The following is a 143604-nucleotide window of genomic DNA, read 5'->3' as shown; positions in this document are numbered from 1 at the left end:
TTCGTTTGGGAGGGCACGGTGTTCGAGTTTTGGGCCCTCCCATTCGGCCTGTCCTTGGCCCCTCTGATTTTCAACGGGGACAACAACACCACATGCTTAGCTTACCTTCGCCACCAGGGGGGCACCAATTCTCGGTCCCTCTCCCTGTTGGCGGAGGAGATTCTGCTCTGGTGCCAGACCAATCAGGTCCGGATGTCAGTCCAGTTCGTTCCGGGGAAACTGAACGCCCTGGCCGACATTCTCAGTCGGGGCGATCAGGTTCTCTCCACAGAATGGACCATCGCTCACAACGTTCTACAGCGTCTGTGGGCAAGGTGGGACCGTCCTCTGATCGATCTGTTCGTAACTCGATTCAGCGCTCGGCTTCCCAGGTACGTCAGCCCCTTTCGAGACATGAATGCGTTCCACTTGGACGCATTCACTCTCTTGTGGAGGCTCCTCGATGCTTACGCCTATCCCCCGACATCTCTGATTCCGAGGGTGCTGGCAAAATATCTGCAGGAACGACCAAGACTGATTTTGGTCGCGCCTTACTGGCCAACAGCTCCGTGGTTTCCAGATCTTCGCGGTCTCACCCACGTAGACCCTCTACCTCTGGATCTGGACGGGGGAGGTCTGCTCCAGCCTCGATCATGCCTCCCTCATCCACGTCCAGAGAGTCTGTGCTTGACCGCATGGCTCTTGTGCGCTCCAAACTGCTTGCACTAGGATTGCACAAGAGTTCAGTAGAGTTTTCCTTGAACGCTAAGAGGCGATCAACTAATCAGCTCTACGACTTACGCTGGAGAGCTTGGGCCACCTTCGCCTTGTCCAAGGGGATAAAGCCGCTTTATCCCTCAACACAGGACTTGGCCAACTTCCTGGTGGAAGTGTATCAAAAGAAGAGTCTTTCTTCTAAGACTCTTCTTGGATACAGATCTGCCATCGCTTCCACGATTGCGGCCGCTACTGGTCGCAGAACTGAACACTTGATCAGGTCCTCCCTCATCGCTAATGTCCTTTCGGGTATTAGCAATGCAGCGGTGTCTAAACCTCGGGTTTCATTTCCCAAGGGGGATGTCTTTCTGGTCCTCAAACTCCTGCGTAGCAATGAGTTTGAACCCCTGGCAGGCATCAGTATCAAGTTGCTGATTTTTAAGACTAATTGTTCCTCATCGCTTTAGCCACTTGCCGTAGACTCAGTGGTAGTCAAGCTTTGAGTGGCCTGGACTTTGACATTGAGTTCACCACACAGCAGTGGTTGCTAGCATGGTCACGTCAGTCTAAGGTATGTTTCTTGGGTATATTTTCTTTTACGGTAGTACTGTTCGAAAATTGCCTGGGTATCTTAATCCTTGGATTTAAGTGATTTTGATTAAGGAGTTTAATACTCTACATATCACCCTCACACCACTCTGGTATTCTGTGCAAGAATAGTACTGTCGAGGTAAGTGTTATATTGACTGTAAGGCTTCTTTTTAAGCCTACTGTCTATATGATACTTACCGAGACAGTACTATTAGAGTTTCCCTCCCGCCTCCCCTCTTGATATGTTATGGGCTTTTTGAGGTTCTGCAGCTCATAAAGAAAGAGGACGCGCCACCTACATCCTGTAAGGGGGAAGCACTCGGACAGTGCTTGGGATCCACGGTGGCGCATGGTTATGGGAGATAATTGTACCCACTCAGCGTTTTGTCCAATTTTTTCGGCCTATAATAGATAATGTGCAAGAATAGTACTGTCTCGGTAAGTATCATATAGACAGTAGGCTTAAAAAGAAGCCTTACAGTTTCATTCATCATGCTTGTTTTTTCAAGTGATATTTTTCAATCTGTTATTTATTTATTTATTTTTCTTCTGTTAAAGCCATGCCGCCTGTGGACTGGAAAACAGATTTTCAGTTTGATCCTGCGCCCAAACAAAGACTATCCGGTGAAAATCAACCTTCGCTGCAAGGGCAAAAGCTTCAGCAAGAAACCCAACACTGAGGATTTGTGCCCCAATGACGGGTGTAAGTATCTCATCCCATTACCCGAATGCCCTCTGTTCCTTCATTACCCCTCAATCCTTTGAACCTCCTTCAATGAACATTGAACAGCATTTTGAAGTAATGTTCATGAATTTAGAGAGTAATGGCAGTAAAGTGATGTGGTGATTGCATATTATAAGCATTTAACAAGCGTTTATTTTCAAAGTATTGTATTTTGAATTTGAAAATATAATTTTGATTTTGTTGTTGTTGTGTAAAAAGCATGGGGTTAAAGATCAGTTTCGATAATGGCATACTATTTGATTTTAAGAGGAATATTCTGAGGAGGATATTTAAGAGATTGTGCCATCTTAAAGAAGAAAAACTTTCAGCATAGCATATATAACCACAGGGAAAAAACTGACATTGTGTGTGTCTGTGTTTTTGTGCAGATGTGGTGGTACACAACAGTGAAGTGATGTGTGGTGCCATGGACAAAGCCACTCTTGGCTCTGGGTCCAAGAACAACATCTTTTACATCATACTGCGCTCCTTCGGCCAACTGCAGGCTGCCGATGCTCTCGCCCGCTTGGCCAAGCTCTGCCCTGCCTACCTCTGTAAGATCCGGGATTCTTTTGGGTTTTTTCTATTTGTAGTGTTTGAACTACAGTGGAACCCCCCCTTTAAAGACCTCAAAACATCAGACAAAATCAGGTCTTAAGAAGGGGGTAATCTTGAAATAGGGGTAAATTTACAGAGGTTATGAACAAAAAATGCCTTTAAAGACCTCAAAACATCAGACAAAATCAGGTCTTAAGAAGGGGGTAATCTTGAAATAGGGGTAAATTTACAGAGGTTATGAACAAAAAATGCCTTTAAAGACCTCAAAACATCAGACAAAATCAGGTCTTAAGAAGGGGGTAATCTTGAAATAGGGGTAAATTTACAGAGGTTATGAACAAAAAATGCCTTTAAAGACCTCAAAACATCAGACAAAATCAGGTCTTAAGAAGGGGGTAATCTTGAAATAGGGGTAAATTTACAGAGGTTATGAACAAAAAATGCCTTTAAAGACCTCAAAACATCAGACAAAATCAGGTCTTAAGAAGGGGGTAATCTTGAAATAGGGGTAAATTTACAGAGGTTATGAACAAAAAATGCCTTTAAAGACCTCAAAACATCAGACAAAATCAGGTCTTAAGAAGGGGGTAATCTTGAAATAGGGGTAAATTTACAGAGGTTATGAACAAAAAATGCCTTTAAAGACCTCAAAACATCAGACAAAATCAGGTCTTAAGAAGGGGGTAATCTTGAAATAGGGGTAAATTTACAGAGGTTATGAACAAAAAATGCCTTTAAAGACCTCAAAACATCAGACAAAATCAGGTCTTAAGAAGGAGGTAATCTTGAAATAGGGGTAAATTTACAGAGGTTATGAACAAAAAATGCCTTTAAAGACCTCAAAACATCAGACAAAATCAGGTCTTAAGAAGGGGGTAATCTTGAAATAGGGGTAAATTTACAGAGGTTAGAGGTTATGAACAAAAAATGCCTTTAAAGACCTCAAAACATCAGACAAAATCATGTCTTAAGAAGGGGGTAATCTTGAAATAGGGGTAAATTTACAGAGGTTATGAACAAAAAATGTGGAGAAAAAACATGGTCTTAAAATCAGGGGTGTTAAAAGGTGGGTTCCTCGTACTGTATAACTTATAGGGGAAATGTGATCATTGGTAGAATTGATTTTTGGTTTGAATTTTGTATTTGCTTTGATTTACCCTTGAAAGAATGGTATGCATTTTTGGAAACCATGAGGATTTATCCTTTTTTTGTTTGGTTCTGTTTTTGCATCAAATCTTTGTTCATGCAGTTGCAAAGATAATTTTGTTGTTGAAAGAGACTTTAGCAAATTCATTTTAGCCAAATTTGAGGCAGGTTTTCCGTGTCATAGAAATCACTGTTTAGTGTAATGAAAGTAAAATAATTATGGTGCTGTAATTTTCTAAGCAGAAAATACTGAACTTGTTCTTTTTGTATGACCACACGTGCCAGCCTTTCTCATTCTAACCTGCGCTTTCCCTCCCTCCTTGTCAGATCCCACTAACAGCTCATTTGAGACGTGGATGTCTGTAAAAATTATGAGTCTGTGTTATGAATGTGTTGTTGTGATTGTAGAACCAATTGCTTTATGTGCAGCAAATAGAGGATTTTCCATTGGTCTTGGAGACGTCACTCCAGGTGCGGGCCTAATCAAGGCCAAAAATGAACTGCTGGAAAAGGGGTAAGGCTTTCTTTACAGTCTGTCTGTCTGTCTGTCTGTCTGTCTGTCTGTCTCTGTCCCTCTCTCTCTCTCTCCATCCATCCATCGCCCCCCTCCCCCCCCCCCCCCCCCCCCAAACACTTCATATAATCTCAGCGCTCAACTGTGTGTGTCACAGCTACCGGCAGTGTGACCAGTACATCCAGGATTGCGAAGAACACAGGCTGCAGACCCAACCTGGCTGCAATGAGGCGGAAACACTGGAGGTACTTACTGTCAAGTATTTCATGACTCAAGCAATATCACATCAGCGATATTCATTTACTTTGCATGTCAATGACTCAAGCAATATCACATCAGAGATATTCATTTACTTTGCATGTCAGTGACTCAAACAATATCACATCAGAGATATTCATTTACTTTGCATGTCAGTGACTCAAGCAATATCACATCAAAGATATTCATTTACTTTGCATGTCAGTGACTCAAGCATAATCACATCAGAGATATTCATTTACTTTGGAAGATTTATTTTTACTGAGGCTGATCTACTTTGGTAATCATGTCCCGCCATGAAACGATAGGTTAAATTATGTGAGGGCTTATTTTTCGTTCTAAACTTGTGCTACTGTGTAAGCATGTTGTTCTATTGTCATATGTGTGTATATGAATAACATTTTGTTTGAGCCATCTGTATTGGAGGCATATCTGAACATGTACAAAACAGTTGAACCTTTATACCACCACCAGTCCTCTGGAAAATAAACACTTTACACGATCTGAAACTTGTTCTTTTTTTTATATTATTCACTTTTGCATAGCAACCACCTGTCTATGACAACTTTTGGTCAGTCCCTTGGGTTTTCATTGTAGACAGATTTGACTATTCAATACTCTAATACCTGCTTGATTTTATAACCATTTGTTTATCCTTGTGGGTTTTGGGAGAAAAGTCCTCAGCCCTAGATACGCAATCTGAAAATAATTAGAAAAGTGTCTCTTTTTTTTTCATGTTTGTTTTAAATTTATAAAGATGACTTTGCATAAAAGTTGATGACTCTTTCTCCCAGGCTGTGATCCTGAGAGAGCTGTCGGTCATCCGAGAGCATGCAGGTCAGGCTTGTCTGCAGGAACTCCACAAGACCAACAGTCCCCTCATCATGGCTATCTGTGGATCCAAAGGTGAGGTTTTCATCACAAGGGCTTAAAGACATACAGTATTGATTACACAAAAATCAAGACATCTCTTTCGAAGTGAAATCTCTGACGTCAAAAGCCAAACAAAGTTCAAAAAGGCATCTTAATGTGAATGATGGCGTCACAAAAAAATTCTGTCACTTCTTCTGCATGTCTCCCGAGGAAGTGACAAAGAGTTTTGAGAACAAAGTTTGTCTTGGTGACTTCAACATATCAGCAGTAGAAAATCCACTGTATAGGAACAGATTTGCACTGGTGGAGGGCGACTTTAGGGGAACGATTAGTGTAAGTCATTGTTGCATTACTGTTTTTGATCAGCTGAGTATTGGATGTGATATTGGTTCTCTGTGTGCAGGTTCCTACATCAACATCTCCCAGATGATTGCGTGTGTGGGCCAGCAGGCCATCAGCGGGAAGAGAGTGCCCAACGGCTTTGAGGACCGCGCCTTGCCGCACTTTGAGAGAAAAGGTAAGGACATGTCACTTTGGCAGTATTTTCAGAGTTCTCCAATCCTATGGGTAGTTTTGATTCAATACTTATGTACCCATAGTGCTTCTACAGTGGAACCCCTGTTTAAGACCTCAACAAATCTGAGAAAATCAGGTCTTAAAAAGGAGGGAGTCTAGAAATGGGAGTAATTTTACAGAGGTTATGAACAGAAAATGTGAAAAATCAAGGTCTAAAATAGGAGGAAGACTTAAAAGGGAGGTTTTACTGTACCACCACTGCCTTCTTTTAAAACGATAACCTACGTTCACTTGCTGCTAATTGTTTGTGACAGATGGATTTTTGCATTAGATGTTGGCTAGTCGTCTTTACTATAAAGGGAAACAGTGTCACCCCACCAAGTATTCTGCCACAGACTTAACGCTTTCTGTTCATGCATTTCAGCTGTGGACCCAGAGGCCCGTGGGTTTGTGGAGAACAGTTTCTACACAGGGCTGACAGCAACAGAATTTTTCTTCCACACCATGGCCGGACGTGAGGGCTTGGTGGACACAGCGGTCAAGACAGCAGACACTGGTTACATGCAGCGTCGACTGGTCAAGGTTGGTAGTAGTCACCAGGGTGTGTGTGCATGGTTGCCACTCTTCCGGCAAGGTGCCGGAATTCCGGTTTTTGAAAATGTCCACAGCCGGAAATTCCGGGTTTTCAATTTTGTTGCTAAAAAAAAAATTCAGAGAAAAAAAATCGCAGTTTGTTTCGCTCGGTTGAATTTTGACTAGAGATTCCGATCCGAGTTTTGAAGCTCTCTTGGCGGGAGGAGAGAATCCGGGCATTGCTAAAGCCGCCATTATTCTCGGTGGATGCGATTTGTCGATGCTAGGAAGTTTGTTGTGAAAACCGTTGCAAATTTCGCTTCAACATGCCGTACATCAGTGAGGATGACGATCCATCTAAGCTTGAGAAACTGGAGGCGGGTATAAAAAACAAGTGGAAGTGGGAATGGCTAGCAGAGAAGAATGACACAAACACAGAGCATCGAACTTCGCTGAAGAAGATAAATTTTTTTATACATTTTTCCTGGACTTCTGAAACTGTATTGTTCAAGATCTACACTTTTTCTGTCAGTGTCATGTTGGAGGACTATCACCAACTACATATGGCTTAGTTTTAGGACTTCAACCACTGAAACATTTAGCTAAATTTGTTCTGTTTACCAACTTCATAACTGTGTTACAGTTTATTATTCTTGGAATTAACATGTCATGGTGTGTTAAGTTAGGTAGTTGAAGGTTGTAGTTAACAAGGTTAGGTAGTTGAAGTTCACATTGGATTCATGCAACAAGTTTTTGTTTCTCGAGCTGAGAGTGAGGTAGACCCAACATCCCAGAACTGAAAACTTTTTGATTGGAAACACAATTTCCCTGGACTTCAGGTAGGACTTTTTGTTTAGTGTAAACTGAACTGTTCATGAGTTTTTGTCTGTTGATTAATTAAGTCTTTGTTGTGCTGTTATCAATTTTTTTAAAGGAGGATATTATTTTTGCTGTTTTGTGTAAATAGTTTGCAGGAGAGGCCAAATAATCGCTTTCAGATTTTCAAAATTTTCAACATACGGGGGGCGCTGCCCCTGCACCCCACATACTTTCAGGTTTTTCTTTTTTTGGGAGTGGCAACCATGTGTGTGTTTGTTTGTTTAACACAAGTGAAAAAGTCAGTTTGGTGTATGTGTATGTGTGTGTGTGTGTGTGTGGGCATGTGTCTCCATTTTCCCTGTACTTGTCGTTCCTGATCTACACAGAAGACAAGTACTGTGTTGTCAGTTAATAAGAAGCTGTTCAGAAGGCCAGTGTTTCTTTAAGATCTTGATTCTTGAAACTATTATCACTGAAGGTAGAGTATTGCTGGCTCTCTGAATGGCGGGCAGTAAATGATCATATTTGTAATAGTCTGATCTTAAAAAAATTGGAGTGTGTAAGAAATGTTAGTGCATAATCCAGAAGACAAAGAACTTAGCCTCAAATGGCTGGTGATCGTGACAATTATTACAGCCCTTCCTTTGTGTACTTTGGGAAATTGTGAAAAACTCAGTACCTTACATATTTCAGAACCTGGAGGACCTGTGCGTTCAGTACGATACCACAGTGCGCACGTCAACAGGGGAAGTGGTCCAGTTTGTGTACGGGGGTGACAGCCTCGACCCAACCATCATGGAGGGCGACAACAAACCTATCAACTTTCAACGTCTCTGGGACCATGTCAGGGTAAGAACACTGGTTATAGTTGTTTTGTTTTGTTTTTGCTTTGTGTTTTTGTTTGAAGTTTATGGCAATACTCCGATTTAGCCCCATGTGAGGTTAACAATCTCAAACTGTCACTCTTCTTTCAATATGTGATGTCACTTCCATAAGGATGATTTGGGACAGCTTCACAACAGAACAGTGCACTAATCCGCCTGCTTCAGTCTTTGATCAAAATGTCCTCTGTCGCAGGCCATGACCATAACTGAGTTCCGCGGAGAGGAGTCTCTGTCAGGTCCTGACATGATCCAACTTGCCACCGAGGTGCTGCAGGAAGACAAGTGGAAAGTCACCCAGCCAGGCTTTGACGACTTCATGAAGGATGTCATGTGAGGCTTTTTTTCTCTGTGTGTGTGTGTGTGTGTGTGTGTGTGTGTGTGTGTGTGTGTGTGTGTGTGTGTGTGTATGTGTGTGTGAGTGCGTGTGTGTGAGAGAGGACTTCATGAAGGATGTCATATGAGGTTTTTTTTCTGTGTGAGTGTGTGTGCGTGAGTGCGTGTGTGCGTGTGTGTTATTCACATTTTTCTCATTTTTGTGCAGGGAACACATCCAAACAACAGGGGAAATGACAGAATCTGCAAGGAACATGTTTGTGACACCAGGGAAAAAAATCCCGGCAGGTAGTTCTTTTCTGATTTGGCCAAAGGTGTGTGTGTGTCTGTCTGTATGTGTGTCTGACTGTCTGTGTAGTAAAATGTGCATGCTCATTTGACCTCACATGTGTGTCACAAGGTGCATCTGTTATTTTGTAGAATACTTATGTAACTACCACCTAGAATACCCAAGCAGCTACCTTACATTTGCACTGTTATGTTGCAGCTGTGTTTGAGTTAAAACGCATGACCCGGTCTCAGGTGCAGCGATTTTTGGACATCTGTCTTCACAAGTACCACAGGGCAGTCATTGAACCAGGTAACTGTGATTTGCTGCTTTTTGTTTTGTTGGCATGAATCTATGATTTCTGACATCTTTCTTTGCCCTCAAATCCCTCCTCCTCTCCCACCTTTGATTTATTTGCTATATCTTTTTTTGTTTCTTTCTCTCTATCCCTCATCATTGTCCTTTCCCCCCTTCTCTCCCCCTTGCTTGCTCCCTAAATTCATCAGTCTTGATCTTAGTGTCTGTCACTTGGATCCCAGTGATGTTACCCTTGCATTTCTGTCTTCTATTTGAGTTGAAGCCACATTTTTTTTTAGTTACTTTCTCACTCTTTGCCTGAAAGGGAGGGTGAGATTATACTTTCCTACAAAAATGCACAGAAGTTTCAATCACACCTGCTTGAGTCTCTCTCTCTCTCTCTCTCTCTCTCTCTCTCTCTCTCTCTCTCTCTCTCTCTCTGTCTGTCTCTCTGTCTCTTTCTCTCTCTCTTTCTCTTTCTCTCTCTCTCTCTCTCTCTCTCTCTCTCTCTCTCTCTCTCTCTCTCTCTCTCTCTCTCTCTCTCTCTCTCTCTCTCTCTCTCTCTCTCTCTCTCTCTCTCTCTCTCTCTCTCTCCGTCTCTCTCTTTCTCTCTCTCTCTCTCTCTCTCTCTCTCTCTCTCTCTCTCTCTCTCTCTCTCTCTCTCTCTCTCTGAACGGGGGATGGAGTAATCTTTTCTTTGAAAACCGACAAAAAACAGAAACATTAAAGACTTTTTTGTATGCTTTTCAGGAGAGGCAGTAGGTGCCATCACTGCACAGTCTGTGGGAGAGCCAGGCACACAGATGACACTGAAGACTTTCCACTTTGCTGGCGTGGCCTCCATGAGTATCCTTTTCTTGGCTGGAATATGCTTATGCTCATGAATTTGTTGGCCTCCAGAAAGGAGATTAACTTTCTTAAACACTCAATCATTCACTGAACACACTAAGATGTTTTTTCTTTTTTGATTATTGACTGCATTTAGGTAATGTGCATGTGACCTTTGCACCCACTGAATTGCAGCTAAGACACTTGACTCCATTGCCATTTCACTTGAATGCCTCAAAGAATACCACAATTGTTGTTCAGGATCATCAAAGTTAGTGTTACAGCTCCAATTCAATCACATAAATGAAAATGAACCCTGCAGATTGGCTCAACTTAATTAAGAATCAGGAATTATTATTGCTTTGCAGTGAATTTATTTGCCCCAAAAAATATTCAGCAGGAAATAAAGGGATGAAAAAACATCAAGGGTTATTCCCTTGATAAAAAAAATCCTGCTGGTTCATCAAACTATAGTCTCCCCGAAAGCGGCATATGGCTGCCTAAATGGCGGTTTAAAAACGGTCATACATATAAAAACCCACTCGTGCAAAAACATGAATGAATGTGGGAGTTTTAGCCCATGAACGAACAAAAAAGGAAGAGGAAGATCAAACGATAGTGATACTGAAAGTTTGATGCACACTATCAATCAATATCAATCAATATGAGGCTTATATCGCGCGTATTCCGTGGGTACAGTTCAAGGCGCAGGGATTTATTTATGCCGTGTGAGATGGAATTTTTTTTGCACAATACATCATGCATTCACATCGGCCAGCAGATCGCAGCCATTTCGGCGCATATCCTACTTTTCACGGCCTATTATTCCAAGTCACACGGGTATTTTGGTGGACATTTTTATCTATGCTTATACAATTTTGCCAGGAAAGACTCTTTTGTCACTCGTGGGATCTTTAACGTGCACACCCCAATGTAGTGTACACGAAGGGACTTCGGTTTTTCGTCTCATCCGAAAGACTAGCACTTGAACCCACCACCTAGGTTAGGAAAGGGGGGAGAAAATTGCTAACGCCCTGACCCAGGGTCGAACTCGCAACCTCTCGCTTCCGAGCGCAAGTGTGTTACCACTCGGCCACCTTATAGTTCCTTGACAGTTTCAAGATATCACTCTGGGTGTGCCTCGAATCAAGGAGATCATCAACGCATCTAAGTCGATCAAGACGCCAATCATCAGCGCTACCCTGGATGTGGAGGATGACCTTGACTCGGCGCAGGTCGTCAAGGGCAGGATTGACAAAACCACGCTGGGTCAGGTAGGAACACCAGTGGTCTCTTAATTTCACACACACCCAGTGCATGCATCTGTGTATCCATGCACAAACCCATCCACACATTCACACTTGCACTTCCATATATGCACGTGAAGACTTATAGTATAGCGTCAGGCATGCACAAGTGTGCACACATACACTCAAGAATTTGAATCATGCTTCCCAGACTTCAGTAGAATATCTAGTGGGAAATGTTTAATAACTGTTGCATGATGTCATAGGTTTTTGACTCACATGCGAAGCAAAAGTGAGTCTATGTACTCACCCGAGTCGTCCGTCCGGACATCCGGACGTCCGGACGTCCGGAAAACTTTAACGTTGGATATTTCTTGGACACTATTCAGTCTATCAGTACCAAATTTGGCAAGATGGTGTATGAAGACAAGGCCCCAAAAAACATACATAGCATCTTGACCTTGCTTCAAGGTCAAGGTCGCAGGGGCCATAAATGTTGCCTAAAAAACAGCTATTTTTCACATTTTTTCCATTTTCTCTGAAGTTTTTGAGATTGAATACCTCACCTACATATGATATATAGGGCAAAGTAAGCCCCATCTTTTGATACCAGTTTGGTTTACCTTGCTTCAAGGTCAAGGTCACAGGAGCTCTTCAAAGTTGGATTGTATACATATTTTGAAGTGACCTTGACCCTGAACTATGGAAGATAACTGTTTCAAACTTAAAAATTATGTGGGGCACATGTTATGCTTTCATCATGAGACACATTTGGTCACATATGATCAAGGTCAAGGTCACTTTGACCCTTATGAAATGTGACCAAAATAAGGTAGTGAACCACTAAAAGTGACCATATCTCATGGTAGAAAGAGCCAATAAGCACCATTGTACTTCCTATGTCTTGAATTAACAGCTTTGTGTTGCATGACCTTGGATGACCTTGACCTTGGGTCAAGGTCACATGTATTTTGGTAGGAAAAATGTGTAAAGCAGTTCTTAGTGTATGATGTCATTGCTAGGTTTAGTTACCCTAAAGGTCGAGGTCAAGCATGTGAGTCGTATGGGCTTTGCCCTTCTTGTTCTTGTGTGATCTTGAGTTTAGAGAAAGCTCTCCAAGACATGCTTGTTGATCAGAATTGAGGCCAATGTTACAGCAGATGGAGAATATAATCTGCGTGACTCCGATATTCAGCTCTTTACACAAAATGATTTCATTAGTTGATAGTATCCCAGAGGTTGATAAATTGCATATCTCAGACCTTCAAGACAGCTGAGGTCATGGTTTGCCTGGAGATTGTCAGATATTTTTATGTGGAACTAATTTACTTGTTTTGAATGGTGCTTTTGGTGTTTGTGAGCTTGGCCTTTTCATGTATTGGTGTTGGTGACAATGATTATTTTGTTCTTTTTCTTGATTTAATGTTCAGGTGACAGAGTACCTTGAGGAAGTGTATCTTCCAGACGACTGCTTCATCATGATAAAGCTTGACATGGAGAGGATTCGCCTGCTGAAGGTAATTCAGGGTTCAGCCTGGGAGAAAAAGACAATGGTACGTGTCCCCCATCAACCGAATTCTGATGGGAAATAGTCAAAGTCAAGAAGCGCCAGTGCTGTACTCCGATGTAAAGTGTGCATAGGATGACGCAGTGGTACGGAATGTCGGTGCACCCTTTGATGCACTGAAGGGAATTCTTATGGGACATTTTCAGATTTAATGCGCCAATGGAGCAGGGTGCACTAATAAACCGAACCCTGTTATTGTAGTTTCTCAAGTGTACCTCTCATGTTTGCGTGGCTGGGGCATTAGTTGGTGAAAAATTCTTTAGTGTGTACCTATCATTCATGATTATCATTCATGATTATCATTCATGATTATCATTCATGATTATCATTCATGATTATCATTCATGATTATCATTCATGATTATCATTCATTTGCTGGGGATTTTGTTGCATGGAACAAAGTATCATTGTTAAGATCTTGATGCAGTATATCTGTGTAAGCACTAATGTGCCGTGCAGAATGTAGAACATTCTTCTTGGTTTTACTGTTGATTATGCTCTTTGGTTTTACAGCAGTCCCTCTCATGAACGGACACCCTTGGGCCATAGCAAAACTGTCCGTACATTGCAGGTGTCCGGTCACGGGAGGGGTGACCACACCACCCCCTCCCCTATACACTCACACAGAGACACACAAACAACAGGATTGAGTCTATGCTAATCACTTCTTGTGGCTACTAAACAATAACAATAAACTCCTAATACTTCTTTAAACGTTCTGTAAAAAGGATTTGTATGAAAAGTGTTGAAAAGAAGAGATAAAATAAATCCTCAAGGCAGTGAACACACTCACCATGGACTGACATACGAAAGCAGCCACACAAACACAGCACAGAGGAGCGTGTGCAGATGCTTTGCAAGAATAAGCTTGAAAACCAGTTTGAATATATAGCAGCAGATAGAGCTGCATGTCATAATCAAGTAATTTATTTGTTTCTTGTCTGGCTTTATTGACTGCATGCCGATCATGTGGCATGGCAGTGACTTTTCACTCTTCAGTCGGAAATACACTGTACATAACACAGCTCCCACTCTCCCTCACTAATGCCTACCCCAAGCCGTGACAACTGATGCTTGGAAATTGTGTGGAAGAGTACACCTCTCTATTTCTCTCCAATGCTCTTCCTGCTGACATGCGGTGACACCGGACACCCCACAGAGTTTAGCCAGCTAACCCTCCACCCCCCCCCCCCCTTTTCTCTCTCTCACTCCCTCCAGCCATGTACTGTTGGGGGCTGTGGCCAGAGAGGCCAGCTGCACTGTTCACTCAGAGCAAAACCAGTTGACTGTGTCGTAACTTTTGACAAAGCAAGACAACTGAAGGGTTCATAGATTAGGCAACCGACTCACTGGTCAAGGCTGAGGGGAAACAAGAGTATCTTGTCAATGAAAGAGGTTACACACAGACACACGATGGGTACACGTGCACTCAAGTTATCAGTGACTGTCATCACACCATTGCGGCTGTGATCTTTGTACCAAGAGCCGGACTGCTCTGTTATCGATTTTGTTGTGGTGAAAATTTGACGATGGTCTGTCCGTACATTGGAGGTATGACCTGCTGTTGGGACCGAAAATGAGTGTCCGCGTCCACGTTTTGCAGGTGTCCGTTTAAGGGGGGGCAAATATAGAAGGAAAACACTCCGTGCCGAGCAAATGTGTCCGTACATGCCAGGTGTCCGCTCACGCCGGGGGCCGTACATTGCAGGGACTGCTGTACTGTTGATTATGCTGTTTGGTTTTACTGTTGATTATGCTGTTTGGTTTTACTGTTGATTATGCTGTTTGGTTTTACTGTTGATTATGCTGTTTGGTTTTACTGTTGATTATGCTGTTTGGTTTTACTGTTAATTATGCTGTTTGGTTTTACTGTTGATCATGCTGTTTGGTTTTACTGTTAATTATGCTGTTTGGTTTTACTGTTGATTATGCTGTTTGGTTTTACTGTTGATTATGCTCTTTAGTTCGAACGTTGATTGTTGCATTCACTGATCTCATTTGTCGCATGCAGGTATTAGGCCAGATAAATATGAGCTCTTTGAACTCAATCAATCAATCAATATGAGGCTTATATCGCGCGTATTCCGTGGGTACAGTTCTAAGCGCAGGGATTTTTTTTTTTAAAATTTTTTTTTAATGCAATTTATATCGCGTACATATTCAAGGCGCAGGGATCTATTTATGCCGTGTGAGATGGAATTTTTTTACACAATACATCACGCATTCACATTGGCCAGCAGATCGCAGCCATTTCGGCGCATATCCTACTTTTCACGGCCTATTATTCCAAGTCACACGGCTATTTTGGTGGACATTTTTATCTATGCCTATACAATTTTGCCAGGAAAGACCCTTTTGTCAATCGTGGGATCTTTAACGTGCACACCCCAATGTGAAGTGACATGATTTGCATTTTAGATGTTTGGGTTTTTTTTATGTGGAAGGAGTGTGTGATACATGAAGAACATTTAAAATTTCAGCTGGAAGTGAGCCTTGAAAGCATCACAGATTCCATTGTCGCTGCCAAGATGACCATTGGCTACAATGTAAGTTGTCATTCTGTCTCTCTAAAACTGATATGAGTAAATCATTTCTACTTTTTCTTCATATTATGCAGCAATTTTGCATCAAAAAGAGAAGAGAGAAAAAGATTCAGAAATGAATGAGAAAAAAAGATGGGGAAAAATGTACTTATCTCATGATTATATAAGGATATTTCTGTATTTGACCTTATCATCTGTCCTTAGTTTTGCTTGCATACAGGAAAACGCATTACCCGGAAATGATGGCAGCATACTTATGACTGTTGCCTGGTCTTCTGCGAGTAGATCTAAGCTGAACATAAGCTATAATGTTGTTGAGCATACCTGTGCCTAATACTGGCAGGGCCCCATGGTACAGAGAAGTTGGCTCTGTCATCCAAATTGGAAGATTATGTGTACGACTGTTTTCGATCACTGTCATGTACAATGGAACCCCCTTTTTAAGAACCCCCCCCTCCCCCCCATAGTTTAAGACTCCCCCTTTTAAGATTTAAAGACCTTGCTTTTTTTAGATTCCCTGTTCACAAACTCTGTAAATTTACCTCCATTTTAAGACTCCCTCCTTTTTAAAACCCGATCTTCTCATACTTTTTGAGGTTATACAAAGACAGGTTCCACTGTATGATCACAACCTTTTTATTGTTGTTGCTTGTTTCCAGGATATTCGCACTGCTGGCTCTGATGTCTTGACTGTGAGTGCTGCAGAGACCAAGAAGAGCAGCATGTACTACAGAATGCAGTTCCTCAAGAAGCACCTGGAGAACGTTGTCATCAAAGTATGTGGACAAATGTTGCTGTTTTCCTTTGGTTAAACACTGCTGTGTGTTTTGAGTTTTTGTGTGTAATTATGCTTTTTGTAAGATAGAGGGTCATATTCTGCCATGAACTACAGAATGCAGTTCCTCAAGAAGCACCTGGAGAATGTTGTCTGTTAGGAAACGCTACCGTTGCTGAGCTTTGGTTCAGTTTTGTGTGTTGCATGTAGTTGACTTATTTGTACTTTGTGGGAAAGTACCGATATTATATTTTGTAAACACGATATTTATGCTTGGACGAGAATGCAGGTGAACTTTCTAGTCCTGTCAAAACAAGTTGTTTATCATGCTGTTTTAGTCGTGAGTTCGTGGCGTTCGTTCGGATTAAGTGTGTCGGCGCTTTTGATGTACGTCAGAGAGAATGTCGCTAGTTTAGTCCATGCACGGCTCGTATAATGTAGTTGTATCGTGTTCGGTCTGGAATATTCTCGAGATTGAGTATTTACTATATATGCCAGCGCGATTTGAATGTTAAAAAAGCTTCTATTTGAGTTCTGCTACGTTGTGCAGTTGTATGTATTGAATGCTGAATAAATCCTTGAACTCAATTTGACGAGTTGTTTTCTGCTGCTGCGAAGACGGGCGACGTAGAATAAAAGAACACAACTATACGACATTTGAGAACTTGTGGCAATCTCAAGTGTCGTGTAACAATTGGGGGCCAAGCCAAGGATCTACGTTTAACGCCAAGGGTTTTCCAGCAACAAGGACTAGTGTCAAGACAGTCACAGGAGGTAGCCATCAATCGGGTGTATCCTGAGGGATCAGTATTGAGACTACGGAACCGTGGATTCGGTGTGACTGGTGAAGAGTTTGGTAATCGCCGCAGCTCGGTACGGTGAGCGACGCCGGAGTGTATCGGGATTACAGAGGTTAGCTGCCGTTTGGACGAGACGGACTTCGTCGCGGGGCTAGTGCATTAATACTACGAAATACGACTGGGGTACGTCGTGTACGTATCGTGAGCAGAGTGCGCCGTCACGTTAGACGAGGAGGGTGGCAGCCTGCGTCTACGAAGGTGAACAGCGACGAGAGAAGCATCGGAGGTGCAGTAGAGACTGTGTTCTTTTAGAAGACTACATTCGTCTACGTTCGGGGCTGTGAAAGAATACAGACGAACGCACCGGAAAAGACCAGAATGGCTGAGTTCTGGGGAAAAGGAATTGAACTGGGACTAAAAGGCAAGCAGTTGACGGAGTTCGTCGAGTCCCAGACACGACTGCTGGCGCAGCGTGAAGAAAGACAAGCGCAGCGTGAGCGAGAAGAAAAAGAAAGACAAGCGCAGCGTGAGCGTGAAGAAAGACAAGCGCAGCGTGAAGATAAAGAAAGACAAGCGCAGCGTGAGCGTGAAGAAAGAGAAGCACAGCGTGAAGAAAGACAAGTGCAGCGTGAAGAAAGGCAAATAGAGCTGAAACGCTTAGAGCTCCAAATAAAAATGGAGATGAAGCGCTTAGAGCTTCAGACAGAAATGGTGCGTGTTCAAAATGAGCACGAGGCACCACGCCAAAGAGATAACCAGCAGCAAATGCTACACAGGGCACCGAAACTTCCAGCATTCGCTGACGGGAAGGACCAGATCGACTGCTACCTTGCAAGATTCGAGAGGTTTGCTGAGAGTGCTAGATGGCAGCGCGACGACTGGGCGATTCAACTCAGCGCACATTTGACTGGGGCAGCACTTGAGGTCTACACTAGACTCTCAAATGATGACGCCAGAGACTATGATGTACTGAAGGAAGCTCTGTTGCGTTGCTACAACTTCACTGAAAGGGGCTACCGTCAACGCTTCCGCGAATGCCAGCCATTGTCTGGAGAGACACCGAGCCAGTTTGTGGAGCGCCTGTCGTCATACCTGCAGAAGTGGGTGGAGTTATCAGGTGAAGAGCAGTCATACGAGAGTCTGCGGGACTTGATCGTGAAGGAGCAGTTCCTTAATGCCTGCCCGAAGGACCTGGCGACCCGCTTGGAAGAGCAAAAACTGCGGGGTTTGAAGGACATTACTGATGCTGCTGAGCGTTATCTCATTGCTCATGGAAGGACCCTGGGGACGTCAAAGTCATCGAAACCTTTCCAGAAGAGCGGGAACCAGGGAAACCAACCTGCCAAGGGACAAACTGAGTCCGCACCATCATCCAATGAAGGGCAGAACATAACGTGTTTCCATTGCAATGCCAAGGGCCACCGAGTCGCCAACTGTCCCCAAAAGAAAAATAACGGACATGTCAATGACAAAGCGCAAGAACATCGACGGAGATATTACGACAACAAGAGGCAAACGAGTGGCTCGAACCAACAAGTATGTGCGAGCAGCGTCATACTTCCAAGGGCTGCCGAGCAAGTGGCTACACCATCGGACGTGGAAGAATGTATTTCTGATGGCCAGCTTCTACTCGCCAATGGCAAGTCAATCTCTGTCGTCGCCAGCGCAGCTGTGTCAGTGTCGAACATGCCCGTGTCGAAGGGATTTGTTGAGAAGCAGGAAGTGACTGTTCTCAGAGATTCGGGCTGCAATGGAGTCATTGTCAAAGAGGATCTGGTGCCAACAGAGAAGTTCACTGGTGACTTCAAGTGGACGATCATGGCTGACAGCAAATGCGTGAGGGCACCAGTGGCAAAGATCCAGATAGATACTCCATACTTCACCGGAGAAGTTGAGGCCGTCTGCCTGAAGAAGCCCTTGTACGATCTATTAATTGGGAACATTGGGGGTGCGAGACGTCCTGATGACCCTGATGTCGAATGGAGAATGGGCGCAGCTCAGCCTGCTGTTGAGGAGGAAGACCCACTGCCATTCGCGAATGAAGATATCAGCGAACTGTTACGAGATGACAGAGCAACTGTGCATCGCCGCGACCAGCCGCAGGTTGTAAGCGCTGTGACGACCAGAGCCCAGGCGAAGAAGGACAAAACAACTACGCCACTCAGGGTCACCAACAGTTCTGCAACTGCTGTCGTGGACAGGAATCGGCTGATTCAGCTACAGGAAGCTGATTCGACTTTAACAAAGTACAGGAGTCGTCCTGTCAAGGAGATGACTAAGGGCGAAGGCACTGTGCACTTTGAAGTAAAGGCCAAGATCCTGTACAGAGTGTTCCAGCACCCGAGAGTCAACGGTGGGAAGCCATTACGTCAAGTTCTGGTGCCTCAACCACTTAGGCGCCAGGTGATGGAGGTGGCCCACGACTCTATTATGGGAGGTCACCTGGGTGTCAAGAAGACATCGGACAGAATCCAGGCTGCGTTTTACTGGCCAGGACTGCATGCAGATGTGACTCGATTCTGCCGATCGTGCGATATTTGCCAGAAAACCATACCTCGAGGAAGGGTCCCGAAAGTGCCGTTGCAGAAGATGCCTTTGATCGACCGACCTTTCAAGAGGGTGGCCATTGACCTCATCGGCGAGATCAAACCGCCAAGTGAAGCGGGTCATCGTTGGGTACTGACCCTGGTAGACTATGCAACCAGGTACCCAGAAGCCGTGCCTCTGAAGAAAATTGACACCGAGACTGTTGCCGAGGCACTTGTGGACATTTTCAGCAGAATTGGGGTTCCTGAAGAGATCCTCACAGACCTGGGGACACAGTTTGTCTCTGAATGCATGGAAGAGGTCAACAGGCTGCTGAGCATTCGTCACTTGACTACGACACCCTATCACCCGATGTGCAATGGGCTGGTAGAAAAATTCAATGCGACGCTGAAGTCCACGCTGAAGAAACTATGCAGTGAGCAGCCAAGGCAGTGGCATCGCTACATCAATGCCTTGCTATTTGCATACAGGGAGGTGCCACAAGAGTCCACTGGATTCTCCCCGTTCGAGCTGATGTACGGGCGGACCGTGAGAGGCCCGATGCAGATACTAAAGGAATTGTGGACGAAAGATGTGGACACACCTGAAGTGAAGAACAGCTACCAGTACGTGTTTGAGTTGCGAGAGAAACTGGAGGAGACTCTCGAGATTGCGAGAGAAAACTTGAGAAAGTCTCAGGATAGCGGAAAGCACTACTACGACCGCAAAGCCGTAAACAGGAAGTTTACACCAGGTAACAAAGTGCTGATACTGCTTCCCACTGATCACAACAAACTACTGATGCAGTGGAAAGGCCCATACGAGGTTGAGGCCGTGGTAGGGATCAACGACTACAAGGTGAATGTCGGCAAGAAGTCCAAGATCTACCACGCTAACCTCCTGAAACTGTATGTGGAGAGACCTCTGGAAGCAGTACAGGTCGCAGCAAGTGTGGAAGAACCAGCCGAACTAGACGAGTTCGACGGAGAGGAACTACTGGAGTTGGGAGACCTCCACAAGAAAGAGGGAGTGGATGACGTCAAGTTAGGACCTGACCTGACGGAAGACCAGCAGAAGGAGCTGCATGATTTTATGGGCGACTTCACCCATAGGTTCTCTGATGTTCCAGGCTCTACGTCCTTGGTCGAACATGAAGTCCACCTCACATCTGACGTTCCTGTTCGCTCAAAACCATACCCTATCCCGTTTCAGGCTCGGGAATCCTTGAAGAAGGACATCGACAACATGTTGAAGATGGGGGTCATCCGTGAGTCATCATCCCCTTACTCATCTCCCGTTGTTGTGGTCAAGAAGAAAGACGGCACAAACAGGGTATGCATTGACTTCAGGAAAGTCAATAAGATCACCGTGTTTGACCCTGAACCAATGCCGACGGCAACTGATCTATTCCGACAGTTAACCGGCAGTAAGATCTTCTCAAAGATCGATCTCAGCAAGGGATATTGGCAGATTCCTGTGCGCGAAGAGGACATACCAAAGACCGCCTTTGCAACTCCAGATGGAACGTATGAGTGCCTGCGGATGCCTTTTGGCATGGTGAACAGTGGTGCTACCCTGAAGAGGGGAATGCGAAAAATGCTCAAAGGAATGAAGAATGTTGTGTACTACTGGGATGATCTGCTAGTCCACACGGAGACCTTTGCGGAGCATCTGGAGACTTTGAGGGAACTGTTTTCCCGCCTGACAAAAGCCAACCTGACCGTGAGACCCAGCAAGTGCATTTTGGGGACCGACAACGTTGACTTCATAGGTCATTCACTGAAGGAAGGTCAAAAGGGGCTTTTGTTGGAAAACGTCACCAAGATCCTCAATGCGCCACGTCCTGAAACCAAGAAGCAGGTGCGATCCTTCCTTGGATTGGCTGGGTACTACAGAGAGTTCATTCCAAACTTCGCCGCCATAACGGCGCCTTTGTCGGACATGACCCGAAAAGGATGCCCCAACCGAATACTCTGGGGACCAGCTCAGGAGAAGGCATATCAGACCGTGCGCGACCTGATGTCACGAGACCCGGTGCTACGCCTTCCTGATACTGCCAAAGAGTTCATCTTGCGTACAGACGCATCGGACGAAGGGATCGGCGCCATGCTGATGCAAGAGCATGGAGGTAAACCGTTTCCGGTCAGCTATGCCAGCAAGAAGCTGTCAGGAGCCGAGAAGAACTACTCGACCATGGAGAAAGAGTGTTTAGCCATCGTGTGGGGAATCAAGAAATTTGAACTCTACCTCCAAGGGGTGAAATTCGTGCTTCAGACTGATCACAAACCCCTCACCTACCTGAACTCTGCGAAGTTTGTGAATAATCGTATCATGAGGTGGGTGATGTACTTGCAGAACTTTGATATGCGAGTGGAATCGACAATGTTGGAGCAGATTTTCTCAGCCGAGTATGTGAGTAAAACTGTGTTCATTCTCCAACAGACTAATGTACATACCTGGATTTCAATCTGTTATGTATACATAATATGTGTCCAGGTAGCGTTTCAATGATTGAAAGAAATTAGGTAAATTTCTTCTTGTGTTGGGGGTAATGTTAGGAAACGCTACCGTTGCTGAGCTTTGGTTCAGTTTTGTGTGTTGCATGTAGTTGACTTATTTGTACTTTGTGGGAAAGTACCGATATTATATTTTGTAAACACGATATTTATGCTTGGACGAGAATGCAGGTGAACTTTCTAGTCCTGTCAAAACAAGTTGTTTATCATGCTGTTTTAGTCGTGAGTTCGTGGCGTTCGTTCGGATTAAGTGTGTCGGCGCTTTTGATGTACGTCAGAGAGAATGTCGCTAGTTTAGTCCATGCACGGCTCGTATAATGTAGTTGTATCGTGTTCGGTCTGGAATATTCTCGAGATTGAGTATTTACTATATATGCCAGCGCGATTTGAATGTTAAAAAAGCTTCTATTTGAGTTCTGCTACGTTGTGCAGTTGAATGCTGAATAAATCCTTGAACTCAATTTGACGAGTTGTTTTCTGCTGCTGCGAAGACGGGCGACGTAGAATAAAAGAACACAACTATACGACATTTGAGAACTTGTGGCAATCTCAAGTGTCGTGTAACATTGTCATCAAAGTATGTGGAGAAATGTTGCTGTTTTCCTTTGGTTAAACACTGCTGCGTGTTTGAGTTTTCTAGTGTTATTCTGAGAGATGTGTAGATGTCAGATAGACTGCAGTTGTTGATGGAATAATGGTTTAACAAACGAGGGCACTGGGATGCGTGAAATAGTCTGAAAGGGACTGATACAAATACAAACAGCATCAAAATTCTGGGTCTGAATCTGAAAACATGCTCTAAAATGTTCACAAAAAAGTCTAATTTCAGCCAAAAGTCTAAAGATTTTCAAGTGTGAATAAAGTGAAAAGAACATTGAATTTATTGCTTGTGCTGTGTCCACCAAACAGGGCATTCCAAATGTGACCCATGCAGTGATCTGCCACGATGAAAGCGCTGCCTCGGGCACCTCAACCAAGCTGAAGTTGCTGGTGGAGGGCGATAACCTGAGGGGTGTCATGGGAACACGAGGTTTGCTCATTTTCCTGTTACTCTCTCCTTATTTCTATCATAGTGATATCCTTTCAGTTGTCAGCTGATGGTCTTGATTGTGTCATTACTTTTCAGTATGAAACAAATCTGTAAATATCTTTTGTCAGGTAAGAAAAAACCAATGTAAAAGTTTATTGTAGAATGATGTATAGACAAGTGCAAACTGGATATCCTGAAAAGCAGTTAAATGTAGAGGCACTCTGGAATTGAAACCAGAAGACACATCACACCGACATGAGAGAAAGTTTGTGTTTCTGACTCAAGCTTCTACATACTGTTTTATGTTTTTAATTTTGTTTTTATTATGATGGTGATGATGATGATTAATTACCTCTGGTCATGAGTTCCAACATAATTATGGCTGCCTCGTTTTCTAGGAGTTACAGGTGGAAAAACTTCATCCAACAACATCATCGAGGTGTTCCACACGCTGGGCATCGAGGCTGCACGCAAAACCATCATGAACGAGATCAACTACACCATGGAGAGTCACGGCATGAGCATTGACATTCGCCACACCATGATGCTGGCTGACCTCATGACCTTCAAGGTCAGAACCGGGCAGGCCCTCGTTGTACTGTTGTGCATTATTCGTTCAGCTTGCCTGAAAAGAAGAAAATTAAAGTCTATGTTTGTACTTGGTTGTGTTCTTGCATGCTGTGTTTCTACTTAATTGGCTATTTTTTATTTTGCATCCCAAATCAGGGGATAGACAATGTTTCTACTTGCAGGGCCGTTCGGCGTACTTTACGCCGAAATAACATCTCCAGTACGCGGAATTCGATTTGGTGTACGCCGAAATGCAAAAACCTGTTATTCCCAAACGGTAAACCCAAACAGTCCCAGCTTTCGTTTTGTGCGCCGTTCGGTTCAATTCTCAATCGGTTTGACAGTTTGCTTGAGCACGCACTTCCTCTGGCATCGCGCGAGCATGCTTTGTGCCGGTGTTTTGTGGCTCTAGACTTGAAATAATGTCTCGAAGCGACATTGTTGAACGTGGTCAGCCATTCAGTGAGAAAGAATCCAGGTATTCCTGGAAGTGGGAATGGCTGGATTTCGTTCCGAAGGCGGAAGGCAAGTCAGAAGAAGTAATGTGCCGATATGGACGATACGGACTATGGCTCCGAAAGGTTGCTATTTCTGTGAAGGCATAATTTAGTTGCTCAATCTTCTTTGGGGGGGGGGGGGGGGGGGGGGAGGTCATTTTAGGCAAAAAATCTCTAAAAAATCTTCAAATTCGGGGGGCTTTGCCCCTGGACCCCACTGGGGGCCTCCTGCGGCCCCCAGACCCCCGCCTTTGTAAGCTGAACTCACTTTTTCCAATGCTAGGCCCTGTACTTGGCATGATTCGTTTTGTGAAGAATAAGAATTGAAGACTGTTTTTGACCTTTCAGGGTGAAGTGCTTGGAATCACAAGGTTTGGACTTGCCAAAATGAAAGAGAGCGTGCTGATGCTGGCTTCAGTAAGTGACCACAGTGTTCTGTATGTTTGAAGTGCTTTGAAGTGTACATGTATCTTGAATAATTTTAAAACTATACCCTCGTACCAGCTCTTGCATCCACCTCTTGAAATCCACCGCCCACCTACAACAACCATTTCGAAGGATCCAAGATGAGTGTTCTTCTATAATTTACCTTTCCATAGCGACCAAGTGTCTGCACTGACCACTTTCGGTCTGTCCCTTGAGTGGTTGTTATAGACAGGTTCAACTGTACAGTCAAAATTACCTGGTCACACATACAGACTACAGATGCTTGAGCTACAAAATATTTCCAAGTAAACAAATAAAACAAAAAATGCTGACATGGATTTTTCAGATCTGTATCAAAAGCCATTGACTTTCGATTAGAGGGAAAAGTTTCTGACAAAGAAAACAATATGATTTGAACAACTCCAATCATGCCTTTGTTGTCTTGATTTGAACTGTGCCAAGCTTTATTTATTCAAATGATCGATGAATCTATAATGCACTTTATTTGTTTCAGTTTGAAAAGACAGCAGATCATCTTTTTGAAGCTGCATACTACGGACAGAAGGACACTATTAATGGTTTGTATCTTTTTTTTAATGAACAAAAATCTTCTCTCTTAATACCTCCAATACCTCTGGACACATTTTGTAGCTAGAGTGTTCTGTTGATAGTTTGGTAAGTTTATGTTATGTTTTGATATTATCCCAGAGCTATGTCTGTTCTGCATGTGATTTGCACTGCACTTTGGTGTGGGCTGGTAAAGATTAGAGGATTTGTGCTCAAGTTTGTAGTTGACTGCTTGGTCAGATCAGAACATTATGGTTAGAAAATACCCCCCGAGTTGTGTAGGTTTTGCTTGGTGTTTACAGTATGCTTTGGTTGGAATACGTTGGAATAGCATTGTCTCGAAACTAACACGATAGTCGGACAGAGTTGCGCCCCTGGAATGGCAGGTAGTTCCGTTTTGTGTTTGCAAAATGGAACCGCATGACAATCCGCACTTCAACTGCTTTACCCGCGTAGTTTGAACAGCAGACACAGTAACGTTTCCCTCCACCACTAATCTTCTTCTCTCGTTCAGCCAATTTGGACGTAAACAAAACAACCGGAACTACCCGCCGACAGCGCCGCGGGCTATGTCAGGGACGGACAACACTTATCATTTTCGTTTTGAGACAATGCTATAGCCGTATAGACATGTGTGTTGTAATGTGAGGAAGGGTATTCTGTGATCTTGAATGCATGCATGATGTCTGGTTTCTTTGTGCTTGGTATCTCTTTTTGCGTGTGTCAAGTTCAACGAGAGAGTCATCACAGTATCAATATTAAAGTTTTGGGTTGTATTAGAAGGTGAGAAGGGGTATGCATGCTTGATATCCTTTTCTTGGTACATTGTATTCGATATATCTTTTTGTGTTTGTCAGGTGTCAGTGAGTGCATCATCATGGGCATTCCAATGAACCTGGGCACAGGCATCTTCAAGCTGCTCCACAAGGCTGACAAGCCGCCGAGAAGGATTGAACGACCTCTACTCTTTGAATCTCCCAAGTTCCACCTTCCAGAGTTCAGAGCAGCTGTCTGATCCTGTGTGATATCATTGGTGCTTTAGCTTTCTAATGCAGGCGCAGGGAAAAGATGGTTTGGACACTTTCATACCTGCCCTCTGAATGCAGCTTTTTGGAGATGTCGGTGCGCATGCCCAGCTGGTTCACAATTTTGCCGCTGGGGGTGCTGCGTATTTGTGTATTTGGTACAAAAACTGTTCCTGTATGCACCGCGTGAGTTCTTGAGCGTGGCAAGGCTTGGCTTTGTCTGAGTCTCGGAAAGGGTGTATTCATGACTGGTCAAAGTGCCCCATAATGAGTTACTGTACTCACATACTGTCAGCCTTTGCCTGAGCAGATTACAGGATCAACTTTTGTAGTGCTGTGTTCATCATGACTTGTGTGGGGGAAAAGTTTTGATGAAGTGTTTGTAATTTGTTTGATATTTATGCAGGGTGGGGTTTTTTCACATGAAAATTCATATGTAAGGCATGTACCTGTTTGCAAAATGTTGTCAGTGAATAGACGGACATTGTACTGTAATAGGCAAACAAAATATTGTCCATTGACGGTCTGGTGGAGAGTTGTTCCATGTTTGGTAAGTTTTTATTGAATTAACAATGGTGTTTCAATTTAATGGAAACTGGTAATTAAGGAGATGCTAGCATTATAATGTTTCCCACAAGTTTTTGTTACACGGTGAAGTCTTTCTCAGGATATGTTCATGGACTGAAAATTCAAGCTTTTGTTCCATGAAATCAATATTCATGTATTGGAAAGAACCAGCATGAGCTTGGAATACAATGAGTTATGTTAGAAGTTGCCAGTGTTTCAGCTACTTTACAAAAGATTTGATGAGCAATATCCTTGTCGAGTAATATTGCACTATTAACAGGTGTGGCACATGTAGTACATGTAGTTTTTGAATTGGAAGGATGATCCTCATAGCACCTCATTGTAAAATCAGGGGTGGATCTATGATGGTTAATTTAGGAAGGGTTAGACAGATAAGAAGTTTTTTTCTGAATCAGTGATATTGTTATAATTGCTTGTCCATGTGAAACAAATTGAAACGTCCTGTACATGGGCTAATATGAATGACGTGTGTGTGTGTGTGTGTGTGTGTGTGTGTGTGTGTGTGTGTGTGTGTGTGTGTGTGTGTGTGTGTGTGTGTGTGTGTGTGTGTGTGTCCGAGAGAGATCAGCTGACATAGTCCATTGTGAAAATATATGGCAGAACATTGTACATAGTAACTGTGGATGACTTCTTGAGAGGATGTCGTATGGAAAAAATGTAGTAAAATCAAACGTGTTGTTGTTGGTATGCATGTGTGTGACAACAGAAAAAAGCTGTGTGCATAATAAAAAATATATATCAAAATGGTATCAAACAATAATAGCACTGAAAAGAATAACCAGCTTTAAACCACAGAGATACAGTCAGTGACTCAAACAATGTATTAAGATAGATTATTAATTTACTTTTTTTATTTTTGAGTCACTTGAGAAAAAGTGACTCTATGTAATCGGTCAGTGTTAGTCTGTCCGGCCGGCCGTCCGTAGACACCACCTTAACGTTGGACTTTTCTCGGAAACTATCAAAGCGATCGGGCTCATATTTTGTTTAGTCGTGACCTCCAATGACCTCTACACTTTAACGATGGTTTCGTTGACCTTTGACCTTTTTCAAGGTCACAGGTCAGCGTCAAAGGAAAAATTAGACATTTTATATCTTTGACAAAGTTCATCGGATGTGATTGAAACTTTGTAGGATTATTCTTTACATCAAAGTATTTACATCTGTAGCCTTTTACGAACGTTATCAGAAAAACAAGGGAGATAACTAGCCTTTTTTGTTCGGCAACACACAACTTAACGTTGGGCTTTTCTCGGAAACTATAAAAGTGACCGGGCTCAAATTTTATGTGAACGTGACTCATTGTGTTGTGAATATAATAATAATAATAATAATAACGGGCATTTATAAAGCGCCTTATCAAAAGTTCAAAGCGCGGGACAACAATACATGTATACAAAAATCATACAATCACTGTCAGATTCAAACAACACATCATGCACATCTCACATCCCCAGACTCTATACTAAGGAACTATCCGTAGTGTTGTTGGAACAAGTGAGTTTTCAAATTGGACTTAAAAGATGAAATGGATGGAGAGTGACGTAATTGAAAGGGGAGTGAATTCCATAACTGAGGTCCATAATACGAAAACGTGCGGAAGCCATGAGCCTTGCGTTTAAAGCGACCTTGACAGAGAAGTCGAGCATCATCAGAAGAACGAAGGGTGCGAGAGGGAGTGTAGAGAGAGACCAGTTCAGAAAGATAGGCAGGTGAATAGCAATTTCTTCCTGTCCATCTGATGCCTCATATAATATTCAGAACTGCGAAAGTGACTCGATCGAGCGTTTGCTCTTCTTGTTTGATCCAGTGATACTTTTTTGCTGATACTAAACTATAATAGCTTTTTTTTTTTAAAGTGCAATGGGTCACATCGATATAATATTACTGATTTCAACAGATGGAAAGACCGGCACGGTTGGCCTAGTGGTAAGGCGTCCGCCCCGTGATCGGGAGGTCGTGGGTTCGAACCCCGGCCGGGTCATACCTAAGACTTTAAAATTGGCAATCTAGTGGCTGCTCCGCCTGGCGTCTGGCATTATGGGGTTAGTGCTAGGACTGGTTGGTCCGGTGTCAGAATAATGTGACTGGGTGAGACATGAAGCCTGTGCTGCGACTTCTGTCTTGTGTGTGGCGCACGTTATATGTCAAAGCAGCACCGCCCTGATATGGCCCTTCGTGGTCGGCTGGGCGTTAAGCAAACAAACAAACAAACAAACAGATGGAAACATTTTGTTTGAAAGAAATCTTAATGTAATTGGACATGTGTGTGCAAATCAACAATACTCCAACCAGGGCACACACACACACACACACACACACACACACACACACAATATGCCACAGGCAAACATGCGTTTCTCTTGCTTAAACAATAGCTTCTTTATACTCGTATCTGACTCATCGTGTAGGTTTTATAAAATGCTGGAATAAAAGATCTCAAACCTGACTTGCGAGAACAGTGGAACCCCCTGTTCATAACCTATGTAAATGTAAATTCTAAGACCCCCCTCTTTTAGGCCTGATTTTCTCTGATATGTTTAGATCATAAAAAGGGAGTTTCACTGTACTGAACAGAGGAGGCTTTGCATGCACACCCTCTGATGTTTATATCCTTCTACGGTTGTTAGCTTGATATTCATTCAGCTCTGAAAGCCCCCCATTCATCTATTTCATCAGAAAGTGTATATAGCTGAAACATCAAACAGCAACACATAAACTAAGGGGGGGGGGAGGGGGGTATTCTTCTCTTTTTTTCTCCTTCTGTATATTCTTTTTTCTCCTTCTGTATATTGTTTTGTGAGAAAACAATCTCCAGGAGAAAAAGACATGATTATGCACTTTTTGCACTCGGAATTTCACATCATAAAATATGGATAAGCGTAGAATGTAGACCCATTAAAAATGCTTAGCATAAGAATGAAAAATACTGAGCCTATCTGATTTCTGATACAGTAGAAACTACATTTTGAGACCCCCCATTTTACATACCCCTCTCTTTTGAAACCCTGTTTTCTCAGACTTTCTGCTGATAAACTATGTACATTCACCGCAATTTCTAGTCTCCCTTATTTATAAAACCTGATTTTCTCAGATTTGTTGAGGTTCCACTGTATACTGTGACTGTTCAAGGGAGAGAAACAATTATTGTAGTGGCTAGGGAAGGGAGCATTACCTCCCTTGTCTTTTTCCGGTTCACATGGCTGTTTGTTGTGGCTTGCCAGATGTTATCAAGTTACTTATTTTGCTCAACGACCCTCTTCTCTTCGTAAGACAATAGTTGAACAACTACAGATATTCAAAACCTGAAAGCAGCTTGTATCTTACTTTTGAACTTTTTGAGTAATCAACCAACAAGAAGTATGAGTAAACCACAAGGATTTGAGTTCTGGAGAACAAAACTGCGGTCTGCCAAGTTTGTGGTCGCCCCGATGGTGGATCAGAGTGAACTTGCCTGGCGAATACTGAGTCGGCGTTATGGTGCAGAGCTGTGCTACACGCCCATGCTGCACGCATCGGTGTTTATACGAGATGCAAACTATCGTAAGGAGTCCCTTCAAACTTGCGAGGAAGACCGTCCAATGATTGTACAGGTGTGTTCATACTAATCATAGGATTGTTCACTGATGGGAAATTGTACAATCTGGTTATTGTCATGCTACGGATGATGTTGATGACTGGAAGTGGAAGGTGTAGGTCCACACTTTCAGCTGCACCATGAAGGGTCAAATAGATTATCTGAAGAGGTTCATTCACTCCATGAGCAAAGAACATGTACTACTACACAGGTGTATTATCTTCAAGTTCCTATCCCCCTTTATTGGCTCTGTCGACGCCCGTTTTTAACCGCTTGGTTCCCTTTATTTAATAAACTGACCATAGATTGTCATCGTACTGAACTAATTCTTCAGAATCACCAAAGCCATTTGGAATTCTGGGTAGGGAAATCCTTCCATGCAATGACATCAGTGCCATGTGGCGATTGGTCAATGCATTTCGGAGAAGGACTACAAGTACAACATAATGTTGGCTACACTTGAAATTAACGCTACTTGAGATTGCTTTCCAAACTTAAATATGAAGTGAACAGGAGCATACGGTCATGCAGTTATTAACTTAACTTACCTCGAACAGTGACATCGACAGAATGTACAGTACACAAATTAAAACAGAAAAACTCGGAAACCAACGAGTCGACATATGCTCGAGAACTCACGTGTAATGTTCGAAGTTCAACTTTCCATTTTCACCTAGAAGAACTGTGTGCCGGGTTGGCCTATTGGTAGAGCGTTCACCCACTGACCTGGCTGTCAGAGGTTCGAATCACTGGCAAGAACATATATATATTTAACTTTTTTCTTTCTTTTTTTTCAACTTTTTGGGGGATTTTCTGCACTCTTAATTCTTGTATTTTATTCATGTTAATTCATTCCAAAAGTTTTGAGTGGTGTATTGAAAATCGAATTTAGAATGTAACTGCCTTTGAACAACTGCCCCACAATCTCGTATTCTATTTTTAGTCCAGGATACCCCCGTCTATTTGCTGGAGGAAAAATGTAGTTTTCTTGTCAATTTCATACTATTTCTTGATGGATTAGAAGCAGCTGTGTATAAATAAAACCATCTTCTTTCAAACTTGTGCATCTGTACATGTATGCATGTTCTTTTATCTTTCAGTTTTGTGCAAATGACCCAGACACTTTTCTTAAAGCTGCAAAGTTGGCAGAAGACCATTGTGATGCTGTGGATTTGAACATTGGCTGCCCACAGAGCATTGCCAGACGCGGTCACTATGGAGCATTTCTTCAAGATGAATGGGAAGTTCTAGAAAAGATGGGTAAGACCAGAAGCAAATTACTATTTTCATGAGTGCACACATGTACGACCACCTGCCCATTACGACCACCCCAAAGAAACCCTGACGAGGTTCTTTCCAATATATAACCACCTTTGCATAACGATTACATATATATATCTCTATAAGGACCACTTTGGGTTGGTCCATTTGGTGGCCGTTCTAGACACGTTTGGCTGTGCTTCTGTTTATACATCAACATGAGACCAAAAATTAGCTTACTAAGGCCTAAAAAAAAATAGGTGTGGTTACGGTAACCCGACCTACCCTATTTTTAGGGGCCGACCCTATAACTTTTTATTACATTTGTCAAAAAAAAAACCAAAAAAAAACCCGAGTGCAGAAAACGCAATGAAAGCGAAATCGCCAGAGTCGCACACTAATTTCCCTGTCAAGTAGGTTTAATGTGTACACAGTCATTAGGAAAAAAAGTAAAAAAAAAAAAAAAGTGATTGCCTACCTTCCTACCCTATTTTTTTTGGCTATGTTACCGTAACCACACTTTTTTTTTTTTTTGTGCCTAATAATAACTCTCTTGGAGAGTGATTCCAATTCACTAGTCCAACTATAAACTAAAAGGGACAAACAAATATGTGTATACTTTTGTGGTCTTTAATCCCTGCGCTATCAAACTCAAAGCAGTGTAAAGTACTAATAGTAAAACTGTGAAGAAAATACTGGAATCAAGCATAAGCTTATGTGTTAGGAAACGCTACCGTTGCTGAGCTTTGGTTCAGTTTTGTGTGTTGCATGTGGTTGACTTATTTGTACTTTGTGGGAAAGTACCGATATCATATTTTGTAAACACAATATTTATGCTTGGACGAGAATGCAGGTGAACTTTCTAGTCCTGTCAAAACAAGTTGTTTACCATGCTGTTTTAGTGTGAGTTCGTGGCGTTCGATCGGATTAAGGGCGTCGGCACCTTTTGATGTACGTCACCATTCTAGTCCATGGGCGGTTCGCATATAATGTAGTTGTATCATGTTCGGTCTGGAATATTCTCGAGATTGAGTATTTACTATATATGCCAGCGCGATTTGAATGTTAAAAAGCTTCTATTTGAGTTCTGCTACGTTGTGCAGTTGTATGTATTGAATGCTGAATAAATCCTCGAACTCAATTTGACGAGTTGTTTTCTGTTGCTGCGAAGACGGGCGACGTAGAATAAAAGAACACAACTATACGACGTTTGAGAACTTGTGGCAATCTCAAGTGCCGTGTAACAATTGGGGGCCAAGCCGAGGATCTACGTTTAACGCCAAGGGTTTTCCAGCAACAAGGACAGTCATGACAGTCACAGGAGGTAGCCATCAATCGGGTGTATCCTGAGGGATCAGTATTGAGACTACGGAACCGTGGATTCGGTGTGACTGGTGAAGAGTTTGGTAATCGCCGCAGCTCGGTACGGTGAGCGACGCCGGAGTGTATCGGGATTACAGAGGTTAGCTGCCGTTTGGACGAGACGGACTTCGTCGCGGAGCTAGTGCATTAATACTACGAAATACGACTGGGGTACGTCGTGTACGTATCGTGAGCAGAGTGCGCCGTCACGTTAGACGAGGAGGGTGGCAGCCTGCGTCTACGAAGGTGAACAGCGACGAGAGAAGCATCGGAGGTGCAGTAGAGACTGTGTTCTTTTAGAAGACTACATTCGTCTACGTTCGTGGCTGTGAAAGAATACAGACGAACGCACCGGAAAAGACCAGAATGGCTGAATTCTGGGCAAAAGGAGTTGAACTGGGACTGAAAGGCAAGCAGTTGACGGAGTTCGTCGAGTCCCAGACACGACTGCTGGCGCAGCGTGAAGAAAGACAAGCGCAGCGTGAAGAAAGACAAGCGCAGCGTGAAGATAAAGAAAGACAAGCGGAGCGTGAGCGTGAACGTGAAGAAAGAGAAGCACAGCGTGAAGAAAAGCAAATGGAGCTGAAACGCTTAGAGCTCCAGATAGAAATGGAGACCAAGCGCTTAGAGCTTCAGACAGAAATGGTGCGTGTTCAAAATGAGCACGAGGCACCACGCCAAAGAGATAACCAGCAGCAAATGTTACACAGGGCACCGAAACTTCCAGCATTCGCTGACGGGAAGGACCAGATCGACTGCTACCTTGCAAGATTCGAGAGGTTCGCTGAGAGTGCTAGATGGCAGCGCGACGACTGGGCGATTCAACTCAGCGCACATTTGACTGGGGCAGCACTTGAGGTCTACACTAGACTCTCAAACGATGACGCCAGAGACTATGATGTACTGAAGGAAGCTCTGTTGCGTTGCTACAACTTCACTGAAAGGGGCTACCGTCAACGCTTCCGCGAATGCCAGCCATTGTCTGGAGAGACACCGAGCCAGTTTGTGGAGCGCCTGTCGTCATACCTGCAGAAGTGGGTGGAGTTATCAGGTGAAGAGCAGTCATACGAGAGTCTGCGGGACTTGATCGTGAAGGAGCAATTCCTTAATGCCTGCCCGAAGGACCTGGCGACCCGCTTGGAAGAGCAAAAACTGCGGGGTTTGAAGGACATTACTGATGCTGCTGAGCGTTATCTCATTGCTCATGGAAGGACCCTGGGGACGTCAAAGTCATCGAAACCTTTCCAGAAGAGCGGGAACCAGGGAAACCAACCTGCCAAGGGACAAACTGAGTCCGCACCATCATCCAATGAAGGGCAGAACATAACGTGTTTCCATTGCAATGCCAAGGGCCACCGAGTTGCCAACTGTCCCCAAAAGAAAAATAACGGACATGTCAATGACAAAGCGCAAGAACATCGACGGAGATATTACGACAACAAGAGGCAAACGAGTGGCTCGAACCAACAAGTATGTGCGAGCAGCGTCATACTTCCAAGGGCTGCCGAGCAAGTGGCTACACCATCGGACGTTGAAGAATGTATATCTGATGGCCAGCTTCTACTCGCCAATGGCAGGTCAATCTCTGTCGTTGCCAGCGCAGCTGTGTCAGTGTCGAACATGCCCGTGTCGAAGGGATTTGTTGAGAAGCGGGAAGTGACTGTTCTCAGAGATTCGGGCTGCAATGGAATCATTGTCAAAGAAGATCTGGTGCCGACAGAGAAGTTCACTGGTGACTTCAAGTGGACGCTCATGGCTGACAGCAAATGCGTGAAGGCACCAGTGGTAAAAATCCAGATCGATACTCCATACTTCACCGGAGAAGTTGAGGCCGTCTGCCTGAAGAAGCCCTTGTACGATCTACTAATTGGGAACATTGGGGGTGCGAGACGTCCTGATGACCCTGATGTCGAATGGAGAATGGGCGCAGCTCAGCCTGCTGTTGAGGAGGAAGACCCACTGCCATTCGCGAATGAAGATATCAGCGAACTGTTACGAGATGACAGAGCAACTGTGCATCGCCGCGACCAGCCGCAGGTTGTAAGCGCTGTGACGACCAGAGCCCAGGCGAAGAAGGACAAAACAACTACGCCACTCAGGGTCACCAACAGTTCTGCAACTGCTGTCGTGGACAGGGATCGGCTGATTCAGCTACAGGAAGCTGATTTGACCTTGACAAAGTACAGGAGTCGTCCTGTCAAGGTGATGACTAAGGGCGAAGGCACTGTGCACTTTGAAGTAAAGGCCAAGATCCTGTACAGAGTGTTCCAGCACCCGAGAGTCAACGGTGGGAAGCCATTACGTCAAGTTCTGGTGCCTCAACCACTTAGGCGCCAGGTGATGGAGGTGGCCCACGACTCTATTATGGGAGGTCACCTGGGGGTCAAGAAGACATCGGACAGAATCCAGGCTGCGTTTTACTGGCCAGGACTGCATGCAGATGTGACTCGATTCTGCCGATCGTGCGATATTTGCCAGAAAACCATACCTCGAGGAAGGGTCCCGAAAGTGCCGTTGCAGAAGATGCCTTTGATCGACCGACCTTTCAAGAGGGTGGCCATTGACCTCATCGGCGAGATCAAACCGCCAAGTGAAGAGGGTCATCGTTGGGTACTGACCCTGGTAGACTATGCAACCAGGTACCCAGAAGCCGTGCCTCTGAAGAAAATTGACACCGAGACTGTTGCCGAGGCACTTGTGGACATTTTCAGCAGAATTGGGGTTCCTGAAGAGATCCTCACAGACCTGGGGACACAGTTTGTCTCTGAATGCATGGAAGAGGTCAACAGGCTGCTGAGCATTCGTCACTTGACTACGACACCCTATCACCCGATGTGCAATGGGCTGGTCGAAAAATTCAATGCGACGCTGAAGTCCACGCTGAAGAAACTATGCAGTGAGCAGCCAAGGCAGTGGCATTGCTACATCAATGCCTTGCTGTTTGCATACAGGGAGGTGCCACAAGAGTCCACTGGATTCTCCCCGTTCGAGCTGATGTACGGGCGGACCGTGAGAGGCCCGATGCAGATACTAAAGGAATTGTGGACGAAAGATGTGGACACACCTGAAGTGAAGAACAGTTACCAGTACGTGTTTGAGTTGCGAGAGAAACTGGAGGAGACTCTCGAGATTGCGAGAGAAAACTTGAGAAAGTCTCAGGATAGTGGAAAGCACTACTACGACCGCAAAGCCGTAAACAGGAAGTTTACACCAGGTAACAAAGTGCTGATACTGCTTCCCACTGATCACAACAAACTACTGATGCAGTGGAAAGGCCCATACGAGGTTGAGGCCGTGGTAGGGATCAACGACTACAAGGTGAATGTCGGCAAGAAGTCCAAGATCTACCACGCTAACCTCCTGAAACTGTATGTGGAGAGACCTCCGGAAGCAGTACAGGTCGCAGCAAGTGTGGAAGAACCAGCCGAACTAGACGAGTTCGATGGTGAGGAACTACTGGAGTTGGGAGACCTCCACAAGAAAGAGGGAGTGGATGACGTCAAGTTAGGACCTGACCTGACAGAAGACCAGCAGAAGGAGCTGCATGATTTTATGGGCGACTTCACCCATAGGTTCTCTGATGTTCCAGGCTCTACGTCCTTGGTCGAACATGAAGTCCACCTCACATCTGACGTTCCTGTTCGCTCAAAACCATACCCTATCCCGTTTCAGGCTCGGGAATCCTTGAAGAAGGACATCGACAACATGTTGAAGATGGGGGTCATCCGTGAGTCATCATCCCCTTACTCATCTCCCGTTGTTGTTGTCAAGAAGAAAGACGGCACAAACAGGGTATGCATTGACTTTAGGAAAGTCAATAAGATCACCGTGTTTGACCCTGAACCAATGCCGACGGCAACTGATCTATTCCGACAGTTAACCGGCAGTAAGATCTTCTCAAAAATCGATCTCAGCAAGGGATATTGGCAGATTCCTGTGCGCGAAAAGGACATACCAAAGACTGCCTTTGCAACTCCAGACGGAACGTATGAGTGCCTGCGGATGCCTTTTGGCATGGTGAACAGTGGTGCTACCCTGAAGAGGGGAATGCGAAAAATGCTCAAAGGAATGAAGAATGTTGTGTACTACTGGGATGATCTGCTAGTCCACACGGAGACCTTTGCGGAGCATCTGGAGACTTTGAGGGAATTGTTTTCCCGCCTGACAAAAGCTAATCTGACCGTGAGACCCAGCAAGTGCATTTTGGGGACCGACAACGTTGACTTCATAGGTCATTCACTGAAGGAAGGTCAAAAGGGGCTTTTGTTGGAAAACGTCACCAAGATCCTCAATGCGCCACGTCCTGAAACCAAGAAGCAGGTGCGATCCTTCCTTGGATTGGCTGGGTACTACAGAGAGTTTATTCCAAACTTCGCCGCCATAACGGCGCCTTTGTCGGACATGACCCGAAAAGGATGCCCCAACCGAATACTTTGGGGACCAGCTCAGGAGAAGGCATACCAGACCGTGCGCGACCTGATGTCACGAGACCCGGTGCTACGCCTTCCTGATACTGCCAAAGAGTTCATCTTGCGTACAGACGCATCGGACGAAGGGATCGGCGCCATGCTGATGCAAGAGCATGGAGGTAAACCGTTTCCGGTCAGCTATGCCAGCAAGAAGCTGTCAGGAGCCGAGAAGAACTACTCGACCATGGAGAAAGAGTGTTTAGCCATCGAGTGGGGAATCAAGAAATTTGAACTCTACCTCCAAGGGGTAAAATTCGTGCTTCAGACTGATCACAAACCCCTCACCTACCTGAACTCTGCGAAGTTTGTGAATAATCGTATCATGAGGTGGGTGATGTACTTGCAGAACTTTGATATGCGAGTGGAATCGATCAAAGGTTCAGACAATGTTGGAGCAGATTTTCTCAGCCGAGTATGTGAGTAAAACTGTGTTCATTCTCCAACAGACTAATGTACATACCTGGATTTCAATCTGTTATGTATACATAATATGTGTACAGGTAACGTTTCAATGATTGAAAGAAATTAGGTAAATTTCTTCTGGTGTTGGGGGTAATGTTAGGAAACGCTACCGTTGCTGAGCTTTGGTTCAGTTTTGTGTGTTGCATGTGGTTGACTTATTTGTACTTTGTGGGAAAGTACCGATATCATATTTTGTAAACACAATATTTATGCTTGGACGAGAATGCAGGTGAACTTTCTAGTCCTGTCAAAACAAGTTGTTTACCATGCTGTTTTAGTGTGAGTTCGTGGCGTTCGATCGGATTAAGGGCGTCGGCACCTTTTGATGTACGTCACCATTCTAGTCCATGGGCGGTTCGCATATAATGTAGTTGTATCATGTTCGGTCTGGAATATTCTCGAGATTGAGTATTTACTATATATGCCAGCGCGATTTGAATGTTAAAAAGCTTCTATTTGAGTTCTGCTACGTTGTGCAGTTGTATGTATTGAATGCTGAATAAATCCTCGAACTCAATTTGACGAGTTGTTTTCTGTTGCTGCGAAGACGGGCGACGTAGAATAAAAGAACACAACTATACGACGTTTGAGAACTTGTGGCAATCTCAAGTGCCGTGTAACATTATGCAAGCCACCTCTTGTTTAAAATTCTAATGATAGCATTTTGTTTGTGAACTCATAGAGAGAGAGAGAGAGAGAGAGAGAGATTTGTTTCGATATTGTCGTCCTAATCTTGACTATTATGAGTGGACTATTTGCGCCTCAATATTTTATGTATGTTCTCACATTTTATGTTGTTTATTGTAATGCTACATATACACCACACCTGAGTTTCTCCTCGTTGAGATAATAAAGTGGTCTATGTCTATATTTGTTTGTGTGTTCATGGTTTTTTTTGGTTTTTTTAGTGAAAACCTGTCATGAAAACCTGAAAGTCCCAATTACCTGCAAGATACGAGTGTTTCCTTCTGTGGAAAAGACAGTGAAATACGCAAAGATGCTGGAAGCAGCTGGATGTCAGGTAATTTTGCTGAATGCTTTTGCTTTAGTTCAGATGCACTTACCTTTTGGTAGCCTTTTTGAGTCACTTGAGAAAAAGTGACTCTATGTAATCGGTCAGTGTTAGTCTGTCCGGCCAGCCGGCCGGCCGGCCGTCCGTAGACACCACCTTAACGTTGGACTTTTCTCGGAAACTATCAAAGTGATCGGCTCATATTTTGTTTAGTCGTGACCTCCAATGACCTCTACACTTTAACGATGGTTTCGTTGACCTTTGACCTTTTTCAAGGTCACAGGTCAGCGTCAAAGGAAAAATTAGACATTTTATATCTTTGACAAAGTTCATCGGATGTGATTGAAACTTTGTAGGATTATTCTTTACATCAAAGTATTTACATCTGTAGCCTTTTACGAACGTTATCAGAAAAACAAGGGAGATAACTAGCCTTTTCTGTTCGGCAACACACAACTTAACGTTGGGCTTTTCTCGGAAACTATAAAAGTGACCGGGCTCAAATTTTATGTGAACGTGACTCATTGTGTTGTGAATAGCAATTTCTTCCTGTCCATCTGATGCCTCATATAATATTCAGAACTGCGAAAGTGACTCGATCGAGCGTTTGCTCTTCTTGTTTCCCAATCATCTTAAAGGCACAGTAAGCCTCCCGTAAACCATCACAGATACGATCAGACAGTACAAACACCCTTTCATTTAAACACTCACCGCTTGAGAACATCCTAGGTGCCCTCCGTAAAGAGCGAACAATTTTCAAAGAATTTATTTTTGCGTGGTTTATTTTGCCCCTGAGCCATCGTGAACCCGTGTGATCCAGTTTTTCTTTTCCACAATGTAGATAGTCGTCAGTTAGTAATTTGAATGCGACTCGATGTGAGCTTATCTGCAATAGCACGTTATTATGCACGAAACAAACGGCTGTGGTTCACAAGAACTCTTGCGATGGCTTTTGACTGTTGAGAGGAACTGGCAATATGCATAAACCGTCGTCTGCTACGACCCTTGCGTTACCCTCTTCTGGGCTTTTCTTTTTTAAAACTTTCAAAACTTCGAATTGTACTGATCTTGTCTTGATGAAAAAAGAATTCTTTTATGATTAAAGAATGTTTGTGTAACAAAGCTGTCAATTTATTATTTAGATTTTAAAAGTTAAGTGTATCGCAAAAACACACTACGGTCCAAAAACATTCTGATAATCATCGGTCCACGGCTATCGCCAGTTTAGAATGAGATCCGAAGGGAAGAAACTCATTTTTGACATGAGTTCAGGATGGGTCCAAAAAGTGTCCAAGACAATCTGCAAAATTAATTCTTTAAAAATTGCTCGCTCTTTACGTAGGGCACCTAGGATGTTCCCGTTTGGTGAGCGTTCAAATGGAAGGGTGGTTTGTACTGTGTCTAAAAGCCTGACAGTATCTGTGATGGTTTATGGGAGGCTTACTCAGTTACTGTGCCTTTAACTTGCTTTGCAATTTAACTATTTTTATTTTGTATTGATTTGACATGCTAAAAAGATGTGCATATCAAGCATGTAATGTAATTATTGCTATTGGACAGAAAGTGAGAAAGGATGCAAGATATTCTTCTTTTTTTTATAATATAAATGCTGGTTAGTTTGCATAGATATATATATATATATACGACTAGTGTCTGTCTGTCTGTCTGTGTGTGTGTGTGTGTGCGCGATGCACGGCCAAAGTTCTCGATGGATCTGCTTCAAATTTGGTGGGCATATTCAGGTACACCCGGGACAGAACACAACCTGGTCGATATTTCAACACGTGCTCTCAGCGCGCAGCGCTGAACCGATTTTGGTTCCACCTCAGCTACCCGGGCCCCCATACCGACACACCAAAGCCAAAGTTCTCGGTGGATCTTTTTCAAATTTGGACACCGTATTCAGCTACACCCCGGACACAATATCATCGATTAGATATTTCAACACGTGCTTTCAGCGCGCAGCGCTGAACCGATTTTGGTTTTTCTGTTCATTTCACCATTCCCAGTAACTCTTCCTTAACTTCTCCAGTGTTTTGCGTTTATCTCCCTTCCTTCGTGTGGCTTCAATCCATATTCCCGTTTCTACGTTACTATTTTTAGAATGTCACTGCGCTGTCCAGAACGCTTCCCTTGCACCCGTAAGTTGTTCTTACTGTCAAAGTGAAAAGGTCGAATCAATTTATAGCCACGCGAAAAATACACTGTCACCTATCTCTATATATTTATAGATATACATATATATATATACGGCTTCTCTGTGTGTGTGTGTGTGTTTGTGTGTGTGTGTGAGCAACACCTGTGGATTTTAGAGTTCTGTTTGTGATGGGGTCTAGCGGCTTTTGTCTGTCTGTATGTTCTGGCATTTGAGAAGCCACAACAGATAATATAGGGCTAAGAAATAAGCTTTAAAATTCTCAATCACGTTTGACAGGACTTCGCCTTCAAAGGTGATTGTGGTGAACCGCCACGCTGTCTGTCTCTGTCTCACGATTCACCCCGGCAAAGCCGGGTATTCCTCTAGTGTATATATATATATATATATAAATGTAAGCATATTGTTTTGTTTTGCAGTTGCTTACTGTCCATGGGCGGACCATTGACCAGAAGGGGGTTCAAACTGGACTAGCATGCTGGAAGATTATCAAAGCAGTAAGGTCAGTATGTTCATCATACACACACCAAGCAGCCTTCTCAAACTTAGCAAATATTTTGGTTCCAATTTGAAGTCTTTGAAATGAATGCTTACTGTGGGGTTTTCATTATTTTATGCCAATAGAAGGAGAGGTGTGTTCAGGCCATACAGAATTGGTGCTTGCATGTGTGTGCATGACTGTATGCTTAAATGCTTTGTGTGCATACATGTTTTCTTGTGCACAAGTGTGTATGTGTTAGTATAAAAAAAAAAATGATGATGATTTCAAGCATAAGCGAGAGATCTCTGTCATATTCAATTATTGCAATTTTCCATGTAGTCATGAGTTTTATAAGCTGAATTCTGTTTGTGCAGGGAAGCAGTAAACATCCCTGTGTTTGCCAACGGAAACATTCAGTATCTGGAAGATGTTCATCAGTGCTTAAAAGAAACTGGTGTTCAAGGTGTCATGACAGCAGGTACTTAATTTATGTTTCATAATGTATGATGTATTTGCACATTGTTCTGTAACACACAAAGCAAAGAAGTGGCTGGCTAACGCCTTCTTGTGAAGCTAACATCAGTCATGTCAACCCATATTTTGTATTACATAGTTAAGTACTTATCCCCAAAGGGTGTTGTTTTTTCTCACTGGAATGCCAGTTGATTAAGATGGTTGTGTTACTTTTTAACTAAGAATTATCAATACAAAACATGTGCTATTTTTATTTTTATTATTACGACAGGGTGACGCTATATTAGTATATAGTCCCCCTTTTACAGTAGGTGCTCTGCATTGACAGAGTTGTCTCCCAGCCTTGAGCTTGAGCGATTTTTAGTAGCTCTCCGTTTCTCATGCGTCAGTGAGATAGTTCACACCTGTCAGATGTAGAAAGCTGTTTTTGATAGGGTCAGGCAGCTGTTGCATACTCTTGCGAACCTTTGCGTTCACATAACAGTTTTTATACAGCTATTTGTTTTGCCCAAACTCACTCCTGTTTGACTGGCTTTGCCTCCAACTGTAATTTGAGCGTTGTGTGCACTTGGTTACATTATGTTCCTTTGTTTTGTTGCTAGAGGGTAACCTACACAATCCTGCCCTGTTCCATGGCCTGTCACCACCAATATGGCAAATGGCAGAGGAGTATCTGGCTCTTGCTGAGAAATATCCTTGTCCGACATCACATGTACGTGGTCATCTCTTCAAGATCTTCCATCATGCGTGAGTTTCCTAATGTTCTGTATTCTGTGCAGTAGCTAATGTGAAGAGTTTCTTGTAACTTTTTCAGTGTTGGTGTTCAGGTTTATAGAATCTGATTCCCGTACAGTGCTTGTTTGCATTCTGGTTTTTCAAAAAAAACTGATTCAGAGAATCATACCAAGTCACATTTTCTGTTTGTACATGTACGATTTTTTCATCTTCGTACACACAGAAACCTTTGAGAATTAGGGAATTATGTTGTAAAAAACACAGATTTTAAAACTGTTATAGTACATGTGTCATTTAACTTACATATGTAGTTTCTTTGAAATTTGTCATTTTTGGTTGTTATTTGTTTGTTTATTGAATGTGATTTTTTATACAGTATACATGTACTTACTTTCTAGAATGATGGCAAGTGATGTTATTTGTTGTTGTTTATGTTTCAGTCTTCATATACATAGAGACATTCGGGAATTAGTGGCTTCTGTTCGGACAATCGCCGAGTTCAAAGATGTCACTGCCAGGCTGAAGGAGAGGTGCCAGGTATGTTTAGTCAAATATGAAGTCAATACTTTGTTAATTAGAAGGAAGGGTTTACATATATAAAACTTTGATATATTTTCTAAAAATACACGCAGCTTATGGAGTAATTATTCAGTGTTGTTCCCAGCATCAAAAGACAAAAGGTCAGTTAGACCTGGATTGAAAGTATGTAGTATTCGTGGCTTTGTCCATTTGGTAGGAACATTGATGGTCACAGGTCCTATTGCATGTCAAAACGATCGGACGGGCCATCGGCCAGGAATCGGGCCGATGCGTCAGATCAAAAAAGTATGCATCAATGACCAGGCCTCACTGATTATTGTATCTTAATGTTTGTGGATCTTCTTCTTCTTCTCTTCTTGGCGTTCGCAGAGGTTACACAATCAGTCCAGCACTGGTGATAAATGTTGTCGTTTTCTCCAACTCCTGTCGACTGCCGTATAGTTTGGTCTGCAAGGGAGTTGGTGACGGCCACACTTCTTTTCGTTCCTCATCTAGTAAGGGACATCGCTGTAAGATGTGTTCCGCTGTTTGGTCCTCTTGACCGCAGGCACAGGTTGGTGATGGCGCCAGCTTGAACTTTCGGTTCATGTGAGCATTGAGCCTGTTGTGGCCAGTACGCAGCCTGATGAGGTTGACTTGCTGCTCTCTGGACATTGTGTGGTAGTCATCTCTGTTTGTCCTTGGCCTCATCAATGCCTTGATGATTGTCTTCTGCTCACTAAAGCTGACACTGTTTTCAGGTTGGTCTTCCACGGCTCCTTCTTTTGCCAGCTCATCTGCCCTTTCATTTCCTGGTATCCCACAGTGTGCTGGTATCCACTGGAGGACAACTCTTCTGGTTTGTCTGACCATCTGTAAAGCTTTGGCCAGCTGTGGGAGTTTGTCGTTCTCTAGGGCCTGAAGGACTGAAAGGGCGTCCGAGAGGAAGACAACTTGGTAGCAAGGGTCTGCGGAGTCCTGAACCAAGGAGGCGGCCTGCATGAGAGCTTCTGTTTCTGCTTTATAGTTTGTGCAGTGTTTGCCAGTGGCAACGCTGGATGTAGCTGTATGTCCCCCAGGGAACTGGATGAGAATGCCTGCACCTCCATTGAGCACGGCGTTAGTTGCTGATCCATCGGTGTATACATGGATCCACGCCTCTTTTGGGTACTGTTCGTCGATCAGGGCTAAGGTGAGTGCCTGTCGAGCTGTGTCATTCTGATCTTCTCCTGAGGTAACATGTGGAACACTGGTGCAGATCTGGATGCCTGGTTTCTCTGTTGCCTTGGGGGTTTCCTCTTCTTCTTGAGTCAGAGGTAGAGTGTTCTGTGGAAGGACTTCCCTGTACTGTCGAGAAAGTCTCTTGCTCTCGTGTACAAAACTGCTCCGTTTAAGCCGGTTCTTGGTGAGGTTGCTCAGTCTGTGCTTCATGGGGTGGTCGGGTAGGCACTTGAGCTTCTCGGCCTGTACCATAGTCTTGGCTTCTCTTCTCTGAGAGAGGGGTTGGATGGTGGTAAGCTTCTCCATTTCCTTGATGGGCGTGGATTTCATTGCACCGGTGATGAGTCGGAGGGCCTGGTTTTGCACACGGTCAAGGGTCTGCAGGTTTGTCTTGGCTGAGGTTAACCACGCTGTGGAGCCGTACTCGAGGTGGGGTCTGATTGTTCCCTGGTATACTGTCTTCAGTATCTTCTCGTTCGCTCCCCAGGTGGTACCTGCCAGCTTCCTGAGTATGGCTAGCTTGCGCCGGGCCTTCGTTTCTGCCTGTGCAATGTGTGGTTTCCAGGTCTGCCGTCTATCAAAGGTGACACCAAGGTACGTTGCTTCTTCATCCTCTCTCAGAAGAGTTCCACCAAGCCTAATGGTTCCGGCTTTCTGCTTTGGCGACAGTGTGAATAGGGTGGTGGAGGATTTCTCCTTGTTGATGGAGACGCACCAATCTTCTGCCCATGCGTTCAGCCTATCTGCCGCTTGCTGCATTCTGTAGGTGGCAGTACTTGCGTGCTCCTCCTTGCACCAGATCACAAGATCGTCTGCGTAGAGAGCAGCTTTGATCCCCTTGGGCATCTCAGACACCAGATCGTCGATGAAGAGAAGGAAGAGTGTGGGGGAGAGGACTCCGCCCTGAGGGACGCCATGACGAAGGAGGAACTTCTTGCTTTTGGTCTGGTCGACGTTAACTCTTGCCCTGCGGTTATAGAGGTAAGAGCGAATCCACTGGTACATGTTGCTGGACACGCCTTTCCTCAGCAGTTTTACAAGGAGTCCATCTTTCCAGACCTTGTCAAAGGCCTTCTGAAGATCTATCCAGGTGACGAAGACCAGCTTCTGTTCCTGAAAGGCATCTTCAACTTCTTGCGCCAGGTAAGTGACCTGATCTTCAGTGCTGCGGAACTGTCGGAATCCAGCTTGTTCAGGGGCGAGGAGGTTCCTGGATTCCAGGTACCACCTGAGGCGCTCGTTCACAATTCTCTCCAGGGTCTTCACAACACAGCTGGTGAGGCTGATTGGGCGATAGCTGGTAGCCTTCTTTGGATCCTTCCCTTTTTTTAAGATGGGGATCATGATCGCTTCTCGCCAGAGTTGTGGTAGCGATCCTTCTTGCCAGCTGCTGTTGAAGACCTCGAGTAGCTTGTTCTCTGCTGCACTACCAAGGTGGGTTAGCATCTCGTTGGTGATGCCGTCTGGGCCAGGGGACTTCTTCGCCTTTGACTTTTTCAGAGCTGAGTGCAGCTCGTGGAGTGTGAGTGGTTGACTCATGGCGTCCACTGTCGACTGTCTGGCAGGTCTCTCTCTTTTCTCTCTTCTTGCTTCTCTCTGTTTCTCGGGGCTAACATGGAGGTTGCTCTCAGCTGCATAGCTTTCAGCAAATTGGTTGGCAGCATGCTTTCCAGTTAGCACCTTCCCGTTCTCTTCTAATGTGATCTTTCCTCTGCTGGTGTTCTCATCATTCAACTGCTTGGTGAGCCTCCAGAGCTTTCTGCCATCCTTCTCAAGGTTCAGAGAGCTTGTTTTCTCTTGCCAGCTTCTCCGTCTTGCCTGTAGCTTCTTTTTGAGAAATTTGGCTTTGGCTTCCTGGAGGCGGATGTTGTTGTTTTGTGACGGGTTGACTTCTGCTTCCCTTCTGGCGTCTGCCAGATCATCATCCAGTTCCTGCAATTCATTGCTCCAGTAGGGCTTATAGTCTCTCCTGGCACCCCTGGGAATGGACTCACGCGCTGCTCTGAGGATGCTCATATTGAAGTCCTTCGCCACCATATTGATGTCTCGACCCTCGACTCTGATGTCTTTGGTGAGTTCGCTGGTGCGGTGTCTAAAGAGGAACCAGTTCGCTCTTTTGTAGTTCCACCGTGGGAAGGAAGCTTCAGTGCAGGACTCCATGCCCAGGGTCAAAAAGACTGGCCGATGGTCACTTCCACCTAGCTGTTCTCCGACCTCTCTGCTGGTTAGCTGGTGCATGTCTTCCGTGCAGAAGGCTAGGTCAGGAGTTGATGTAGTGTGCCATCTTCTGGAGTAGAATGTAGGGCAGTCAAAGGGACTGTTCAAAAGGATGAGACCTTTGTCGTCCTGCCAGTTCTCCACCTCTTCTCCTCTCCGATCCAGGTGGTCATATCCCCAACTCTGTGAATGACTGTTGAAGTCACCCACCACAATGAAGTTGGAGGCCTTTGCGGGGATCGTGTCAAGGGCGAGGTGTCTATCATTGGGGCAGTAGAAGTTGACAAGATGGAATTCTGATGTCTTCGTCTGGATTCGAATCACCTGATATTCGGAGTCCTCCATGTGCGTTTCTATCAAACAGGCATTGATGTTGTTCCTGATGAGGGTCAGGATTCCTCCTTTGCTTCGGTCTGTTCTGTCGGACCTAAGGCATTGGTAGCCTCTCACTTTGAAGGACTTTTGGGGTGTCAGGTGCGTCTCCTGAATACAGCAGATGTTGATGTTCTTCTCATGCAGGATATGCTCCAACTCTGTCTTCTTGTTCAGGATACTTTCTGCGTTCCAGTGCATGACCTGAAAAGGTCGCTGCTGACTGGGTTTCTTCCTGGTTGTGGTGGTGCCAGTCACTTTCCTCCCGCGTCCCCTGGCGTGACAAGACGGACGGGAGGGACCTCCAGTAGTTGGGGCTGGGTCCCTTTGAGGCATGGGACCCGACGCTGCTCCACCCTGGGGGGTCCTCAATGGGCGAGCGCCATTTCCATCTGTGCTGGTTGATTGTGTCATCATTTGCGTAAGTGCGTGTACCCGTGGTTTGTTAGAATGCGCCGTGCGGCCCGGGTCCTCCGTCTTCAGCATTCGGGGTTTTCTGTCGGGGTTACCTCACCCTTAGCTCATGGCCCGTACGTCCTACCCTGAGAGCACAGGGGGGAGGATTTTCCGGGATCCCACCCGGAGCCAGTTTGGTCCGCGGCCGCAAGCAGCTGATCTCCATATCTGAAGACCGTTCCCCTATCCGCCACCCGGGGACGCGCTGGGTTGGGGGTGGTCGCCCCACTGAAAATCCCACACTGGGTTAAGAAAGATCAGCCTGTCCCAGATGTTTGTGGATGTACATGTATGTATGGTAATAGAGTCAGCTAGCTCATGCGACTTAATTTTTGAGTCACTTGAGAAAAAGTGACTCTATGTAATCGGTCAGTGTTAGTCTGTCCGGCCGGCCGTCCGTAGACACCACCTTAACGTTGGACTTTTCTCGGAAACTATCAAAGCGATCGGGCTCATATTTTGTTTAGTCGTGACCTCCAATGACCTCTACACTTTAACGATGGTTTCGTTGACCTTTGACCTTTTTCAAGGTCACAGGTCAGCGTCAAAGGAAAAATTAGACATTTTATATCTTTGACAAAGTATCTCGGAAACTATCAAAGCGATCGGGCTCATATTTTGTTTAGTCGTGACCTCCAATGACCTCTACACTTTAACGATGGTTTCGTTGACCTTTGACCTTTTTCAAGGTCACAGGTCAGCGTTAAAGGAAAAATTAGACATTTTATATCTTTGACAAAGTTCATCGGATGTGATTGAAACTTTGTAGGATTATTCTTTACATCAAAGTATTTACATCTGTAGCCTTTTACGAACGTTATCAGAAAAACAAGGGAGATAACTAGCCTTTTCTGTTCGGCAACACACAACTTAACGTTGGGCTTTTCTCGGAAACTATAAAAGTGACCGGGCTCAAATTTTATGTGAACGTGACTCATTGTGTTGTGAATAGCAATTTCTTCCTGTCCATCTGATGCCTCATATAATATTCAGAACTGCGAAAGTGACTCGATCGAGCGTTTGCTCTTCTTGTTAATATTTTTATTCCAGGCCGATGTTGAAGAATATGAACAAAATCCTGAGGAAGCAAAGTCTCACTTCAAGCTACCTCACCCCTACTGGATCTGCCAACCCTATGTAAGGCCTGGGTATGTCAAATTTTGATTCGGTCTTCATGTGTGAGCTTTAGAGCAGTATTTGGTGTGCTTGCATGTTCATATTTTTACGACATAAAACAAACAACCAAGTGTAGTCTTTAGTGGAGTTTGTTTGACAGAAAAAGTCAGGAACTCGTATTTTTGTTTCTGTTTGTAATTGTTTCTTTCTTGGTTTTTTTTTTTTAATTTCTTTTTTCTTTCTTTGTGTGGATGTTTGTATGTCCCGAATAAAATTCCTGTCTTCATTATACAGTTTAAAGTGGTGTTGCAATGAACTGTGGATATTAACATAACTGAACTATAAAAAAAAGTGTCTTGCAGACCAGACGCCAATTCTGACCCAGAGAAACGAGAAGTGCGAGATGAACTGAATCAGAAGAAGGAGGAACTCTTGGACAGCATCAGGGAATATGGCCTTTCAAAGAAACAGCTCAAGAAAAGGTTGAAACATCCGTCAAAAAACTTTGATCCCAACAAAAAGTTACGTTTTGACACCTGCTTAACTTGTCCCAACCCTAAGGTAAGTGAAGTTTTTGTTATACCATGCTATGAAAAAGGTCCCTAAGTTGCATATTTGGCCATCTCAAATCAGTAAATAAGCAAATTTAATTTATGTATGCATGAAACGTGGAAAAGATCCCTAGTTCAGCTTAACTGCGAAGAAGTCAATCACTGCAGTTGCGGGTAAATTTACACTTATGCTACTAGGCCGATTGCATATTTCTTAGACTTGTGTACTTTGTGTGCTTTCAGCTGAAGGCAAAGTTTGCTGATGTACTTAAAAGATTTCTCCAAAAGAGGTATGTGCAACAGAAGGTTCAGCTATGTTAAACACAAGCCTTTTCTTTTGTTTGGTTGTTGCAGGGATCAAGGTGCGAATTTTCTTTGTGCAAAGGCTGCTGTCGTCAACAGGCATCAAAGGAAATTCTGGACTGTGAAGGCAAGCATTTAAAATCCTCTTTCAATCTGGAGTGTTTTTAAAGCGTATATACCCACAGAGTTATTTTGTTGTTAATTCCCATCAAAGGAAGATAGGGACTTTGAAACTAGGTTCACAATCTTCTGTTTTAAACAACTGTTTTCGTTGCATAAAAGCAGCTGTATGTTTTTAAACGCTTTCTGTTCATCTATAGTTGAATTGGTTATGGATTAATTGTTGTTTGTGTTGCCCATTTTTTAACAGGTAAATGTACATTATTCCTTTGCAGCTCATGGAATGCAGTACAAAACCAAGGCTGCTAAACTGGAAACCTCGGCACATTCACAACTACAAAATGATAGTAAAATACGTGTTCCTTCGTCTGATAATGAGGAACATCTACTCACATCAGAACCTCACAACAGGAAGCTGAACAGATCAGTTTCTCCAATGTCAGAGAGTAGAAATCTGAGTGAGAATGTTGAGAAATCTACCTCTCCACAGGAAGCAGATGTGGCCAGCATTGATTTATGATGAAGGAGAAAACTTACGACAATGTGAGAGAGAGAGAGAGAGAGAGAGTGTGTGTGTGTGTGTGTGTGTGTGTAAATGTTCAGCCATGAGTTTGCACTCACATCTCAGGTTATAGTGTATTTGAGAGAGAGAGAGGGAGATTAGGCATGTGCATTTGTGTATAAGTGTTCAAATGTAGCAGAACTGTATGCCAAATGTGTAGTAACCTTAGGTTTGACAAGCTGTTGTTTTTTTTCTTTCTTTTTTTTCTTCTTGGTACATGCACTTACAATTAAATTATGATGGTTTTTTTACAGAAGTTATACACTTAAAATGAATTATGACTGTTTATAAAACCACTAGAAATGTTTAGACAAGTTTTCACACACAAGCTTGTGTGCACATACACACACACAGGCACACTGTTTCCGTAAGTACTCTTCCCCCAAAATAACCAGAAGAATAATTTTAATTATAACGTGAAAAAGAAAAGAAAATCCTTTCTACAAGCACCTTTAAATAAGAGTTAAAATAAAAAGACATTTGTACATCAGTAAGCAGGATAAGAGAACAGCATAATTGAAAACAAAAATGCAGACAGATGACAAATGTGAATACAGAATATTCCTTTTTGATTTAAATAATTATTATAAGAATATATTACTTTTTGTCATATGTTGCAGCTTTTTATGAGAAACCTGTTTCAACATCATTATGGACATTCTTCTTTGTATGCTATAGCTACAATAAAAATGACCCATGAAAAATACATAAGTTCTGTGCTCATTAAAACTTGAATACAATGCACACAATACCGGTACTATCTGCGACATGGTTGCTCATTTAAATTAATTATATATATAAAATAAAAAATGTTGATTCAGATTGCACAGCTGTTAGTTAAAAATCTGCCTTCTGTTGTGACAGAACTTGTAAAACTGGTCCTTGTAGTTGTAGTCTTGCACTGACTGACACGAAACACTTCGACCATTTTGCAATGCCATTGTGCCTTGTGTCTGTAACAATCCAATAAAGACATTACTTGATTTTTGGTTGTTGGAACACATTAAGTATGAACGCAAGCTCCAGTGAACATGGAATAGTTCTCTACAGAGAAATTGCTTTTAAAAAACCCAGGGATTTTTGTAGTCTGGGTACATACATGTATATGATATGAATTGTCATCAAAATAGTTTTGTTCATAGCATCTGCTGTATCTATTCTCTTCGAAAATGAATATGTATGCACCACCAGCACAAAAAGGTTGTCATTCCCCGTTTCTGTTTCATCACAGTTCTGTGAATTTCAACAGATTTGAACATCCTTCTTACACTACATATCTGGAAAAAAATCCTTTTACACGTTACAAACTTGAAATTTGTTTCTCACCTTGAGTGAATGCTAACAGTGTGTTTGCTAGTTTTTAGAAATTAAACATCCTGTTGCTGAACCTAACATACTTTTCAGGTAAATGTTTATTAAATTTCATATTCTTACCCCAATTCTCATAAATGCATTGACTTCAATCTCACATGCTAGATGTAAAAAAACTACTCAAATTACCTGCCCTTGCTAGGGTGGTAACCAAGCTAAAAACAGACGCCATAGCCGTTGCTATGCCCTGTCCCACCTGGTTACCCATAACCCACCGCACACCACGTGAGCGCCGGCATCCGGAATAATCATTCTCGACTTTCGACGACACATTTCAGACGTGCGGAATTCGTCTGCTCACTTGGCTTTCCCTAGCCCTTGTCTTTGTGATGTTATGGGCTTGGGGGGGGGGGGGGGGGGGGGGGGGGGGGGTCTTTAACCTGTTCGCCTTTCTTTTGGTAAGACCTGCCTTTTTTATTGAATTGAATTGTTGTTTGTTAGCTGCTTGTTTACAGCCGCTTCAGAAATTTACTTTTCTGGTGGACTACGATTTCGGCCATTTACAAGATGGCCGATGGCAAGCAGTAACTTAGGGCTAGGCAGGAAGTGAATAAGGCTGTTAGCCCTTTTTAGAAACCTGTGCGGGTCGTTGACCCTTCGAGTAGTACTGCTTTTGTAGTAGCTGTTCGTGCGGATAAGGTTTCGTTTTTTCTTCCCAGCCCTCCTCTCCTCTTAAGGAGAACCAGTCAGTGTCTTCCACTTTCGGGGGACTTAACGATGAAATATGTGTTTATTGCTCAGCAGTTTCAGGCACGATCGGCCCGCCCACTGTGGCGGCGTACTCCTTGGCAGCTTCGCATCGTGGTCTGGTGCAAATGGCCAGTTCGGTTCAGCCCTTTTTTGCCTCTGGTGGCTCTGGGTTGTTCGCGAGCACCCTCTCCTTGCGGGAGGGGGGGGCCTGCTCCCTACCTGCCTCTGACCACTCTGATTACCTCCGGTATTTCTCAGTGTGTTGGGGGATGAGGGGGGGTGTTCCTGCTTCGCACCGTGGTCTTGTGCAAATGGCTAGTTCGGTTCAGCCCTTTCTGCCTCTGGTAGTACTGGATTGTTCACGAGCACTCTCTCCGTTGGGAGAGGGGGCCTGTTCCCCGCCTGTCTCTGCCCGCTCTCCTTGCTTTTAGCACAGCTGAGTCGGGCATGCAGCCCCCTTACCGTTTGAAAGGGGGAGTGGGGGGGCACGGTAAGTCACAGCCTGGCCTGGTTCCCACTCTGCCTCAATAGGGGCAGGGGGCTGTGTCAGTGGCCCACCCTTTCCCGCCCTCAGGGCAGGATCGGGTGGGGGCTGTGACGGCGGCCCACCCTTTCCCGCCCTCTGGGCGGGATCGGGTGGGCGCTGTTGGACTGTCTCTCAGTCTATACCTCCATTGACCTTGCCCGGCAACCGCCCCCCTCGGGGTGGGGGGGCGGGAGGGGGGCGGTGGGGCTACTGGACGTCAGCAGGTGGACGGGTGGGGGTCGGCCGTTTACGGTTGCGTCTCTCACCTCGTCTCTCCCCCCTCCAGGGGTTTACTGCTGTGACGAGCCACCCCCCTCCCCATCTGGGGCGCGGCGTGGCTCAAGCCAGTCAGCACAGCGGGGGTGCCACGTACAGCCTTTCCAGGCTACGTTACATACTCCTCCTCTGCCCCATTTGGGACAGGGGGCTGTGTTAGCTGCCCGCACTCGTCGCGGGTTGGTTGACACTGGTCAGACCGGTTTTGGCGGCTGGGGCCAGTCTCCCGCACAGCGGTCGGGGAACAATGCGCTTGGCTCTCCTTTGTTCTCGGCAGGGTGCTGTGCCGGCTGCCTACTCCTCTACCCCCTTGGGGTAGGTGAGTGGTGGCGGTGGCAGGCGGAGACAGAACATGCTCTTAACTCTCCAGTCGCCCATTCTTTGTGTTCTGACACAATGGATGGTGGGGACTCGGACTACAGTATCGCCTTTCCCGCTGCTTCATGCGCATGGTCCTGCTCCTCCTTCTGCTAGCCAGTGGCTGGCTTCTGGGTTTCAGGCTGCTTCGTTCTCACTTTTAGTGCGGAAGAAGATAGGTTGGAATGTCAAGTCTCAGGATCTGATCCAGACATTTTCGTTGCCAAGGGCTAGTTTTTCTGCTCCGCCGGAACTAGTCTCTTGGCTTCACAAATAGACCACTGGGAACGTGGGGTTTCGTGATGTTACTCTTCTCTGGTGGGATGGGACGGCATGGTCGAGACGGTTATCTGCTTTTGCTGAGACTCTCCTCTGTGCTCTCCTACGAGCCATCTTTTCCTTCCTGGACTCGTTTTGGTTTAGGGAGGATGCCCCGGATAGGGCCATAGACATGCTGCTGGCAGCTCTGGCTAGGGTCATCACCGAGCAGATGAGTTCGTTCAGTGATGTTCTATGCCCACACTGTCTTCACCAGGTGTGATCTCCTTCTTTTACAAGGTTTGATTTCACACCGGTTACAGGAAGCAAGGGACCGTCTTTTTTTTGTTGTTGTTGATAAAACCGACTCAGAAGCCTCAGTCTTGCCCTTCCTTCATAAACAAGTGTTGCTTAAGTACTTGGATAAAGTTCAATAAAGTTCAATAAAGTTCCTGGAAACATACTCCTTCGTCCTATAGCCCAGTGGCAAGATCCGAAGGTATGTGTTACTTGTATTCATGTCTGTTTACTCTTTCTTGTTGTACCCTTTCTTGTTGTAACTTTTGTTCCGTTTTTGCTTGTTCTCTCTGTTGTTTGGTATTCGTGTCATTCGTGCCGTGTTGTTGGCCCCCCCTTCGTGCCCCTGTTAGTGTGTTGAGCTGGTGGTCGCGATTTTATGCTGTGTCTATTACCATCACTATGCTGGATGTATGGTTCTATATTTCTCATGCCTGTGTCGATTATGGGTAATGGTTCTGTTTGCTCGGTGATGTATTGTCCAGAGTTTGGTTGTATCACTACTGCTTTTGTGTACTGTCTCCCAATGTTTGCAATTTTATTTAAAAAACTCTTGGTCCTAGTGTTATCGCTTTTACTGCCTCGACCTGTTGCTGTGCTCTTCTGCTCGATTTGTGAGAAATGGCTGCTTATACATGCATATATATTTGTGTATTTGTGTTGAATGTGGTCAGGGCTGCCTACATGCATATATATATATATATTTGTGTATTTGTATTGAATGTGGTCAGGGCTTCCTTTTGTACAATGCAAGCTTACAGGAGCTACACTGTGACAGTGACACTCAGGTTGATGCCTTTGCCATGTCTCCTCCCTGTTTGCATACGTGAGACCCTGTTTTTGCTGTACCACATGCCCCCTTCTCTCAAAAGGATGGCCTACAATACACTTTTTGCGCTTGATCAATATAGTTATTTGGATCAAAAAGTATAATGGTTTTTGTGTTTGATCACAATGGTAGTCCATGAAGAGTTAAAAATTTGTTCCTTTAATGTAAATGGACTTGGAGACTTCAAGAAAAAGAAAGATGTGTTCGACTTTTTAAGACAGCAGAATGGAAATGTTTTCTTGCTACAAGAAACGCACTGGAAAAGTCACCAAGAAAATTGGATTAGGTCACAGTGGGGCTATGAATGCATTGTTGCTGGTAATGATTCTGCAAGTAGAGGTGTTGCTGTATTGTTCAAAAATAATTTTGATTATAAGATTCATAATATTGTCAAAGATGATGATGGAAGGTATATTTTGATTGATATTGAGATTTTGAAAAAACGTCTGACCCTTGCAAATGTTTATGGCCCAAGTAATGCTGATTGTCCTGCTTTTTTTGATAAACTGTTTGAGAGAATTGTGCAGATGGATAATGAGTTAATTATTATCGGAGGTGATTGGAATGTTGTTATAAACCCCAATGTTGATACAAACTACCCGGCCAAATCTTATAAAGTCAATAGTAGGAGAAAAGTTGTTGATTTTATGGAGCAGTATGATCTCATTGACATATATAGAGCCTTACATGCTAATGTGAGACAGTATACATGGAGGCGGTTTCATAGTTCACAGCGAAGCAGACTTGATTACTTCCTTGTGTCAGAGCAGTTAGGTTTTGAGATTGTGAAAGCGGATATTACACCAGGTTACTATTCTGATCACTCAATTGTTGGTGTAAGTTTTAGAACTGATGTTGTTAAACGTGATAGACCCTTTTGGAAGTTTAATAATTCACTGTTGACAGACATGGAATTTGTAAATATAGTGAAGAAGGTTATTGTTGATGTAAAGATACAATATGCTTTACCTGTTTATAATGTGGACAATATTGACTTGATTGACGATGATGATTTACAGCTATTGATTGATGATCAGTTGTTTTTTGAGATGTTATTGATGGAAATAAGAGGTAGATGCATTTCATATTCCTCATATAAAAAAAAGGAAAGTAACAGAAAAGAAAAAGATCTTCTTTCTCAGATATACACTTTGGAAAGTAACTTGACAGAGTATAATATTCAACTTTTAGAGCAAACACGACAGGAGTTAAGTCAAATAAGGCAGAAAAAAGTGGATGGTATGATAATTAGATCCCGTGCGAAGTGGATTGGAGAAGGGGAAAAAAATACAAAATATTTTTGTAATTTGGAGAAAAGACAGTTTGTCCAGAAGTCCATGTGTTTTTTGCAGAAAGATGATGGTGAAGTTATTCATGATAATGCTTTAATTGTTAAGGAAGCACAGACTTTTTATGAGGAGTTATATACTTCAAGAGAAGCCGAACTGGTAAATGAAGAGATTGATGAAAACCTGGCTCATCCTGTATTAACAGATGCTGAGAGTAAACAATTGGAAGGTAGACTTACTCAATGTGAGCTACTCAAAGCTGTGAAAAAACTAAACAACGACAAAAGCCCAGGATCAGATGGGTACACTGCGGAATTCTTTAAGTTTTTCTATTCTGACTTAGGAAAGTTTATGTTACGGTCTATAAATTGTGGATTTGAGAAAGGAGAAATGTCAGTGACTCAGAGACAGGGCGTTATAGTATGTATTCCAAAGGAAGGAAAAAATAAAACACTTTTGAAAAATTGGAGACCAATTACTCTGTTAAATACGGTCTATAAGATTGCATCAACGTGCATTGCAGAACGGTTTAAACGTGTTTTGCCAAACTTGATTCATGATGATCAAAAAGGCTTCTTGAAAGGAAGATATATTGGTGAAAACGTCAGATTAATATATGATACCCTGTTCTACTCAAATAAACATAATATACCTGGCCTACTTTTGATGGTCGACTTTGAAAAGGCTTTCGACAGTGTTGCCTGGTCATTTATTGAAAAATCTTTGAGCAAATTTAACTTTGGAAATGACATGAAACGATGGATTTTTACTTTTTATTGCAACATTAAGTCCTGTGTTTCAGTCAATGGTCGGTATTCAGCATGGTTTAATGTAGGTCGAGGCACCCGGCAAGGGGATCCGCTGTCACCTTATTTATTTTTGATTTGTGCTGAAATATTGTCTCTTATGGTACGCCAGAACAAAAAGATTGGTGGTATGAATATTCTTGGCGAAAATATTTTATTGTCACAATTCGCCGATGATACCAGTCTGTTTCTTGATGGTACAGAGCAATCTTTTTGCGAAAGTATAAAAGTGTTACAACATTTTGCATCACTGTCAGGTCTGAGAATGAACTATGATAAAACAATTGTAGTTTGGTTAGGACCTCTAAAGTTTTGCAAAAGAAGATTTTTGCCTGATATGAATTTTACCTGGAACCCGGATAATTTTAGAGCACTTGGCGTTATTTTTTCGGTGAATGTATCCGAGGTTGTTTTTCTTAACTATAGAAATAAGTTAAAGGAAATTCAAAAACTTCTGAATTCATGGACCAGAAGGAACCTGACACCCTTTGGTAAAATAACAGTCCTAAAAACCTTGGCTATTTCCAAATTGACACATTTGTTTACTAATTTACCTGATCCAGACGAACAGTTTATGATGGAGTTAAATAATATTTTTTTCAAATTTCTTTGGGATGGAAAAAGAGATAAAATTAAAAGAACTACGGTTACCCAACCCTATGAAGATGGAGGATTAAAGATGATTGACGTGAAAAGTTTTCTGTCATCTCTAAAAATTGTTTGGTTAAAAAGAGTTGATGGTCTTACTGGATTAATATCAAGACTATTGTTTAAAGCATGTCCATCTGTTACAACAATTAATATGAGAGGAGAGGAATTTGCAAATGTTTTGATGCAGAGAATGGAAAACCCATTTTGGACCAATGTTTTTAAACATTATAAGAAACTACATGGAAAATGTGACCCTATAACCTTTAACGATTTTGTATCAGAATGTTTACATTATAATGTTAATATTCGGAGAGATAAAAAGACAGTGTACATTCAAAATTGGATCGACAATGGAATAGCTCAGATTGGTCATATTTTGGGACAAAATGGATACTTATCCTATAATGCGTTTAAAATCAAATATCCAAATGTGCGAGGCGATTTTGTATTGTATCAAGGTGTAATCCAGGCTGTTAAGAAATATCAGAGAAAAATCGGCTTAGAATTTGATAAACATTTTATTATGACAGAGCCCATTGTGTGGAAATGTATTTGTAAAGGTAAGACACAACTTATTTACAAAAAACTGATTGAACATACTACGGTCCCAAAATGTATCGAAAAATGGTCTGAATCTTTAGACTGTTTGTTAGATAAGAAGGCTATTTTTCAACATGTTTTTAAAACAACAAATGACACTTGTCTGAGATGGTTCCAGTACCGATTATTGTACAGAATTTTGCCCACAGAAAGGTTTCTATTTTTGCGAAAAATTGTGGATACGTCATTGTGTACATTTTGTGGTAGAAATGAAGAAACCCTTTTACATATGTTTTGGGAGTGTGATAAAGTGCAGACTTTTTGGATAGAATTTGTAAATTGGCTAAAGGCGAACTGCACCCATTGCGACAATTTAAAACTGTCTAAAGAACTGGTTCTTCTTGGAGTGGCGAACAATGTAGTCACCGATAAAGCTTTTGATGTGTTATTAATCTGTGCCAAACACCATGTATATATTTCCAAAATGAACAAAAAGACCCCTCATTTTCAGACATTTAGTAGAAACTTTAAGCAAAGATTTATTTGTGAAAAGTATAACGCAGTTGTGAATAATACAGTAGATAAATTCTACAAGGATTGGCGCCTGTATATGCACGTTTTGATGTAACCCTTAGGTTGTTTCGTTCTTAAAACCTTTTGATAATGCGACCACCAAACCACTGAACATCCCCCCCTCCCCATTCCATCTTCCCACCCCATGTATGTTGTAATTGTCCAAGTGTGCTTTTCTGTTATATGATTCTGTCCTTTCGGTTAGGTGATGTCCTGTAATGTACAGCATATTCATGTAAAAAAAAAACTGTACAAAAAGAGAATAAAAAAACAAAAAAAACAAAACAAAAAAAAACAAGTGTTGCTACTTTCTTGAACACAGGGGGGGGTTTCAGTCCTCCCTCTGTTCCTTTACAGGTGTTCAGGAGTCCAGAGCCTGGGGTTCTTCTCTCGCTGGTGGTGTTCTTTTCGCCTATGCGAAGTTTTGCCAACAGCTCTTTGGAGGTCCGATGACATGTTCATTGATTTTTTACCACCTGGACATCCCCTGCTCTTAACTTGATAGGCCATTTCCTTGCCCTTGTTAGTTTCTGCAGGACAGGTTCTCTCAGGTACATAAGTAAGTTCCCTCTGCCTTTAGGAGCAATCTGCATTTATGAGAATTGGGGTAAGAATATGCAATTTAATGAAAAATTTCAATAGTAAATTTTCATTTGATTAATATACTTACCCAATTCTCATAGTTAATACCCTCCCATCCATCCCCGCTACTTAATTTCCTACGGGTTTTTGAGAAGTCTCGAATGATTATTCCGAATGCCGGCGGTCACGTGGTGCGCGGTGGGTTATGGGTAACCAGGTGGGACAGGGCATAGCAACGGCTATGGCGTCTGTTTTTAGCTTGGTTACCACCCTTGCAAGGGCAGGTAATTTGAGTAGTTTTTCGACATATAGCATGTGAGATTGAAGTCAATGCGTTTATGAGAATTGGGTAAGTATATTAATCAAATGAAAATTTACTATTGAAATTTTCCATTTAATTAATAAGAAGCAAGACATAAAGTGAAAGTTTTCATTCAGAAGAGATGTAATTCTTTGGATAACGAAAGAGGATGTACTCTCTAAACAAACGAATGTGAAAATACACTGATGACTTTTCTTGTGGAAAGACTGACTTGCTTAAATATTCAAAGTCAATCGGTCATCCTAGTCATGTTTTCTTGACCAGCACTCCCAGCCAGAGTGAATGGTTATTTCATAACACCAGCAGCCTAGGTATTGAATTAATCATGAGTTTTATAATGCAATGCAGTCTTCAGATTTCTGCAAACAGGAAATGACGTTTCAGCGGGGAAAAAAAATTGTCCGCGGCAATCCATCATTTGCTTACACAAGAACTATCAAAATATTGGTCTAAAATGCTAAAATTCGTTTTACTTCCGGGGGGCAATACCCCCCTGTACCCCGCCGGGGCCTAGGCGGCCCCTGGATCTTGGCCTATTTTCAGAGTTTTTTCCATTTTGGAATTCCCATGCCTGAGTCTTTCACTTAACCCAGTCAGCTGTATCATATTTGGGACTGCACAGTCCAGATAATGTGTGGGTGGTGACTGCTACCCGTACTTCTTGAAGAGGTATATATACATGTACAACATAAATGTAGCAAACGGAAGAAATGCTTATGAGGTTTTATTGCACCTGGAGGATTTTGTGTTGTGCATCATCCACAACATTTGAACTGTGACAAGCTCTGTGCAGCTCCATCACAAATTTCATACGGGTCATGCATGCACACCAAGTATACCGTGTAATCCACATTATATCAACGTTAAAAACTATTTTCTTCATTTACCAATACAGATGAAATGCAGTCAGCAGTAAGCACTCGGTGTCCACCTCTTGAAGTGACAGAAAAATGCTCAAAATATTTCCAGAGACAATTTCACTGACCTATGCATGGGTGTTACTACAGTTAAAACATAATCAACTTTACATAGTGTGATCCCTGAACACTGCTACCTTCAAGCACCTTTCAATGCAACATTATATAAAAACAAAAGGTGAATGAACGCAAAGAACACATTAAATGGAAGTCAAGTACGTAAATCACAAATCCAATACACTTAAAAAAATGCCAACTCAAAAACAGAATATTTTTGATATTATGGCAAACACACACTGACACACATGAGCACAGCCACACATTCCTGTATGCACACACAAGTAGACTGGCATATATGAGGGGTTTTCAATTTTGGGGCAAAAATGAAAAAAAAAATCGGGGGGGAATAATCTTCACCAAAGGAATCAGCAATAATTTTATGTTGAACTATACACATTGCGTATTCCATAGGTCGCTTCTTGCCACTTTTACAAAACTATGTGAAGAAATATAAAAATGTGAAAAAATGTACACATGTGAAAATGTCCGTCGTGTCACGGACAAGTTTTATTATTTTTTTTATGATAAATTTAATCACTCAGTCCATTTCTTTTCAGTTACACAACACACAGATCAGCCTTCAATGGAATAAATCAAAATATGTGGGTTTTGTTTTAAAGAAAGTGCATTGATTACAGAAAATGATAGAGTAGAAAGAAAAAGTAATAAATCACAGCACACGTCAACACACATAAAACTGAAACAAATGCACACATTTATGTGAAACCTTTTTTTACTAGTAACTCTAAACGATGGCAACAAGCACCCAAAACCCTTGATTGTGAAACAACATCTTTGGTTTGCAAATTAAGCCTTAGTGTGCAGTGTGACACGATGGACACGCTCGTGACACGATGGACACGCTCGTGACACGATAGACAATTGCACATATTACATTTTTTTTAAATTTGGTATTAAACTAAGCAAACAAAAAGCAGAATTGGAATGCCTTTCCACATGGCATTTTTATAAAACTGAACGAGTCAAGAGGAACGACTGAAAAAGTGTAAAGGTAACCGTCTTTGAACTTAATGTCTGTTATGATAGCGAGCTCTAGGTTGAGTGAACACATCATACTGCAACGGGGTGTGTCTCCGGAAAAGCTTCTCTTGCACATGATTCCATACAAATAGATCTACAGTGTAATGATCAGAGAAGCCATCTTTTTTAACTGGCTCAGAGATGACAGCCAGAATATCTTCATGGGGGTACCATAGTGTGTCCTTCATTCTTGGTGAAAAGAAACAAGTGTCCTTTCCAAGTTGGTGCAAGCAGTCCACCAGGTATTCTCTATTGTCAACGTCTACCACTAGACCGGGATATGCCATCTTGTCGTAAGCGACAAACACCCAACGCCCAAGATAATCTTCCGGTCGAATTCCTTCTACACTCTTCAAAAAAAGTTAAGGATAACTTTTTTTACAAGCACGCCACACATAACAGACAAGACCGAATTCTTTCTTTTTTTTTTAAATTATATAATTGAACAACCAAGGCGTAATGACAAACAAAGCAAAGATCGAACGCGGCAGCGACAATTTAGCTAGAGTGTGTCAAACGTGACAACCCTCGAAAAGGGAATTCACAACAATGTGAATCAGTGTCAATAACGCGTGTGCCCTCCGTTGTGTGCCAGGCATTCAACACATCGTTGGCGCATGGAGTGGATCAGGCTGCATATGTATGCTCTGGGAACTCCATTCCACTCCTGCTGGAGCCATTGCAGCAGTTGACCCAGATTGGCAGGAGGAGGGTGATGTTGCTGTACCCGACAACAAAGCTCGTCCCACATGTGCTCTATGGGGTTCAGGTCCGAGCTGTTGGCTGGCCACATCATCCTGTTGACCCTGGCCTGCTGGATGAAGGTGTTTACAGCTGCAGAGCGATGGGGAGGTGCGTTGTCATCCTGAAGAATCGCACGAGGGCCGATCGCTTGGAGGGCTGGAATGACCAGGGGTTGCAGGATCTCATTCTGGTAGCGGACAACGGTCAAGTTGCCCACTACATGGTACAGAGGTGTCCTTTGACGTGTGCTGATCCCTCCCCAGACCATCACAGAGCCTCCGCCAAAACGCTGTCGTTCCAGAACAGCGCCTTCTGCGAAGCGCTCTCCGCGACGCCTTCACACTCGGATGCCACCATCAGCAGGTTCCAAGCAAAAGCGGGACTCATCTGTAAACAACACCTGAGCCCACTGCTGACGTTGCCACCTCACATGTTGAGTGCACCAGGCTCGGCGAGCTGCTCGGTGATTTGCAGTCAGGGTTGTTCCTCGGACTGGACGCCTTGCACGCAAGCCAAAGTTGTGTAAGCGGTTTCGGATCGTCTGACCACTAACAACAGTGTTGCCGTGGTAGCTTGTAGGCGTTGCCTAATGTTGTTTGCCGTAGCCATTCTTTGTTGCATGGCCTGCCTCTGAATGAAGCGATCCTCTCTTTGTGTGGTGACTCTGGGCCGACGAGAACGTTGTCGCTCCTGCACTCTTCCAGCTGCGTGGAATCTCTGTTTTAGTCTAATGATGACAAAGGGAGCCACTGCAAGCCTTGGGGCCACTTGCCTGGCAGCAACACTGTCTTGTAGCCATCCTATTGCCCTTGCTCTATCCAAATTGCTCAGTTTTCTTCGTGGGGGCATGTTGCTACTGTGCATAATTGTGTCAGCGTGTCAACCTTTAAATACAAGGTGGTGAGCGGTGTTAATAGCCAGGACCCTGTTGTAGCACGTGCATCACAACCTTTTGCCCTGGCATGCGTTCCGCAAACTTCATGGGGCTATAAAAAAACCACCCTTTTTCTACCAAAATGCAGAAACTTTTGAGAAGTTACACAAAGGGAAATAACTCTGCCTGCCAAACAAAATTCTAGGTCAAGACTCATTGTTCATTTGTTAATTCAAACACATTAATCTTTTGATTATTATGTCGATGTTTAATTTGTTGGCAATTTTTTATAATTAGATCCGTTTTTTCAACCGATCCTTAACTTTTTTTGAAGAGTGTATGTATCACTAGATCTACATGCTTACATTGTCAGGTGTATAGCTAGCCCATTTCATCGCCTATACATAAATAACTGAATTACATCGAACAAGACACACGAATATGTCCGTTGTGTCACAATTGTGTCCATCGTGTCACGACTGAGATCGTGACACGATGGACCGTGACACGATGGACAAATTTCAACAAAAAAAATTATGAATGCTCCCTGTTCCAAATTTGATTGCAATTTCAAATCTAGATAGTTAAGTGTCCCAAAGTCCCATGTATTGAATGTGATTTGAGCACATTTCAAGTTTTAATCACTATCACACACCCCGTGACACGATGGACATAAAATATTTTTAATACTCACTTTGACAACTTCAGGACACCAATAAAATAAGACGTAAAGGCCACGCGGCGATAGGTTTTTCCTGAAAGGAGGCGACAAAAGGGACGCGATCTTGGTTACATTTAAAATTACGAAAAAAGGGACCCGTCATTGTTTTTCAGTCGCGTTCAGTAAACGTGACACGACGGACATAAAAAGTGAAGACAGCATTTTTTGCTCTTTTATTTTCGTTTCATAAATAAAGTATAAAAGGACATTAAAAAAGCTGCTCACAGATCGGTTAGTGTTCTAAAAAACAATTTTTTGAACATTTTTTCATTCATGTACGATTTTTTTCTGACGATCTACAGACATTTGAAATTTTGCCTTCTAACCAAAAGACACCCATTTTTTGACACCCTCGCTTACTATTTGACCTTAAAAGGTATAAGGTAAACACACAAATAACGCAAAACTCTTGACCAGTTTGCGAAGGACATTTTGAAGAAGACATTAACCCGAATTTCAGTACAATCGGAGCACTGTGTGAAGCTCTGAATTTTTTTGAAGTTGAAAGACACGTTTTTGCCTCAAAATTGAAAAACCGTCATATATGTAAAATATGCAAATACACAAATGTATAGTGAGTATGTGACAATGCCAAGACACTTTTCTAACCTTCACCGTGCTTCCTTGGTTGTGGATAACCCAGAGCCTCATAAAAGTGTATGTATCTCTGAAACTATTGGGAGTTTTTGGAGCGAGACTTAATGTAATCCTCAAGTGGTCTGGGTGGCCGAGTGGTAACGCACTTGCGCTCGGAAGCGAGACTGGTTGCGAGTTCGACCCTGGGTCAGGGCGTTAGCAATTTTCTCCCCCCTTTCCTAACCTAGGTGGTGGGTTCAAGTGCTAGTCTTTCAAATGAGACGATAAACCGAGGTCCCTTCGTGTACACTACATTGGGGTATGCACGTTAAAGATCCCACGATTGACAAAAGGGTCTTTCCTGGTAAAATTGTATAGGCGTAGATAAAAATGTCCACCAAAATACCCGTGTGACCTGGAATAATAGGCCGTGAAAGGTGAATGCAGCGCCTATAGGCAGTCAATCTACTGGCCGATGTGAATGCGTGTATAAAATATTGTGTATAAAAAAAATCCATCTCAAACGGCATTAATAGGTAACATGCGCCTTGAGTCGCCTTGTGTGGTGAGATACGTGCGCGATGTAAATCCTCGTAAATAAATAAATAAAATAAAATAAATGCCATATAATTATATTGGACCTTCCCATCAACCACTTTTCAAAAGATTATTTTTCAAAAGAGACGATGGCGTAGTTTGAACTACACAGTCCGGATGATGTGGGTCATGAATGACCCATATGTCATTTTAAGAAGGAATTTGATGCTATTCATCCCTATTTGGACGGCGTGGATCATGTACGACCCATACTGTTCAAAGAGGCGGTATTAAATTAATACTTATTTGGACGGAGTGGGTCATGCACAACCCATACTTTTTACGTTGAATCATTCTTTACAAAGTATGAGTCGTACACAACCCACATCATCCAGACTGTGTAGTCCGAAGCTTTATCCGGTGAAGGTTAAAAGGGCATGGTATCTCTTGCAAATGAGTGCTTTTCAGCAGGCATTTGATCAGCCTCAAACAGTACAAGTGCTAGCAAAACTGTAACAACACACACACACACGTACACAGAGTTGCCTTTCAAAGCTGTTCTTGGCTAGACACTTCTAATTATTATGCTTGTAAAAAGCATTTTAAAAATATGAAAATTTCAGAGAAAACCGGCCCTTGAACGATTAACACTCTACATAGGTACCCAGCTCTGTCAGTTAAACACACATAAACGCAGCTATTTTACAGAAATTGCATTCACTATTTTTTAATGTGTACAATGGAACCCTAGTTTATCAGATTTTCTGTTCATAACGTCCATAAGTTTTTCAGATTTTCTGTTCATACCTCCATTGTAAGCCTCACTCGGATTATTTTAGGGCTTAAATTGGTGGAAGGGAGGGGGGGGGGGGTGGTGGTGGTTGTGGTCCACTGTAATGTATTCAGGAACAGGGGCAGCTGAAGCTATCCTTTTAAGTGTCTGTTAATCTCTTCTTTGCGATACTTCGTGAATTTCTGTGAATCAGACTCTCCAGCTTCCATCATGCGCTGAACTGCTCTTGCACTGTCCACTCCTGACCAATATAAGGCTGTCCAGTCTATCGACGGCCAACTGAAATGCAAACAGCATATCATGATTAATAACAAGATCTAACTGCAGTCAAACAAGGGCTGCACGTTAAAAGATAGTGTCTGTCTGCAAAGGTAAGCATTTTTTTTCAGCCAAGTCATTAGTAAATCATTGTGAAATAGGTCAAATGATCACTCTTTAATGTTGGAAGTCTGTACCAGACAGGTCTTAAATTTGAACTACTTCTGCTAGTTTAAAAAACATGTATATTTCCTGAAGCACATTTTCTACCTGAAAGTGCACTCTAAGCGTTACCCCAAACCATGTGGCTTCTTTTTCTTCTTCTTCTTCATTCATGGGCTGCAACTCCTACGTTCACTTAATATTTTTGCACGAGTGTGTTTTTACGCATATGGCCGTTCTTACCCCGCTATTCAGGCAGCCATACGCCGCTTTCGGGGGAAGCATGCTGGTATGTATTTTCGTGTTTCCATAACCCACCAAACTGATATGGATTACAGGATCTTTTCTGTGCGCACTTCAAGTCTTGTGCTTGCGTGTACACACGAAGGGGGATAAGGCACTACATGTAGCAGGTCTGCACATAAGTTGACCGAGGAGGTCGGAAAAATGTCCACCCTTAATAACCCACCAGGCGGCAGCAGCCAGGATTTGAACTCACGACCTTCCGATTAGGAGGCCGATGTCTTGTCCACTAAGCCATTGCGCCCGTCGATGTGGCTTCTTAAAACAGGTGTGTGAGTGTGTGTGTTTCGATGATTTAAGTATGTGCAATTTTCACTCACGTTTTACTTATACCAGAACCAATGTCCATGCGCTCAGGTACAGGGCATCCTAGATGGGAGTTGTTCGCCATTTGCGGAGGTAACAGTGGTAACGATGGATCTTGTTCATGAGCTTTTTCTGCCTCGACTCGATCATTAAGCTGCTTACACAGATAACACTCAAATCCACGGAAGTAGTCTTTTGTGCCTTCTGACCACTCACGGTTATGCAAATGATCAAACAGAAATTTATTTTCTATGCCTTTTTTCTTGAACTCAAGAAATGTTTCATACTCTGTATCATTTTCATCCAGATATTTAATGTAATCTGCAAGTTCTTTGGGTGAACCAAAGTTATCCACAAGAATGACACTGTGGTTGTTTGGCATCCAGTCTTGCACAACAGGTGAACCTTTGTAGACAGGAACCACACCAACGTGCAGAGGCCGCATGATTTTTTCAGTCATGTAGTCATTACAGTAGGCATTTTCGAAAGCTAAATTAAACTTGTAATTAGACAGAATCTCTAAAAAGTCTTCATGGAGAAAATTTTCAGCTGGTTCGTGCAAATGTTCTGGCAAGTCTTTGTTGTGAAGACACGTGCCAAAGGAATCAATGTCGATGTACTTCATCAGTTCTTCCACATACGTGTCTCTGTCAGAAGGCACGTCACAGTGTGACTGCACATACACAACAGATGCCAGACCTCCCGATTTTCTGGCTTCGTTTTTTTTTGCAATACTAACTGGTTGGCGTCTTATGAGGTAATCCTCCTCTTCGATAGCCTGAGTTGACAAAGGGTAGTGAGATTCTCGCCTGAAGGTTGATGTGTGATTAAACAACCGCATCACGGCATCATGAGCCAAAACATAATTGTTTAGAGGAGACTCTTCGTGGATAAGAGCCCACTCATGATGTTTCAGTCTTGGTAAAGGTAAATCAAGGGGGTCGAGGTCGGTGCCATAAAACAGAATTCCACGAGTGCGCTCATCGTTCATGATGCGTGGGCTCATGTCAACTGTGGAGTAGCATGACGCCTTGTTGGGACAGGTGAGATGTGCATAGGACGGGCCACTATCGGAGAGATAATGTGGGTTGAGGTTGCCTCCATCAGTCCACCATACAATAATGGGCACGTTAGCGGTTGGTGAGTCTTCATGATTTACCTCATACCCAGGCCATGAATCCAAATAATTTGAAGAGTGAGCATAGAATTCTTCGCCTGTGTCAGTTGAAGTGTATGCCTCTTGACAATTAAATTGTGAAAAACACGTAATAACTGTCACGACGGAAACAGACACCAACATATCAAAGCCGTGCATTTCAGCACATCACCACTTCAACTGCACTTGACTTGCCAATGTTTCGAAAGTAGGACTGGGATTTGATTTACACCACTATCCAGGAAGAATATAAAAGCCCGTGTGTAAATAGCTATTGTGCAACTCTGTCTCGACAACTGAGAAGGGTAATGGAAGTTAATTTTCACAGACAGGGAACGAAAAAATGACACATTTGATTCGTTTTCCCAACATCGATACATGTAGCTGGGGCGGAGATGCTCGTCGGTAATCGGTTACCTCCCTTGCTGTTGCTTCCTGCAGTGGTTTCCTGTCAACGTGGCACGAAGTACGCATGCACGGAAGTTGTAGCTAGTTCCGTACGTGGCATCAGAGTCGTGTAAAACAGTGAAGCATTAAATGTCAAGTTGTCGTCTACACACTCGTCACAAGTTAAAGTGTGGTATAAAATATTCTAGATTTGAGTATACGTCCTATCTCCAGAACACAGACATCGGCAGCGGATCGTTTTGTGGCTGATTTCCACCGTCGTTCATAAGCGGCTTTCACGTCTAACAGGTGATAAACAGTCTGAACCAAGTTTGTTGATCAAGTTGACTGTGTTGTTGTCCGTATTGCACTATTGATATGAATTACGATTGCACGATTTTAGATAACGCGTATCGTTGTTGTTGTGTTTTGCATAAATTGTGGTTGACTTTTCATTTAGGCCAATCTAACTACCAGTTACTAGTCTTTAGCTACAACAAGCTCTTTATTATCACTTCTGTGTAGACTTAGGTATGCCACATATGACATAATGTTTCTTCTTCTGTGATAAACCAGGCCTGTGCCTCTGATTTTCTTTATTCTGACTTTAATGTGAGCCCATGACACTACCAGGTTGTTCCTAATAGTTATAACATCAATACTACATGGCTTGCTGTGTCGTACCAGATTTACACGAGTTGTTTTTTTAAATATTGAACTGCGAGCGAAAGCGAGCGGTTCACTATTTGAAAAAGCTACGAGTGTAAATTTGGTACGAAACAGCAAGCCATGTAGTATTCAATTTATCCTACATTCTGTACTTACGTGCATTTTACTGAAAATGTCCTGCAGTCGAGGCAGCTAAATTGAAGACGCTTGTTTTGGAACCTCGATCTCTTCTAAAGCCTCGTGCAATCTATTACGTGAAAGTAAAAAAACGTCACTCTGAAAGTGTGGCGTGACGTGTTAGTCTAAAAATTCATCGAGGTTAATTAACGAGCGCAATTTTTTTTCTGGTCTACAATGACGTTTGTCTCGGTGACTTTGGCATCATAGATTCATAAGCAGTGGAAAAACAGGTCCCTGCCAGACTTGCTTGACATGACCTCATTTACATGACATACACACGTGTGATTTGAACGATTATTATCTCACGAGTGTCTCTCTCACGTATGTAGAATAAACCTTGGTTTATATATATATATTATAACACTAACAGAGTTGTAAAAGGACAAGACTAACAGTAACACCAGTTTGATCTAGTATTTAAGTAACGCATAAAGGAATACTAATAGAAATGTGTGGATTGTTTCAGATGATTGATTCATTGTGTTAAGACTACGGTGTCTTGATGAGTGGACAATATCCCGGGAACTTTGGACCAGGGCAGGGGGGGCCAGGTTATGGAGCACCCCCAGGTCCACCCATGCCTGGCGGCCAGCCTCCCAACATGTACAACAACGGGCCAGCAGGTAGGTGTCATTACGAACAATTTTGGAAAAGCAAAAACATTGATAAGTTACAAGTCAATGTTAAAACTGAAAGTGAAAGTGAAAAAGAAACCGTATAGCGTATTTCAAATTTTTGTTGTTGCCGTAGAACACTAAAACAAATCTGTCATATGACTCATAATTTAAAAAGGAAAACAAAAACCTGACACAATTATGAATTGAACAATCATCAGCTCTCTTGCTTTTTTTCCAAGGGCCTGGTCAATATGGAGCTCCTCCACAGCCTGGAAAGCCAGGGATGGGACCCCCACCACCTAACTTTGGTGGTGCCCCTCCCATGTCCAACCAGGTACAGAATGGTTTTCAGGGACAAGGAGACATGATGAGGTTAGTACAGAATGGTCTCTGAATTAGTGAGTTTGTCAGCACAGTACTGAAAGCAGCTGCTTGAAAGTACCTATATTCCTATAGGATTTATCAATAGTGAGAGTAGTATGTGTGTCTTCACCTCTGTGTGCATCTCAAAGTGTGCACATGGACTTAAGTTACACTTGCAGGTTGTAGGATGTACATATGTATTTATTTATACATTAGGATAATATATATACATCTCTTTGTTCACCTGTGTGTGTATAATTTACTGGGTTTGAACAAATACAAGTGTGTGTGTGTGTGTGTATGTCCTAATGTAGCGACACCTAAGGAGGTGTTGATCAATAACATTTGGGGGTGGGGGGGGGGGGGGGGTGATGTTGTAACTAGCCGGCTATATAGTAGGGGCAAAAATGATTTTATGTTTAGAATGACAACATTGGTCTACACGCACAGTGTATTTCATTTTCAGACATGCTGGCCCTCCGAGACCTACAGGTCCAATGGGGGCATCTCGGCCGCCGGGCCCACCTGGTCCCCCTGGCCCACCTGGTCCCCCTGGCCCTGGTATGATGGGCAATCCTGGTATGCAACAGCCTCCTGGACCTCCTACCTCACAGGTAAAAAAAACACCAGCTCGACAAAGACATTACACTGTGTGTATGACAAACCAAAATTGTCAACTGAACAGACTTATTCTTTTGGGAGCACAAAAGCAGAAAAGAAAGTGCATTTTATTTTGCTTCCTTGGTCAGACATTTTCCCTTATCTGGCACACACACACACGCACACACACACACACACACACACATCACAGGTTTTTGCTCCTTGTTTTTTCTTCCATTAAATCTGGTTGTAAAGTGTAGGAAGAATTGTAAGTATTTGAGTCCTACATTTTTGTTGACATTCTATGATTCAGTGGATTTAAATTAAAAAATAAGGTCACACATTTCAGAGTTTGCATTCTTGCTTCATGCACCTTAAGGAGTGAGAGTTTTTCTTTATTCTTTTGCAGTTCCAGAAAATGTCAATGTCTGGTCAGCCTGGATCACAACCAATGGTGTGTATAAATACATTGTTTAAAGGTGGAGTAGGCATTTACGTACAGGATAAAAGTTAAAAAGCTATAGCCATCATATCATATTCTCCATGTCATTATGCTAACCAACTTAAAGCTGAGTGTCTAAAATTGTAGGGGAAAAAATCACGAAAAACTTAATGAGCTATACTCAGTTTTTAATTTGAGTTTGATTGCATACTTGTTATTGCTTACTCTTTAAAGGTTATCATCATGGCTTATATTTGTACCCATACTTATTGTTTTCTTTTGTTAAAAGGTGCTTTGCTTTCAGGATTTTAGGCCTTGTAAAAGTGTGTGAGTGAGTATGAATGTAAGTTTAATGTGTGTGAAGTGTGTTCTGTTTGTTTGTTTGAGTTAGCTATTTATAAATCTGAAATTCTGTCTTTGTAGCTCCTCTCATTGTTGTAATGATGTGTTTCAGGGCCCTGGCCCAGGAAACTTCCCTGGGTCGCAGCCAGGCCAGATGCCCCCGTCAAGCAACGCTGGCTGGCAGCCCCACTCTGCAGGCTTGGGCCCCCCACCCACCAGCATGGCACACAGACCCCCAGGACCCCCCACCCCCGGCATGATGCAGCCCCCACACAGCGCCACACCTCCGCAAGGAGCGGGGGGACATCCCCCAGGGCCCCCCATGGGCGGAATGGGACATCCTCCTAGCAGCATGGGTGCACCGCCTAGAATGGGAGGCCCCCCTCAAGGTGGAATGGCTCCGCCCCACTCCAGTACAGGCATGCCCATGATGGGAGGCGCTGGTGCACCACCCCCAATGCCTGGTGGCCAGCCCCCCACCAGTATGGGTGGTGGTTATGGACAGAACTTTAATAATGCCCCTCCTCAGCCAGGGTTCCCGCCTAGTAACATGGGACAACCTAGTAACATGGGTTCCGTGCCTGGCGTACAGACCTTTCAACCAGGAATGGGAGGTCCGCCATCCGGCCCTGGCCCCATGCCACAGGGACAATCCAGTCAGTATGGGGGATTCCCCCCACCGTCCGGCCCAGGCATGATGCAGCCGCCAGCACCAGGGGGTCAGTACCCTGTGAACCAGCCGGGTGGCTTTGGCAGTCAGCCAGGGTTCAACATGCAGCCGCAGCAGCCCCGAGCCCCTGGTCCCGCGTCCCAGCCACAGCAGCCGCGACGCCTGGACCCTGAACAGATGCCCAGTCCTGTGAGTGTACCGTATTTGACGGACTACAAGCCGCGACTTTTTTTTTTTAAATCGCATTGCGGCTTATAAAAAGATGCGGCTAAAACGTTACCTAAACTTGAATAGCATTCACCTAATGGAAGTCGCCGCGGATTTTCATTTCGCTCGATTAGCGATGACCGGTACTTTATTAGCTCTCTACTCAAGACTCGGCGCTTTTCTCTTTCTTTCGCGAATCTTCGTTTGTCAACAAGTCGTCGTGACAAGATAGCGTACAGAGAAACACCGGAAGTATCAGGATCTCGCGCGCGCGAGATTTCGTTTTTTGTGTCTCGCGATAGTTGGGGGAGCGAGAGCCGCCATGTTGTGTTTTCGTCTGCTCGAAATGTGCGCAAAAGTCGTAAATCATCCAAAAAAAGCTTAATCCGGGCGGGACTACATGTGTGTGTTGGTTACAAATTGTGTGTGTGATATTTTTCTTCAAACTTTTTCACTTTTCTTCTTTGTTTCACTTGTTTATTCTCGGAGCCGATTTCGCCAAATACCGTACTTTCGTTTGCCTGATTGATTGACACGATCTGATTATATTTTTTTCAACGGCGGCTAATATAGTGACGCGGCCTATACGTGGCTCGTCCCAATTTTTTTGTTAAAAGTCGGGGTTGCGGCTTATAAAACGGTGCGTCTTGTAATCCGTCAAATACGGTAGTCATTTGTCTTTTCACTCCTCCCCCAAACCCCCACCCCCCTCACAAACCATCAATTACTTATAAGTTGCTGGAGATTGTAGGCTATTACTATTAGGTCTTTTGTTTGAATAGGTATATATAGCTTATGTGTGCAATGCAGTAAATGTGCTATTTGCTTGCCCCGAAATTAAACTTTACAGTAAGGTTCCAAGAGGACAAACCTTTTAAACTTTGATTGTCAAAGACTATGTTGAAAATGTTTTCATTTGGCTAAGACAATTACAGAGACATGTCTAATTTCAGTTTGCCATTGTCGGCTTTTGATTTGGTACCTGTATTTTTTTTTACCCTTCTGGAAGCTTTGGTCACTGTTAGTTTTGTTATAATCAATCAATCACTTTTTTTCAACAGATCCAGGTGATTGAGGATGATCGGCGGAACAGAAGTGGTCCCTTCCAGACAAACCAGAGAGGGATCCTGCCTCCCTTAGTTACTACACAGTTCACAACACAAGACCAGGGTAGGTAGCTTTGTAAAACATACAGGTCTACACATTCTTTGACTTGCACATGATGGATTGTTTGGATGAAGCAGTGATGTACATTTTTCTAGCAGCCTTTAGGACAATTGTCCTGTAGACTGAAAATCAATAGGACACAGTGTCCTGAGATTGCAATTTCAATAGGACAAAAACACGACTCGTAAAACCGCATTTAAAAAGATTTTTCAGTTTAAATTCTTCCACCTTCCGCGACTGTCATGACTAGATACTCAAAGGATTGAATCACATTTCAAAGTTGCACTTTCACCATCACTCTCCACTTCGACGAGTTCGTTCTTGGTTGACGTTGTTGTTGGTTCAGCTGAAGCCACAGTGGCTGGCGAACGCAGCATGGACATCAATGTCTGCTGATTTTTATCTGCTTTGAGCTTTTTTTTCGGACCCATGTCGTTTCTCTTTCGTTTTATTTTCGTTCGAACGCACAACGGTTTTTCCGGATATTATGACGAAAAGTAATGCCTTGCGCATGTGCGAACATGCACGGGTGGTTCCCATTGGTTTAAACGATTTATTGCTGAGCCAATGAATGCACTCGAGGCACCATATGGGTTCGGTTTTCTTTTTTTCTTCTTGATCCAACTTGAGGATAAATTAATTCAAAGAATCAGATCCCATATGGTGCCTCGTTCACTCAACAAACTGGTCACACGCAGTGCATACTTTCGCTTGGCAAAACCGAAACCAGCTTTCCTCACGCAGTGTTTACTTTCGCTTGGCAAAACCGAAACAAGCTTTCCTCTTGAAAATTGAACAGTCCGCATGTCCGCTTCATTGTTAAAAACGATCGGACCCTTGACCACTTCTTCTGTAGGTTAATCGGACCTGTGTCCTGCTGGGGTTAAAGCTATAGGTCCTGGGGAAATTGGATCGGTCAGAGACCGGAGACCGACTAAAATGTACATCACTGATGAAGTAAAAATAGAAATGGAGATACGGCTCTGCTTTGTGTGAGAATATGTATATGTCATGTGTACGTAAGTGGATACGCGCGGGTGTGTGTGTTTTCTTCTTCTTTGAAGCAAGGACTTTATTGCATATGAGCAGATCATTTAGCTGGGACAATAACTTCTGCAATATTGAACTTGCCTACAAGTAATATGGTGTTTTTTTGCATTTGCAGGTTATGCAAACCCCAGGTTCCTGCGGTCGACTATGTACAATGTGCCATGTACCAGTGATATGTTGAAAGCAAGCCACATACCCTTTGCTTTGTCCATGACACCATTCGCTCGCCTTGGACCACAAGAGGTAAATATTACGTGCCACAAACTGTGGGTGTGGATGAATGCGTGTTTGTTTAGTTAGATATTTGTTTACAAAAGATGGGCATTGATGAAAAATTAATTTAGACCCTTACAACCTTACCTCATCCTCCCAGACTATAGATAATAGGTTACGTGTGTGTGTGTGTGTGTGTGTGTGTGCAAGAATAAGTCGGTCTGATGTGGCAGGATGTATTTTGTGTTTGTTGTAAACAAACAATCTGCTTTGTTGCACAGGCAGGTTTTATTAGATGTTGTTTGTTTCTTATTTTGTCTTTGGTTGGGTTTTCTGAGAAGTTTACCGATAACAATATCATTGTTCTTTCTCTTAATCTTATTGTTACCAAATGTGGTTTCACTTTCAGCCACCACCTCCGATTGTAGATCTGGGTGAACTGGGCCCTGTGCGGTGTAAACGCTGCAAAGCATACATGAATCCCTACATGCAGTTCATCGATGGTGGCCGTCGGTTCCAGTGTGTCTTCTGCAGTGCTAGCACTGATGGTCAGTTTATATTTTCTTTTTTTATTCTTGATGTTCATAACTTATTCATGGTTGTTGAAAGCAACAATCACTAATGGATAGACTGCTAATGTCTTAAAAACAAGACTGGAACACAAGAAAGATTTGTGTGTGGAATGTTAAGTAAAATACAGAACATTCACAAGATTGTTCAGTATAAAGACCCATAGGTGGACAATCCTCTTTTATATTGTCAGGAGAAAAAAATAAGGTCGGTCAGGGAATCAGAAACATTGAATTTTGTGTGTGCTTGAGCTCATTGTGTGTTTGTGTTTTTCAAGTACCAAATGAGTACTTTGCTCACCTGGACCACACAGGCAGGAGAACAGACCTTTACCAAAGAGCTGAGCTCTGCTTGGGCACATATGAGTTTGTTGCTACACAAGATTACTGCAAGGTAAATACACAGCGAGTAAGATTACTGCTCTTTAAACATACAGCTAGAGGGAATACTGCAAGGTAGATACAAATTTTGGGGGGCAGACTATTTTGGTCATGGAGATAGAATTTGCTTTCTGCATTGAATGCTTGTGAATTTTTTTCACTGATGCGTTTTGAGTTTCTGCACTGCTGTGTTGTACACTGATTCCTTTTTTTGTGCTTGTACATTAATGTTTGTGGGAAAGTTGCGGGAATGGATGGGGGGAACTTGTGTTCATTAAATGGGAGTCCAGTATGGTTAGAATCTTTTGTTTTAAACATAAGTTTATTTTATCAAAGGTTACAATCATGACATGTATACAAAGTTCACAGAAACAACAAGCTAGAAGCTTGTAGTGGTGTTCCTGCATGACAGTACAACATAAGGCGGTAACGGCTGAACAATTTGTCTCGATAAGCCAAATCTATTAATAACGTAATAAACGTTGCATAATGATTATAAAGAAAGACAGAAAAAGGAAGGAAGGAGGGAAAGAAGATGAATAAAAGAAGAGGGATGGGTAGGAGATGTGCAGAAGTTAAAGTTGTTGTCCGGCTTGTAGAGCATTTATTCTGGTTTGCCCAAAGCGGCCTGAACGTTCAATGAACGAGTGTACGGTGGAAAAAATGTTCCTGTTCAAATCTAAAGAATACTGTTTGTCTCCGTTTAAAAGATGGGGGAGGTGAATTATGTGATTAGGGAGGGTATGTATAGTTTCTTGACGTGCTTCGCGATAATTTGGACAATCGAATATGAAGTGTTTTACGGATTCGGACGGGAATCCGCAGTCACAAGATGCATCTGTAGCAACGTGACGTCTCACTAGATCGTTATTAAGATCACTTATATATAACTTGAGCTTACAGTGAATTATTTGTGACATGCGATCTCCAGAATAAAAATAACACGGCTGACTTAAATCGTTTTTTGACAAAAAGTGCTTAAATTCACTTAGGGAGTCACTAAGTTTTATATAGTCTGGTAAAGAATTCCAGAGTTGTGTAGTAGATGGGAGAAATGAGTTTCTGTATAATTCAGTTTTAAACGATAGAACTTTCCTGTCTAGAGGTCTGCGCCGGTGATATGGATTATTAGTTGATAGTTGGTGGCAATATCTTTTCACAGAGAACAATAATTATGTATTACTTACTAATAGTGCTTGTTATTTACAAACAGTTTGTACTGTCAAGTTTCACTTGTACTACAAGTGCAGGTTTGAGACAAAAAGAATAGCTTCTGGTCAGAGACTGTTTGATGTATGAGTTTAAGCTAGCAACCAAGAGAGTATTCTATTTGTTTCAGAACAATGTACTACCAAAGGAGCCTGCATTCATCTTCATGATTGATGTGTCTTACAACAGTATAAAAAGTGGGCTGGTCAACCTCATCTGTGAACGATTAAAAGATGACATTCTTGTCAATCTGCCAAAGTAAGTTGAACAGCAGATTTATCATGGTCATCTAGGAATGGCTAAGAGAGAGACGGGTGAAGTGGCGCAGTGGTAAGACGTCGGCCTCCTAATCGGGAGGTCGTGAGTTCGAATCCCGGTCGCTGCCGCCTGGTGGGTTAAGATTTTTCCGATCTCCCAGGTCAACTTATGTGCAGACCTGCTAGTGACTTAACCCCCTTCGTGTGTACACGCAAGCACAAAACCAAGTACGCACGGAAAAGATCCTGTAATCCATGTCGGAGTTCGCTGAAACACGAAAATACCCAGCATGCCTACCGAACGAAAGTGGAGTGAAGCTGACAATGCTCTCAGAGTATAGTGTGGGGAACCCAAATGGGCAAACGAGTTCACACATCACCAGAATTTCTGGAACGCTGAAGAAGAAGAAGAAGCTAAGAGAGAATGTGTGAGAAATCCAGATTGGCTTTCTCCTCTCTCATATTTAAGTGGACATTTAAATGTTGATGTGGTTACTTTCATGGATGGCCCTTTTAGACACTAGGCATTCTTATGTGAACGGCTCTTGAGTATTGAATCCCATCAGCAGAGTTACTGTGATAACTGTTTATGTTATTCATCAAACGAACCATAAATCGTGCAGTTGATTAACGAAAGTGTGATTGCAAACTAAACGAGTTGAAGCAAGGTCATGTTCATTTTCTTAACGTAGCTTTCATAATAGAGTGGAACCCCCCTTTTCAGATGCTCAAAATTCTGAGAAAATAAGGTCTTATAATGGGGGTTAATTTACAGAGGTTATGAACAGAAAATCTGGGCGGGGATGTAGCTCGGTCGGTAGCGCGCTGGATTTGTATCCAGTTGGCCGCTGTCAGCGTGAGTTCCTCCCCACGTTCGGCGAGAGATTTATTTCTCAGAGTCAACTTTGTGTGCAGACTCTCCTCGGTGTCCGAACACCCCCGTGTGTACACGCAAGCACAAGACCAAGTGCGCACGAAAAAGATCCTGTAATCCATGTCAGAGTTCGGTGGGTTATAGAAACACGAAAATACCCAGCACGCTTCCTCCGAAAACGGCGTATGGCTGCCTAAATGGCGGGGTAAAAAAACCGGTCATACACGTAAAATTCCACTCGTGCAAAAAACACGAGTGTGCGTGGGAGTTTCAGCCCACGAACGCAGAAGAAACAGAAAATCTGAGAAAACATTGTCTTGAAAGGGAGAGGGTCTTAAAATGGAGGGTTCCACTGCATTTAGCACATTTACAGCTTGCAAGTATTGGGGAAGAATGTAAAGATGTTAATTTATAACTTTGCAGGGAGTCTGGCGTGGATGAGTCTGAAATCAGGGTGGGCTTTGTGACTTACCACAAGGAGCTGCATTTCTACAATGTCAAGGTAAGCAGTAACAGAATTCTTCAGGGAATTTCCTGGCAGAAACCCCTCGTTGGGTGCCTTATGATTAGAATGAACACAGTTGAAACTTTGATCAGAATGACTGGGTTTGAAACTTTAGGTGCTGACGCAGGTAATCATTTATTCTTCCTTTTTAGATGTGTTGTATCTTGAAATCAGTCTTTACATATTTTCATGTATTACAAATTAAAAGCTGTTGTCTTTTTGTGGCAAACATTTCAGCATAGTACGAATCTAGCCTCATTACTGTTTAAAAATAATTCCAAGATTCATGAAATGCTAGTAAGCAGTTTGTGATCTTTTAATAGACTGAAATACTGAAAAATAGTCTAAGGACAACAGAGCTGTTTTAAATTTGCAGAAAAATGATAACGGGGAATGTAAAAGACAATATCCAATTAACAAAGGGAAGTAAGTACTCTAATTGCCTATGACATTTGCAACAAGCCAAAGTGAGTTGTGCAGAACCAGTACCTTATTGTAAAAGCAAATAGTTTTGTTTTGCACAGACAGAAAAATTGTCAAAAAGAATGTGAACGACAGCAGTTTTTGCATAAAAATGGTCCAAATGAAAGTGAAATGTAACAGTTTTGTTTGACACTTGCAGAGCACCCTAGCCCAGCCCCAGATGATGGTGGTGTCTGATGTGGAGGACATGTTCGTGCCTTTGGTGGATGGCTTCCTCGTTACGCTGGCAGAATCCGAAGCTGTCATTGATAGGTGAGCATCATTTCTGCATTTGTCCACAAATTAGGTGTAGTTCTACACTGGGAGGGAAAAATAAGTCAGCATGTTTCACTGGATTTGAGCATTCATGAAGAACTCATAAAGAAACCTTGCAGAGGCTTTGAGGCAGTTATGAACAGAAGTCAGATGTAGGCCTCACAAACAAAGCTGTTTCCTCGCATATCAAGATGAATGGTTGTAAATAGACATAAGTTGGGAATTGTCCTAGCTATGGATTTTCGTTTTTGAAATTTTTAATTTATTCAGTAAATCTTTTAGCCCAAGGGTACTTTGACATAAGACATTCATGTGTTGGTTAGATTGCTTAAATGACAAGCATGTTAGAGACACAAAAATGCTGAGGTTGCTCATGCAAGCATTTATGTGTGTTGTGTAGCCTGATGGTCCAGATTCCTCAGCTGTTTGCGGGCTGCAAGAAGACGACTCAGTGATGGGCACTGGCAGTTTGTGTTACACAAGAACAAGCAAATTACCTGAAATTTCCATGAACATTGGCAAAAGTTGGGTAAACATTGATGTAGGATGTGCAGCCTGATGGGCCAGGTTCCTCAGCTATTTGCAGACTGCAAGGAGACTGTGCTGGGCACTGGTATTTTTATCCTTTATCATGAACATTGGCTAAAGTTGGTTAAACATTGATGTATGTTGTGCAGCCTGATGGGCCAGATTCCTCAGCTGTTTGCGGACTGCAAGGAGACAGAGACGGTGCTGGGCCCGGTGATACAGGCAGGCCTGGACGCTCTCAAGTCATCGGAGCGTTGTGGCCGACTCTACGTCTTCCACACCTCGCTCCCCACTGCCGAGGCGCCGGGAAAACTCAAGAACAGGGACGACCGCAAGCTCTTGGGAACTGAAAAAGAGAAGGTAAGGAGATTGAGGATGGTTTGTGGCGTTGAATGTTTTGGTTTTGATATTGTTTGCTGGCTTTGAACAGAAGAAACAAGATTCCCACAGGCAGCTAGTATCTCATAAGCAGATCAGAGAAAAATCAGACATACGTTAAATAGAGTTCAAGTTATTGCACATTTTATAACATCATAAATGTAAGGTGTGTCTTTGATTAAATGAGCGATAGATTCGCCTATCGATTGACTGGTTGGTTGATTCAGCTTTAAAACCTGTACAGATTTTAAGTACCTTCATAACATCATAAAGGTAATTGGTGGCCCTGATTTGATTGGTGAGTTGATTGAGTACTAGATCAAGTTAGAGATTGAGTACTGTTGGAACTTTTAAAGAATCATCATATTCATGCGATAATTTTAAACAAACGAGGCAGAGCGCTATTTTGATATCATAACTCTCACTCACTCTTGTTTCACACGTCGTATGCATTTGGAGCGCTTATGTCCCTTTGTTTCCCATATTGATGCACTGTTTTTTTGGTCTTTCTCTCAGAGCATCTTGATGCCTCAGACACCATTTTACGAGAAGCTTGGCCAGGATTGTGTGGCGGCAGGCTGCAGTGTGGATCTTTTCCTCTTCCCCAACTCCTACTGTGACGTAGCCTCCATGGCCGACGTGGTCAGGCTCACCAGTGGAAACCTCTACAAGTACAGCTACTTTCAGGTAGGCCAACCTCAGTGCTTGTTTGCCCACTTGTGGGCACAGTGGTACCTCCCTGTCGGAACACCAGGATGTTTTACCATCTAACAGTACATTTAACTATTAGCTTCCAGAGTTTGGCAAAGAGATGAGGATGGGGAGTTGGCTGGAATGACTTGCTGTACTTCCTTTCTTTGTCGCTTCATTTGTTTCACAATAAACTTTTTCTCAGTCCTTTTTCAAAGCATTTAGCTTCGACTAATGTTTAGATACTGATCCTTGTCTGTACTGTAGCTGTATACTAACTCGTACTTAACATTTTCAACGTACTATAATTGTCTTTGTTTGCACTTTAAGGCTGACTTGGATGGGGAACGGTTCATTGAGGATCTGCGGAGAAACGTTGAGAGACCTGTTGCCTTTGACGCCATTCTGCGTGTCAGAACCAGCACAGGTGTGTAATAACAAACCCTATTTTAATTTGTGTGTTTTTAAAATATGAGTTGTGAGGGGATGGGAGGGGAGGCTGCACTGTACGTTGATTTTAAAGTGTGCTCTTTATGTGCGACATGTTTTGACCAATCTTTGTGCTTGTTTGCTGCTGCAGGTATCCGTCCAGTGGACTTCTATGGCAACTTCTACATGTCCAACACCACAGATGTGGAACTGGCTGCCATGGACTCCGAACAGTCCATCGCAGTGGAGGTCAAACACGACGACAAGCTGTCTGAATCTGAAGGGGCCTATGTCCAGGTAATATCACTGATAAGATCCGTTTGTGTGTGTGTTGCGTATATGTAGGTGTGTGTGAATGTTCGTTGATGCAGGGATGTAGCTGTTGCTGTGTCTGTACCAATATATTTATATTCTTGTGTGTTTGTGTGCGTAAGTGCATGCAGTGGAATCGGGCTGTGCCTGTTTACTCCCCTGGAAATTAATAGCAGATCTACATCAGTGTAGGTTTGATTCAACATCAACTGCATGAACTGCGCTATTGTCATCACAAACAAACTTTCTGTTTTTAGATATTATTGACAACTGCAAGTATTTGAGAATTCTGATTTATGTTTGAAACAGCATAAGTCCCCTCTTCCTGTACTGATCTTCAGATGCAAAGAGGTCTCGCAGATTGGAACATGCATGAAGCAATCAATAAGTAGAAACCTTGCTGCTAAAACGATGCTGTGTTACTTCATCCTTGGGGTTTCATGCTGCCTGGCTTTCTCTATATATTTGCATGTGATCACCCCCCAAAATAGAGAATGTCTGCCTAAATGACAGCGTGAAATATGTGATCTGATAGGCATGAAAATCCAAACAAATGACAATGACAGCGTGAAATATGTGATCTGATAGGCATGAAAATCCAAACAAATGACAATGACAGCGTGAAATATGTGATCTGATAGGCATGAAAATCCAAACAAATGACAATGACAGCGTGAAATATGTGATCTGATAGGCACGAAAATCCAAACAAATGACAATGACAGCGTGAAATATGTGATCTGATAGGCATGAAAATCCAAACAAATGACAATGACAGCGTGAAATATGTGATCTGATAGGCATGAAAATCCAAACAAATGACAATGACAGCGTGAAATATGTGATCTGATAGGCATGAAAATCCAAACAAATGACAATGACAGCGTGAAATATGTGATCTGATAGGCATGAAAATCCAAACAAATGACAATGCATGAGGTCTGTGAATGCAGAAGTACGTGTTGACACAGTTTGACTGATTGCCACTGTCATGTTTGTCTGCACAGATTGCTGTGCTGTACACCAGCTGCAGCGGCCAGCGTCGCCTGAGGGTGATCAACCAGGGCTTTAACTGCTGCACGCAGATGGCGGATCTCTTCCGCTCCTGTGAGCTGGACACGCTCGTCAACTTCTTTGCCAAACAAGGTACGCCAGGCTCACAAGCTGGACTGCACGAGGAGGGGGTGACACGTGACGACTTAACTCCACAAGATTGAGCAATCTTGGGATCACACGCAAACATACAATTCACTCACTAACGCACACCCAAGAAAGTTTACAAGTGGAGACAGACATCACTATGTATAAAAAGACTAAAGGAACCACATGTAACTTATAAGTTTTATATAATAAACACAAATTTATGCACGAAACATCCACACATTTAACGTGTACACTCTACAAATACTACGAAAATTGACAACACATGAATTCACATGAAATTATCCTGGAACTCCAGTCCTAAGCACCCCCCCCTATGGTTAAATAGCCTGTTAGTATACGGCGCTCAATAAGGTCGCATCACCAAATTACACGAACACAGACACATGCTTTAACCACGACAGAGTACTTAGCTTTTTCGGGATACACAACGCCCACCAAGGCCTCACATGTCCTTCCCTCCTCAGAAGGCCGCAGCTTCCTGATTCTGACCCCCTAGAAAGGTCCCCGACTGCCTAAGCACGTCGAACCCAGCTCCAGTCCTTCGGAGCTGTTCCCCAGATTCCTAGGCATGTAGAGTTGACCAGACTCCTTCCTCATGCTGTCTTCTGGTGGTCCTGCGTACACTCTGGGTGGAATCTACTGGTCGGAGTAACCCACGCCGCTCTTCTTGCGTTGCTGTGAGCCGTAGTCGCCTCCTGACAGCGTCCCATCTGTCCAGATCTCAACGCCTTCACGTAAACATACGTCCCTCCTCCGTTCTCTCTCCGGCCAACTGCATGTAAATAAAACAGCAACTTAATACTGAACAATAACATCCCTAGCTACCTGGCGTGTATCGATGGTTGTGTTAGTGTTCATCGGTGATGCAAACCTTTAGCGCATCATACCGATGGACATCAAGATCGAAACTTTACACCAAGTAACCATGTATGGAAAAGGATAATTATTTAATACATTGGCTATACAACGGGGCTTTACAATATAGATTATAGTTTGCTTAAACCTACAAACTTATTGTATTTATCATGACCATATACGCCATGTGATATGTTACAAATAACTGGACAAACGTTCACTAAATGTTAGATTGTGGTATCCAACTTTAACATTACATTACGCAACCACAATTGCATGACACAACACCCATATCCCCACATGTATGATAACTCCCCGCGTAATATTACACACTATAATATGAAGGTATAAAACAACATGCTCAATAACATAAGGATACAAAAGTTGTCGGAAAGTAGACCGCCATCTTGTATAAAATGTGATATTCCGTGTAAACGAATATTTAACAGTTATGTGCAAATAATTACACACATATAATTCCACTGTATGTTCACTGCATATCACTTCCAAACATGCATTAATATACATGTAAATCCCGAGGCTCCCTATACGAATAGGTAGTAATGGGCCGGTCGATGTAATTCTCATATTTCCCGTGCACATTCCCACGGACATAAACACGCTTCAAAATCACCGTGTCCCACAATATTACAACACTACTGAACCGTAAACACAAACAAAACAAACATTAGACAACGACATCTACTCAGCCACAGCAATTCGAAACAATGGTCCACCCGCCAAGTCAATGACAACGCTCACCGTAAAAAACCGCCGGGTGATGGAGTACTCGCGCCCGCCAGTACGTCTGCAACCGTACCGTTGACTCTCTCGGGTAGCACTGAACCAAAACCGTGCTAGTTCGCTGACGGGGTGCCAAAGTGTATTCGTACACCGCTGACCCGGACTATGTTAATTCTTCTCTCACTAAATAGCCTATAGATACGCTATAATATAATTTATGCATTACACTATATTATCTTACCAGGTGAAATGAACATTATTTAATTTGCACTACTGTGCCCAACAAATATTTACAAACTTTCGTTTTCTGCAGCTTGACCTGGTTTGTTCACCACGCGTTACCGGGTGACTATAGCCCGTTCCACGATTCGGACACAAACTTGCAAATACGCGAAGTTACGGGCGTAAAGCATCTCACATCCCACACGCATACATTCTACAATAGTGTTTGGACTCCAATGCTTATGTTGTAAATAACACAATTATTATATACACTCAAACATATAACAATTACATCATCTCGTGTATTTACAAAAGCCTGTTTAAGCTTCTTCTGCAATCTCTAAAACCTCGGGTTGTGACACACCTCCATCACCAGCTCGAACTAACGGTAACCACCAACAGTGAGCACACTATATATCAAAAGCAACCCGACTCATGAAGTCAGCGTCCACGTTGTTCACTCCTTTGATGGTCTGCACTCGGAAGGAATAAGCTTGCAACTGCAGAGCCCATCTCGTCAACCTCCCGTTGTGTGGTCTTACCTGCTGCAGGTACTGCAATGGTTGGTGATCTGTCATCAAAGTGAAATGTTGCCCAAAAAGGTAGGGCTCGAATTTCCTTATCCCCCACACCATTGCAAGGCATTCTTTCTCGATTGTGGAGTAGTTGATTTCCGCAGGAATCAGTTTTTTGCTGGCATAGCTCACTGGTTGCAGGTCACCCTTTTCATCTGCTTGCAACAGCACCGCGCCTAGTCCCACATCTGACGCATCAGTCCGTAGCACAAATGCTTTCTCGGGGTCAGGCAATCGTACCACAGGTTGGCTGACCAGAGTTTCCTTCAAGCGCTCGAATGCTTCCTGACAAGCCGGTGTCCACTCGATTGCCTCGAACTTCTTTCCCTTGGTCAAGTTCGTCAGTGGTAGGGCAATTTCCGAGAAATGTGGCACGTACCTTCTATAGAAACCGAGCATTCCCAAAAACCTGCGTACTTCCTTCTTTGTTTTGGGTTCCCCCAGTGCTTTGAACTTCTCGATCTTCACCTCCTCTGGCATCATGCATCCCTGTCCCACTTTGTGTCCCAGGTAGACTACTTGTTGGTATCCCAGGAAACACTTCTTCGGTCTGGCTGCCAGATCCGCTGCCGCCATCCGTGTGAGTACAGCCCGCAGAGCCCTCAGGTGTTCGTCCCAGTCCTCGTTGGAGATCAACAAGTCGTCCACAAAGTTATCCACGTCCGTTCTTCCTAGTGGCTCGAGGAGTTTCCTCATCATCCTGGAGAAAATGGCACCTGCTGTTCTCAACCCAAACGGCATCCGAGTCCATCTAAACTGGCCTTGGGGGGTCGTGAATGCTGTCTTGTCTCGATCTGATTCTTTCACCGGAATTTGCCAATACCCTTTGGTCAAATCCAGTTTGGACAAGTACTTAGCCCGATGTAACTTGGCGAACAGATATTCGACGTCTGGCAGAGGTTCACCATCAAACCGCACAATCTGGTTCAATTTCCTGAAATCCTGGCAGGTTCTCATTTTTCCATCGGGCTTCTTGATCAAGACCAATGGAGCACTATAGGGCGACGCACAAGGCTCTATAACGCCTAGCTTCAACATGTCTTGCACTTCCTTCCTTATGCAATCCATGGCCACGTGAGGCAATGGGTACTGCCTCACTCGCACTGGTGTATCTTCGAGGACGGTGATTTCACATTCCTCAAGATTTGTAGTACGAGGAAGATCGGTGAATTGGTTCTCAAACTCAATCGTCAAATCCCTCAGCTCTTGTTGTTTTTGGGCGGGTAACACGTCAGTCAATATAACACTTACCTCGACAGTACTATTCTTGCACATTATCTATTATAGGCCGAAAAAATTGGACAAAACGCTGCGTGGGTACAATTATCTCCCATAACCATGCGCCACCGTGGATCCCAAGCACTGTCTGAGTGCTTCCCCCTTACAGGATGTAGGTGGCGCGTCCTCTTTCTTTTTTCGCGCGTGACAGTAGGCTGTGTTTCTGCTGCGCTCCCGGATTATTTTGGATTCTAGAGTCTTCTTTTCTGTGTGGATTACCACCTGTTGGATTTTTGTGTGTTATTCCACTTCTGGCTTGAGGCTACGTTGTTTTTCTTCCAACTTGTGCCTCCGTTGTTGTGTGGCGGACTCGGCGTGCCTACCGTCCTACTTCGTGGTGACCGGTCGTCTGCTTCTCGTTTCGCCTCATTCACTTGAGTATTGACCTAATTTTCTTTGAATTTTGTTAATTCTCGATTTTTTAAGGGTACGTACAGGGCGAGGTAGGATGTCTCGTCTTGTTTTGGGCTCTGGTTCTACGGAACCAGAGTCTGCCGGGGGCAACCCTTCTCCGGGCGCACAGCGTCATGTTTTGCGCATGGACAGGGGGACCTTTCGGCGCTCCGACTCTCCCTCCCCAAACGCTTTGCGTTTGCGGCGAGGGAGGGCGGAGAAAGCCTGTTTGAGCAAGCTCAATGCGAGCTTGCTCAAACAGGCTGGGCTTGAACCTGGGACTTCGGGCGGGGCTGCGCCGTCGAAGGTTCGGGGAAGGTCGAGGAGAAAGAAAAAGCGTCTTTCTCCTTCTCCTTCCGTGGAACACGCTTCCCCCCCTTCGACGCCGTTGTCCGGCCCTCAGTCTCAGGCTTCAGCTCCTCCCGGTTTCAAGCCTGGGGGGAAGGTTTCCTTCTCCTCCCTGGCTCGAATCCGGGGGCGGGTCGATTCCCAACCCTCTTTGGGGGTTGGTGAATCTGATCTAGGGGCTACGGGAGAGACTCAGGTTTCGACTTCTTTCTTTTCCGGTGCCTCTCCTGTGCCCTCCTCGGTTTCCACCGCTGTGGAAACCAGGAGGGACACGGGTCCTCCTCTGAACTCCCTCGCTGGGTCGTCTACTGCTGTTTCGACAGTAGTCTCGGACTCATGGGGGGGGAGATCGGAGGAGATGACGGGGTCTATGAATTCCCTCCCCGCTGGGGTTGGGATGCGAATTGACCCCGTTCAGGGCGGTCCTGTGGGGGCAGGGGTTTCAGGCTTCGTGCCTACGACCACTGCTACTACGGTTCCCTCTGACGTCCGTGTGACTGGTGGCTGTCCCTATATGAAACGCTCCGGCCGACTAGTTACTGGACGTGGAGGTGTTCGACAGAACGTGGTACTTCTGTCGAATGGTCAGGGCGACGGGAACATTGTTTCTGTTGCTCAGACCGACACCTCCGACCGGACCGTCTTGACCCCACGCCATTCCTTAGCGTCTGGTGTTCGGGTGACGGATGGTCCGGACCAAGGGTCCGGAACGGTCCAGGCTTACGGGTCGGGATCGAACCGGACCCACGGGTCCCGACTGGACTTGACCTCCGGGTTTGGTCCGGACGGGACCCATGGTACGGGACCGTACCGGACCTTAGGGTCCGGTGCGGGACAGTACCTCTGGCCCTTCCCGGACCTACGGGTCCGGATGGTACGGTACGGGACCAGTGGTCCGGTCGGGACCGGACCACCCGACCACCTCTGTTGGTCCGGGTGGTCTGGCACCGAACCGGAACACACCGGACCACCGGACCTACGGGTCCGGATGGTACGGTACGGGACCAGTGGTCCGGTCGGGACCGGACCACCCGACCACCTCTGTTGGTCCGGGTGGTCTGGCACCGAACCGGAACACACCGGACCACCGGACCTACGGGTCCGGATGGTACGGTGTTTCCACGTCCGGACCGAACCACCCGAACACTTTTGTGGGTACGGATGGTTCTGTGCCGAACGGGACCTCCGGATGGTACGGGACCGCCTTTCTCAGCCTTCTCCGGGGTTCTACTCCCGCCTGTTCACCGTCCCCAAAAAGGACGGCAGGTTCAGGCCGGTGTTGGACCTCTCCACCTTGAACTTGTACCTTCGCAGGTGCAAGTTCAAGATGGAAACCCCTTCGTCGGTCCGGTTGGCCATCCGGCCAAACGATTGGGCCACGTCTGTGGACCTCCAGGATGCTTACTTCCACATCCTGGTGGCCCCGGGGTACCGACATCTGCTCCGGTTTGTTTGGGAGGGCACAGTGTTCGAGTTTCGGGCCCTCCCATTCGGCCTGTCCTTGGCCCCGCTGATTTTTACAAAGGTGGTCAAGGAGCTGGCGGCGTTGGTCAGAGCTCAGGGTGTGCGTCTGCGTCAATATTTGGACGATTGGCTCACCCTGGCCCAGTCTCGCGATCAATGCCTCCAACACACCCGGCAGGTCCTGGACCGGACCCATGCTTTGGGGTTCCAGATACAGTGGCACAAGTCGGACCTCGTGCCAGCCCAGCAGTTTTGCTACTTGGGGATGGCGTTCGACACAGTGCTTTACACTGTGTCTCCCTCCCCGGACAGAATCCTCTCCCTGAGGCGAAAGATCCTCTCCATTCAGGCTTGCCGCGCTGTTCCTCACAGACGGCTGGCGGAACTGTTGGGTTCCATGGAGTCTGTCGCTCTGCTGCTGCCCCTTGCAAGGCTACACAAACGTCCCCTGCAACGGGCAGTAGCAGATCGGACTTCCAGGCCTCTCGATTACACCGAGTTGGTCCAGATCGGGCCTTGGTTTCACGAGGCTGTAGTCCAATGGCTGGACCCGATCTGGCTCAACTCTGCGGTGCCTATCCAACCGAGACGGCCGTCTCTCTTCCTGTACACCGACGCTTCTACGCGGGGTTGGGGGGCCCACCTGGACCTGCACGAGGCCCAGGGGGTCTGGACCCAGGAGGAGTCCCTCCTACACATCAACTTTCTAGAGTTGGAGGCGGTTCGTCGGGCTCTGCTGGAGTTTCGCCTCCTGATTCGGGATCAGGATGTGTTGGTCCACGGGGACAACACCACATGCCTAGCTTACCTTCGCCACCAGGGGGGCACCAATTCTCGGTCCCTCTCCCTGTTAGCGGAGGAGATTCTGCTCTGGTGCCAGACCAATCAGGTCCGGATGTCAGTCCAATTCGTTCCGGGGAAACTGAACGCCCTGGCCGACATTCTCAGTCGGGGCGATCAGGTTCTCCCCACAGAATGGACCATCGCTCACAACGTTCTACGGCGTCTGTGGGCAAGGTGGGACCGTCCTCTGATCGATCTGTTCGCAACTCGATTCAGCGCTCGGCTTCCCAGGTACGTCAGCCCCTTTCGAGACACGAATGCGTTCCACGTGGACGCATTCACTCTCTCGTGGAGGCTCCTCGATGCTTACGCCTATCCCCCGACATCTCTGATTCCGAGGGTACTGGCAAAGTATCTGCAGGAACGGCCAAGACTGATTTTGGTCGCGCCTTACTGGCCAACAGCTCCGTGGTTTCCAGATCTTCGCGGTCTCACCCACGTAGACCCTCTACCTCTGAATCTGGACGGGGGAAGTCTGCTCCAGCCTCGATCAGGCCTCCCTCATCCACGTCCAGAGAGTCTGTGCTTGACCGCATGGCTCTTGTGCGCTCCAAACTGCTTGCACTAGGATTGCACAAGAGTTCAGTAGAGTTTTCCTTGAACGCTAAGAGGCGATCAACTAATCAGCTCTACGACTTACGCTGGAGAGCTTGGGCCTCCTTCGCCTTGTCCAAGGGGATAAAGCCGCTTTATCCCTCAACACAGGACTTGGCCAACTTCCTGGTGGAAGTGTATCAAAAGAAGAGTCTTTCTTCTAAGACTCTTCTTGGATACAAATCTGCCATCACTTCCACGATTGCGGCTGCTACTGGTCGCAGACCTGAACACTTGATCAGTTCCTCCCTCATCGCTAATGTCCTTTCGGGTATTAGCAATGCAGCGGTGTCTAAACCTCGGGTTTCATTTCCCAAGTGGGATGTCTTCCTGGTTCTCAAACTCCTGCGTAGCAAGGAGTTTGAACCCCTGGCAGGCATTAGTATCAAGTTCCTGACTTTTAAGACTGTGTTCCTCATCGCTTTAGCCACTTGCCGTAGACTCAGTGGTATTCAAGCTTTGAGTGGCCTGGAATTTGACATTGAGTTCACCACACATCAGGTGACGTTGGCTTTCCTACCAGACTTTCGAGCCAAGAATCAGAATGCCTCGGAGTTGTCCAAACCAGTAGTCATTCAAGCCTTGGCTCCCACTCTTGAACATGATGACCCTGATCGCTTCCTCTGCCCAGTACGTGCCCTTAGAGTGTACCTGGATAGAACACGTAGCTTTCGGTCTTCTAAGCGGTCACTGTTTGTCTCGCTTAATCCGAAGTACCAATCGGATATTTCTAGACAAACTTTAGCTCGTTGGCTGACCTTGCTTATCAAACAGGCTTATGTTCATGCTCAAGTGGATGTGGTCCCTGACATCAGGGCACACGAGATTCGGGCTATCGGCTCCTCGTTGGCGCACGTGCGGGGTGCCTCGCTCCAAAGCATAATGGCGGTCGCGTTCTGGAAGACTCCAGCCACGTTTATTAACCACTATATGCGAGACTTTTCCAGTCTCAGGCTTGACCAGTCGTATGGCATTGCCAAAGCAGTGGTTGCCAGCATGGTCACGTCAGTCTAAGGTATTTTTCTTGGGTATATTTTCTTTTACGGTAGTACTGTTCGAAAATTGCCTGGGTATCTTAATCCTTGGATTTAAGTGATTTTGATTAAGGAGTTTAATACTCTACATATCACCCTCACACCACTCTGGTATTCTGTGCAAGAATAGTACTGTCGAGGTAAGTGTTATATTGACTGTAAGGCTTCTTTTTAAGCCTACTGTCTATATGATACTTACCGAGACAGTACTATTAGAGTTTCCCTCCCGCCTCCCCTCTTGATATGTTATGGGCTTTTTGAGGGTCTGCAGCTCATAAAGAAAGAGGACGCGCCACCTACATCCTGTAAGGGGGAAGCACTCAGACAGTGCTTGGGATCCACGGTGGCGCATGGTTATGGGAGATAATTGTACCCACGCAGCGTTTTGTCCAATTTTTTCGGCCTATAATAGATAATGTGCAAGAATAGTACTGTCTCGGTAAGTATCATATAGACAGTAGGCTTAAAAAGAAGCCTTACATTGATGCTAACATCTTTGGGTCCCTCTCCCGCTTCTAATGGCACTAATGGAATGGTGTTCTGTCCTGCTGAGACTTCAGGCACTTCTTCCAGTTCCTCTTCTTCCAGCACCACTCCTACAACCGCTGGGATCTCTCTCCTCCTGACGTATCTCTTCAAGAGGTTGACGTGGAATAATTTCTTTTTACTCCCCACTTGAATCCGGTAGTCGTTCATGCCGCATCGCTCCTTGATGACGTAAGGTCCACGCCAAGCGATTTCCAGCTTGTTCTTTTTCATTGGAAGAAGCAGCAACACCTCATCTCCTTCCTTGAATTGTCTGTCTTCTGCCTTCCTGTCCGCTGCCCTTGCGTATCGCTCTGTCGCCTTCCCGAGGTTTTCTCTGGCAATCCTGCATGTCTCCTCAACTCGATTCCGCAGGTCCACAACGTACTCGGCAGTGGTTCTCACTTCTTGGTCTGTCTCTTCCTTGGTCCACAGCTTCCGTAATACCTGCATAGGTCCCCTCACAGTTCGCCCATAGAGTAGTTCAAACGGTGAGAATTTTAACGACTCCTGAGGAACTTCCCTATATGCAAACAAACACGCCGGAATGAACCTGTCCCATTCCTTGGGTTGCTCCTGGCAGAGTCGTTTCAGCATCTGTTTCAGCGTACCATTGAAACGTTCAACTAGACCATTGCATTGTGCGTGGTATGGAGTTGTGTACATTCCATGTACTGACATCAGGTTGTACACCTCCTGCATCATTTCGCTCTTGAACTGGGTACCGTTATCTGACAACACTTTTTCAGGTATGCCCACTCTGGTCCAGTTCTCCCACAACGCTTCCGCCACATGTGGTGTATCGATTTTCTTGAGAGGGGTTGCTTCAGGATACCGGGTGGCATAGTCTACTGTTACCAGTATGAAACGGTGTCCTCGGTCTGACGGCGGATGAATCGGCCCTATGATGTCCACCGCTACCTGCTTGAACGGGACATCGATCAACGGCATTCTTTCCAATGGTACTGGCTTCACTTTCCCTTTTCCCGTAGTTCTCTGGCAAGTGTCACATGATGCCACGTATCGTCTGATGTCGGGGCACATACCAGGCCAATAGAATTCTGTCCATATCCTATTCCTGGTTCTCGTTCCCCCTAGGTGTCCTGCCATGGGTGCATCGTGAGCTAATCTCATCACCTCATTCTGGAACTCACTGGGCACCACTAACTGTCGGTGATTCACTCCATCTGCACCTGAGTATTCTCTGTACAACAAAGCTTTACGTATCACGAATCGAACATTCCCGGTTCCTTGTTGACGCCATGGCTTCTTTTCCACCGCCAACTCGCGCACACGTTTTAGGTGTGGATCCTCTTCTTGTGCTTGAGCCATTTCAGCACAGGTCCTTTGTGCCAAGGGGACTCCATTAATCTTCAATGTTAGATTCCCTCTCTCGTCTCTCCTTGCTTGTCCTCGTGTCTGAACTGCTGCGCACAAAGACGGAATTACATGTTTCTTTCCGTACACCGGAACTCTCACTTCCTTTCCATTTGGCAGGACCATGTAGTTTCCTATCAATACAGGAATTGCCATATTCTGAATAGCGACAGCTTCCACGTTTCCTACAAACACCGAAGATTCTAACTTCACGATGGCTATGGGAGCCTGTACTGTTCCCTGCTCTTCAAACACTCCTGACACTTCTCTTGTCCTGTTTGTGTACGTAGCCGGGTCGATGAGGTCAGCGCTAACACACAGCATTGGGCTTCCCGTGTCACGTATGGCTACCACTGCCTTCCCGTTCACCCTAACTGTCATGTCGAAAGTTTCTCCCTGAGTACGACGATCACACTTCCCACATAACCCTGAATGGATCTTGTAATTCGCTTCTACCTCCCGCATCAAGAAAACTTCCCTCACTGCAGTCTCCTCCGGTTCTGGACTGATGATAAGGGTTATTCCTGGACAGTTCCTCTTGACATGTCCGAACTTATGACATTTGTGACATTGTATGCCTGTTCCATACATTTCTCCGCCACCCCTCGGCTTCCCCGCTTCCGGGCAATTCCTTATGAAATGATCCCCTCCACATCCGAAACATTTGACAGTACTATCTTTTACCCTTTGTCCCTGGGTAAGTTGCACCTTACTGTCTGTCTTCCCATTGTTTCCTTTATCTTGGTTTTTCCCCCCTTTCTGTGATGAGTCGAAACCAGGACGTGCATCCACGAAACATTGAGCTTGCTCAACTGAATCAGCTACATTGGTGGCTTTGGACTGTCGAATGAACGTAGCGACAGACTGCGGGATGCCAGTAAGCAACTGTTCCAAAAGAACCAGGTCGAAGAGGTCCTTGTAAGTTCGTTGTTTTTCCGCTAGGTCCATCCAACTGTGCAGGTACCGCGTTATCCGGCTCACGTAGGTTGAAAACGTTTCTTCGCTCTTCCTTCTTGCTGCCCTGAACTTCTCTCGGTACGATTCTGCTGTACACCGGAATCCTCTCAGTAACTCTTTCTTCACTAACTGGTAATCTCGAGCGTCCTCCTTCGACATATCCCCAATCAAGGTCGTCGCTTTCACGTTGAGTTTGGTACTCACGCGTCTCGCCCATGTTGTCTGGTCCCAGTCTAACTCCTCTGCGAATCTCTCGAATTTGGTAAGATAAGCTTCTATATCCTCCTTGTTCTCGTCGAATGCAGGAAGTGTTACTTTGGTAGATTCTACCATTCCATCCCTCGCCTTCTGATGAGCTCGTTGATTACTTGCCCTTTGTTCCTCTAATCGTTCTGCGTGCCTCTGTGCTTCATCTTGAAGTTTCTTCATCTCATCGATTCTTTCAGACTCCATTCTTTCCATACGTTGAACTTTGGCCTCCTCAAAGTCACGCTGCTTTTGGGCCTCTTCACGTGCTTCTCCCAGTTTCTTTTCCTCCATCTCACGCTGCTTCTGGGCTATACTCTCCTCGAACTCGCGTTGCTTCTGAGCTTCCACCCGTGCTTCTTCCAGCTTCCTTTCCTCCATCGCCAATTTCTTCTTCTCTAAGCTCAACCTCTCCTTGTTGGCCCGTACGTCCTCTATCTCCTTTATCTTAGCGTCGGCGAATGCTCGAAGACTATCTCCCTTCAACTCCATCTGCGTTCCTAAAGTCATGAACTTCTGGTAGTACGTAATGGACTCCCCTTCTTCACGTCCTGGACTATGTAGAAGCTTCTCTCGAGTTGATTTTGCCTTCCTCATGAGTTCAGATGTAACTAATCCGGTTAAACTATCAGTCGGCACATCCTGTGACCTAAGTCGCCCTGACACCGGAGAATCCACACTATCACCTCCCGTCGCCATTTCAGATGAAAACGCGCTACTTGAAAAAATATTTGCATGCACTCGAAAGGAAAACGCATCAAACTGCGTACCGAAGCCCACCGAGAAATCGGACGAAATCCGCGTAAGTTATTGACATTTGGTTATACTTTACCACAATCAATAGCCACATAGCCTTAGCGTAATACCGGAATGAAACTTTACTTTAACCGAATCCGAATATAGAATACATGCGTATTTGCTAGTTCGATCTGCTTCAGTGGCGCCGTCTGACTTTAACGGATGGACTAAAGATGAATCCTTTGTGGCTAAGTAACCCAACACCTCTCAACCGCTGAGAGATGTCCAGTCCCCTCCAACCACCCACGGGATGTCTAAACAGTCACCACATTTCAAATCAAACGGTCACCACTACCTCACACAAACCAACAAACACCACACACAAACTATGCCAACAACACAAACAAACACAACAACAAACAAATTTGGTTCCAAAAAAAAAAAAAATAACTAAAGGGTCCCAGAGCTTCGCCTCGAAAGCATATCACTCATGGGTCCCCGGCATCTCCACCATTGACACGTGACGACTTAACTCCACAAGATTGAGCAATCTTGGGATCACACGCAAACATACAATTCACTCACTAACGCACACCCAAGAAAGTTTACAAGTGGAGACAGACATCACTATGTATAAAAAGACTAAAGGAACCACATGTAACTTATAAGTTTTATATAATAAACACAAATTTATGCACGAAACATCCACACATTTAACGTGTACACTCTACAAATACTACGAAAATTGACAACACATGAATTCACATGAAATTATCCTGGAACTCCAGTCCTAAGCACCCCCCCTATGGTTAAATAGCCTGTTAGTATACGGCGCTCAATAAGGTCGCATCACCAAATTACACGAACACAGACACATGCTTTAACCACGACAGAGTACTTAGCTTTTTCGGGATACACAACGCCCACCAAGGCCTCACATGTCCTTCCCTCCTCAGAAGGCCGCAGCTTCCTGATTCTGACCCCCTAGAAAGGTCCCCGACTGCCTAAGCACGTCGAACCCAGCTCCAGTCCTTCGGAGCTGTTCCCCAGATTCCTAGGCATGTAGAGTTGACCAGACTCCTTCCTCATGCTGTCTTCTGGTGGTCCTGCGTACACTCTGGGTGGAATCTACTGGTCGGAGTAACCCACGCCGCTCTTCTTGCGTTGCTGTGAGCCGTAGTCGCCTCCTGACAGCGTCCCATCTGTCCAGATCTCAACGCCTTCACGTAAACATACGTCCCTCCTCCGTTCTCTCTCCGGCCAACTGCATGTAAATAAAACAGCAACTTAATACTGAACAATAACATCCCTAGCTACCTGGCGTGTATCGATGGTTGTGTTAGTGTTCATCGGTGATGCAAACCTTTAGCGCATCATACCGATGGACATCAAGATCGAAACTTTACACCAAGTAACCATGTATGGAAAAGGATAATTATTTAATACATTGGCTATACAACGGGGCTTTACAATATAGATTATAGTTTGCTTAAACCTACAAACTTATTGTATTTATCATGACCATATACGCCATGTGATATGTTACAAATAACTGGACAAACGTTCACTAAATGTTAGATTGTGGTATCCAACTTTAACATTACATTACGCAACCACAATTGCATGACACAACACCCATATCCCCACATGTATGATAACTCCCCGCGTAATATTACACACTATAATATGAAGGTATAAAACAACATGCTCAATAACATAAGGATACAAAAGTTGTCGGAAAGTAGACCGCCATCTTGTATAAAATGTGATATTCCGTGTAAACGAATATTTAACAGTTATGTGCAAATAATTACACACATATAATTCCACTGTATGTTCACTGCATATCACTTCCAAACATGCATTAATATACATGTAAATCCCGAGGCTCCCTATACGAATAGGTAGTAATGGGCCGGTCGATGTAATTCTCATATTTCCCGTGCACATTCCCACGGACATAAACACGCTTCAAAATCACCGTGTCCCACAATATTACAACACTACTGAACCGTAAACACAAACAAAACAAACATTAGACAACGACATCTACTCAGCCACAGCAATTCGAAACAATGGTCCACCCGCCAAGTCAATGACAACGCTCACCGTAAAAAACCGCCGGGTGATGGAGTACTCGCGCCCGCCAGTACGTCTGCAACCGTACCGTTGACTCTCTCGGGTAGCACTGAACCAAAACCGTGCTAGTTCGCTGACGGGGTGCCAAAGTGTATTCGTACACCGCTGACCCGGACTATGTTAATTCTTCTCTCACTAAATAGCCTATAGATACGCTATAATATAATTTATGCATTACACTATATTATCTTACCAGGTGAAATGAACATTATTTAATTTGCACTACTGTGCCCAACAAATATTTACAAACTTTCGTTTTCTGCAGCTTGACCTGGTTTGTTCACCACGCGTTACCGGGTGACTATAGCCCGTTCCACGATTCGGACACAAACTTGCAAATACGCGAAGTTACGGGCGTAAAGCATCTCACATCCCACACGCATACATTCTACAATAGTGTTTGGACTCCAATGCTTATGTTGTAAATAACACAATTATTATATACACTCAAACATATAACAATTACATCATCTCGTGTATTTACAAAAGCCTGTTTAAGCTTCTTCTGCAATCTCTAAAACCTCGGGTTGTGACAGGGGGCGTCATTAGCTTTGGGGGTAGACATTGTAGAACTGTGGTACCTGCGATGAACTGAGAGCCTTTGGACCAACCAAAAGTGTCCCTGCATTGCAAGTGATCTTTCGAAACAGGTCTAATTTGGTTAAGATAATATGCAGAGGGACAATATAAGTGTCCTTTCCTCTCATCAGAGGGCCCTCACATGGCAGGTACCAGTGTATGCCTTTGAGTGTCTGTGAAATCTGCGACACCATGGAAGCAATACTGTTTAAGTCTTGGTTCTTGATTTGCATTTGAGATTAAATATTTATCCCTGAGTACGCTAGTACAAGGGTCCAGCAGACTTTAATTGTGTGTCTGTGTGTGCGTCTCGACTTAACAGCTTATTGCTGGGAAACTACTGGGCGCAGTTCGTTCAAAAGTTGATACACTAACTTGATGATAGGTCCGATTGATCGTATTAAAACTTCATAATGTTACCTGGGACCTAAATGCGAAATAAACCACAAAAAAACGACTTGGCGGTGGGAGGAATTCGCGGTGCAACAGCCAGCCAGGCAGTCTGATAGAACGGTGCAAGGTCTCGGCAAACCAAGACTATGCCATACTCGTAGCAAAGCCGCCGAATGGTACCGTAAACCAAGAATAGTGACGTAAGAAAATAGAATGTCGTCTTTTCATTTGGAACGTGACGTGTTTTAGAATGGAGATGTGTGTGTGCGTGCGTGCGTGCGTGCGTGCGGGCGTGTGTGCGTGCGTGCGTGCGTGCGTGCGTGCGTGCGAGCGTGCGAGCGAGAGAGAGAGAGAGAGAGAGAGAGAGAGAGAGAGAGAGAGAGAGAGAGAGAGAGAGAGAGAGAGAGAGAGAGAGAGAGAGAGAGTGAGAGAAGGAGTGAGGGAGAGAGAGTGTGTGTGTGTGTGAATGTCTGAAGAGTACTCGGGTCCAGCGCGAGCGTTTTTGACTCACATGCGAAGCAAAAGTGAGTCTATGTACTCACCCGAGTCGTCCGTCCGTCCGTCCGTCCGTCCGGAAAACTTTAACGTTGGATATTTCTTGGACACTATTCAGTCTATCAGTACCAAATTTGGCAAGATGGTGTATGATGACAAGGCCCCAAAAAACATACATAGCATCTTGACCTTGCTTCAAGGTCAAGGTCGCAGGGGCCATAAATGTTGCCTAAAAAACAGCTATTTTTCACATTTTCTCTGAAGTTTTTGAGATTCAATACCTCACCTATATATGATATATAGGGCAAAGTAAGCCCCATCTTTTGATACCAGTTTGGTTTATCTTGCTTCAAGGTCAAGGTCACAGGAGCTCTTCAAAGTTGGATTGTATACATATTTTGAAGTGACCTTGACCCTGAACTATGGAAGATAACTGTTTCAAACTTAAAAATTATGTGGGGCACATGTTATGCTTTCATCATGAGACACATTTGGTCACATATGATCAAGGTCAAGGTCACTTTGACCCTTATGAAATGTGACCAAAATAAGGTAGTGAACCACTAAAAGTGACCATATCTCATGGTAGAAAGAGCCAATAAGCACCATTGTACTTCCTATGTCTTGAATTAACAGCTTTGTGTTGCATGACCTTGGATGACCTTGACCTTGGGTCAAGGTCACATGTATTTTGGTAGGAAAAATGTGTAAAGCATGTGAGTCGTATGGGCTTTGCCCTTCTTGTTTATACATTGGAATAATCTGTCTTTTGTTTCTCTGTTCCCAAATCTCATGCAATATTGTCCATTTTCTGACATTACTAGCAGTTCTTCATTTGCACACACAAAACAAGGATAGGAATTGAGTTTAGATTGTGCTGGTTATGCTTCTTCTTCTTCGTTCATGGGCCGAAACTCCCACGTACACGTGTTTTTTGCACGAGTGGGTTTTTACGTGTATGACCGTTTTTACCCCGCCATTGAGGCAGCCAAACGCTTATTTTGGGGGAGGTTATGTTTGACATCAACGTTACTTTTTTCTAAACCATTTACCTGCAGCTATCCGCCACACACTGAACCACAACCCCAAGTACCTTCGCGAGCACATCATGAACGAGGTGTCGCAGATCTTGGCCTGCTACAGAAAGAACTGCGCCAACCCCTCGTCCGCCGGACAGCTCATTCTGCCCGAGTGCATGAAGCTGCTGCCTCTTTACTCCAACTGCATCATCAAGAGTGACGGCATCATGGGAGGTCAGTGGCTCTTCTTTCTTGTCAGTACGGTGGAACCCTGTATCTCAGAACTCCTAAAAATCAGTTCTGAAAAAGGAGGAAGTCTTAAAATGGGGGTGATTTAAGCTATGAACAAAAAATCTGAAAAAGCCGGGTCTTAAAGGGAGGGAGTCTTACATTGGGGGGGGGGGGGGTCTTTTCACTGTAGTAATAGTAGCCCTTGTTTTTGTGTGTACCCGTGCTTAAACACTTGTGGGAACACTTCGTACAGAGAAGGTGCCTGTCGTTCAAATGTGAAGATCGTGTGTACGACCGTTCTCAGTCACCCTGCCATATAGGTAGCCTTACTCAGTCTTTCGAGGATGTATTAACCCTGATATTTGTCATTTCTTGTGTTGGTGGTTCTGTCTTCCTTAACCACAGTGTCGCATATTAGAGAGATTAAGTGTACAGTTTTAGTGGTAGTAGTAGTGGTTAACTTAAGGAAAATCTATGTATCATTACGCATTCCGCTTACCATAACGAAACCGACAACGGCGTCTTGGCCCGTGCGTTTAGTTTCACTTTCGTTAACGTGATGGGAGGGAAGACAACTGTTGCAATAATTCGAAAGAGTAGCGTCCCATGTCTGGACTCTTCAGTTGGAAAAAGAAGAAAAGTCATACACGGAGCAGACGACACAGCCGAAAACAAGAACAAAAGAAACGATTATTGCAATTTTGTTTGTATTGATACATCTTAATGTTTCTGTGATTCATATTAACCACTCAATTGTTGAATAGGCGCATAGAAAGTGAATTCGCTGGAAGAGAAGTGTTTGCGTGCATCTTTCTCTGTCTGCAGATTCACTCATTCCGATTCATTTCTTTGGCTGAGAATTTAGTGCATCAAACCGGGAATAAATCACACATGAAACTGACATTTGTAGCATTAAGTTGTTCAGTAACATACTGGTAAAAAAGAAATGTATGAATAAACATGCGTTCGCTGAGTTTTCACATAACATTCAGGGCTCGTTATTTCTGTCGATTTAACCACCGCTCGTTAGCAGATCAAAGGGAGCAAATGTAAACTTTGACCCCTAACCTTTGAACTGTGCACAAAACGCTGACGTCACCACATAAAAAAGTACCGATAACCACTAACACTCACACTGTACACTTAACCAGTCTATTATCTTTTCTGTCAATACCTTGTCAGATTTATTCTCTGATCTAGTGACAGCCTATCACCTTTGTCAGGTCTGGACAAAGGTAACTGTTTGTGTCTGCGAGAGAACATTGGGGGGGGGGGGGGGGAGAATGGAGGGGGATGGTTATAAGTCATTTTCTCAAACTGAGAAAGATTTCATTATACCCCCAGGCTACATATTCCCCGTTCTAACTCGACCCTGTATTTTTCTGACAATACTCTGTACTAGAAACAAAGCGGAAGAACTCTTCAGATTTATTGTGTATGTATGCTTACTTGTTCAAAAATATTCACCGTCGATATCTCACCTGATTTGTTGTTCAGGCTCTGAGATCTCAACGGATGATCGCAGCTACCTGATGCACCTGATCAACTCCATGGACGTTCACACCACCAACGTTTTCTTCTACCCCAGGCTCCTGCCCTTCGTAAGTTCTAGAAATATACTGTTCCTTGCCTTTTAATACCACACAAAGTCTGAGAAAATCGGGTCTGAAATTCAGATGAATCGACAGGTGTTATGCTTGATAATAATTGGGCAAAGTCGACTGCTCTAAATTTACTTCATGAAGCTCGCTGCACGAAGCTTTTGTGCTGAATTTTCTGTAAAATGACTTCGGGAAGTCAACTTCAGGCTGAATTAAGGAAAGGTGTTTATGAACAGAAAATGTGAAGGAGCATACTGTGGGGTTGGGTCTTGGATCCAGAGGTTGTTTAGAGGGACTTGAGGTGGAGGGGGAGGAGGGTTCAACTGTATTGTCTTTCACCGCACGGTTTTCATTAATCACTTACGGATTTTGTTGTTATTGGATGTGATTGATGTTGTTATTGATGCTGACCTTTTATCTTCAGCTGCAAATCAATAAGCTCTCAAGATTATCAAGGAAGAGGAGACAAACAATTATCTTGATCAAAATTGTTTAGTTTTTTGATGATAGTCTTAATACCTAGGTAGGGTACACAGATGTAATAATGTCTTCTTCTTCTGTGAAGAAACAGACCCTTTTTACATAAAAACCTCACTAAATATTACTGTGTATACTGGTCCATTCACTGTCATTTTATGTGTCAGTTTACAGCTTACTGCAGACTCATTCCTGTACCTCTCAGTCTATTTACTGTTGTCTTGAATGTTGTTTTACAGCATACTGCCGACTTTGAGTCCAGTGAAATGCCTTCAGCAATCCGCTGCTCCATGGAAAGGTTGCAGGACAATGGCATCTACCTTCTGGGTAAGTTTAAGTGAGACCATAGGTACTTAGCCTGCACTTTTTTTTCTTTTTCAATACCACAAAATTAAATGTAATGAAATCAACATTGCTTGATTTATGCACCGGATATACGCTGAGTGGAATAATGCTAGATGTGGATCCGTTTGGATCAGAAGAAATAGGCAAAGAGATCGAACCTTATGAGATTAATCTGTTACCCTCAGTATGTCCAGCATGTGAAACTGTCAGAATTATTAATCGTCTAGCGATTAGATTATTGGTTTTGTTTTGGATCTTTGAGAGCGACTTTGAATTTTATTTTATTTTTACAAAGCTACTAGAGAAAATAGTGTGAACTGTAGTGGTCTAACGCTGAGGTGACTTTTGCAGAGAACGGAGTGTCCATGTTCCTGTGGATCGGCCTCCAGGTGGACCAAGAACTCATCCAGCAGTTGTTTGGTGTGGCCAGCGCCGCTCAGGTTGACATTGACAAGGTAGGCCGTTTTTCCCTATCTCAACATCGGGGAAAGAAAAAGCAGAGAGTACTGATAATACACTGGCGACCCCATTACCTGTGTGATCTGAACCTTCTTGAAGATGTTGCTTTATTTCACAAAATTGGAAGGGCAAGTGAAATTTGGGTTGACTTCTTCTTCTTCTGCGTTCGTGGGCTGAAACTCCCACGTACACTCGTGTTTTTTGCACGAGTGGAATTTTACGTGTATGACCGTTTTTTACCCCGCCATTTAGGCAGCCATACGCCGTTTTCGGAGGAAGCATGCTGGGTATTTTCGTGTTTCTATAACCCATCGAACTCTGACATGGATTACAGGATCTTTTTCGTGCGCACTTGGTCTTGTGCTTGCGTGTACACACGGGGGTGTTCGGACACCGAGGAGAGTCTGCACACAAAGTTGACTCTGAGAAATAAATCTCTCGCCGAACGTGGGGACGAACTCACGCTGACAGCGGCCAACTGGATACAAATCCAGCGCGCTACCGACTGAGCTACATCCCCGCCCTAGTTTGGGTTGACTAAAGCCTGATATGAATTGGGCCAAGTCAACGTCGCAAAGCCTACTTCACGAAGCTCACTGCACAAAGCTTTTGCATTGAAATGTTGGTCAAAAGACTTCGCCAAATCAACTTCAGACTCAATTAAGGAAGGCCTTAACACGACAGGAAGTGAAAACTACGCAGAATCGGTCTCCTGGCACCAGTAAGAGTTGGGGAATTAAGTAGTGACTTTCATCCTCCGAAATTCTTGGTGAATCTCTATTTTGATACATTTGTTTAATGTGTGTGAATTGTTGTTGCAGGTGAAACTGACGACTCTGGACAATCCTGCTTCACGCAAGCTGAGGGAGATGGTGGATGAGATTCGGGCAGATCGTGCTCGCTACCTCAAGGTTGGTACACACAGAGACGTGCATGCTTGTCCAGTGTAGTAATTGTACTGTTTTAAAGTCAAATTGTTATGTTCTTTTGAATTTATATTAATAGAAGTTGTGCTTTTGCTATTTGATTATGCAGCACGTTTCAGCAATTTGCTTGCACACAAAGAAGTAAACAATTATTCAGTGTAACAACATTTCCACTTTTTGAAAGTCAGATGTTTGTGTTCATTTGATTTTACTCGCAAAAATTCACTGGTTTGTGTGTTCCAGTGTGTCTTTTTTGTTTTGTTTCACATTTTATTTTAAAACAAATCTGAATAATCAAAATCAATCTAAACATTTTATTTTTTTGATTCTGCAGATTTTGTTAATTAAATGTCTATCAAATGTTTTTGTTACAGCTGACCATTGTGCGGCAGCGCGACAAGCTGGAGCCGTGGTTCAACCACTTCCTGGTGGAGGACAAGGGCATGAACGGCAGCTCCTCCTACGTCGACTTCCTCTGCCACATACACAAGGAGATCAGGAATATACTCAGCTAATCGCCCACACCACTTCTGTCCTTCCTTCCGCTCCTGCTGTTAGCATCTCAACATGGGTGCTCACAACCTGCATCATAACTCCAGACCTGACTGCCTTGTGTGTCGGACTCTTGTCTGTTTTTACTTGTTCTGTTTGTTTTTTTCCTGTTTTTTTAAATTTTGTTAACTTATGCCAGGACTGCTCAGTACACTGACACAAACTGTGTGTAGGTTAGAGCAGTAGATGGAAGAAAAAACCAAACCCATGGAGTGTAACAATGTCTACCATCTGACAGGAGTGTGAACCCGAAAACGAAGACCTAGTCTACTTGTGATTGTACCGAAATACTTGTAGTATGTTTGTACAGTGTGTGTGTGTTGGGAATTGTGATTATGTTTCAACAGTAATTATTATCTATTTCGTTCAATATTGGTGGGAATGGGGCTGGGTCTAAGAAATAACTTTTATTGCTGGGAATAGGGTTGGATCTCAGGATTTTATAACTTGGACGTGTGTACAACACAGCGATTTCGCTACACATCCTCTGCACATTTTCACCCCTTGCTCTGGGGTGAACTCGGTAGCAGTACAGTTGCACAATGAATATCGGTCACTGTGCTGTGTTTAAAGGTGTGTATTTGTAATTTTCTTGTTAGAGTTAGCTGTCATGTTTCCGTTGCGATGATAACCTAAAAAGGTTCCTGCAATGTATCGATCCTGATCCTGTATTCCTGCTAAAACAACCGCAACAATGTTTCTTCGGATCTATTTTTCCTTTACTGTGTATTCTTTTTGTTGCTTGTATTTTCGTTGTTTGGTGTCAGATAGTATAAAACTGTAGTTACTCAGAATGTACATAGTATATATTGTTAGCAAATCTGACAACATGCTTTTTGTGTATGTTTTTGTAATCATTTATTTGAATGAGCCAAAAATTGCTTTTATGGAAAGTTGGTGACACATGACACAGGGCTAATGTGCAAAGATCTCTTTTTCTCTAAATGGAACAAACATCTTTTTATCAGTAGCATATTTTGATGGAGAGGCATTCAATCAAAATGTATTACTATTAGGTGGATTGGTGTAAGAAGTGAGTGTGGTGAAAGTGTCTTAGTCGCTGGTTGGCAGTGAACAGGTGATACAATTACTTCCCTTCCATACTCAATTATCCTTGAAAGATACATCTTAAGTGTGCTGTTTTGTCAGGTTTGGAATTATTTTGTGGGCAGGATTTACATTACCAAGATAGTATAGGAGATTGCTACCCTCCCCCTCTTTTTTATTCATCTTGTTCAAGCACTGGTTTGGTTTTCATGACATGCAACTCTCACATATACTTCCTGCCCCCCCCCCCCCCCCCCCCTTTTTTCCCTGACAATTTTAAATAGTGTCTCATATTATACCTTGAATCACTTATGCTTTAAGTGTTTTGACGAGTTAGCATTTACAGTACAATTAACTTCGTACTCTTGCCTGTGCATTATCAATCAGATGTCAGGGGCTGATTTGCCCTTTTGATCATCTGTGCTGTCTTATCCACTGTGTATACATGTATTTCTTGTTTTCCACAGTTGATTTGTGATATTTTGTTGTGCTGTCTCTCGTCTTGATTCATTTGTGGATTTGCTAAGACCACGTGAGAAGGAGCTTTGCTATGTAACAAGTGTGTGATTGTATTATTATTATTATTCACATGTAACAGTCACATCTTGCATGCATGTCAATTGTCATGTTCTGTAAATACTTGTACAAGTGAAGAGTAACTGAGATTTCAAAGGCTTGCTGATTGAGCCACACCATCACAAGACAGATTTTGATTGACATGGTGATAGGAATGCAGGGTATCTGTGCTGATCTTTGGTGGCATGTACGATCAACTGGCGACAACAGGAACATGCAATAAGAAACTGATTCGAGTTGTGTTTCTGTCAGCTGTGCATGTTTTGTATGTACGATTGATTCACAGTAATAAACTGATCCTGGCTGAAAACATGTCTCTGTCATATTGTTTGGTGTGTGATTCCTTACACACTACAGTGAACATATTAGAAACAATTTCTGTGGTGTCACTTCTGCAATGAACAGTGTCATCCGCAGTCTAAGAGCATAGTTGATTTCAAAAGTAATGCAAAGTTTGCGTCAAGTGAAAAGCTGATATCAAGTGTCCGAGGACCACTGCCTTGCACAAGTCATGTCACAATGAACAAATAGCATTGCTTGGTGTGGAATGTTTGCTTTAACAACCGTTTTAGCAGTAGAGTAAACGTTTTTATGTTGGGCTCCCACACGTCTAGAACATTGCAACTTTGCAGCAATCTTTTACCATTTGTGCATGAGAACTCACTTTCTTTCTTTCTTTGTTTGGTGTTTAACGTCGTTTTCAACTGTTCAAGGTTATATCGCGACGGATGAGAACTCACTAACTGGGGCTGAAACTTATTTTTAAATGCCCGTGCGCTGCAGTTTTATCTGTAGATGACAATTTTAATAACTTCCTCACTCAAAGACCTGTTTCATGACGGGCAGGGTGGTAAGACGTCGGCCTCTTAATCGGAAGGTCGAGGGTTCGAATCCCGGCCGCGGCCGCCTGGTGGGTTAAGTGTGGAGATTTTTCCGATTTCCCAGGTCAACTTATGTGCAGACCTGCTAGTGGCTTATCCCCCTTCGTGTGTACACGCAAGCACAAGACCAAGTGCGCACGGAAAAGATCCTGTAATCCATGTCAGAGTTCGGTGGGTTATAGAAACACGAAAATACCCAGCATGCTTCCTCCGAAAGCGGCGTATGCAGACCTGTTTACCCCCATAAGTGTTTTGGAGTAATGCTCAGCCCCAAAAATAGTAATCCTGGCACAAAAATAGTAATCATCCAGCATTTGTCGCCAATTACAACGCACATGACAACTGTGTCTGCGAAACGCAATCATGCACCTATATCCATCATTCACAAACAAAACACATCAGTCAGTTTTTGTAGTCATCATAATTTAAAAGAAGATCACATCACAAGCACATGCATCACTGATTCTTTTTTTTGTGCTCGTAGTAGGCCTTTTTCAGTGTGTCAAGCGTGCGCTTGCCGCATGAGTGAGGGCGAGACTTCACCACTAGAAGGCTCTCCAGCGTCTCATCAGACAGACATGATCTCTGGTCAGTCATGTGCTTTTTCACCCTATTTTACCATTGAAAAAAACAATGCCAAACATTTGAATTAATAAAAATAATTTATTTTTTATTTTTTTTAAACTTTTTTTTTTTAAATGAAAATCGTAGTCTTGACACGGATAGCGGAATGGCGTATTTTTTGCAGAAAATCGTAATAAATTACGCCAAAATTGTAAGGGTAAACAGGTCTGCGTATGGCTGCCTTAAAGGCGGGGTAAAACCGGTCATACACGTAAAATTCCACTCGTGCAAAAACACGAGTGTACGTGGGAGTTTCAGCCCACGAACGCAGAAGAAGAAGAAGAAGATGAGCAGCAGGCACTTTTTATTTGATCCAGTTCAAACTTGCTGACTCTAGTGCCCCAAGACACACACTGATAGGAGTTTAAGCTATTTCAGTGTTACTTTTGGATCCCAAGTTATTTAGCATAACGTTACATTGTAATTTGCTTTTCACTGTTTGATCTCAAACCATTTACGATTTAGCGCTTGGTACACTACACAGCAAGGCTGCTGAATGCAACTACATTTACATCTGTAACCGTTGCATTGTTTAGATCAGTTCACAAATTCAATCACATTACATTCAGCATGTAACAAGCAGTGACAAAGTAATACACTGCTAATTACATGGCACTGCAGTTTTATTGTAGTCTTAGCTAGTAAAACATTTGCTGAATGAGAGAAGCCAAAGCAAGGTTCAGCTAATTTTCTGAAAATTAATACATTTGTAAATACCGTGATAAAGCATGTTTTAATACGTAAAACCATATAAAATATATGTTGCTGACAAGGACGGTCCTAACTTCCTTTTGATCAGAATACAAAGTTAAGTATCTCCGACAAATAACCCATCAGTCATCAAATAACAAAACAAGCAAGCACACACACAGATTGACATGTTCAGAGTCCAGTTGTTGCACAATATTAATTTATTATCAAGTGCACAAGATTTCATGCATATTGAATAAAGTGTCAAATAAGTGTACCTTAATAAACCCCACAAATGGAAAGTGTATATTACAATCACATGTCAACAGTCATCGAGGCAGATTGGGATACAATAAAATATGGTTACATGGTTTCTCACACTTTCTACATCAATGATTTAATTCAACCGTGATTTAAGCACAAGTTCACTGCAAACATTAAAATGTAGTAAGTAAGAGCACTCGCAACAAGAGAAGTCACACTGTGCTGTACACCCATAAGCTCCTAATTTGTGTTCTGACAGTAGCAATAGCAATGCTTCTAATATTAAACAAATCCATTGTGAGAATTTTTGCTGCGCTGGGCATACATTTAGGTCTGACTGAGTGCCTCTCTATTATTAGCAAGGTTTATTAAAACAGGCCAACGTATGACCAACTTCCACATTCAACAAATCGGGCAAATGTAACTTGCACTTAACATAAAACCATTTCTGAGACTTTAAACTAATTCTTATCAACTAATTGCTGTCATCATCATTTGAAGAAAAAGCATGGTCACTCCAATGAACTTTTTTTTAGTCATGTCACCCATGAACGGATTATGTATAAATAATGACAATCTCGACACTTGCCAGGAACATCATGCACAGTAATGGTGTCCACTATTGTCTCAAACTTGGCCCCCCCCCCCCCCCCCCAAAAAAAAAACCCAACCTTTTCCAGCTACATGTACATGCAGAATTAGTCCAATAACTGTACACTCAAATGCGGACAGGCACTTTGCAATTTAGGACCTAAGGTTTTGCCTATGGTTGCTTTCATCTCCCAGTCAATATTATGTAACATTGTGCAACAACAGTATGAATCGCATTATCCAAGCACTAGCGTCATCCACAGAACTATTTCATTTATCAGTTCTAACCATCATTTACATGTGTACATTATCCATGCATCACTTTTAGCCACTTAAGTATTTTCAATATCAATTATGACCATCACTTTTATGTGTGTAAATCTTATTTAATTACAGAGGGAACAAGTGTCGCAGGACATTACCGTTCCAGACAGAGACTAAAACAAACTCTTTTGGCACTTCAATTTTAATTGTTAAATTCCATGTATTCCGCTGAATCTGCCAATGATGCAATGGCACTTCTGCTGCTTGCTCTCCTTTATAATACCAAAATATAAATTCCTTGGTTTTTGAAATGCAGAATGGTGTGTGTGTGTGTGTGTGTGTGTGTGTTTCTGAAATATAGGATGGTGTGTGTGTGTTTCTGAAATGTAGGATGGTGTGTGTGTGTGTGTGACTTGGCGTGAAATTAAATTCCACAAACTGCTTCAAGCTTCCTCCCAGTGAGAACCTCTAATCATTTGTGAAACTGAGAGTCCTGAGTCTACCGGATTGTTATTGGGTTTTTCACAAGTCAAGCACACTCACATAAATACCACTGGCCAGCAGCAACAAGCCAACCATTTTTCTGTCGCTTAAAATAAACCTTTAATTGAAAAACAAAACCCAGACTGGAGCTGATCAGTCACTGTCACAAAAACTAGTTCATGCAGTCTGCTGCTCTGGGGGGAACTCTGCACACAGCGCTGTCAGTGTCGCTTCACTTAAACAAAGGCCTATGTTGTCAAAGTAGTGATGAAACCTGAAACACACGTTATCAATACACATTGAGTGAAATAGGACATAACTACATTAACATCTTGTATAAATAAAAGGGGTAAAAAAAGGTTAACAGGACTACCCAAACAATGTTCCCATACACCTTCCCTGAACTGCAGCACTCATAATTTGGGACAAGGAGGTTCTGGGACCCTCTTGTCTGAATTTGTTGGGGCTTGAAAACCATCAGTTTTATGAACAGTCTTAGTTTTTTATGTACACAGGTGTATGTGGCTTTTAATTGGCCGGAAATTGAGCGAGCTGTGTCCCCTAGATGTTAAAGCGAAGGGGAACCAGTCTCCCAGCACCTCGGACAATATACAAGACCTTGCCTGGACAACGCTTTTTGCGCTCGAAGGAGTCGCCACGTACTTGCCTCAGAGCCATGACTCTGACATGATCAAGTGAGTGATTAACGGCGTTGCGTTAATCACTCACTTGATCATGTCAGAGTCATGGCTCTGTGGCAAGTACGTGGCGACTCCTTCGAGCGCAAACTCAGGGAGTCCCACATCATATCATCCCTCGGCACTACCTGCCCCGATGGAATTAACATCCGCCGTTAATTCATTCATCTAAACCTTCCCCCCGCTGTTCCACCTTGTGTGTATGTGTGTCCGCACGGGTACGTGAGTTTCCTCTTTCGTTCCCATTCATCCCCCCCCCCCCCCCCATTTTGTTTGGGCTACAGACCTCAAAACTGCCGTTTTTCAACTCTAACTTTTTCTTGCCTGTGTTATTGTTGGCTTCCCCTCGAGTAGCGTCCCTTGCTTCTCTGTCTTTGTCATTTGTTGGTTTGTGCAGTGCAGTTGTTTTGTCACTTATTCTCCTCTTTATCTGTTCTATCGCCTTTCTTCTTCTTTTTTGTGTGTGTACTTTTGTGTTTTTGTGCCTGAAGAAGACCCTTAGGTCGAAACGTCGCTGTTATTCGTTCCGTGTTCGGCATTTTAACGTGAGTACATTGCTTTTTGGTCTCTTTTAAGTACCATTGGTTTTTGGATGAAAAGTAAGTTTTTTTTAAAGAATCATGATTCATATTCATTAAGGGGAAACAAGTCATTCAGAATACTCAACAACACAAGTCTTGAAAGAACTCACCTGCGTTTTGTTTTGGCGATCTGGCGGCAACGTTCTGCCTGGCTGATGGCACGCAAAGTGGGCAGATAGTCCAAGGTGATAGACTCAAGGCTGTTGAAAGACATTAGCGGCAGACTGTCCACGGCAGTGTTCACCAGCTTCTTGTAGGTTTCAGGAACGCTGAAAATCAGTTGAGAAGTATCGTAAACATTTCAGGATTATAAAACGTCAGAAAAAAAGGACATATCCAAAAGAAAGAAAAACTTCAGAAACAGAATTTTTCCATTTAAAAACAATCTACAAGCTTAACACTTTCGCGACGGGACACTGATAAATCAGTAACCGCGCTGACACGCCCATGGACGGGACGCGCATTTTTCAGTAAGAGCCATACAGGGTACACGACTCGTGATTGCTTCCCGGATTTTGAAGCTTGCAGTAAATTGAGTTGTTTCCCTTGACACACTTTGCGTGCCCTTCCGCCATATGCAAAATTAGCCTGATTTGTATGGTTTTTTCGAGAAAAAAAATGAATCGAAGGCGAGCCTTGTCACGGGAGGAGATCCTCTGGATGTTGGATCTTGAGGACCCTGTAGATCATGATTCTGACGTGTTGTTTTCGCCTCAAGAAAGCGATAATAGCAGTGATATTGAGGAAGAAACAGTCCTGTTGTTGCTAGTACGAGTCGGAAAACTACACGTGTTTGGGTGGTACTGCATGAATCTTCGAATGTGTAGTTGCAAGGGGGGCGTGGCAGCACTGATAACAATGGATGGCTGGAGCCTCATAATCCTTTTGGAAATGTTCATAGGTGAACAGTTGGGACTTTGTTGTGAAAATGTGACTTATATTCAATATGGATTACCTAGACATCATTTGGTGAGTGTCACAGTTTTGTTTCATTTGAGTCAGGATGCTGTGAGTGAATGCGGGATTTGCTTGTTTTTTTCTTTGTACTGTCTCCTTATTTCTGTGTAGAATTTTAACAATATTTCAGCTATTTCATAGGTTTTACACCTTGTTTGGTTATAAAATTATTTATAATACTTTCTGTTAAAAAATAACTTAAAAAAGCAGTGGAAAATAAAACACACAAAAAAACGTTAAAAAACACAAATTATGCCCCTTTGCTAAAACAAATCGCGTGACAAACTTATAAATAGCACGACTGAACTGGGCATCCATTTTTTAATAAGTACACAAAATTTGGTGGTGATTGGACTTAATTCAAGCTTGCTAGACAGATTTCTTTACAGTTACTGATTTTTGGTAAGTTTCTTGGTGGCAAGCTACGGCAGGCAAGACGTTAACGCCGTGGCAATGCTAGTCACAATAGTGTTAAGCACGGTTCAGCACATTTAAAATAAAATCATGCAGAGAACCAAGTAGGCTTACGCACACAATCCTTTTATCCGACTGATGTAAAAACCATGTATCTGTGTCCCTGACCAATATCACAAACTGACTCTGTGCCTTAGCTGGTCTACATGATGAGACTAGTAACTCTAACAGATTGACTCTCAATATGAAACAAGAAGGGCAAAGCCCATACGACTCACATGCTTTACACATTTTTCCTACCAAAATACATGTGACCTTGACCCAAGGTCAAGGTCATCCAAGGTCATGCAACACAAAGCTGTTAATTCAAGACATAGGAAGTACAATGGTGCTTATTGGCTCTTTCTACCATGAGATATGGTCACTTTTAGTGGTTCACTACCTTATTTTGGTCACATTTCATAAGGGTCAAAGTGACCTTGACCTTGATCATATGTGACCAAATGTGTCTCATGATGAAAGCATAACATGTGCCCCACATAATTTTTAAGTTTGAAACAGTTATCTTCCATAGTTCAGGGTCAAGGTCACTTCAAAATATGTATACAATCCAACTTTGAAGAGCTCCTGTGACCTTGACCTTGAAGCAAGGTAAACCAAACTGGTATCAAAAGATGGGGCTTACTTTGCCCTATATATCATATTATAGGTGAGGTATTCAATCTCAAAAACTTCAGAGAAAATGGGAAAAATGTGAAAAATAGCTGTTTTTTAGGCAACATTTATGGCCCCTGCGACCTTGACCTTGAAGTAAGGTCAAGATGCTATGTATGTTTTTTGGGGCCTTGTCATCATACACCATCTTGCCAAATTTGGTACTGATAGACTGAATAGTGTCCAAGAAATATCCAACGTTAAAGTTTTCCGGACGGACGGACGGACGGACGGACGACTCGGGTGAGTACATAGACTCACTTTTGCTTCGCATGTGAGTCAAAAAGACTAAAGTAATGTTCTAACATGCCCTGAATCCGTTCTACACAAGCTTGAATGCTCACTTAAATGTACCGAGTATTTAAATCATAACAAATGTAATAAACAACGCTGCTGTGATGCCAATGATAATGTCGTTCTTGATTCAGAGTCAAGTCAAGAGGCAAAGACTGTATCAAGAACAACTGAACATAAGTTACTATCATCCAAAGCGACTCAATTTTCAGACAGGCCATATAGTGATGCTATATGAAAGCTGGGCCACGTAATGAACCTAAGGCCAGCTTGACACAAGAGGATAACACCTACACTCATTCATGACTTTTTTGTACTTCACAAAATACACTGCACAAACCTGACTGCTTCTGAAGAGGAACCAAAGACAAGGTTGTCGGACAGGGTTCCTTGGGAAGACACAGGAATGCTGCAGCCATCAGGCAGGTTGTGGGAACAATGTTCCTGCTTCCACGACGATACCTGGGAGTGCACAGACTGCCACAGGCGCCTGCTGGAATGCACACTCAGTTGTACCAGGATCTCTTCTCTCACCCTGTCACCTGTGCTCTCCGTGTCTGCTGCGGAGGGAAGGTCTTCAGTGCCAGGGAGCAGACTGCAACGATCAGTAAGGTAGGTGGCCGATGGACACTGCTTGTCACACAGTAAGCTGTCCGATACAGAAAGTGACTCATAGTATTGTGCGAAACTGCTGAGCAGCTGGCTGCCTAGCCCATCGTCTGTGCATTTTCTGGACCCTTTCAAGCTTATCTTCTTTTCTCTTTTGCTATGACGGGTGGCGTTCACCTCGGCCTCTTTACTGACGCTCACTGTGCTATCCTTTGCTGCAGTCTGTGAGACATCCATCTGCTCTGTTTCTGTCACAGAACTATAGTCATCAGTTATTGGTGGTGGTGTCCCTTTAGCCTCACTTTCCTTATTTTCTGCTGGTGTCTCATCTGGCTCTTTGTCCACATGCATCTTGAGCTCTACTTGTTTCGGAAGCTTGTCTGTCACTTCAGTGTTCTCCGCAAGCCCCTGTGCTTCCTCTGCTTGCTTCTGCCGATTCTCGGTGGTCTTCGCAAGCCCTAGTGCTTCCTCTGCTTGCTTCTCTGTGGTCTTCGCAAGCCCCTGTGCTTCCTCTGCTTGCTTCTGCTGATTCTTGGTGGTCTCCGCAAGCCCTTGTGCATCCTCTGCTTGCTTCTGATGATCCTCCTTGGAGGAACTCTGCTCCACAATGTTAGCACTATGTTTTGTTTCTTCTGCAGTATCCAAAGATGCTCCACCAACTGGCATTTCAGTCTTTTTGACATTCTCCTCATCTGATGCCTCACTGTCATAAATATCAGAACGAATTCTTTTCCTCTTCAGAGACTTCGGAGAAGGTGAAGCAGGACGGCACCACCTGTCACGTACGGCAGTCTTTGGCAGCGGCAGCAGACGCAACAAGTTTGATTGTAGAGCGTCAAGGAGGTTGGTTTGAAGTTTCAGGCACTCAATAGTAAGCTGCTGTACCCCTGCTCCATTGTACTGGTTCTGCAAAGATAAGAATGAAAGTGCACATTAGCACACAGTACTGTGGTTGTCAGCTGAGGATTTTATCAGAGATGAAAACAAAGCAAGATTTTTAACATACCACTGGACTTTGATAAGAGAAACTTTTGAAAGAAAAGGCAATGAATCATGCATACACACAGGAGCACACACACACCATTGGTACTTTAAATAGATTTGTTTTAAAAGTGGCCAGTAAAACAAATATGATTCTATCTGGTTATGTTCTTTCGTACCATATTTTGTGTTTTAAGATTTAATATGCAGCAATGTTTTTTCTTTATAAAAAGAGCATTTCCATTTGTATGTTAACAATTACATTTTTACGTTAACATCAAGAAAACATTTCTAAAAATAATGTTTGTTTCTCTCTTGTATCTTGTCCCTTACCTGCACACAGCTGCTGAACATGTTCTGCAGATCACAGGATACACCCGACATACTTTCACACAGGTGCAGGTGTACCAAAGGCATCCCACTGGCGCCAACACCACCAGCAGAGCTTCCCTTGCCATCATCTGCAGTCCTGACTTCCAGAACACCACCAGCGAAAGCCTCCACACTGTTCTCATCATCATCCATAATGCGCCGCGCTCTCTTGCGTGCAGGTTTCAAACACACGAAATCTCCTTCACTGTCGTTGCCATCACCAGCTGCTGATAGTGATAATCCCTGTTGTTTGTCATGGACGGTCATTCCTGCAGAAGGCTGGACACATGCTAGTCGTGCCTCCTGACTCCGGCCACCACCAGACAGAGCGAGGAACTGAAGGCTGAGCAGACTTTGACGCAAATCTCCCTTACACAGGGCAGCCAGGGCGCTCATGTCCCGTGCACATACACGCATTCCAGCCGCTAGGGACACTGTCTGCAAATAGCTGGCCACGGACACCTGAAAGCACATACAATGCGGAAGCTATTTTACACTATCAAATTGATGCACAGCTGAAGCTCTAGAAAGTCCCAATCACACAAAGGTGCAAGGTTTGCCACCCCCCCTCCCCCCCCCCCCCCTTTAGATATGATCTGTTAGACATGAAAACAAATAAATGCGCTGTTGCTAAAATAAACTCTTATGTATCGATTGGAGATTGGATTTCCCTTCTTTGAGTCATGTGACGTCAGAGGCCTACAAAACTTTATATTGGGCGTTTCAGGTTGACCGAAACTTTAAAGAAACTACAAAACACACGTCATGTGTTTGATTGCATGTGGCTGTTCAATGTCGAAACAACAACAAAGTCAGTACATGACGTGTGTTTTGTAGTTCCTTTGAAGTTTCGGTCAACCTGAAACGCCCAAATATGAAGCTTATGTGTTTGATTGCATGTGTGTGTGCCCGGGCTCGTTCAATCGTCAAAACAACAACAAAGTCATAGTACCTGAAAGGAATTCGATCGATACATAAATGTTATTTGCATTTTTGACCAAAATATGACATTTTACACAGATCTCGACAGTCATTGTTCACCTCGACCGCTATCGCGGTCTCGGAGAACAATGACTGTCTCGATCTGTGTAAAATGTCATATTTTGGTCAAACACGCAAATAACGTTTTCTATATTATCTTGTATAGCTTTTTTCTTATCGACTGTTCCAAAAATTCTTATTAAATGTGTGGCTTATAATTGTATAGGATAGGCCTGGGTTGCGTCAAAGAAAAAATTCCATTTTAATGTACCCATTTAATGACCAAAAAAGTGTGTCAACAATGAACAGGACTTCTGCAGCGGACCAAACATGGCCAAAAATAAATAATCCTACAAGCATTCCTTACCAGCATCTAAATGGTAAAGCACGCTCAGAAACAGAAGACTGACTCACCGAAGAAGGTTGTTTGAAGACCAGGGTTTCAAACTTGGCGCTGATGTGTCGATGGAAGCCTGGGTCGGAGGTGGTCATAATAATGGGGATCTTGGTTGTGCTGATGAAGTGCTGTACTGTCTGCAGGAACCCACTGTCTTCTTCAAACACCAAATCCACCTGCAACAGGGGATACAAACTTTCATCAACATGGTCTTCCACTTATTACAAGAATTTGTATACATCTTTTTCATTATATTTTAACCATTTTGCATCTTTTGTAGCTGTATCATGGTTTGTGAGAAACCATTCTGCATCTTTCATAGCTGTATCATGGTTTGTGAGGAATGTCAAGTTTCTAAATACAGGGATCGCGTTTACGCACGATTTTTGCGTATTTGACGCATTTTAAAAGTCGCTGACGCATTTTTTTCGCCGCGCCGCGTAAGCCATACGCAAAAATATTGTAACTTTTTCTTGTCTTCACGCAGCGCTTTTGCTCTGACTTAATAATCACCCGATCCTGAAACTGACTATAGGGCTCGAGAAGTGACGACACACATGAAATCTGCGCGTCAAAACTAAAGTCCGTTTCTTTTTGCATCGAAGTATCGCAAACGAACGTAACGAGGGTATTACCAGATAATGTCTTGTCGGATAATGAAACAGACATTAGCTGCTCTCCCATCTCGCGCTTCCAAAAGGCGGAAAGTGTGTCTAGTCGTATTAGAGCGGGAAACAAACTCGCAAGGCCCGAATGTTGGAGACAGCAGGGGTGTTATTCGACAGGCGTGCGCGGAGTTCGACAGGAAAACTCGCCGTATTTAGGTAAGGAGTGTCTTTAAGTCTTTCGTGCGTGTTTTGTTTGTGTCTGTACGTGTTTTCGTAGTACGCAAAAATATTGGTCCGTGACGCGTTTTTTTCGTTTCGTTGCGTATGGCTTACGCGTTTTTTAAAAAGCTAGCGCGATCCCTGTAAATACATGAACATTTTTTTCTGTGCGCTTCACATGCAATGCTAGCATTGTAACATAAAAAGTAAGTCAAAAAAAAGTTAATTTCACCTTCACTTTCCGGAAAAAAATCTCCAGCAAAACAACAAGAAGCAACAACTCTAAATTAATTAGGATATGTTGGCAACTGCTTCACACTCAACTCTACCATTTATTTCCTCACATCAGCCAGTCACAGACATGCAAAAAGTGGAAGCTGACACTGAACAAGCTGGTGATCGTGTGAGGTACATGTACTGACCTCATCAAATAGAATGAGTGAAGTTGAGGTGAGGTTCAAATAGCCAGCAAAGTTACTGTCCTCCCCATCTTTCTCTCCTTCCAAAGGCTCCGTTGTCTTGTCCTTCCCCTCTTCACCACGCCGCTTCTTCCCACCACCTTTGAACAGTACAAGACAAAAACCACTCAGTACAGGACAAAAGCCACTATGTACTTGAACAAGCCAACAAACAGCTAATGTTCTTATATGGACCTAAACTCAAAGATGTAAAACTTTGATATCCGACACAAAAAACTTTGAGGATGAAAGTCGCTTGTTCTTTTCAATGCTTGTTATTCTCTCAGTCTCAGGTACCAGGAGTGGTTCCGAATAACTCTCACCTACTCTATTACACATGTCATATGCATCTAGACCGCTTACTTCCCTTTGTTTATTAGATTTGATATCCGACATTGAAAGACACTGCTAACTAAAAACGGATGGATTTGAGCAAAAAAGATAACTTGTACATTTAAGGCACGAATACAGCTTCAATCTATGTCAAAATGAGTGTCTCATCAAATCAATACTAAGTTCACATATTAATAATGTGTGTTTTACCAGACAGCCTGCAGAGATTTGACTGGGTGCTCAAGACTGAACTCTTCGTAAGGTTTAACATTTTGTAGAGAAGTGTTCATGAAAACTAACCATTACTTTTTCTATTATACTCAAACCTGGGAAACCATTAACTGGTTTAAACTAAGTGACCATTCACAGAGATGATAGAGCAGCTACAAAGCAAAAGCAGGCCATTTTACCTTTCACTTCATCCACTGCTTTTCTCTTCCTTGATGTTCCTTGTTCAGAAGTCTCTTTGGTTTTCTTTGAGTCATCTGAAGTCACTTTGGTTTTCTTTGAAACATCCTTCTTTGGCGTCCCTTTACCCTTGCCTTTCTCATCTTTTGCCGGGCTGCTTTTGGCCAAGGGTTTCTTGCCCTCAGCGGCATTACTCTTGAAGAAGCTGGCAAAGGCTTTTGGAACACTGCTGTTACTTTTGGGGACTGCCTTTTTTACTTGTGGTTGTTCTGAGGAAAAACATCATATAACATTCACATACACACACAAAATATACAAAGAGTGAAAGTCTCATATCCATATTATAATAATGTCATGAAACAAGTACATGATTGAGTAAATCTGAAAGTATTGAAAACAATCCTTTACCTATCTAGACTAGTGTTGTCCTTCCAAATGTTGATGTACGTATGCATACCTGCTGAGTGTGATGGCTGAGTGATAGGTGTGAGAGGTAAGGAGTTGAAGACAGCACCCTCCTTTTTCTGGGCCACCTGATGTGACTGGGTGGCTTCCTGCAGCTGTGCCAGAATGTGACGGCCTTGTCTGGAGGACGATGCGTTCACTTCAAATACCTGCAACACAAGTGAGGATGCAAGACGAATTTACACAAATAACCCGCGTGACTGATAATATACTGTTCAAAAAAAGAAACGCATAGCTTGTAATATTTGGTTAATTTAGTTATATGGCTACAAGGATATCCACCAAACTGCAGAAAATGTTTATCTGGTCGTCGACCTTTCGTCCATTGCCACAAGTGAGCTCTGCACGTGACGCATGCGTTATCAGTGGCTACAATGTCAAAATTGCTCATTTGGCATGACCACTCGTCATGCTTCAGTGTAATCTCGTGAAACTCGGGGAATATTGAGCTCTCACCATGTCTTCCAAAACCCATAAAAGCGGATTGTTCGCCACAAAGAAATCAGACGACAATTCAGCGACGAAAGATGGCCCGATTGAGCAGAGAAAACCGCCAAATTGCATTGGGTCGTTTACAAGCAGGCCAAAGTCAAAGTGCAATCGCCAGGCACTTCCACGTGTCCCAGAGCACCATCAGTAGACTGTGGGTCAGGTTTCAAGCCACTGGCTCCGTTGCTGACTTGCCACGAGCGGGAAGACCAAGGGCGACAACTGCTGCTCACGACCGCTTCATACGGCTCCGCCACCTCCGGAATCGTTTCCTGTCGGCCTCATCTTCTGTCCAGGCTCTCCCCGGGCCACACCGATTATCGGACCAGACCGTGCGGAACCGCCTGCATGAAGCTGGTTTGAGAGCTCGCAGACCTCACAGAGGAGCTGTCCTCACCCGCCGCCATCGCCAGAACCGAGTGCAGTGGGGCAACCAGCACCTTCGCTGGACCGTCCGGAATCACTGGAGACACGTGTGGTTCAGCGACGAGTCCTACTTCCTGCTCCAGCGACATGATGGTCGGAGGAGGGTCTACCGGAGAGTAAACGAACGTTACGCGCCCAACTGTGTGGATGAGGCACCCGTTCATGGTGGTGGAGGCGTCATGGTGTGGGGGGCGATCAATACCGCTGGAAGGAGCACCCTGGTGCACGTCCAAGGGCGCATAACTGCCCAGCGATACGTGGAGGAAATTCTGCGCCCACACGCCCTTCCTCTTCTGGCTGACCAGGATGCCATATTCCAGCAGGACAACGCTCGCCCGCACACAGCACGACTCACCACCCAGTTCCTCACCGACCACCATGTCCAGGTGCTTCCCTGGCCATCCATGTCGCCAGACATGAACCCGATAGAACACCTCAATCAATCAATCAATCAATGAGTCTTATATCGCGCATATTCCGTGGGTACAGTTCTAGGCGCTCTGCAGTGATGCCGTGTGAGATGAAATTTTATACGGCCAGTAGATTGCAGCCATTTCGGCGCATATTTACCTTTCACGGCCTATTATTCCAAGTCACACGGGTATAGGTAGACAATTATTAACTGTGCCTAACTCTGGGATGAATTGGACAGACGTGTGCGCAGGCGAGAAGAAGCGCCGGCAAATCACCGCGATCTATTGCAGGCACTTCAGGAGGAGTGGGACACCATCCCACAGCAAGAGATCCGGCATCTGATCCAGTCCATGCCCAGAAGGTGCCGGGCAGTTGTTGCTGCTCAAGGCAGTCACACCCCCTACTGACTTGACAGCCTCGGCACCCAATCGTATTGATTGACTGATTGATTTGAAGATGCAAATGAACTGTGTGTGCATTCAACTGTGTCCATACCAAATTTCAAACAAATAATCTAAATATTGGATTTTCTGTTAATTTTTTCGAAAAATAAAACAAATTTGGCAAGTAGCAACTATGCGTTTCTTTTTTTGAACAGTATAGGTTGACATTCACACTCAAAAAACGCCTTTATTTAGCAGTTACTTGTAAAAAACATGTTATGGATGCTTGACCATTACTCTCTCTGCAGGCTTGCCGCTTGGTAATGCAGAAGAAATTATACCTGAAACTCTTTCAGTCCTACAAAACCGGGTGTGGCAATAAACCAAAGAGGTGTACTCCACAAAGAGCATCAGTCAATGTGTTCCGCTTTACAACCAAAGAAACACGGCTCTAGTCTGACTCAAAACTTGAGATATTTGTCAAAAACAAGGCTTATTTTTTGCACCGCACCTTGTAGCTGAGCTGTTGAGCCAGAGCATAGACAGCGGCAGTCTTGCCAACGCCGTGAGGTCCCACAAGGAGTATGGTGTTACACAGCCCACTGCCCTCATCATCACTGTCATCTCCACTGAAGTCAAAGTCGCTGTCACCACCTCCTGCAGCCTTGGCTAGAGCAACAAACACAAAACTGACATTTTTATGATTGCAACAAAATACTTCTAGTTTAACTTTAAGCACAAGCAGTCACATTAGAAAGAGTCTGTTCAGCACATGCCAATGATTGCACACATTTCTTAATGTTCTTTGTAGCAGATATAAATAATTTATGTAACTCTGACTGCAACAAAATGCTTGTAGTTTAAGTACATGCAGTCCCATTAAAAAGAGTTGGTTCCACACACGCCAATGATTACACACATTTCTTAATGTCAATTGTCATTGTAGCATATACACAACATTTCTGTAACTTGCTGGCAGCTCCAGCATAAAGAGACAATGATTATGATTAATGTTAAAACTAATGTGATGTACATAAAAAAAGGACTCTAGAATGTAGAGCCAAGTGTTGAATAGACATGCCTGATTTAAAGACTAATACACATACAAACAAGAATAAAGTATCTACATCTACATTGTTAACTGCTACCCCTAATATCCTGTGTTACATTCATCTTTCTTATATAGCAAGGTGTCTTACTGCAAAATTCCTGTTTGGGCTACTGTTAAACCTTTGTATTTTGTTCTCTTTCTAAATAACTATAAAATAAACAATACAGTCATGAAGTACATGTACTGTACTCTTCATGCGGATTCCATCCATACCATATTTATGTCTGTCAGTCGTCTGTTCAAGAAAATATGTATATTCTGGAGCTAGTTTTGCCGTGTGGAAAAAATGTGAGAGATCTAGTAGCTCACCTGATACCCTTGCTTCGCGCTGTATCAAGGCCTTCCATTCCTCCAGCCAGTATTTGAGGCGTCTAATGCTGCTCTTGTTGCCAATCACCTCTGATTCCGACACAGGCTGCAGCACATCTGACCACTGGCCATCTGCACAAACATCATCAAACTGTTTCGTTTTGCTGACTGCATCGGGGATATAAGGGAGGGAACAGAAAATCTTCTTACATTAACACAAACACAACGCAAGGTCATAGACGAAAAACAACACGGCTAAGAAACATTCTGCACAATCCCCTAGGCGACCCCCGGTTATAATCAAATCTGCCACACATGCATCCACAAAGGTATCATTTCCTATCAGTCCTGCTACTCAAGAATCATCCTTGTTAATCTTCTTCTTCCATGAGCTGAAATTCACACGTACACTTTTGTTTTTACGTATACGACAATGTTTACCCCATAATACGCCGATTTAGGGGGATGCATGCATGGTATTTTCATGTTTCTATAACCCACCGAACTCTGACATGGATTACAGGATCTTTCTGAGCGCACTTGGTCTTGTGCTTGCCTGTGCACACAAAGGGCAATAACTTATGAGGTACTAGCAGGTCTGCACATAAGTTGACCTGCTAGGCGCAGCTGGGATTCGAACACACAACCTTCCGCATGGGAGGCCGGCATCTTATCCACAACGCCATTGCGCCCGTCTAATCCTTGGCAATCACATTATTTAGGATCACCACCATAAGGCACAAGCTTTCTGATATTTCTTATTTGCCTGTGGTATAATTATGGCTAAATTTAAACACTATTTAAAAAGAAGGTATCATCTGTCATCAGCATTCAGTAACGATTTCAGTTATTTACATTAGTCTTTTACTTGCTGCTCCCTTGCCCCCTCCCACTCCTTTACAGCTGACAAGAGAATCAAACTTCATTAACCTAACTGTGCTGACACTGAAATCAAGAAGGCATCATTATTGGTACTTTACCCTTGTCATTCTGCAACATTGAATTTGAAGCATCTCCTTGGTCATCCACGATAATAATGTCAGAATCTGAAGATCTCTTAGCCTTAGTCTTTGTGAAGTCATCTGAAACAAACCAAAATCCTGTCTTAATATCTTTTGTGCTTACAAAGGCATTTGAGGGCAAGGTAAAGAGAAAAGTCAAACAAAACACTACCAAGAAAAACCAGCAAGAACAAAATCAACAATAAAGTTATTCACACCTTACCATAAGCGGAAAAAAAGTGTACAGAAATCAGCTTTGGCTGCCGATTTCACAAAACTGACTTCTCTGCCATTTTACACCTCACCTTGTGCGCTGTCTGTTCTTGAAGCTCGCTCACTGAGCTGTGTCTTGAACTTGTCATGTAAAGCAGAAAAGGGGAAGCTAGGATTTGTTTGTACAAGTTCCTGCAGCACCAGTTTTGGGGTTTCTGAGCTGATGTAAGTAGAAGGGTGCTGCAACAAATAATCATTAACTGTTACCATAAATTTCAGTCCAGAAATAAACCACAAAGGCAACACAGAAGCTGTCATGTACAAGAGAAATCAGAATGCAAATAAAGCTGTATTCCACAACTACGGATAGTGTACTTGTTTTCTTGCTTTAGTTGAATATTTATAATAATGGCAAGCAAAAACTATGCCGATCATTAATGCTGTCTTTCGGATGTAGAATGGTGGGAAAAAACGGCAGACTAAAATTCAAAATGTAAATATAAAAAAATCTATTTAAATAATTATTTTATATTAGAGCTAAAATTGTGCATGTGCACAAACTATTTTTTTTTTTTTTACTGCATACTTTTATACCTTCACAAAAGGGGTGATGTCGGACAAGCCATGCAAACAGAACGCATGCCTACAGGATTAATGAATTTTTAGCCACAGAAAAAGCAAACAGGAACCAAAAATTGTTCTTTGGTGGTTTTTTTTCCCAAGGCAGTTCTCTTTTTAACTCTGTTTATGTAAAAAAAAAAAAACAAGTCGCGTAGGGCGAAATTACTACATTTAGTCAAGCTGTGGAACTCACAGAATGAAACTGAACGTAGTCCGCCGCAAGTGCAAAAGGCAGTGAAAGTGGCGAGCCTGTTTGGCGCGGTAGCGATTGCGCTGTGCTTCATAGCACGCTTTACTGTACCTCTCTTCGTTTTAACTTTCTGAGCGTGATTTTAATCCAAACATATCATATCTTAATGTTTTTGGAATCAGGAACCGACAAGGAATAAGATGAAATAGTTTTTAAAACGATTTCGGAAATTTAATTTTAATCATAATTTTTATATTCCTAATTTTCAGAGCTTGTTTTTAATCCAAATATAACATATGTATATGTTTTTGGAATCAGAAAATGGCGAAGAATAAGATGAAATTGTTTTTGGATCGTTTAATAAAAAAATAATTTTAATTACAAGTTTCCGATTTTTAATGACCAAACTCACTCATTAGTTTTTAAGCCACCAAGCTGAAATGCAATACCAAACCTCGGCCTTCGTCGAAGATTGCTTTGCCAAAATTTCAATCAATTTAATGGAAAAATGAGGGTGTGACAGTGCCGCCTCAACTTTTACAAAAAGCCGGATATGACGTCATCAAAGGTATTTATCGAAAAAATGAAAAAAACGTCCGGGGATATCATACCCAGGAACTCTCATGTCAAATTTCATACAGATTGGCCCAGTAGTTTAGTCTGAATCGCTCTACACGACACACACACAGACAGACAGACAGACAGACAGACAGACAGACAGACAGACAGACAGACAGACACACACACACACACCACGACCCTCGTCTCGATTTCCCCCTCTATGTTAAAACATTTAGTCAAAACTTGACTAAATGTAAAAACATACCTGCAACAAAGACACGGATTTGCCCTGTGCAGGAGATGTTGGCTGCCACTGAAGACTCTCCCACTTGAACCCCAGCAAAGGTGCAGCATCCACTCCAGGGTCCAACTCAAGTCTCAGCATGGCTTGTATTTTCTCCACAGCTCTCAGTGACCACACATCCAGGCAGCCGGACTCAGATGATGTACGTTGCTGCACATGACTTATTTCAGGAAAAGGTGCAGGTTCTGAAGCAACAATGGCAGGAGATGCATTAACGGCTGGTCGCGTCAGCTCTGTAGGCACGCCGCTCATAAGGAATTCCCGTCTCTTTCGCACAAGTTCTGGATCTTCAACTGGAGCACTTTCCTCTGCTTCTGCAGGTTTCTTCTTGGCAAAAATTGGTGCAAGTTTTCCAGCTGAAAGGACACAAACACACACACAGAGTGTAAAAACCCACAAAAAAACATACCTTATGAGCAGAAACCAACATTTGCTGCAAAAGAAACTCACAATAAAAGTCAGCGAGCAACTTTCTTGAGAACAGAATTTAAATACTTTGGATTTTTCATCCAAGTTGGACAATCACTTACTTTGAATTAAATGGGAAGGATGAGGCCACAATAGGGACATTCAAATGTGAACCAAACTGACGCACAAAGTTTGATGGTATTTGAAGAAAAGTCAGCTCGTTACATAAACACAGCATTACCTGGCTTTCGGGGACTCGAAGTAGCACGAGAAGAGTCTTTCTTCCTGGTGATCGTTTTCTTCGGTGTTGATACTTCATCGCCCCCAACACTGGAATCTGATTCCACATTGATACAGTGTTGCTGCTCAGCCTCTTGCTTCACCTGTTGCTCTGCTAGACGTCTACTCTGCCGGCGAGATCCCAGGTCTGCTACAGGCGTCTCAATCTCTGCTGTGTTCGGCTTAGGTTGCTTTCTGGATTTTGACACCTGTGCTGTCTTCTTGCTTATCTTATTCAGAAGCGTCTCCTTCTTTTCCTTGGAATTCCTCCTGCCTTTCTGTAGCTTGGCTTTCTGGAGTAGCTCTTGTGCTCTGGACTTGGATGCGCTGCCAGTCTGGGGACAACAAAGTATGAAAGATTATGCAATAAATTGCAGAAACAACAAAAAATATAAAGTAACAAGATTTTTAAGTTTACATCCAGCTTTAACAAAGAAGTCAAAAGAAAAACATGTTCCTAAATTAGTTATGGCACACAGCCTTTGTCACATCATTTACTTTTCTTCATTTTTGTTTGATTGTGATCGCACACACACAGTGACACACACACAAATACTGACCAGTTACATTTCAAAAGCACTACACAGCTCAAATAAAGACTAGTTCTACTCATCTGGTCAAAATTCCCATTTCAAGCCTAGGAGTAGCAGTACTTACCAAGACATGCTTGGACTTCGGTGTAAAATCCTTGGAGTCACTACCACTTTCTGATTCCAAAGATTTTCTGCACAAGATTATAAAAATTATAAGAAAATGAGGCACACCATCATGACCATGAACATCTCTTAGACTTAGTCTTACAATACATCCAGTGATCCACCCTCCATTTTTGGCTCACGTAAGTGTAGCCTATGCGATCGTAACTTTGTCTGTCTGTGCGTGCGTGCGTGCGTGCGTGCGTGCGTGCGTGCGTGCGTCTGTGCGTGTGTATGTCTGTGGTAGAAACTCTAACATTTGAAGACGTCACATTACATTGACGTCACATTATGACGTAAGAGGGTCACGCGAAGGAAGTACTGAAAGTCTCGGTCATTATTATTTTGAGCGCGCCGAGACTAGTTGGCAGTCGTGTCCTTGTAAGTAGGCTACATGCAGACAGACAGATCTAGATCTAGTGTCTCGCTTTCTTGCAGTTTCACCTATGCTCTTTCTGTGTGTGTGTGTGTGTGTGTGTGTGTGTGTGTGTGTGTTTGTGTGTGTGAGTGTGTGTGTGTGTGTATGTGTGTGTGTGTGTGTGTGTGTGTGTGTGTGTGACGGAGTGATTGAGTTTGTGTTACTGTTTGTCGATTTCTTACGTGAGCCTTGATGGCTTCGCCTCTTGTTGTCTTTGCATTCCACATTGTCAGCTAACAGACAAAAGCTACATGTACCCTCTATAAATCTTGGAAGTTAAAAATAAATTATTCAATTCATAACTTTCTGTTGACCAAAAGCGATACATGTAAAGACTTTTCCCCAACATTTTTTAGGTGGCACATGTATGCAGTAAATTGAGTAATCAAATAGCTAGAATGAGAATTTATAACATTAACAAACCCTTTCCAAAGAACCTTGAGCAAAATCATTTTCAACACTTTTTTTATGGAAGGGGAGAGAGTTGGTGTCAGTAGGGGGTGAGGGGGCTTTGTCAAATGTTAACAAGAAATACCTGAGCCGTGTCAATGTTTTCTTCTGCTGCAGCTTGGTTGTGATTTTCTTGTCTTTTGCAGGAGTTCCTGTCGGCGGAGGAAACTGCTCTGTTTCTTCATCCGTCTCACAAATTCTCTGCGGCTTCTGTTTACGTCTTGCCCTCTTATTACTGTCACCAGGCGAGGAAATGCTCTCATCTTCACTTTCTCCTTTGTCTTTGATGGTCAATTTCTGTGCTGGTTTTGCTAGGACAGAGGTATTCATACCAAGACCACCGCCCTTACCAAACTGCAGTGTTGGTTGTGCTCTCCTCTTAGATGTGTCTGGAGAAGGGGTGGAGTTTTGAAGAAATTCTTTCCTCTTTGCAGCAACTGCTGACTCTTCAGGCGTGCAAACGTCTGTGCCAGTTGCTGTTTTTGATTTTGAACAGTTCTTGACTGGTAAATCGGACCCTTTGCTTTTTGAAGCAGTCTTTGATTTCTTCCCAAAGAACTGATCTTCAATGGTTTCTGAATCTTCAGCTGTACAAACTTCTGTGCTAGTTGTTTTTGAATCGCTCTTGTTGACTGGAAAATTGGATCCCTTGCTTTTTGAACCAGTCTTCGTTTTCTTAGCAATAACACAGCACTCGTCATCAATGGTTTCTGAACCCAGAAAAACTATATCACTGTCATTTTCTGCAGCTGCCGTTCTAGTTTTACCAAGTTTTGTTTTACAGACATCCCTTGACTTAGGTTTTCTGGCTGCAATCTTTTGTTCTTCTGGACTTATGTGAATGTCAACTTCAACCACAACAGAACCCCCAGTATTGTCACTCTTCTTAACACTTTTCTTTGTACATTTTGAGAAGAACCTCATCACACTAGGAGTGGAAGGACATGATGCTTTTTCTAATCCACCACTGCTGGTTTGCTCTGTACCCTCTACTTCATCATCAGTAGCGGTCAAAGTTAAATCTTCTTTGGGGCAATCTGCCTGGCTGTCTTTCAAGTTACCTGTCTCGTCTTCAAAAATCATGTCCTTTTCCTTGTTAGGTCTTGCTTGCATAAGCAAAGAAAACGCATTGGGAGGATTTCTCTGGCCTTTCTTTTGCTCAGGTTTACAGCAGTCAGACAGACGTGTGCCAGTGCTTGAAGTCTTCCCTCCTTTCTGCCCTGAATCCTCTTCTGTGGCTTTCCTTTCAGTACTTCCATTGCAAGTCAGGATACTATGCTGTTTGATCTCTGCCTCAGACTGTTCACTGCCATTATCCTTCTTCTTCTCAGTTACACCATCATGCTTTGTGTTTACTCCATTTTGACTATTCTCTTTGCTAAACTGTCCGGTGCCAACTTCATGCTCAATCTGCTCTCTTTCTTTATGTGCTGTGCTGCTTTCAGTTTCATTTTGTTTTTGTGCAAAGGCTTTTACAAACTCTGCATAGTCTATTTCCTGAGGTTTATTCTCTGCCTTGTGTACTTCATCGCATGATCCTTTCTGTTCAGGAAGAACTTCGGCTGGAATATTATCCACTTTACCTTTCTTCTTCGTTGCCAGACGCTTCTTCTTGCTTTTGGCTGGAGGAGTTGATTTGGTCAACATGCACAGTTCTGCATTTTTTGCGCTTCCATTTTCACTGGGTGCTGCAAGTACGGATTCAGACTCTTCAGTGTTTGTCAAACACTGGCCAACAACACTTTCAGAAGCGCACTTCTGCTTTTTTGTTAGCTTCAAGGCCCTAGCAGATCTGCCATTAATCTGAAGGTCAGGTATTGTCTTTGATTCAGTTTCACAGCCTCGTCTCACACGCTGAAACCTGTCCTCTGAATCCTCAACATGTTCATCTTTCCGTACAGCTCCAACTGCCAGATTGGTGACTCTGGAAGCACTAGAGAAAAAATCAAGGATTCCTTTAGTTTTTTTTGCAGTATTATCACCACCTGGCAAAGGATCTTCGAGAGACTGTGGGCTTCTAAAGACATCCATGACGTGAAGGTTCTGTTTTGGAGACAGCTCTACATCGGTAGCCGTGTAGGCTGCACATAGTCATCACCTGAAATAAACCAAGCAAATAACATTTGATACTTTGCAATGTAACCATGAATGGACAGCAATGACTGAAAAATTATTGCATGCGTATACGTGTCAACAACATCTGTACATTCACTCACAGACACACTCAAGTGTGTACACTTTCTCTGAGTCTTTACTTGTCTCCTTCACATTTGATGTGATTTGTTAGATTTACTGCCAGAGAATGGACACAATTTCCCTCCGGTACTACTTGTCTCCAAAAACCTCAGAAAACCCCATCAGAAATTAAGAAAATTCGTCCTTAGATCGTGTTTTGTTACATATTTGTTTTAAATCATAACTTATATCTGCAACTGTCACAGTTCACGGCTTTATTTTCGTGTTTGTGAGAGGATTAACGAAGGAGCGGAAGCACTAATCACATGACGTCATCAATACTTGTGCTTTCGAGTAACAAGAGTTACCTCCCTTGCATTGAAATCGATGTATCGACTTTGTTGAAAATCCCGCTCTAAACACAAAAATAAGGGCGCAAATAGCATGAATCAGGCATGACTTCTAATAGACATGTCAAAAACTTCAATTTGAAGTTATATTTAGTAATTTTGGATGGGGTTTTCAGGAGTTTTCGGAGTCAAGTAGTACCCTTTCTCTCTCATGTTCCAATTTGTCACAGTGCACCTGAGGACTGGGGCTTATGAACATGTACAGCATCCACCTCTCCCAATTACGGACTACATAGTTGAACGGCATAGTCCCTAATTTTTTTAGATTCACTGAGCAGGATGGTGAACATCACACTGGGCTTTAATGAGTTATTGACAGTTGAAGTTGAACCTTCTTCTTCACCGTTCGATGACAGTTTAATAACCAAAGGCTTGGAACTGTGGAAGGCAAATTGCCACAACTAAGGCGCATGCATCAACGGTTATGACAGGAAAAGATATTGGCCAGGTGTACAGAGAAAGGGGCTCTTCTTCTTCTTCTTCTGCGTTCGTGGGCTGAAACTCCCATGTACACTCGTGTTTGTTTTGCACGAGTGGAATTTTTACGTGTATGACCGGTTTTTTTACCCCGCCATTTAGGCAGCCATACGCCGTTTTCGGAAGCATGCTGGGTATTTTCGTGTTTCTATAACCCACCGAACTCTGACATGGATTACAGGATCTTTTTCGTGCGCACTTGGTCTTGTGCTGGCGTGTACACACGGGGGTGTTCGACACCGAGGAGATTCTGCACACTAAGTTGACTCTGAGAAATAAATCTCTGGCCGAACGTGGGGACGAACTCACGCTGACAGCGGCCAACTGGATACAAATCCAGCGCGCTACCGACTGAGCTACATCCCCGCCAGAAAGGGGCTCAAACAACATGCTTCAATAATGTAACACTCTCGCATGCCTTTCAGGCACGAGCAAGTTCCAACATTTTCACTCGCCTTGTGGGCTAGTGAATTTCAAAATTGACTAGCCCACAAACAAATTCACTCGCCCACAAAAATGAATTACCAAAGAACAAAACGATTCTATCCATTCCAACGTGCCACGTGGTGAAAGGTGGATAGGTCTTTGCAAGCGCCTGTACCGATCGCATCAGTTGAGCGACACGATTACGCTGGTCTTGCGTTAACCTTTTTGTTTGAGTATACCCAGTTTTGTGTGTTTTGTTGGTGAGACTTTGATGTTTCGCATGCACGTATGTTTTCTCGCTTAAATTTGTCCGTACCAACAAAGAAACTACAATGGGAAAAAGGATAACTTCCTCATTGGGCATGCTTAGAAATGAGAATGGCTAAATACGAGTTATTCCCCTTTTCTACATGCTGACCAGGCTGTCTCCTGCTTTGTCATGACTAGTACAGTCGATCTTTCTCATGCTGTGACTTGCTTTATTTTCACATTTTCGGTATTTAAAACAGCAAACACACACACACACACACACACATACACTGAAGAAGTTTCCATTCTGATTCGGTTATTTTATTTGGTGCTATATGTTTGCTTCACATTGTTTCTTCTTTTACATTGCTAAACACATCCATAATGCATGCATGGCTCATTCGAAAGAGGGCAACTGAATAACTGATGCCCAATAGCAATAAATACTGAACAACTGAACAATAAATAGCAATAAATGATGACAGCGCCAAGTTTTTAAGTACAAAGTGAAATCATGTGACTGGACAAAGGCACAATTACAAAATACAAATAAAAAAATCGAGGCTCATTTTAAATTAAGTTCTCAGCTCATGGGGAAGCATAAGGTGACCCTAGAAACCGAAATTAGGAGACCTCCCGCCCCCAGGGCAGACTACAAAAAAAAAAGGGGGGGGGGGGGGCTAATTTGTGAAAAAGTATAAAAGGAATCGAAAACTGTATACATGTATTTAGTTAATACCCCAAAAATTGTATAGTATATACAATGTCAGACCCTAAAGAAAGTTTGTTAGTCTTTGCTTAGGCAAAACAAAGCAAAATAGCCTGTTTACAGTATCCCGACCAACCCTATTTTTCTAGACCAACCCTAGACTTTTTTTTTGGCATTTGGAAAAAAAGAAAAAGAAAAAAAAATCAATTTTGTTCCTGTTTTTTTGCAAAATAATTTAAAAAGATGGTTATAAAATTTTTTTAAGAAAAGCCGACCTACCGACCCTCTTTTTGTGTGCCTATGTTACTGTAAACAGACTAAAAGGTACATCAGAAACAACACACCAGGGAGGGTCCAAAATTGTATCAAAATATAGATGGTAGGGAATTCAAAATAAAAAAGACAATAGACAAAACATGTACTTCGGCTCATAGAGCCTTCTTTAATTTTTGACTCATTAAGTCCATGCTCCGAGAGTCCTTTTTTTAATTTTGAATTGCCTACCATCTATTTTTTTTATACAATTTTGGACCCTCTTTGTACGGAGAGAGTTGGCAATTGTTAATCACATTCTCTCATCTCATTGACTCTCCTTCAGCTCCTTGGTAACATGCGTTCCCGTCTCTGCCAGGATTGGACACAGCAGCAGATAACCGGTAAATATGTAACAGGCATAAATGGCAAAATAGCTCGCCTCGCCTGATAATATATGAGACAACTGTTCTACTACAAAGTCTTTCTTGGGAGGCTTGGCTAATTTACTCGCTCGTTTTACACGGGGTTCCATCGTTTTCTTTTCTAATCGGAAAACCTTGCTCCTCAGTTTGTTGACCTTCTGCCAAAGTTCCGCTTCACGAGGGGATGGGGAAGATGACGACTTTGATGCTTTACATCCTATGTCCTCCAGGATCGCCTGAATGTCATCTAAAAAAGAAAACACACATAAAATAACATAACCATAACAAGTTACAACCTGGAAGAAATTAAAACACGTGTAATTAAATCACAAAATGAAAATAAACAATAGCGTAGGAAGGCAGGCCAGAAATGAAGTGTATTAGCAACTATGGATACGATGTGGAACAATGATGGAATTGACCTTGTTTGGTACTGAATGGGTGAGGCCATTAGAACTGTACCCACGGAATACGCGCTATATAAGCTTCATATTGATTGATTGATTGATTGATTGATTAGGACAACAGTACCAGGTAAACTCCTCACACACCATGGCCCATGCCTCTTTCTTTCTTTCTTTATTTGGTGTTTAACGTCGTTTTCAACCACGAAGCTTATATCGCGACGGGGAAATGGGGGGGGGGGGGGGGGGGGGGGGAGATGGGAATAGAGCCACTTAATTGTTTCTTGTTACACCATGCCTCTAACAGGATATGTTTCCCATCTTTACGTGTTGGAACTACAGGTACAATTTCATCCATCCATGCATCCGCCCTATACAGCTTCTTCTTCTTCTTCTTCTTCTTCTTCTTCTTCTTCTGCGCTCGTGGGCTGAAACTCCCACGTGCACTCATTTTTTTTGCACAAGTGGAATTTTACGTGTATGATCGTTTTTACCCCGCCATTTAGGCAGCCATACGCCGCTTTCGGAGGAAGCGTGCGGGGTATTTTTGTGTTTCTAAAACCCACCGAACTCTGACATGGATTACAGGATCTTTTTCGTGCGTACTTGGTCTTGTGCTTGCGTGTACACATGAAGGGGGATAAGTCACTAGCAGGTCTGCACATAAGTTGACCTGGGAGATCGGAAACATCTCCACACTTAACCCACCAGGCGGCCGCGACCGGGATTCGAACCCTCGACCTTCCGAGTTAATAGACCGACGTCTTACCACCCCGCCACAGCGCCCGTCACCCTATACAGCAATTATCAACTATGTAATGGATGGGTTTAAACATTTTTTGATGTCAGGGTGTTCTTCATGGTTAAAAATCTCTTACCTGGTTGAACAATTTGTGCATCAGGCGACAGGTCGGTGCTGGCTTCATTTGTAGCTACCCTTTGCGATGGTGGCTTCCTCCCACTAGCAACCTGCAAATGCACAGCTCTTTAACTGACAAACTCACAACCAACACCCAGTCACAATGAAACAATTCTCCCAATTTCATGGCATTGGTCTTAGGCCACACAAAAAAGTGTATGTTTCTCGTAAGGCAAAACAAAAAATAATCTGTTTACAGTATCCGGACCGACCCTATTTTTTTCCCACCGGCCCTAGACTTTTTTGGGGGCATTAAAAAATGAAATTAAAATATTCAGATGGCTAAAATACAAAAATAAAAAGCCGACCTACCGACGCTATTTGTGGGGGGCCTATGTTACCTTAAACAGACTTTTTTTGTGGCCTAACATGACTAAAGGTGGAGATTTTTTTCTAAACCTTTTTTTTTTAAACCATCTTTTTAACTTATTTTGTTGAAAAACAGGAAAACAATTGATTTTCGAATACCCCTTTTATTTTTGAAAATGCAAAATAAAAGTCTAGGGTCGTCGGGAAAACATAGGTAGGGTCAGGTGACCAGAAACATACAACTTTTTTGTTGTTGACGCCGACCCTATACTTTTTTTGCCATTTGGGGCTGTTTTTTGGCAAAATAAGTTCATCATATCATCATAATCAAGACGTCGATCCAAAATAAGTAACTTTTTTTTGTTGGCCTTATCATTTTTTTTGCACTAAATGCAAACAGGCATTATTTGATGGGAACAATGCTGGTTTTTTTCAATTCTTACATCAGCCTCAAACTTGTCATTACTCAACCTGCATTTAATAGTGTGCTTCATTGGTTTGCAAAAACCTAAAACCAATAAATAAATAACCTTCGGTGGTGGATTGGGCACTGCAAACAATGTCGGGACAGCATTCCACACAAGTGATCCTCTCTGCAGGATTGTTTTACTGGTTGGCCTCAAAGTGATCAGTACAAAGCTTGAGACCTTGAACATCAGCTGGCTGCAGCTTTTCAAAGTCCTCTCGCCTTGTGAATTGCATCCATATTCTGCACCTAGTTTGACAATAAAAACAACAATGTTATTTTTAAACTAAGCAAAAAGGAAAGACAAAAAAAGCTAAATCAGATCTTCAGTCTAAATCTAACGCTCTGCCTGAACGCAAAACGGATGAGTGATGTACCTTTGTACTGTAGTTTTCCCGTAAGCAAGGTTTGATAAAGATTTCGGCAAATATGCCCACGGGTAGTTTGTCATCAAGTGTAAACTGTTGTTTTGTACTGACTGCTGACTCACACTCACAGTCGTAAGTACAGTGTACACAGGCACAGGTACACACGCAGACACACGCGTACATAGTACAGCTAGTACAGAAATCTCAGGATGAACCGATCCATGCTATGTTTGTAATATTTTATTTGCATATTAGTTCTATAAATACTGTAGTATCATAGCAGACAAAAATGCCCAGAGACAGTTGGCTTATCTGAGTGAGTTGACTCGAGCCATTGCATTCTCATTCTGAAGAAGGTAAACCTGATGAAATAATCACTGCACAACCCACCTTTTTTCTTCTTTAGGGAACTTGTGGAAAGTTTTCCCGAAGCAGCTCTGTTTGTAACGGGCGTTCTTGCAACAAAAAGCCGAGCACAATTTACCACCACCTCGCACGCGATCGGTACCTACGCGATCCGCCATTTTGTTTTCGCCGTCAGCATGTGACTAGGGACGATAACCCACAAACACTTTTTCGCATTTTCTTCGCAAGTTCCACGTCTTCCTTATGTACAGTGTTTGGTACCAACAACAAATGGCCCCTTTCTCTCCTTCTCAGAAGCGGCATGTTTTTCGCAAGCAGTATACAATATGACGTTTAACCAGTCTCTCTGCTCACAGAGTCAGATTTTGTCCAGTCTGCCTAGAAGGAACGCTTCCTCTGTCCGGAGTCATACTTTTTCAGTCTCTTGGACTCCGTTCCCTCTGGTTTGGCTTTTTTCTTTGGGGGCCTGGCAGTCTGTTGTCCAAGTAATTCCACATGTTTACAGCTTCAGATCTGCCTAGGCTGCTGAGACACGTGCTGCGTCGACAATTTTGATCGCGTCAACGGAAAGTCCTGATAACCCCGAAATACAGTTCTGGTCATTCTGATTGGTTCATGGTCACTAAAGAGAATTTCCCAATCAGCTCGAACTGGAGCTCCGATCACATCTAATTTTAGCAATCGTAGACGACAACGTGCTTCACAACAGACAATCGTTGCTAGGAAAATGATAATACCACAGAACCAAAATTTTCACTCGCCAAGTGGGCGATCATTATAAGACTTTCTACTCGCCCACACTCATTTTTGGTTGCCTGTGGCAAGTGGGCGACCGATCTTGCTCATGCCTGCCTTTATTTTGCCTTCACGCTTGGCCTGTGAGTGTGACATCAATCGGGAAAGGCGGATACATGTCCAGCATGGTGCACTCTTCTTCTTCTTCTTCTTCCGTTTAGCAACCACGGTCATAAATGATCATTTATTGTAGCAGTAGTAGCATGGTTGGACGAAGAGGGGTCAGTTAAAAATAATAAAATAAGTTTTGTTCTTCTGCCAGCCTGTTTTTGAGGAATCAACGCAGATCTAGGCTACTAATCTGGGAGGCGAAGATAACTACTCAGTCCTTTTCGATTCTCTTTTTATCCAGTCATACCCCACCCCTCACATTTCTAATTGAACACATCTTTCTAGTGAAATACAAAAATTACAAAGACTAGGTATGTGTGAGTGACGTCACGAATGCGCAGCTGTGCTGCTCCGCGAAACTTGTGCCCAGACTCGGCTCTCGCGCGCTCAGCGACTCTCTCTCTTTCGCTGTTTTCTAGCCTCGTTTTCGTTTATCGGAAAGACGGCGTTTTCTGTGACGTAGTTCACGTTTTTCCCTTCATTTACATACAAGTTTCAACTTCCCGCGACGCGTAATAGCTGAGCTACGCTAGTTTGAAAGTTTTGGTTCTTCTTCTAACACCATTTTGACATCAAACGTGGATATCAGGTATGTTGATTCTGCAATCAGCTTGTAGAATAATCATTTCTGAGTCTATTTTAGTGATTAGGTTTTGAATTTGTGGTAAGAATTTGGAGATTTGCTCATTTCAATGTGGTCAGTTTTTCAGATCGCGCCAGGAATGGCCGATCAAGTGCTTTTCTGAGAATCTTCATCAAATCTAGTAGAATCGTTTATACTACTTCTAATTAATGTATTTTACTTTATTAACATTCCGTATGCTTTGGTTTTCTTCTAGCTTTGAAAATAAAAAAGTTAGGCAGGTTTACAGTCGCTTGGTTGTGTTAACGACGGTAATTAATTCACCTTTTATTTAATTAATTAATTAACTAAAAAAAAAATTGTCATTTTTTTTTATTTCAATCAATAGCTCTAGCCATAACAATTCCAGAGATATCTTTGGTTTTCTTCTAGCTTTGAAAATAAAAAAGTTAGGCAGGTTTTTGTTGTTCAGCGCATGTATGTAATCTGGTCACAAATTTTCTAATGTCCAATTAGTAAAACAAAGGACGGGATTTTATTCAATTAAAAATTCGTAACTTTTGAACAAATTGACTCACAGTGTTCATACTTATACCATTGGAATGGTCTTTTTATTATCTTTTCAACAAACTACATTTCATTTATTTCATTTACCTTTCATTTTTTCTCTAACATACCTACAAAGACAAAAATGTATCGTTCCATCATCAGTTCGAGTCAAATTAGGGCTGCATTCACAGACACTTACCTCCAGTAACTGGAAACTATGATTTTCAAGGCATTGACATCATCATGGGTAGTTTTTGTTTGGTATCATATGATTCGATATAGATGTTTAGATGATTATTAAAGAACGCTTGTCCCTGAAAATCGCGTTCTGTAAGACAGCCAGGAAGCAAAGTTGGCGCGTAGCAATGGCCGATCACTTCCGGTAATCTTTAGTTTCGTACTTATCATAATTGTGTTTACTAAGTGAGTTTATAAGACTTATTAGTACTCAAGTATATAAGTAAGTTATATGAACAACTCTTAACTGTGAATGAATGGCGATTGCTTAGTTGTAACAGATTGATCTGTTCCTACTTTACTCCCGGTTTCGTATCAACTGAGCACCTGCTCGAGCAGACGACATTTTCTTTAATTTGGTTACTGTTTTTTTTCTCTCCAACTAATCTGACAGATTCGACAAACAGAAGATAACTTTCTAACGATCACAAAGAAGGCTGCACAAAAGTATGATTGCACACAGGTTTACTCCTCAAATTCATTATTCATACTAAGTTATGTTCATACCCTCCCGTCAGTCTTACCGTTGAGTTTCTTCTAAGTTCTGACAATGACTGAGGACCTAGCTTGCCGCGTACAGCGATGAAAACTTCAACAAAAACTGAGAATGTTACAGTGCGGATCACACGTTTTTCTCCTTTGAAAAATGCGAATTCTTTTCAGTAATTTTGGTAGACAACTGAAGCGTGTAGTTCTAGACAGACTGCGGATTTGACTGTCCGGCGCCGAAGAAAATCATCAGTCAGAACGAGTCCCTCTCTCGGCCTGAGACGCATCAGTCTTCACCGTGCATAGTCGGATATTTTCCGTCACTTTTAATTAGGGAAGGTTGAGAAATGTTGAAGATTAGGATTGCCAAAGCAAAACAAACGGGATAACCAGTAGTTTTACAAACAAGGTAGCCGCAGTCTAACGCAGAATTCGCTTCCACTGATTTGATACTGAACACCCGTCAATGTCGCCGGGCTTCTTTTTTTTGTACGAGAACCAGCTGTAGGCTATCTCGATAATGAAATCACATTTGCCGCGATAAATTAAAACAAGTCGCATAAAGCGAAATCAAGTTAATACATTTAGTCAGTCAATCTGTGGCCGAACTCGTAAAAATGATGAGCGCACTGCATTTTTTCTCACCAAGACTTAGTAAACCCGATGATAGTTTGGCCGAAACCCAGCGGCCGAGAACTTGAAAGCATTGACTGCACAATGACATTGTCTCAGTAACAAAAACACAATAAACGGATTTTCTTGATTTGTGAGCTTGTTTTCAATCCAAACACTGTGACAATAGGTATATATATTTTTGGATTCAGGAGATGACCGTGAAAGAACACAATTGTAGGAATGTTCAAATATACTGGCGAAAATTGTAATCCTAATTTTGATGAACAATGTAATTAGTGTTTGTTTTTTTAAGTTTCCGAGCTGAAATTGCAATCCCATAGTCCGGACTGAGTCAAAGAATGTGAGACAAAAATGTCAATCACTGAATTTGATTCAAAAATGAGGGCGTGACAGTGCCGCCCGGCTCAGCTTTTGCCGATTGCTCGGAATGCCGGATATGACGTCATCAAATACATTTCTCACAAAAACGATAAAAACAACGGGTGGGGATATCATTTGGAAGCTGTTGTATGTAAAGTGTCATGAAGATCTGTCCAGTAGTTTTCTGGAATTCCTCTACACACACACACACACACACACACACTCACGCACACAAACACCACCACCACCATCACCACCATCGCCTTCACCACCAACGTCTCGATTCCTGATCTTTATGTTAAATGTGGTTTTTTTTTTAAATCCGGAATTATAACTTTAGTCTAGAATGCATGACCTCAGAGAAATCACCTATATTGTCGTAACTAAGTAAGTCGGGCCATTCGCAATGTTTATTTCACAATGAGAACTAGAAACTTACTTAATTCCCGTTCTGATCATACAAACCATCTCAGGCCTGTCAAGGTTTTTACATTGAATAAGAGCAAGAACACAGTGGAGAGGAAGTCAATCGGGACCGAAAGGAATGGCCCGGAGATACCGTCAGAACTTGAAATGTTTTCAGGGCTAAGAAAAGACATTCTAATTGGGGGCAACATGCGCATCAATTAAGATGAAGGAAACCATCAACACCAACATCTCTCTCTCTCTCTCTCTCTCTCTCTCTCTCTCTCTCTCTCTCTCTCTGGGTCTCTGTCTCTCTCTGTCTCTCTGTCTGTCTCTCTCTGTCTCTCTCTGTCTCTCTGTCTCTGTCTCTCTCTCTCTCTCTCTCTCTCTCTCTCTCGGTCTCACTCACTTTTTTAGCTGATTTGAGCCTTCTTAAAGGAAAATCTTCGAACGTCTAGTTCTTAGATCCTACATCGGTGGCGTGTGGAATTGTGGAAGTTTTTTCTCTCTCTCTGTGAGTGACAGTGCCCTTAAAACTGAAGCACCTTTTGTCCCAACTAATGTCATAAGTAAGAGCACTGAATAGATATTGAAAACCACAGGAGCTCCTGTGTTGAAAACGAAGGCTTATTTATAGATTCCCTACGTTCTGAGACTTCATAGTTTTATGTTTAAATGAGACTTTTTTTCCCTCAAGGATGGAGGTTTTTTTTCTTAAGTTTTATTTGCAAGTGCGTTTAGTGAAAAATGTTCATCTTTAAAAACTTACCCAAACGATCATTTTATAAATATATACAGGTATCCATGTACAATATGGTCTGGAGTTGTCCGCCTTTTACCCAGCACTAAAGGGCTGGATGGGAAAAAACCCACCCATTTAATTCGCATTCTTATGCCAAAACCCAAATCAATAAAGATTGATCTTATCTTATCAAATCATATCTTAATTTATCTCATACATCTGCCCACGCTCAGACCGAAGCGCGTGCGAGCGTGCACGTGTCTGCATGCGCCCACATACCTATAAATGTCCAAGCAGGCAAGGTCCACACATCAAAGTAATCCCATTTTCGTCCCTTAGCACATCCCCACTGATGTTCCGAAAGTGGGCTACTTCATGTGACACAGGAAGATCAGTCAGTTTGCTGGACTTTGTATTTCCTTTTGAGGGATTTTTTTCAAAGGGTGTTTGAAGCTAACTATGTTGGTTTGCGTGGGAGGGAGTCAAATCGAACTAAGCCTCTGATAAAAAATACTTTGTCTGGGTTGCCCGACATTTGATTGCCATGCACAGTCAAAAAAAGAAAAAAACGCGACGAGCACAACTTTAGTGAACCTGCTGTGTACATAAATGGTCTGATGTCCTCTGGTCTCATTTTCCTGCCCTTTCTCTTTGTTTTCTCTCTCTCTCTCTCTCTCTCTCTCTCTCTCTCTCTCTCTCTCTCTCTCTCTCTCTCTCGCCGAATCCCTATCAGCTTTGTTGTCTGAGAGGTCAGCATGGCCAGGCTAAATGTCACCTATATAACTGGGCAGCACTTTTCCAGTGGCAGCGTTTGTTTCTGACATGAATGAGTGGGAGGAGACGGATGGTGTGGCGGACCTGAATCAGTAATGTAGGATGTAGGAGTGATATAATCAAGGTGATGCATCAGTGCCCCGTACGTGCTTGTAGCCAACATCGATCAGCAGTCAATGTATATATGCTTGGTTACTTAATTGCTGTTCATATACGGACGATTCTCAACCGTTAGGCTAAAAGTCAGCGAGCACTCCGGTGCCGGGTGGAAAGTTGGCGTGACAAAAATTTTGAAATGTCAATGTCAACAGTCATCCCGATTTTCAGCTGACTCTCGGCAAACTCCCGGTCGACTCAAAACCCCGATAAAGTACTTTCAACTAAATTTACACCGATTTTTGACGCTCTTTTGGTCGGATGCTGAGCGTGTGCGTGTTATTCCATTGGCTCGTTTTCTATGCATTCCAACCGCAGAAAAAGAGAACAGTCGGCTGAAAATCGCAGAGTCACGGTTTATATATCAACAATTTCTTTGTGTTTTGTACCGGCGGCACTGAATTATATGACGTCTGCCGAAAATCGGTGGTAAATGGCCGACGTGAACGCAGTAGGAATACAACAGGCGGTAAGGTTCCAGGACAAGAAATGTTCAAACCAGTTCCAAATTCTCCAACTTCCGCCGGGGGGTAGCAACTTCTTTTATAGTGACGTCAACTGCGATAACAAACCCAAACTAATTGTGCTATTGGAAACCATAGCAAGAGCTCAACACCCACTCTCAGTAATGAGGTGCAATTGCTGTCACCTTGGGTAATTTTAGAGCACGAATAATGTTCAATCATTTCAATCATTATGTACACTAGTATGTGGCAACTTTTGACAGTAAATAGCTGGTAGAATGATACAAGCGCTACAATCTTGCCACGAATGCCTCAAAACGATACATACGTCACTATCGCCGGGTTGGTTGGCGGAATTTATGCAACACTCGTTTATCATCGACACATACGGCATTGTAATCAACAAATCTAAATTTGGAACATTGAAGGAAAAGAAAACAAACATTTTAAGCTATAAAACACATTTAAGTCGATGAATTCGGGGATGTTACCTGTGTCACCAACTTCGATGATAAATACGTAAGCAAACTTAAAAAGGCTATTGCAAACATAGTATGTATGTTTGTAGACTTGCATCTGGGTTTAACAGTTTCATAAATGAGTGTATTTCAACACCTTGTGCACACTGAACACGCAAACCTGCTGTTCATTCACAGATCCGAGTTTGTTGTTAGAAAATGGGATTGTAGTTGCGTTCTTTTAAATGACACATACCTTACCTATGGTTTACAAGAAAGTATACCCGAAGCTGAGCAATCTGTACCGAGAGCAGGATGCGCATTTATATACTACTAGATGAATACCCGCTTCACCGGGGTCAGGCTATCTCCAATTAGGTGGCGGGGCGACCATCCCCAACCCGGCGGGTCCCCAGGCGGCGGATAGGGGTCGTCCCTTAGATATAAGGGATTGCAGCGATATAAGTCGGGCTTGCCCGGACGAATAAGCTGTCCTGGACCAACTGGCGGTGTTCCTATCAGAGCGGGGTGGTGAACAGGTGGCACTGTTGACTCGTAAATACCCTATGTGCTCCGGCATACGGGTTCATCACGCGGGTAAGAGGCGCGTTAAAACCTCTGCTACCTGTGCTCCCAGGTAAGGTCCCTGACCAGGAGCTAAGGGTGGGGTAACCCCGACAGAAACCTCTAGTGCTGAAGTCGGCGGTACTGAGCGAGACAGCGCACTTTAACGGATCACAGTACCACGCACACCATCGCCATGAATACAATACCCGCTTCGCCGGGTACGGCTTCGCCGGGAAGAAGTAGATGTACAGAAAAACCAAAATCGGTTCAGCGCTGCGCGCTGAGAGCCCGCACGTGTTCAAAATTTTCCACGATTGTGTCCGGGGTCTACCTGAATATGCCCACCAAATTTGAAGCAGATCCATCGAGAACTTTGGCCGTGAATCGTGAACACACAGACAGACAGACAGACACACACAAGCCGTATATAGATATAGAAGATACGGAGGAAAACTATTTGCGTATTTTTATAGTCATCAGGCTACTCTGTACAGTCAATCAAAATAGAGGACGATAAATACGTTACCGATATAATACCTACGTGAACGCTCGATATAGGCAAACAAAATAAATAAGGAAAGTTGAATTCCGAACAATATGAAAGGAATGTGGAAGTCTAGAAGAAAGAACCTTACAAAGAAAAGTACGCAATAAAATCAGTTGTGAAAAACACTATCTTTAGTATGATCGGTGCTGGTTCCTTTTTTCGTCAGTTTTGACGTCGCAATTGCACCTCATTGCTGAGAATGGGTGTCAAGTTGGACTTTTTATTTTTTACTGGCCCCTGTTATAAAAATATTTTCAGGTGGAGTTACGATATAGCCTACACTAAAGCGTTGGATTTTAATGCGCAAGGCGTATTACACACAGACAGAGACGCACACAAACACACAGACATGTAAGCAGGTATCACATAGTGAATGTTATGTTTAATTAAAGTGGCTTGATAGTATTTTATGAATAATAGATTACAAGAAAGACATACACTCACACCCACA

The 143604-nt window shown here is 43.3% G+C and overlaps 5 protein-coding genes and 1 long non-coding RNA gene across 6 annotated transcripts in view; 3 read left to right on the top strand and 3 right to left on the bottom strand.

Moving 5' to 3' along the window:
* LOC138959782 (DNA-directed RNA polymerase III subunit RPC1-like) overlaps positions 1-27226 on the top strand; it is a 47224-nt gene extending 19998 nt beyond the window's left edge. Inside the window, exons 16-36 of the mRNA XM_070331394.1 lie at positions 1846-1990; positions 2401-2565; positions 4145-4229; positions 4387-4474; positions 5282-5393; positions 5764-5877; positions 6301-6458; positions 7962-8117; positions 8346-8482; positions 8694-8773; positions 8973-9065; positions 9801-9896; positions 11001-11152; positions 12556-12642; positions 15173-15238; positions 15895-16011; positions 22762-22882; positions 23281-23453; positions 24298-24366; positions 24890-24953; positions 25800-27226. Of these exons, the coding sequence (XP_070187495.1) occupies positions 1846-1990; positions 2401-2565; positions 4145-4229; positions 4387-4474; positions 5282-5393; positions 5764-5877; positions 6301-6458; positions 7962-8117; positions 8346-8482; positions 8694-8773; positions 8973-9065; positions 9801-9896; positions 11001-11152; positions 12556-12642; positions 15173-15238; positions 15895-16011; positions 22762-22882; positions 23281-23453; positions 24298-24366; positions 24890-24953; positions 25800-25957 (2436 nt within the window). The 3' untranslated portion in view covers positions 25958-27226. The remainder of the gene's footprint in view (positions 1-1845; positions 1991-2400; positions 2566-4144; positions 4230-4386; positions 4475-5281; positions 5394-5763; positions 5878-6300; positions 6459-7961; positions 8118-8345; positions 8483-8693; positions 8774-8972; positions 9066-9800; positions 9897-11000; positions 11153-12555; positions 12643-15172; positions 15239-15894; positions 16012-22761; positions 22883-23280; positions 23454-24297; positions 24367-24889; positions 24954-25799) is intronic.
* Positions 27227-29698: 2472 nt separating this feature from the next.
* Positions 29699-50962, top strand: LOC138959786 (tRNA-dihydrouridine(16/17) synthase [NAD(P)(+)]-like). The gene is made up of 11 exons (XM_070331397.1): positions 29699-30148; positions 31233-31392; positions 38594-38706; positions 41272-41354; positions 41708-41811; positions 42410-42554; positions 42983-43079; positions 48378-48475; positions 48806-49004; positions 49349-49424; positions 49693-50962. Exons 1-11 carry the CDS (start codon positions 29918-29920, stop codon positions 49935-49937), a joined length of 1551 nt encoding a protein of 516 aa, XP_070187498.1. The 5' UTR covers positions 29699-29917; the 3' UTR covers positions 49938-50962.
* Positions 50963-63977: 13015 nt separating this feature from the next.
* Positions 63978-68233, bottom strand: LOC138959787 (alpha-(1,3)-fucosyltransferase 11-like). Its single transcript, XM_070331398.1, has 2 exons — positions 66653-68233; positions 63978-65888 (listed from the first exon to the last, which is right to left on the bottom strand). The coding sequence occupies exons 1-2, from the start codon at positions 67951-67953 to the stop codon at positions 65741-65743; spliced, it is 1449 nt and encodes a 482-aa protein (XP_070187499.1). The 5' UTR covers positions 67954-68233; the 3' UTR covers positions 63978-65740.
* A 19-nt stretch (positions 68234-68252) lies between these two features.
* LOC138959783 (protein transport protein Sec24C-like) lies at positions 68253-106077 on the top strand. The gene is made up of 24 exons (XM_070331395.1): positions 68253-68490; positions 69497-69653; positions 69887-70019; positions 70477-70624; positions 71020-71064; positions 71507-72253; positions 73333-73441; positions 74604-74731; positions 75111-75249; positions 75549-75664; positions 76991-77118; positions 78415-78493; positions 79119-79231; positions 79912-80122; positions 80657-80827; positions 81161-81257; positions 81411-81556; positions 82579-82717; positions 99593-99787; positions 101282-101385; positions 102102-102189; positions 102559-102662; positions 103488-103577; positions 103967-106077. The coding sequence occupies exons 2-24, from the start codon at positions 69533-69535 to the stop codon at positions 104105-104107; spliced, it is 3492 nt and encodes a 1163-aa protein (XP_070187496.1). The 5' UTR covers positions 68253-68490; positions 69497-69532; the 3' UTR covers positions 104108-106077.
* A 2088-nt stretch (positions 106078-108165) lies between these two features.
* Positions 108166-129417, bottom strand: LOC138959781 (ATPase family AAA domain-containing protein 5-like). The gene is made up of 16 exons (XM_070331393.1): positions 127411-129417; positions 126420-126486; positions 125725-126097; positions 125037-125431; positions 123492-123639; positions 123166-123267; positions 122186-122317; positions 121277-121434; positions 119046-119202; positions 118591-118857; positions 117812-117948; positions 116580-116738; positions 115146-115646; positions 113563-114737; positions 110954-111112; positions 108166-109838 (listed from the first exon to the last, which is right to left on the bottom strand). The coding sequence occupies exons 1-16, from the start codon at positions 129354-129356 to the stop codon at positions 109742-109744; spliced, it is 5973 nt and encodes a 1990-aa protein (XP_070187494.1). The 5' UTR covers positions 129357-129417; the 3' UTR covers positions 108166-109741.
* Positions 129418-131367: 1950 nt separating this feature from the next.
* On the bottom strand, positions 131368-135143 carry LOC138959780 (uncharacterized). The gene is made up of 3 exons (XR_011453797.1): positions 134611-135143; positions 133731-133821; positions 131368-132695 (listed from the first exon to the last, which is right to left on the bottom strand). It is a non-coding gene; the product is annotated as an uncharacterized lncRNA (long non-coding RNA).
* Between the last annotated feature and the right edge of the window lie 8461 nt (positions 135144-143604).

Source organism: Littorina saxatilis, linkage group LG2 (genome assembly GCF_037325665.1).
Source record: "Littorina saxatilis isolate snail1 linkage group LG2, US_GU_Lsax_2.0, whole genome shotgun sequence".
NCBI lineage: Eukaryota > Metazoa > Mollusca > Gastropoda > Littorinimorpha > Littorinidae > Littorina > Littorina saxatilis.
This window is presented reverse-complemented; position numbering and strand designations above follow the sequence as displayed.

What these genes read in the sequence shown, in the direction of transcription:
- LOC138959786 (XM_070331397.1), top strand. Translation starts at nt 29,918, where the DNA reads ATGAGTAAACCACAAGGATTTGAGTTCTGGAGAACAAAACTGCGGTCT. An exon ending in GGAAGTTCTAGAAAAGATGG is followed by an intron (nt 31,393 to 38,593) that starts GTAAGACCAGAA and finishes TGGTTTTTTTAG; the next exon opens with TGAAAACCTGTCATGAAAAC. An exon ending in AAGATTATCAAAGCAGTAAG is followed by an intron (nt 41,355 to 41,707) that starts GTCAGTATGTTC and finishes CTGTTTGTGCAG; the next exon opens with GGAAGCAGTAAACATCCCTG.
- LOC138959787 (XM_070331398.1), bottom strand. Translation starts at nt 67,953, where the DNA reads ATGCACGGCTTTGATATGTTGGTGTCTGTTTCCGTCGTGACAGTTATT. An exon ending in GGTTCTGGTATAAGTAAAAC is followed by an intron (nt 65,889 to 66,652) that starts GTGAGTGAAAAT and finishes TTTGCATTTCAG; the next exon opens with TTGGCCGTCGATAGACTGGA.
- LOC138959783 (XM_070331395.1), top strand. Translation starts at nt 69,533, where the DNA reads ATGAGTGGACAATATCCCGGGAACTTTGGACCAGGGCAGGGGGGGCCA. An exon ending in TGCATTTCTACAATGTCAAG is followed by an intron (nt 78,494 to 79,118) that starts GTAAGCAGTAAC and finishes TGACACTTGCAG; the next exon opens with AGCACCCTAGCCCAGCCCCA. An exon ending in CTCAGGTTGACATTGACAAG is followed by an intron (nt 102,663 to 103,487) that starts GTAGGCCGTTTT and finishes TTGTTGTTGCAG; the next exon opens with GTGAAACTGACGACTCTGGA.
- LOC138959781 (XM_070331393.1), bottom strand. Translation starts at nt 129,356, where the DNA reads ATGGATGTCTTTAGAAGCCCACAGTCTCTCGAAGATCCTTTGCCAGGT. An exon ending in CTCAACAGCTCAGCTACAAG is followed by an intron (nt 119,203 to 121,276) that starts GTGCGGTGCAAA and finishes CTTGTGTTGCAG; the next exon opens with GTATTTGAAGTGAACGCATC. An exon ending in TCAGCCATCACACTCAGCAG is followed by an intron (nt 118,858 to 119,045) that starts GTATGCATACGT and finishes GTTTTTCCTCAG; the next exon opens with AACAACCACAAGTAAAAAAG.